The sequence below is a fragment of the Acartia tonsa genome, chromosome 3 (genome assembly GCF_053477335.1).
Source record: "Acartia tonsa isolate MP-2025a chromosome 3, ASM5347733v1, whole genome shotgun sequence".
In the NCBI taxonomy this organism is placed as follows: Eukaryota; Metazoa; Arthropoda; class Copepoda; order Calanoida; family Acartiidae; genus Acartia; species Acartia tonsa.
In genome coordinates, this window is record NC_137262.1 from 49502983 (window position 1) to 49630103 (window position 127121).

A 127121-nucleotide genomic window follows, 5' to 3' on the forward strand; every position below is an offset into this window, starting at 1 on the left:
ATTTCCTTGGCTCGTAAACAGGCGTAACTCATTACCATAGGACTTTCTGGCAGGTAGTTGGTTGCTGGATAGATGTCACTTAAATTGGAAAGAATTGGTTCCCCTTAATTATCCAAGGTTCAACAAGAAGCGCATCTGCTTGTCATCAGGGAGGTAATAGGTTCGAATCTCGGCCAGACACTGCGTTATAACTGAAGACATTAAATGGTTCCTACTGCTGCTATGGCAGGTGTGCAACATGTAAAGTTGGAGTAGGAGGATTTCCTTGGCTCATAAACAGGCGTAACTCATTACCATAAAACTTTCAGGCAGGTAGTTCAATAAAAAAAGTTGGTTGCTGGATAGATGTCACTTAAACTAATACAGAAAAGGAAAGAATTGGTTCCCCAAGGTTCAACAAGTAGCGCATCTGCTTGTCATCAGGGATGTAATAGGTTCGAATCTCGCGCAGACACTGCGTTATAACTGAAGACATCAAATGGTTCCTAGGTGCTAGGTGTGCAAAGGAAAGATATAATTCCCCTTAGTTATCCAGGGTTGTTGGACCTTGAGTTAATGTCATAGAAACCCTCGACCGTGGCTCAACATGTAGCACATCGGCTCGTCGTCTGGGAGTTGATAGGCTTTGTACTGCATCATAACTAAAGATGTTGAAATAAATTCCTACTGCTAAAAAACTTGTATAAAACTTTGGGTACCAGTATAAAACTTTGGGTATCAGAATAAATTTTTGTCTATTAGTATAAAACTTTGGGTACCAGTATAAAACTTTGGGTACCAGAATAAATTTTTGGCTATTAGTATAAAATTTTGGGTACCAGTATAAAACTTTGGGTACCAGTATAAAACTTTGGGTACCAATATAAAATTTGGGTACCAGTATAAAACTTTGGGTACTCGTATAAAACTTAAGGTACCAGTATAAAACTTTGGGTACCAATATTAAAACAAAATTTTAGGTATTAGTATAAAATTTTGGGTACCAGTATAAAACTTTGGGTACCAGTATAAAACTTTGGGTACCAGTATAAAACTTTGGGTACCAGTATAAAATTTGGGTACCAGTATAAAATTTGGGTAACTGTATAAAACTTTGGGTACCAGTATAAAACTTTGGGTACCAGTATAAAATTTGGGTACCTGTATAAAACTTTGGGTACCAGTATAAAATTTCGTACCTGTATAAAACTTTGGGTACCAGTAAAAAACTTTGGGTACCAGTATAAATTTTTAGTACCAGTATAAAACTTTGGGTACCAGTATAAAACTTTGGGTTCTAGTATAAAACTTTGGGTACCAGTAAAAAACTTTGGGTACCAGTATAAATTTTTAGTACCAGTATAAAACTTTGGGTACCAGTTAAAAACTTTGGGTACCAGTATAAAACTTTGGGTACCAGTATAAAACTTTGGGTTCTAGTATAAAACTTTTGGTACAAGTATAAAACTTTGGGTACCAGAATAAAATTTGAGTACTAGTCTAAAACTTTGGGTACCTGTATAAAAACTTTGGGTACCAGTATAAAACTTTGAGTACTAGTATAAAACTTTGGGTACTAGAATAAAACTTTGGATACCAGAATAAAATTTGAGTACTAGTATATAATTTTGGGTACTAGTATAAAACTTTGGGTACCAGTATAAAACTTTGGGTACCAGTATAAAATTTTGGGTACCAGTATAAAACTTTGGGTACCAGTATAAAACTTTGGGTACCAGAATAAAACTTTGGGTACCAGTATAAAATTTTGGGTACCAGTATAAAACTTTGGGTACCAGTATAAAACTTTGTGTACCAGTATAAAACTTTGGTTACCAGTAAAATTTGGGTACCAGTATAAAACTTTGGGTTCTAGTCTAAAACTTTGGGTACCATTATAAAACTTTGGGTTCCAGACTAAAACTTTGGGTACCAGTATAAAACTTTGAGTACCAGTATAAAACTTTGGGTACTAGAATAAAACTTTGGGTACCAGAATAAAATTTGTGTACTAGTATATAATTTTGGGTACCAGTATAAAACTTTGGGTACTAGAATAAAACTTTGGGTACCAGAATAAACTTTGGGTACCAGTATAAAACTTTGGGTACCAGTATAAAATTTGGGTACTAATTCTGAATCAAACATTTGAAAAAATCCTGCTGTCCTCCCCCCTCTTCCCTCCACTCTTTTTCTCACAACCCCTAACCACCCTCAACTCTCCAAAAAATGTCCTAGAATGCATTTAAAAAATCCAATTTAGCCGAAGCCTCAGCTGCAAAGCTTATTTTATAATCAGCCATAAGATCAGCCGCAAGGCTTAATATTGTATTCAGCCGCAGCCGCATTCAGCTGCGCGGCTGAATTTAATTCAGCCACAGCCTCAGCCGCACGGCTTTCAGTAAGCCGCAGCCTCAGAATCAGCCGCGAGGCTTAATTATGTTATCAGCCACTCTCAGCCTCAGCCTCACTCAGCCGCGCGGCTTAATTTTCCAATCAGCCACTGTAAGCCGCAGCCGCTATGAGCCGCGCGGCTTTCAGTAAGCCGCAGCCTCAGCCACAAATCCTTCAGCCACTGTAAGCCTCAGCCACCCTCAGCCACTGTAAGCCTCAGCCGCTCGAAGCCTCAGCCACAAAATTCCAATTCAGCCACTGTAAGCCTCAGCCACCCCAATTCTTATTAAGCCTCAGCCGCATTCAGCCGCAGCCACTCTCAGCCGCACTAAGCCTCAGCCACTCTCAGCCTCAGCCACTTCCATAACTTTAAGCAGCCGCAGCCGCAGCCGCAGCCGCAAATTAGGATTCAGCCGCAGCCGCAGCCGCGCGGCTGATAGCGCGGCTTCCGAACCCTGCATTATTCTACCTATTTGACCAACTTTAGAGAATAGTTTGTTATGTCTATGAATGAGCAAAGTCATCTTATTCTAATAAGATTTAGTTAAAACAAAAGCAGGTCCAGTCAGGCATATAGGGAAATGTAAAAGGTAATGCTCTGTATTTTAAAATTCCAGAAAAGTCTTCAGTAAAGAGACTTCCTGAATTATTTAGAAATTTGTAAAGATCCAACGCTAACCTTAAAATGAATGGTGACGGAAGCAAAAAATGGGTTTGACTTTAATTTAGTCATAAATGAAACAAGGATGACAAAATCCATTAAAGCGAATATTTAAATTCAGACAGCAGACAAACAAACTTACTTACATTTAATTAATTTATGGTTGCTTCGCCTTGATTTACATTATATTATACCTATGAATCATTGTTACAAAATTTAGATAAATAGGATAAATATATCATACAAAAGTTTTAAAAGCTATTGATCCATCTCAACCCAAGACTACTTTATCAAACTAACATCTTTGTACAGGCCATATATATATTTCAATAACTAAGGTTATCATTCTCAATCGTCCTGTAAAGGAAAAAAACACAAATCAGTAAATAATACATACAAAAAGTCTATTTTTGAAGAATCTGAATAAGATATTTAACGTTTCTTTTTTTCTTTTTGATTTGAAGAATTGTAGAGATGCATCGCATCTTTATAAAAGGTTATGTAATTAGAAATGCTGTTAAAATTAAATTTTCATAATTCATATTAATAAAAACACATACCTATAAACTTTTTTGACATTTTAAACATATTTACACTCCCGCTACATATCTATTTATGGTCTAACAGCAGACCATTTCAAAACAAACAAAAAAAACAGCTGAAAGAAAGGGTTGAAGATTTTGAATGGGCGTAGCAAGAGGGGATTGTGGTGTGGTTGTTATTTTCATTTTTTTTAAAAACATTGCAACTGCATTTTACATTCTAATATTCAATACAGGGTCAAATTTACGAATATAATATTTTTCTCTAGATAACAAAATCCAAGGGTCATTACTCTGCACTTGCTCTAATGGCACCATTTGAAAATCATTGGGCTGGTGTCCATTAGAAGAAAAATGAATACCTACAGCTTTGGTTGAATTTGGTTTAATGGAACTGTTATGGGCATTAAATCTATCACAAATACGATTTTTTGTTTTGCCAATGTACTGTGGTTTTAGTCTACAATTGCCAGATTGTTTAACACATGTTATACAATAAATTACATTAGAAGATAAACAATTCATACTAGAGAGAATAGGAAATTTTTCATTTGTTGTTGATGATGTTAAATAATTTGCAAATCTGGGTGAATGTTTACAAAGATTACAATTTCTATTACAATGTTTAAAACCAATCTTTTTTCTCTCTGATTTTCGATCATTTAAAGCAGGAAGTTTGGCTCGAATTAAAAATTCTCTGAGATTTTTTGGCCTAGTCCAAGTAATCATTGGTGGGTGGGGAAAAATTCTTTTTAGTCTAGGATTTTTTACCATAATTTTCCAAAATCTAAAAATTATATTTGAAATAGAGGGTAAACGGGGGTCATATTGTAAAGATAAAACTGGGCGTTTTATTTCAGATTGCTTAACAACTTTTTGTAAAGCAACATTTCTATCAATAATTTTCACTTTATCAAAAGCTTTTGTTATATAATTAACTTTATAACCACGTGATAAAAGCTTTATTTTCAAACAATCTAATTTGTTTAAAAAATCTAAATTTTCACTGCAAATACGTTTTAGCCTTAACGCTAATGAGTAAGGTACATTTTCAGTAATGTGTGAGGGGTGACAGGATAAGGGCGAAAGATAGTTGCATTTTCGCCCCGGTTTCTCATAAAGGTCAGTTTTGATAAAGTTATCCTTTGTCACAGAAATAACTGTATCCAAAAAAACAACGGTTTTCTTGGTGAAATCATAACTGGCTGTAAACTTAAGATATGGATGGAAGTCATTTAAATGTTTAATAAATTTTAAAAGCTCATTTTCACTACCATTCCATAAGAAAAATATATCGTCAATATATCTGCGAAAATGTCGGGGTTGTAGGCCTTTCCATCTTTTTAGAGCCAATTGCTCTACACCAGCCATAAATAGACACGCGAACGTCGGGGCGACTCTTGAGCCCATCGCGGTGCCTATAGTCTGTAGGTAGAAAGTATTATTAAATACTAAAATATTACACGCTATCATACAAAAAGTGGATTCGTCTCTTAATGGTCTAGATCCGGTTTCTTTTTTTCGTAAATGAGAATGACAAAAGTATCAACAATAATTGTTCTAATATATATAATGTTTGTGTGTAATTGTAAAGCTATTATTTTAACAATTAAACAAGTCTAGCCCGAGTCTCAGAATTGATAGGGTTGGTTACAGCCGCGTGCACAGCATTTTATTCCTGTGCATTTTATACTCCTCTTTAAAGGTTAATTTGTAAAAGTTTTTTTTGCAGAGCAGGTCAATTTTAACTTTTAGCATTAGGAAGAAACAATAATACCATGTAAAAGAGAAGATTTATTAATAAAAAAAAATGTGGCAGTTTCCCTCAAAGTGCCTAGTCAAGCCATAACCACCCCCCTATTTTGAATAGATTTAGTAAGGGAAAGGGTAGCTTATCGTCTGGTTTTTTTTACATGAGGTCAAGTATAACCCTGCAAATCAAGTGCCCCCACTCCCATTACTTATTTTTAATTCATTAGAAAATAAGGAAGGAAGGGTGGAGTTCTCAGTTCGAAAGGCACTTCATGGGATATCACTGAAAATGTTTCTTAAAAGTTAATAGAAATGAAGGGGGTCGTCGGATTAAAATTGCTGTTGCAGATGTTGATTATGCTAAGTGTGATTACTCGCCACTCAGCATCCTCAAAAACGCGCGATTTTTTTACAGCTGCGGCTAATATTTCGTCCAGATGAAATCGTAGGTTATTAAATTGATTTAAAGTCCGTAGTATCCCTAATCATATCAAAATCATAAAAAAGTAATAATCCATTAGTAGTTACATGATAATAATCATTGATAATACACAAGAACATTTAAGTTATTAAGCAGCGCAGTAATAATAAACTTACAACAGTTTGGATTAAAAACGAAGAAAATGGTATCAATAATGCAATGGAAGTCATTAGTATTTAAATTTTGGTAGGGATTAAAAAAACACTTTATATAATTAAATTCTTCAGAATCAGATAGCTAAATTAACAGATCTATAGCATAGATGTAAAATATTGAGTCGGTCGAAAATACCCACCTCTCTATTTTATCTATTTCTTTTTGTTTAAAAGATAAAGAGCTCAAGATAAGAGACTTTTTAAGGGGGTAATTAGACCCAAGTGGGAATTTGAAATTTTCGGATATATCTCCATCCTGGCGGGCAGACCTTGCAAACCTTGATCTTTTAGGGTTAAGCAAGTGATAATTTTAGGTCTGTTAATAAAGAAGATAATAATGTCATTAACATGTACTGACGTATTTACCTAAATTATTAACTAGCTACGCTACAAAAAATCATGAGAAAAAATACAACTTTATCAAGCGGAACAATATAAATTTAATACATATTTAAAGTACAAAAATACTATTAATACTTTTAAAGATAGACGTATTAAAATAATTGCTCTGTGAAGATGTTTTAATTGATTTAGGTTTAATTTTTAAAAGTTAAAATATTAAAAGTTTTAAATTTAAGAATAATGCAAGGACAATAATTGCCTTTAGAAGTGCAGCTAAAACAACCTATAATTTACTATAATGCAGTAAAACTTAAATAATTCACCTGTTAGGTCAGCATTGTGAAACGTACCTGGCTCCTATCAGATAGGATCGACCTTGATTTTTAATACACAAACAATTTTTTAGACTTCGTTGATAATAAGCAAATGTATTTATGTGTCATTATGTCGGTACAATGCCAGCCATCACCACTTTTGTACCAAATAGTCGACAAAGATGATGGTAATTAAAATTATAACTATTTGTATTATGACATGTTGATAGTACGTCAGTTATGAGAAGTCTTTCAATTGCTATATTCATTAAATCAAGATTTCGATATATGGCAATTCAGTTTTGACATGGAAGTAGATAAAATAGTTTTTCTTCATATGAAATGTCCCTTCCCAATGCAAGATTAGTTCAAATGAAGCCTCGCCAAAAATAATTTGATATTCAAAACAGTTAATTGATTGATATCATTCATAAATAGACAAAATTTAGAGTTTATCAAAACTACTTACAATTATTTTAAGTGACACCTTAGTCAGGGATCTTAAGGGATAAGACAATGGAGATAATATATGAAGTACCACCCATGTCATGGTATCCAAAATTAACACATCTGTAGTTTAAAATAATGGTTTAAAAGATTGGACCCCAATCAAGATGAAATGAAATATCACAAAGTCAACAAATAAATTAATTTTTTAAAAGACTTTTTGAATCAGTAAAATTTACTGTATGTTTTACCCTACCTCTCTGCATATGTGTATGTGTAGTATCTCATCAGAGAATGGGTAATAAGGTTTCATACAACCATCCTCATCATTAGATTTGAAAACAGTAAAAGTGTCTAACTATGACGTCAGAAAAAATTAACAATTAACCAATGAGAAGCCAGTATTCACAATGGTGAAATATATAGCGGCCTCTCATTGGTTAATTGTTATTTTTTTCCTACGTCATAGTCAGACACTTTTACTGTTTTCTTAGATTTTTAAGAAAAAAGTAAAACAAAACCCAAATCACAAACTTTTACAATCTTGAGGTTGTCGAGATCTTTTGGTACAGCGAGTCACATATTTGACCGCTTTTTGTACTGCTGATCCCTTTTGACAATAATCAACTTTTTGAGAGTTTATTCATCACTATTCTAATATTGATATTGAAATAAACCCACCATCTAAGTTTCCTTGATTTTTTTCATCGAGGAGTGTTTAGGGTGTTGCAAACTCTATTACTGATTTGTCCGTTATTGCCAATGCTATTTTAGTTTATTTGACTGCATAAATTAAAACTTTGCACACGTGAATTTAATGCAATTGTTATTGTTACGATATTTTGAGTTTAAAAAGTCAAAGCGTGTTCTATATGGATTTTTCTCTCAGAATACTTTTTGTATGTTTTCTATTAGGTGAACATTTATAGTGATTTTAAGATATAATAAAATGAGTGATTTTTTACCCATTTTTAAAATAAAAATTATTGGTTTATAAGTTTTAACCATCATTATTTATTTTAATTCCCAAATAGTTTTTTGTGCCATCGAATGAGTTTTAAAACTTTGGTTACCAGTATAATGTACAGTCCAATGTCCCCTTTCTCTCTAGAAACTAAAGAGGCTTCAAGACACAATAAAAATAATTTGTTTCGTCCTTTGAATTGAAATTTGGATATCATAGGAATATAACTTAAAATTTAAATAGCTAATGTTTATGAATTTAATATTCTCATAGTTCATCTTTGATTGAAAGTTAATATCTATTATAATACGAATAGTTCCAATTAATATTTGAAAGTAACAAAGGATTATGACCAACCAAAATTAATATGTTTACACCAAGCAGCTAACCAAATCTACAACATTTCAGTATGATTTCAGCATATCTATTCTTTTAACAAGGTCTTTTCTTAAGTCACAACGTTAAGTTCAATCAATTATATATTGTGTTTTATTTAAGGTTTTTTAAAATTCAAATGCTTTCAATTAATTAAATCATTTAAGAATAGGTAATCTATATTGTTTTCTATATATAGCCAGTGACTACGCCTCTAGAACGATTTCTCTAAAGAGGGTGGTACACTCCACCAAAATAGTTATAAACCTATCCAGGACCTACAAGGCTACATTGTAAAGGATAACCATATAGATTCAGCGGTTAGCAATATCCTTCGGTAAAAAACAGACACAAAGAAGACTGACAAAATTATGGATCCTGTTACTTTTTAACAGATTTTAGTGCACACTCTCAAAATGACTTCATTCACTAAGGATGAATAATCTAAAACATTACAAAATATATTTTTTTCTTTAAACCCTTTTGTCCTTTTCTTTCAGGACAAAGAGTAAAAATCGTGGCCTATCTGTTCTTCTATTTAACTTTTTTTCTTTTTTTTAAAAGTAGCAAAGTACTCTGCAAGTGTTTTGTAGGTCTGTCTTAAAATAAATTATCCTCGGAACTTGTCAAAAAGCTATAATGTAAGGGAAGGTAGACAGCTGGAAAGAAAAATTAGAAGGATTGGGAATAGTCCCTTTCGTAACATCGCCTCATAGGTGGCGATTCGTCGTATTTTTAAAATGGCTTTTTATGGGTTATTTTAGGTTAGGTTAGGTTATATTGGGTTAGGTGATTGCCCCACAGGGTTAGGTAATTGGCCACGAGGGTTAGAGCCCCCCGCAGGGGCTAGAAATAGGAGAAAAGCTACTGTGAAAAATACGAAGAATCGCCCCAAAGGTGCGATGTTACGAAAGGGACTATACCCGAATTATTATTATACAGTAAAATAAGTGAAACAGAATAAAACGAAAGTCTCCCTCAAAGTGCCTAGTCGAACACAGAAATAGGGTATAAAACGGACAATGGGACACTGGGTTAGGGTCCAGCATAAACAAAAAAAAATAATCCATCACAAGACCTGAATGCACCGGAACAACATAGAATAAAGCATTTATTTAATGTTAAAGAACCTACGACTGATAAGAGAGACACTGCGTAGATGCTGTACACTGTACAGTCTAGACTTTAAAGAAACAGAAGACAATCATTACTGCAAAGAGACAAATTCTAAGCGATAGTCACCAACTACAGAATTACTATATATTGATGTTTGCCACTATTGCATACGAATGATCTTGTTATCGTTATTCTACCTAGCGCTTTTAGTTTTTTATCCTTTTTTCTTGCATAAGAAACTAACCTAACTGCCCATTCAGATAGCAAGAAAAATAGAAAGAAAAGTATGACAACAAGAATGCCAAAATTATTCAAAGCGAAGCTGTAATATTGTATAGCTTTAGAATTGTAGCTATATACAATTGTGCATTATGATAAAATTTAAATAAATATGCTGTGTGGACATCAAAATTTGAATGTAAAAAATCAGAGACCTGTCTTTCTTAGCAGCTGCTTAATTTATATTTTCATCTTATTAAAATATATGAATATTGGTTAGAATTTTTAAAACCACTAACTATATTTGTGTTTATGGACAGACTTAAGTCGAGACCTAGTATATAATTCAAAATCCTCCAGTTTGTAAATTTTGGATTTGGAATAAATGTAGAAAGACGCGCATGGCACTTAAAATGCAAATTGATTCTATGTATTTCAGTTGGGATATTAAATTGATAGGTTTATAGTAAAGAGGATATTTTACTATTCTTTTATTGATAATTATTCTTGAAATCTGTGATTCTCAAGTTTTTAACTTTATGAAAATAATAATAGAATATTCATTTAACGTGATGTATTATTGCTTACGTTTTTTAAAAGAGCAGGGTCAATTTAGGGAGGGGACCTTGGTCAGTAAATTACACTGGTACCCAAAATGTTATAAACATGCACTCTATTTCGCTGGTCAAAAAATACTTTGCATACTTCTTAGTTGGTTAAAATTTTCAATGTTCAAGCTATTGGACCAATGAATTTAATCTACGGAAAGAGTTATTTTGTTTATCATCATTATTAAGGGGGGTTATCAATTTACCGTCCATTGTTTTATCAATTCATACCTCTGCGTAAATTAGACAATTATTTCAATTGGTAATGTAGTTGCCAGTATGTTTTATTTATCCTAGTTGTAACAGATTAAATTAATTTTCGATTTATACAAGAAAACAGCTCTATTTAACCTTAGTCAATTTACTACCTCCACTGCACTGTGTATAGCATGGCAAAGAAAGTGTTTCATCTAGGTATTATCAAATTACTTTATCCATGTCAATCTAACGCAGTGCTTATATCCTGAGGATAAAATAATTTTTTATAAGGTAAAGAAGAAAATTTCGAATTTTGGATTGAAATGTTTAAAAATATATAAACAATAGTACTATAACATTAAACAATCAAAATAATTTGTTGGATGTTCAATAATTCTTTAAAAATATGGTTTCCGCCTTTATTTTTATTTTGAAATATAAAATGAGCTAGTTTATGTGCCATTGTCCTTCCCATGAATATATCCTTGTAGAAGAGTAGCAATAACATATAAGGATGCTAAAGGCTTGACCGACATTGTTCTTATTTACAGTGATGCTACTTATAGGTCCTGGAAGATAAATACCCATCCCAATAAGGGATTTAGCCGTGATTCTTTTAAAGAAAAATATATCAACCTCCCGTTAGAATATAACGTATTATTTTATGATTATGGAAATGTGTTGTTGTGTCTTTAATTTTAGAGCACTTTGTATTCAAAACTAAAGCTGCTCTATTTTGTTGGAAGAAAATGCATGGCATTTCAACCCCCCCCCCCCCCTCCCTCGAAAAAAAGCTTGGATGTCCCTTTTGTACTTTTTCACATCTCAAAGATGCTAAATGTATAATATTGTAACCGATCTAACATTTAATTCAGCAATTTTACAGTATCATTGTCATTATAAGTTTATTAAGCAGTTTGACTGCCGAGCCCCTCATAATCACTTTAACATAGGTAAATGTATTCAACATCCCAGCAGTGATTAGTTTATTAACATAAATGCATTTTCCAAGGGTTGATAAGATTTTTAATTTATATAAATTGAATATTTCACTTTGAATAATAATCAATCATAATTTGTTTTACCCTGGTGTCAGGTTACAATGAATACTTGTAATTTCCAACATAGTTTACTTGGGACAACTCCTAGTGGCGATGAAACTTCATAAACAAGCTAGTTTAAGTAAACTAGCGGTTACCGTTACCTCGTAAGGGCGGGATTTTCCTTCGACTTCAGTGATCATCTAGAGAATCCAGAGCATCATCCACGTGTAATGGGATGCAATAGTTTAACATCCAAGGTTATTTAGTTACATTCATCAGACAACCAACCCTTTGATTGCACGACTCTTGTCTGGGAAGTCCTAACTGTGCATGGTAGTGAGTTGCGCCTGTTTATGGGCCAAGGCATTCCCCCTACTCTTACTATATATGTCGCACACCTGACATAGCAGCATTAGGAACCATTATTAACATCTTTAGTTGTGACGCTAGATTCGAACCTATCACCTCCCCGGCGACGAGCGGATGCGCTAATTGTTGAGCCAAGATCGCGGGTTAGAAACTAGCGGTTACCCCCCAGAGGCATTAAGGGGCTCTTTTAGTCAACCAGACCCCCACCCTGTTCAGTTTTAGTTTTTTTAAAGCAAAAGTTTTTTTGGGGAGGGGAGCATTTTTCTATGGACTATTTTTCTTCAGAGAGTGGTGTTATCCTCCCCAATATATAACCTATTATACCATAAGACATCCTGTTTTTTTATTAGTAATGAGTTTATCACGATCTGAACGTCCATCCGGTCTTCTCAAAAAGAAATTTAAATACCATCAAGTTTTCAATCTTGGAATATAGATCCTCCCTGAAAAGATTGTGACGCATGTTGGCATCGATGCAATTTTACTCGAGCCGCGTCGTTACAAATCCTGTAACAGTTAGGGAGTTGAATCCATTTTTATAGAAGCAGAAATATAATCTATGATTATGGTTTGGACCCTCTAAAACTGTAATCTACCTTTCCACTTTCCCCTCTCTTGGTGAAGATATCTTCAACGCCGATACGATTTTTGAAATGTAATATTCTACTTTCCCTTCTCTTGGTGAAGATATCTTCAACGCCGATACGATTTTTGAAATGTAAGATTCCACTTTCCCCTCTCTTGGTGAAGATATCTTCAACGCCGATACGATTTTTGAAATTTAAGATTCCACTTTTGCCTCTCTTGGTGAAGATATCTTCGACAAGAGATACAAAAGTGGAATCTTATATTTCAAAATTCGTATCGGCGTTGAAGATATCTTCACCAAGAGAGGGGAAAGTGGAAGGGTAGATTACAGTTTTAGAGGGTCCAAACCATAATCATAGATTATATTTCTGCTTCTATAAAAATGGATTCAACTCCTTAACTGTGTTACACTTGGTATCTTTAGTAGAGCCACATTTGGTATCGTTACGGCTGCATGAGTGAACAAGTGATTTTTATAAACATTTCCTTTTCAATAATCTATTAAAGTTACCTACAAATATTTTTTAAAACATTTGAATAGCATATTTTAAACAAAATTTTTTTTTAAAATTTTTTTACATTTTATTTTCTAAAGATATAAAAATTTTAAATAGGATTGAAATATTTAGACAAAATTTTTTAAGAATGTCAGCACCTAGCGGCAAAATAATTAACTAGATAAATGTAAAAAATAAGGATTTTGTTATTTTACACCCAAATCTTCACTGAAAGAAAATTAACAATTACCAAACGCAGAATTTAAATTTTTTAGGAATATAAAATTACTTTTTACTGTTAAAAGATTCCGGGATGGTTATATTCTGCTCCGCTTTCTCGCCCTAGATAATAAGGGCACAAACACTATCCTTATATAAAAGTAACAGTATTCTCTGTCATTAGCTGTTTGTGTGTCTGTTGCTAAAAATCTCATTAATAGCTGGACCAGTAAAGCTACTATAGGACCAAGGGGAATGATAAGCAAAAGATATGTTAAGCTAAAGTTTTTTAAAAAGCTAATTTCAAATGGATTAAAGTTGGTAAGAAATTGGGGAAACTGGAAAAATAAAAGGATACTACAAACAATTCTGTATGCATATAGTATTTGTTTGGCTGTTACTCAGAGATTCAGGAATAGGATAATTGACGATGAAATAATATGTACCCCGAATCTTATGTGAAGAAAGGAAAGGGATGTAAATTATTTTCCCGTATCGCTTCGAAACCGCTTAATATCCGGACGATTAGAACCGGTTCTCTGCCATACTGAAAAATCATGCATAGCATCGTAATACAGATAATTTCCACGAATATTAAAATTTAAATAAACAAAAATGCTATCAGAACTGGTTTAGATCTTATAATATTTCATTCTAATATCCGCGGAAAACTGTGTATAATAGAATACGATAAAAAAAAACTAAATTCGTCATTAACATATCCTTCTCCCTGGGTGTTCTGTAAACAGGAATAATTGCATTCATAATTATGCATTTTACAGTGTGTCAACAAGAAAGATTGAAATTTGCAATAAAGAGTCCTAGGAAGATAAGGCTTTATGTTATAAACAAAGCAACTCTATATTAATTTCTTAAGATATAAGTACATGCCCATATAGTAATGAATACAATTTAAATTTTTGAACTAGAATACTGTAATCTAATTTAGTATTGGGTTGATTAATACAGTATAATTTTGTGGACACCTTGTTATTTGAGCTTGAATGAATACTGTAATCTAAATAATTGTGGTTTGATTAATAATTTCTAATTTTATGGACATCCTGTTATTTGAGCTTGAATACTGTAATCTAAATTTAAGATGGGTTGTTTCATATTATAATTATTATATGGACACTATGTTATTTGAACTAGAATACGCATTATAACCTGAACTTAAGATGGGTTGATTTATATTATATTAATTTTGTGAACACCCTGTTATTTGAACTAGAATACTGTAATCTAAATTAAAGATGGGTTGATTTAAGTTTTCTGCATACATTATCATAAAGAACAAGTAGCTATAGTAAGACAGGGACACATGTTTAGAATATTGAATTGATTCGGCGGTTTACCCCATTACTCCTCATTATTTGAAATAAATTGAAAACAAAGAAGGAGTGTGTTAGTTTTTTACCTTATATTAAAGGATAGGAATTAGGTAAGTTAATATTTGGAAAAAGGGTAGCCTTGCAGAGTTTGGGTACATGCAGTTTTATAAAACCCTACCATTATTTGATCATTTTTGATGATTACAATAAAATCATTTTTGTGTAAACTAGTTTTATTAAAAGCTTTAGAAGCTATTATGAAGCTTCCTTACGTAGCAGTACTATCAGAAAAGTTTATATTTATATTCGACCATAATCATAATCATACATAGCTTTTGTGATGTGTCAATCGACATAAAAATGACAATAAACCTTAATAATGGAATTTATTTTTTTTAACTTTGCTCAGATTCAATAAATGTCTATGTGACTGGTAAATGGTTAAGATTTCCTATCATTCCATTAAAACTAATAACAAATAAAATATGACATTTGAGCAGAGTAAGATATGCATAACAAACAAAAACTAACAATAACTTGACCATTAAACAAAAAGTACATTTTGCAAGGCTAAAGCGTATTTACTTTTTTTACTTTTTATTTACAAATTCACAGATGCAGCTAGTCTCTGTTTCATGATAATAAGCCACAAAATTATCGATTTATTAATGAGTGTGATGGTTTTTCTCGAAAGAAATGGATTGCTTGAAACATTATTTTTTACTTACAATAGCTTTAGTCGAGTTTCCCTATAGGAGCCTGATAGAGTTTTTATATATCCTCATATAAAAGTAACAGGATGTTTCTGTCTGTAGCTTATAATCTCAATAACCGCTTACAGTGAAGCTTCTTATAGGTCTTAGAAGGTTTTATAACTATTTTGGGGGAGGGTACCTCCACCCTTCAAAGAGGTATATCTATAAATATCTATCTGGAAAAATCTTTTATCTACTTTTTAAAAAAAACTAGGTGGAGAGCCTCTATAGGCAGCATAGCCTCTGGTATAAACAATAGACATAAAAAATAAGAACTAATATCTAACGTATGGGACAACGACGAAAAAAGAATATTGATTACGTTATCTGCAATTTTCCTCTTCCTCCCTGGGTAAACCTAGATGAAGATAAAGATAAAAGCATATCATTCAAAATTACCATTTAAAAGTTTTCTTAGTGTTATGTTGTGCGGTTGGATACACAGATGGCTTACATTGAATTGGAGAGTAATGATGTTCGGTTAGATAAACAGATGGATTACATTGTATTGGAGGTTAATTGTAGTATCAGTTTTCAGAGTAATTAGACTAATTTTCTTTATACTCACCAAAAAAAACATGATAAAGACAATTACGAAGCTCCACAGAAAAACACTAATACAGTTCATGAATAGTGATATCTTAGAGGATGGACAGAAGGACAGTCATGAAAAATACAATATACCTCTTTAATGTATTACGATATAAAGACTTTTTTCTATGGTTGCCTTTTTTTCTTTTTTATTACATTGCTTTTAAATCAAGAAGAAGTATATTGATAAGAATTCTACATTTCGACTGGTTTAATGACATTAGTGAAGTACCTTTGCTAATTCACAGAGCAATTTATCTTCGTACCTAGCTATAATTAATAATGTATGTTTCTAGTTTTAAGATACAAAAAATCAAAACTGTTCTTGTGTAATGAAAATAGTTTATAAGCTTTGTCAATTTTCAGTGATCCATTGTGTACCTAGTTCTTTGTAGAATGAAAAGTGTTCTTGTCTGATGAAAATATTACAAATTCCTATACACAGATATCCATTATTGTACCTACCTGTTTGTAGAATGAAAAGTGTTCTAGTTTAATGAAAATAGTAGCCAAACTGTCACGATTTAAACCAAAGATTTGGCTAAACTCAAAATTTGATCTACAAATAGTCCGAAATGTTCTATTTTTATTTTTGATAAATATTTAGATAGAAAATTTGTTAAATTGACATAAATATAAAATTCAACCCTAAACAAAATAATTACGTCATTTTTTACATTTATGTTTCAAATTATATTCATCTAAATTAGTATTTGAAGAACAATTGATAATCACATTCTAATTAAAGAAATGTTCAAGAGATACTGCTTGAAGATAAATACTAAACTTTTGACTGTTGATTTTATTTATAGTGTTGCTTTTTTAATTTGTTAATAGAAGCACAATTACAGTCATTGTTAATCTATATAAACTGTGCTATTAAAAATGGTCAAAATTCTATGTGACAAAATTTGAGTTCAACCAGCTGACTGAAGCTTCTCAATTAATCCATGAATACAGAATTAAATTGAAAAATCATGATATTCACATTGGTGGTCTTTGTGTTATGCATGGCAATATGGCAGTAATACAGATATCTCAAACAAGTACGAATGTCTTCAGAGTTGGGTAGAAGAGACATGTATTAATTTATAAAAGTTGAAAGAGGAGAAACATCTGAACCGTTTGGTAAAAAGAGAAGGACTTATATCGACCTGGCTCTGTTTGGTGTATTTTGTATATAACAATGTGGAATAATTGTAGATATTCTAAACCAGTATACAGTATTTCAAAGTAAGATAACAACGCTATAAGCTCAAAGCAAAAGGAATCATTAAGAACAGTGCCAATACCTTGCATAATAACAAGTTCAAAACGATTCAACATAATTCATTTCGCTATGGAGAGCTTTTAATATTTTGTAATACCATAATATTTAACCTAAAATAGTTGTAGAGGTGTTTTGCATCTCTTACAGATAACCAATAGATATTTAAAATTAGAAGAAAAACAGAGAATACAGCTATTTTTGATGGATCAGACCCTTTTTTGAAATCTGAACATTTTGAATCAAGTAAAAATATGAAGTAAGGTATTTTTACGATTAACATTAATTGTTGCAAACGGCCAAACAGCTGACCGCTTTCATTCTAAAATGCGCGCAAAAGCCTTACTTTAATTTCAAAAGTATTTTTATTGGTCAATTTTAGCTGAATGATACTCTAATTTTATTTTTGAATTATCCCAGGCTACAAAACAATAGTAATATATTTAGTGAATAAAGTCCATGACAATTATTAATTTTAGATCTTTTGTCATGGTATTCAGAGTTAAAATAAAGATATTAATAACGGAGTATTATATAAGAAAGGTATCCATTTGGGAGTTAATTAATATCTTTTCTTAATTATTTCTCAGGCAGGTTGCAAAAGATTGAAGTATTAAAATAATTAAATAATGAATGTTATATCCATACTCACATTATCAGTCATATTTAGAGCTTCGCTTTTATTGATATTGTCATTCTTGTTTACATTGAACCCATTGAAAAATCAAGAATAAATGAGAAAAACAAATAAAATAAATATCTGAAAATGCCTCCCAATTGGTTTTATGAGATACTACAATTTTATTGATTTTGCATCACATAACTCTGTTAAACATCTGTGTTGTCATTTTGTCTACATAACAATACATATAGTCATCATATATCATAGTAATAATAGGCCAAATCAAATAGCCTTGCTTCGATTAGATATAAAGGAATATGTAAGACTTAGGAAACTTAACTCCTAGTCAGCATATAATTTTTTGTAGAGCGTTTAGAGCTTCAGGTCATTGTCGGGTAGGTAATGGTTTTGAATCTCTGGCTCTTGCTATATCACAGGCATGACATAAATAGAAATGTTATTGGAACCCCTTAGCCTTAATTAGAAGTAATCATTACAATGCAAATTTGGCCCTATAGACAAAAAAATGTGCATAATTTATGCAATTTATGTGTGTTTTATGTGCCATATCATATAGATCAAATTATAATTGTCGACAAGAGATAATACAATAGTATGTCGACAGATTTAACAGGGAAGCATTGTTGAACCTTATTTGGTGTTATAGATCTTTCTAGTAAATCATTGGTAATAAGAGATAGCTTTGTTAAATATTTATGCAATCTATTTTTTCTCTTTTTTCATAGATAAACAAGAACGATTTTTTACATTGTATACTAGATCTACAACTTTGCCTAACAATTGGCTTAAAACTTTATAGTCTTGATTAGTATCCAAACTTTCGCTCCAATAATTCTGAAGTACAGAAAGGGTAATTTTTATCCTACTTGAGGTGTATATCAATTTAACGTTAATTGTCTTATCCCTTAAGATACCTGGGTAATACGAAAAATTAGTAACCCAAAATTGCAAGCCATAGCCGTTACCAAGATCACCCTTCAATAAGGAAATCTAGCTGCAGCTTAAACCAAATTAACTCAACATTTTCTAAGCGGAAGATAGGTTCCCATTTAGAAATAGCTGCATCAGAAATTGATTTTAAGCATTCTTCTGTTGGTGACATATACCAAGTAGTCTAAGAATTTACGCAAATAAAAAATGCAAAAGGCGAAAAAAATTACTAAAATACTATTTCTAAAAGTTTAATTAATATTTGATTAATATTTGGTTTGAAAAATTACATCTCAGGCAATTTTTAAAGACATGTACTTTACAAAAAAGGACAATTTTTGTTTGTCTACCATCGTTTTGGATTTTGTCATAATATGCAAAGTTAAGAAATGTAACTAAAAGTACCTGTATAGTATACAAGGAAAATGTGTGTACAACATCTTTTCTGTAATACTAATTACTGCAACTAAGTTTATTAGTCTTGTTTTAATCTTGGCACATTTCACAGATACAGGGATAGAATATATTATTTTTCTGTGAGTTTCATAAAGTTATCAAAATGTTTATATTCTGAATAGGATCTATCTTTTCCCTAAGAAATTAACTTGAAACCACCAGACAATCAAATGGAAGCTTCTTAAATAAGCTTAATTAGATTTTTTTTTAGAAACTAAGATATTTTACTTCATACTTTATAAGGAAAGATATTTGTTTTAGGGACAGATTAGCAAACCCTAAAAATATCCTAAGGTCTGACCAGGACGAATATAGATATTCCCTGTTTATATGCAATTATCTCATAAAGTTATATATTCAGTTACTTACATATATTCAAGTTCCCTCAATATCCCTTTCATCCTGAGAAAATAGTCTAATTGTTCGTGTTAAGTTGTGCCAATGTTTTGACAGTTATGGTGTTTATGTCTTCATTTTTACAATAGACTTGTAGACTGGTTCAAAATTAGAGAGGGCTAGAATGTTTATGCAGTAGGATGGCTAGAAATTCTCTGATTTGATAGTTTAGGGTTATTATGTCTTCATTTTTACAATAGACTTGTAGACTGGCTCAAAATTAGAGGGTGCTAAAATGTTTTTGTCAGTAGGCTTGCTAGAAATACCTTATTTTGATATTTATTGTCTTTTTGTGTTTATTTTTGCAATAGATTGGCTAAAACTTTTTACAATTGTTTTGTAAATAGAATGGCTAGAAATAAAAAAAAATTATGAATAAAAGGACTAATCATAAAGATTCAAAATGATTCTAATAACAAAATTGTTAAAATTAACCACATTAGGTCAGGCTACTGTAAACTGAGAAGATAAGTACAATTTGCATTTAAAAGACCTATTTTAAACCTCTATTCATTGAGAGTACATTTTTTAGAAAGCTTCAACTTTGCATTTAATCTAGACTATTAAATAACAAAATATTACTGAAATATGCTAAAAATATTTTAAGATTAAGATAATTTAAGGAGGTTGTATAATAGCTGGAAATAAAAGAAAGAATGGGAAGTAAATCTTTATTTCAGCAGTTTTAAGTTTTCCAAGATGTACTTTTTAATATATAACTTTTTATGATGGTTCAGAGTTACTTGTTAGATTCAAAATATTAAACCTTTCATCAGGTTAGGTAAGATTATAATGGGTACGGGATAGGCCTTCAAGGTTAAGGCAGGTATAGGCCACGCAAAGTTACCAGTTTTGTTACCCGACCTCTTCGTCACCTTGGGCCTGACAAAGCTGGTTTTAATCTAATGATTTTTCATTTTAATATTCGCGGAAAGCTGCCTATAATAAGATGAGATAAATAACTATTCTATTCTTATGGATGTTTTAATTCTACCAGTAAAATCCGGTAAATTTCTGGGAAGGTAAGATTGCAGATTATTTTAACCTTCACTTTCTCTCACTCCCTGTATATATGTATATTATGTCTCATCTTATTGAGATATGAGCTATAAATAACTTGTCTATATTGCTAAGGCATTCAGAGAAAAATATGTTGAAAATAAATTAAACTTACCCCTATTTCGATATTATTGAATTCTGCTTTTTATAGTTTTTATACTTTTATTTAAAACTTAGCATGATAATTCCTGTACAAGTTAGGTATGATTTAGAGAGCGTAGAAACTTTATAATTATTACCAGAAATTCAGTAGGTCTATTATATGTTAATTTTTTAACTTTTAAAAATGATACAATTATTCCATTTGTCTGATTTTGGGGCATAATGATTCCTTGGGCAACAAGGTAAAATATTATATGCAAAGCATCTCAAAGTCATATAAATATAAATATTTAAAGTAGCTGTGTTTAGTGCCCTAGGAAAATGGCGATAGATGTCACAGTTTTGGGCTACCTATTTTATTGACGTCATAGTAGAGAAAAAGAGAAAGGGAAGGGGGAAAGAAACCCCCGAGAAAAGATATGGGGTATAGGGTATTTTATGACGCCAATAGAATAGGTAGGCCTAGAGCAGTGACATTTATCCCCCTTTTGCTAGGTCACTATAGACAGCTAAGCAATTTTCAACAAATTTAGTTAGACTTTTTTTGGGTTCTGGCATATGTAATAATTTAATTAAGGATGTTCATCTATTTATTTTTAATTGTCCTATCACTCAAGATCCCTGGTCCAATGTAAGATGAAATAAAGCTTTGTGGTTCCTTTGTTGAAAAGATAGTTTGCCTGGTTTAATTGACTTTAGTTTTCCTAATTTCAAACCTTAAGTTTTCTCCCCTCCTGCCTTTTCAATAGAAATATAAGAATAGAAGCATATTCTGAACCCTTTTTTCGTCAAATCTAAGAAGGAACATTTCTAGCAGACAAAAGTATTGTTTACTTTCGACTCAAGATGATGTAGATTCTTAAAAAATGATAGACTCGCTACTCGATAGTGAGGCAAAATTATTTTTGTGAAAAATCATCCAAAAGCGCATTAAAAATCTACACAAATTAAACAAAATCATATGTTAATAACCCTTTTAAGATTTTATTTAATTTGAAGCTTTCAAATTCTGATTTCGCAAAGCTTTCTGCTAAGAAAATATACTGTTTACAGCTGACTTTTATCTATGTATGAAATAAAAAAAAACATGCGTTCGTAACAAAATGTGTACACAATTTTAACCAATGAGATTAAATGTATGTACCGATGCGATTCTCCTATTGGCTCAATCAGACATTACCTCTCTTTAATAGTACCTTTATTGCCTGTTCAAACACTTCAGTTTTAAAGTAGCTGGGCTAGTCTTTAAAAAATTTGCTTGCTGTTTGGCTGCCCTAATTTAGCTTTAAATCAATAAATTTGTAATTAGTAAAGATTTAAAGTAAGGTACTCAAAACAATTATCGTTTACTAAAGAAAGATTTATGTTATAGGTGGAAAATTTGGCACTTCTCGTTTGAACCAAACTGTGAAGTACCAAGAAGTTTAAAGCTAACCAATGAGAAAACGTGTTTATAAAACTTTGGTTACAAGTGTATTTACAGTCCAATGTTCCTCCTTCCTTAAATAAGTGATGTTTATAGCAATTTTTTAAATACTTTATTGTTATTTCTATGGTACTCTTTATATTTAATCTTTTATTTCTACCCGTCATACTTCCAGTACCAAAACACAAATGGTGAACTATTAAATTGTGCTTTCGTGTATCTTACTGATACATGTAATTAAATCTGTGTAATTAAATGTTTGTAATTATGTTGAATAGATTGGTTTTTACGTTGTTTGGCATGTGCAAATTAATCATTCTTACCTTTGCAAATATTAACTAACATAAACTACAATGGATTCTTAAAGTGGATAAAACATTTAAAAATAATTAATATTTACTAAATATATTTTTAGTATCTACACAGGAAGGGAGGTGATATTAGGCTATAAATTATCTTGTTACATGTTCTTTCGTTAGTTGGCTTATCAATTCAATTAGTTCTTCATCTATTGGATCAAACAAGCAGTGTTTAAACTTTTCAACCAATAGGTTATTTAGAGGAAGGATATTTTGTTCTCATAATTGGGGTTGTACAGAAATTTTTTGTGCTTAATATTTTCTCTTACAGTCACTGTATGTTCCATTTAATAGGTTTAAATTTAGACAAGGATATGATCAGTAAGCAACAGGATGTCCGCTAAACTAATATGGTTCTTTTTTACAGTGACGCTTTTTATAGGTTCAGAGAAGGTGTAAAACTTTTTTCAGGAAGGGGACCTCCACCCTCCACAAGAAAACGCCCCTAGGAAAATTAAAGAAATTTAAAAGTATAATGCATCCATGAATATTATTTGAATTGCTGATGCATGGGCCTGACTATCCCCACAAATAATCTAACTATAGTAAGGCCAAGAGGTTAACTATAAACATAGTAATACAAACATCACTACTGCCAGAGAGGGGGGGGGGGTTAGTAGCACACAACAAGAATGAGAGAAAGATTGATGGGTTAATCAAGGATTGAAATGCCAAAAATGTGTATAATGATTGAATTTTCCATCTTACAAACCAAATCAACCATAAGGGGATGTCAACCGCTGAAATAAGTAACACCACCTTATTTCCAACTTGACAATTGTCTACAACCCCCTGATACATTCCCGTTAACACAGCTAAGGGGGGTAACAAGGTAAAACACCCCCTTAAATTTAAAGGGGGTATTTTAAAATGACCCCCTCGTTTTTGGATTAAGTTGGCTGCTAAATTTTGGGGTGCGCTTCGCGAAACCCTCTAGCAAAACCCCCTGCACGCAACTGGTTTAAAATATAAATTAGTATTAACCAAATAGGATTTAGTAAAAATACCCACAGTGTTTAATCCAACGAATAAAAGAACGTAATTTTAAAACTGTGAAATCAATATAATTTATAGCCTTTGCAATCAAATAGATTTCTTTATATTTATGTAATAAGATATTTTAATAAAACGCCAATTGTTTATCAGAACTATATCAGTTTATAACCGCTAAAAACTATAATTAACAGTCCATTTAAGCCGCAATCTTGCCGCTAAATCAAAAGGCAGCCGCCTAACCCTGGCAGATAAAAATAACCACAGGAGATTTTGTGAAGAGAAAAGTGGATGTAATTATATCAGATGAGTTGGCAAATAGGGGGCCACAGAAAAAGTTGAATATATATTGTATACAGGGTGTCCTTTAAAAGATTGAATTTCATGAAGCAATATTATTTTTTATTTTATTTTTTTTGTATTTTTTAGTTTCTTCGCCCTAGCATCTAGAGGAAGGTGAGAACTTCTAAAAAATAGACTTAAACCAATCCAAGACATTTATAATGCGTCTCTGGAAAGTATAACCAATTGGAACAAACATTCGTAGATCTTCCGACAAAAAAACTAATTAATTTTTAACATACTAGCGGCTACGCTCCTTGCATTTCGGGAGTCAATAATCGAAGGGATAGGAAAGTTTAAAAAATAACCTTAAATCACCCAAAGACTTAAATATACTAATTTAATAATACTAAATTAATTTTCAGTAGTTACCGAAATCTTAAGCAACACACAAAAAGAATCTTAAAAACGAAGTTAGCCAAATATTGAAAAGAAATACTTTTTTTAAATCACTCTTTAAATATTGAAATGTACTGGGGGGTCTGGCTAGATCTCTGATGTTGGGTACTACTTTGGCAGCTTAACATTACAGATACAGGGTGTGTCATCATATCATCATAAAAACCCAAATAAACAGGTTAACAAATTGTCAAAATCTGTAAGAAATCTAAATGCATTACTGCAGAATAATAAATATCCTACAAATAAATCTAATAAAAAAGCTTTTGGTTAACATATAAATCTGTGGCATATGCACAAATATTAAATTTTCTGAAGTGAATAAACACCATAAAGAAGAAACCAATATTATATTTACAGGAATAAAAAAAAGTACAAGGAAAACTTGAATAAAATGCTTACCACAAAAGGTCAAAAGCTGCCCTCCATGTTTACCAAAAAAAATTAATATATAACATACACAAAATTTTATTTGTCTTCAGTTGTTCTATCCCTGTAAATTCTGTAAAGTGTGTGTTTGTACTAAAATATAAAAAGAGTTTTTAATTGATTTCAGTTTGAAGATTTTTGATAAGGATTTTGTTCCTAAAATCAGAGTAATTAAGGTATCTTTGTCCAAAGAGGGGGTTAAATAATGGAAGTGCCTGCGCCATAGCCCAATAAGGCCGCAGATAATTCACGCTGTCATTCAACCGCAGGTTTTACTTTAATCTGCGGCTGGTAAACCACACTATTTGCTAGCTATTCTTTTGGTATTTTTCCCCCCTGAAAAATCCACTATTTGAAATGCATCTAGAGAATGATTCCATGATTTTATTTAAAATATTACTATTGAGACAGATAGACAACAGCTTCTTATATTTTAAGAAATCATACGGAGTAGCACTCCAAAAATAACAAAGACAATTTTATCCATAAGTAGCTACGAAAAAACATCATCATATAATATTGAAAGTAAAAAATATATTTAAACCTCGGACCTTTCTCTCATGTCGCAACAAATGAACGTTTAGGTTGGAAATGTGTTTTTTAAATAAAAATGTGGGGATAGGTTCAGTGATCCCAAAAATATGTTTTGGATTAAGCACCAAATTTCTGGAAAAATATCTCTTTCAACCATGGGCGGTCCGGGTGAGGATGTAGACGGTCAACATCACCCTACCCTCCCCACCACTCCCATTTTCATCTTCTCGAGCAAATTCCTGTGCATTCGACGTGATTATAATATGTCAATATCAAAAAATGTCAAAATGTTGCGCCAAAATTTCACCAGATTTGAAAAGTCAACATAGCTCATTCGACGCGACGTTATCGTCCTTGTTTTTTTTGTAGCCCATTCTAAAAGTAACAAGATCAAAGATCAGTGACTTTGAAAATTTAAATAACAATATTGCAAAAATGAAAATAAATGATAATTATCTAAATTTAATTAGATTTCAATTACTTTTTTGGCCAAAATTTTCTATAATAAAAGTATTCTCGAATCTCGACTAAATATCTGGCTGTTTACCAATATAAGCAAGTCACAAAAACTTTAATAAAAGGGATTAGCAAAACACTGTTATAATGGCATTTAAATATTATATTTCCTGAATATAAAAAAAGCTTTTGTAGTCTCTTACGGTATAACATTTTACTGTTCTCATAAATCTATGATTAGTTATGTGTTTTTGCTATGGATTTAGTTTTCCTTGTTCATTGTAGGATTTTAACACGCAAAGAATATTCTATGTAACTTAGCGATCAAAGGCGAAGCTTTTCTATACTAAGGATAGTTCTTTCCACGTCTAAACGTCGAGCTCTTATAGATAATTTAGGCATGTGACGATTTTCTTTTCAATTCTTTAACTTGGCTTAATGATTCCTGTGACAGCTAAGTACAATTTATGAAACAAAGGAGCTTTATAATCATTCCAAAAAAGCCATATTAAACATGATTTTTCATCTTTTTATTTTCTTCTAAGTTACATGTTAGAGGACAAGGGTTAGAAAATATTTTAGTCTCATTAAGATATTGGAATAATATATACTGGCCAGATATGATTGAAGTTAGACATAAGGACAAGCTCTAGTTATAGAGTGTTTAAGATAAGATTATTGGTCTGATTAAGATATTGGAATAATGATTACTGGCTATATGTGATTAAAGTCAGGATTTTCAAATAATCATGAATGCGGGAAATATTATGTTGATAAAAAATGACTTATGAATTACTGTACATGACGTTAGGATTTTTGCTAATTGTATGTACTATAAAAAGATCATTGATTTCAAATGAAATTGTGTCATTCTGTCGGACAGACAAAGAAATCCTTTTCTAACAAAACAAGACTTAACCCTTTATTCCTGGGCTGGGTAACCCTTGGCACCCCGCAGGGATGAGAATTGATACTATAACCATTACTATTAGTTTCTAGGTTTCCATTACTCCTATCTACCTATCCACAGGATACAGGGTACAGGGATAGCACAATGAACGACAAATTCATCTTTTTTCCAATTTTCATACGAGAAATATATTTTTAGTACAAAAATAATATTTGCGTAAGAAAGGGGTAGGATTAATTTAAGATCCCTTATCTCTTTCAACCTGATACATACGCATGTTATAAGTATAACAAATATAACTAAGTTTGGAAGATTTTTTAAAGCCCAACATCCATGTCTTTTCAAATATAAAAAGACAAAATTTGTTCTTATACAATTGTTGCTGAATTTTATCTGATTTATGAAGTGTAACCCTTGTCAAGTGGAAAAGGTAAGTAAATTGAGAAATGTATATTGTATAATAGAACAGATAAAAAAAAATTGCAAAACATAGATTTGATATGAAGCCCTTAATGTCCACTAAAATTACATACTTTAACACTAGTTCCCAAAGTTTATTCGTTGGCTTAACTTAATTGGCCACCTCTATAGAGATGCAACTCATTATTAAGAAATATAAAACATGCAAGTTCTAGTGAATATTACAAATGTATGAATGCACAATAACTAAATATATTAATATACAAATGTATATTACAAATATATTGTGCCAATTAAAGCTTGATCTGCTGAATTAAAACAAGGTCGAATCAAGCAAAATCAAAGGGAATGCTAATTCTAAAATAAAAAGTTTCAACATTGTACCTTGTTGTAATAGGAATCAGAATTTAAAAAAACAGATAAATAGGATAATATTATCATACAAATTTTAAAAAAAGCAGAATGTTTTAAATATCGTTTGAACTTTTTGGTAACGCTTATAGATTATAGACTTAATTGTTGTAGGAATCATCTTGCAAAGTCGATATGACAATACTAACATGTTTAAATTAACGAAAAGAGCTAACCGTTACGGATGTACGGACGTAACGGCCCTAATTGTAGAAAAGCTTTGCTTTTAAAAATTAAGAGTAGTTTTAAACCAATGAACATACATACATGGAATTGATAATGGTATTTTATTTTTTATTGTTAATCCTTAAAATTCTAGAATAAATTCATATTCTCTCTGTGGGGATAAAGAGTTTAAGGATTAGGCAATGAATGTGTTGCCATTTATTATAACAACAAGGACAAGTATGTTCAAGATATCATGTAAAATATTATATTATACAACGATCAAGGATTATTACATCCACTAATAGATAAAGTGTTTGATATACGGTCAACAATTAAGAGAGTTAGAGAAAGGAAGGGTAAAGGCATTCATGGGACATTCATTAAGTTCAAACATTAATATATGAACAACATATGTACATGTATATTGTATTATATATAGAAATCACTTTCCTTACTGAGAATTTGTAAGAAAAAGGAAGGCAATTTCTGTCCTTTTTAGGAATGACTTCATTTCCTTCATATGATCCTTTTTTTTGTATCTTTCTGAAGATTGCGAAAGCATGAACCCTTAAGTTAAAGATAAATAGAATTGAAATAAAAAATGTTGTTTTGCTATAAAATATACATGTATGTATATCAATATGTATTGAAAATAGAGAGAAACCGGCGAATGGTCATGCAGTGACAAAAGTAACTTATTTCTACAAACATTCTAGCCAGTCATATCCCGTTTAACACATGTATAGAGTGACAGAGACAGAAACAGCTAATGGGTACCTTCGTTACAACACAAATTATTTATTAGTTACTAGTGTCAGTGTTCATAAACACCTCTGAACCGATAAGGTTGTGCTTCTCAAGGTATACTTACTTTCCTTGTGGTGGTTTTAAGCTATTTCAAGGAAGCTTGAACACCCACATTCCCCCAAAAGCTGCCTCCTTACAAACAAAAGCTTAAAAGAAATGCTTTAATATTTTCATTTAATATTATGTAGGTCTATTTAACACATAATATCTCTAAAACAGCTGAAACTCCAAAGTCATTAAATTTGAATAGGTAATCAATTTTATTTAAATATTCAGACTAGTTAAATGCAGTTGACAAGGATAAAATATATTTATAGAAAATATAAATGGTTGCGAGGCCATAAAAAAATATTTACAACCCAGGTTAATTAATTAATACCAAGTAGGGTGTAGAAGACAGAAGGTTATATGCAAGCCCGATATAAATGCAAGAGCAAATAAAGTATTGTTTCTAAAAAATGAAATAATATACATAGAATAAAATCTCTTTGTCTTTTAAAGTTTTGGTAAATAGACTTTTTGAGAAGTATTTATTAAAACCTATATCTACAAATTATGTATACTGTACAAAATCCAGTTCTAAATTAACCTATCGTCAAAGATTAATATTATGTATATGGAACTCTGATTCAAAGCTACCCGTACCCACGGCGACGTACCGACAATCACCGACTAACTGTAGAAAAGCTTTGCTTTTAAAAATGCATAATAAGCAATACATTATTTAAGGTGTTAAAAACAATATTTCATATGTAAATTATTGAAAGGAGTAATTAATAAAATAAATCATATTTATGCACAAGGACGAAATTATTCAAAGTTGGTTGTTGGTTGTAAAACCTTGGTTGTCCAATCTTTCTATAAAAATATGTTGCAAAATGGGTTAAATCAATACAGGACATTATACTGACATTTTAGGACTTGACTATAGAGATGTCTTGCTTATGATTTTCTACCTCGTTGTCCTGGGATTCGCTATTAACCAACAAACAAATAAAAAACTTCAAAATAAATATATATTTAAAAGTTGAAGAAAAGTTTTTCTTTAGATGACATATCTCTCCCTCATTAGGATGAATTTATCACTGCCATCTCCATAATAATTTCAATTAGGCCAAAATATCTAAAATTTACACTAAGCTCCATTGTTTACCTCCAAAATTAGAATAGTTATGGCTTGTGAGGTGTTTCTACATTGTAGCTAGAAGGGTTATGTTTATAAGGAGCGCTGCTTCTACAATAGTTATATGTAGATTAGAAATATAACAGTTTCTGTAAACGGATAGATGCATAATACAGACAACTACCTGGCCCAAGTGGACCCTGTTCATCTGCTAAAAAATTATTTTCGGTTCTAATGTAGCGACTCGGGTAGGTTATTATTTTCTTTGTTATAAGCTGATTTCAAATACCCAATACAAAATCTGAACAGGGTCTCCGCCCTGTGGACAGAGTTACACATAGTTTATGTCGCCTCTATTTTTTTTTCATGAGATATAAAATTTTGCTGTTTTAGAAATGTAACTTTAAAATAGATGAGTATATTGTTTATGTTAGCTAAGTAGCGCCACTTTTAAAGCCTCCTCTTTTACCATAAATCATGCTAAATTATCCAATTTTATAAATTGTTGGCAAAAGTGCATAATAATTTCACTTACAGTGCAACCTTTTAAAATCTTCTTTAGTTTAAAGTTAATTAAACATACATGTTTGTAACTCTATGCGTAATTTGATTGCAAATTCTTTGCCCAAAAACCTTTACTGTGAATGTTATTAAAGTTTGCCTGTTTAAGGCTAAGGCATTCTAAGCATATTTGGTAACATTTAACTGAACAAAAAGTTGTAATATGTCTTTTTTCACGGTGTTACTATGATGTAGCCGTTCAGAGATCTCAAGTAGCGAGCAGAAAGACATCGTACTGTCCAGAATTTGAATCATTGTTACTAGGCCTGGCATTAGCAGCCGGCAAGCGTTTGAACTGAATAATCCGCAATTAAGCCGCATTGTTTGTTTTTTTAAATCTTAAGCTACAACTGCAAAAATAGTGGCTGATTGTAGTCTGACGCCGACAGTTCTATTGCAGCAGCAATTATTCGTTATGTCAAAAATAAACCGCAAAGCAGACATTTTTTCAACAATCCAAAACTGCATCTTCTGGGCTTTTGGATAAAAATCCGCAGCCAAGCTAAGCTCTAAAAAAAGAATCATTCTTTAGAATATAAATGTTAGTTTAAAAGTTGCAATATTTTTATCAGGATTTCATAATAACTGATTAAACAAGGACAATATAAATCCAAGATTTATTTCAAGATCGCAAAATCTTCAAAACTGTGGTGTAAGCCATAGTATGTTCGACTTCGCGCAAACTTTAGAAAAATAACTAAAACTGTTTGTTTAGTAAACTTATTATTGCTGCGCTAATTATTTAACAAACAGCTGCAGTTTTAAGGATAAGTGTAATGTACAGAAACTGCGCACCAATAAATTGCATAATTTAAATTATAAATGTATTGTATAATTATAGAAGAATTATCAACAAAATCGTTTATATTGGAAGTGGTCAACTGTTTTGAAGTTCACCCTTAAAAAGCGACAAAAGACCCTTGAATTGCACGGCCTTTATGGGTTTTTAAACATAGAAATGTCTTACATAGGAGCAGTAAGAACCATTTTTTAAAAACTATTCTTGTATATTCCGTGCGAAAGGGGATAATTTCAAGACTTTTACAGCTCTGATTGTTGAACTGTTGGAATCAATGCATATAAAAGCTGTTCCCTTGCCTACAAATATGAAAGGATGGATAAGATGTTACATTTGTAAAATTAGGGACTATGCCGAATTATCCGTGGTCATCAGCTTATTAGATTTTGGTGACTTGCCATCTTTACACCATTTCTTTTTAAATCAAGACAATAGACGAATATTAGAGAAATCATTGTTAGTTTCTAATTAGTGGGAATTTAATGGAAATAGAAATCAAATAATAGGAAAAGAAATACAGTAACTTATAACAAACTATTATTCATCTAGTTGTTTAGAAGACGTAGGTAAATGGGTTATAATTAGCAATCTTGATAACTTTCTTTCTCTAATAAAATGTTATTTTAGTTTAGTCTAATCTAATATGTCAATTGTCGTTATATCACTACTCAATACAGAATATTATAATTGGCTAATTTTCTTTTTAGGTTATTTATACAAACCAAAAACCAAGTTGTGAACAATTTATAGCCGTCTATTGATAGCCGTCAAATTTAAATACTGACAGCTGCTGTTCATTTAGAAAGTGAGCTAGCTAAGCCAGCAGTAATCTGGCATACCCGACGGCTAAAAAATATTGATAGTCAGCTGTGGAATAAGAATGTTTAGGCGGTTAGCTAAGACAGACGGCTGATTATTACAGATGCCAGATTGCATCTGACAAGTCATAAAAATGGAATATAAAAATATAGTTATAATTTCACTATCATGATGTGTAGGGTAATTTGTATAAACTGTATTCATTTATGTAATACATCCTTATTTTAGCCCGCTACAAGTTTCACTTTATTAGAGTAAATGTTAATCTGGTTTAAGATCCATGTAATATTAAATCCATTACTTTATTGTAATAACTCTATTGTAAGACATAATAATGAAAGTCAAGGAGTCAATGATTTTGATCCAGTTCAATTATATTTTTTGCGTCACAATATCTGTACAGTAACGGCTACGCCCCTAGCATCTAGGGAAGGGTGGGCTGTGAAATTACCCAAAACAAACCAAATTAGAGTCTAAGAATAAAATAGCATAAACCAATCCTGGTAATAAAACAGAACGTTTTAAAACCTCGTTATCTAATTAATTGGCTAAAAAACTTTAATTGCATTTTGATTGGTTGGTTCCAAACTAATGTCCAATATTATTAATCTACAGATAGTTTTATTTATCATAATTTATAAATAGTAAATTTATCCCAGTCCTGTCTTACCCCTTATAATACTACTTTATAAAGACAATTTCTTTGTCTTTAATAATAACGATGCTAATATAAAATTATAATGTATGTCCGCCGCCCGTTCATCCAGCTGCAATCAAAGAAAGTCACCTAATTTTTTCATGAAGATCCTCATGGCATCTATTTTATCGACTGTACACTTTGGCGAAGATTAATTTATATGCTATTATCAAAGATATTATATTATATTATATTCTCTGTTCGTTTGGTAGTTCTTTTTCATTCAACATTTTTATTATGGATGATTTCATCCTTGTTTTCTTGTCCCGAATTGATGATTCTTTTATGAACCTAAACTCAGGCTAGAATACTAATCAGACACTAAACCTTATTTAATAAATAACCTCTATTGGATTTGTACACAAAAGTGAAGAAAATATATTCTAAATTAGTATTTTTGGCCTGAGAGGGAGTGTTAGCATACACCTACAACTTTTATCTGTTAAAAATTATATCAGGTGAATATTTAAAGGGGGTTGTGTACATAGGCGTCCAAGGGGGGGGGTAATGGGCCATTTGGCACCCCCAAACGATTTTGGGGGTGCCGTAGGCACCCCCAAAATTTTGTGAACAATACCCCCCCCAAAAAAAAATTACCCCTACCTTAGGGGTGCCGTAGGCACCCCCAACGATTTTGGGGGGGGTATTAACCCCCCCCCAAACCATTTTGGGGGGGTAAATACTCCCCCCAAAATAGAAAATCTCTAACAAAAAAAATTTTGCACGCTTCGCGCGCATTTTTAATATTAAATTTTTTTAAAAATTTAAATTACCCCCCCCAAAAATTTTACCCCGGGGGTAAATTTAGGGGGGGTAAACAAATTTTACCCCTGCCAACAGATTTCAGGGGGGGTAATTACCCCCCCCAAGCAAATTTTACCCCCGGGGTAAAAATTTTGGGGGGGGTAAAAAAAATTTGCGGCGCGCTTCGCGCGCCATTTTACCCCCCCCAAAACCAAATTACCCCCCCCTTAAAAAAATTTTACCCCCCCCAAAATAAAAAGCTTGGACGCCCCTGGTTGTGTAGCATTTTTATGGGACCCCCAAAGTAAATAGCTGAAAACCATCCCAGGACCAGTAGGTATATTCTTTTGAACGTAGAGTCCAGCCGGTTCAGCGGACAGATGGAAAGACATTTGTTTTAAATCATAATCGACAAATTACCCCTGAAGTAGTAATAATCTGAAATAAATAAAATTTGTTATAAATCATGCCTAAGGTTTAAATAAGTTTAAGAGTTTGATGTTTTAAAAATTTGCTGTGTAATCTTTGATGATTAAAAAGAAAACTTTTTCCGCAAAAGATTTTTTTAAAAAATCCAATTAGACCTGTAACATCTTTTCTGACCATCCCACAAAAAAATTGTTCCTTCAATTCACCTAAAAATTGAAACTTTATAAAAACCATTTCCCGCAAGGCTTCGAAAACGATTAATATCCGCTGGATGAGAACTGGTTTTCTGCCATACTAAAAAATCATATACAGCATGCGATAAATAACTATCATACACATAACTTGTCTATTATTCTGACAACATATATGTATTGTTGTATACATACTTTTTGATCATTAGACGCCCTCAAGTTTACTAGCGAAGCTACTCTATAATTCACTTTGTCTGTGCGTCAGTCCTTTAGTCAGTCTGTAAAGCTATAGGGGAAATATGTTTTTCTCGGCTGCAATTAAAGATGGAGAGCTGAAATTGAAATTTCTCTGCACATCTAGTTTTTAAATTTTTGTACGTCTGTCTGTCAGTCATGCTCCAAAAGAAATAACCTTATAGAATGAAGGTTTCGTGATTTCCATATTTTTCTCTTTATTTTCCTTGTTATGCCAACTGAATATCTGTTCTATTACCCACTTTGTCTGTTTGTCTATTACATGTATTTTTAGTGCTTTGCGTCTTATGAATGTTGTCATCCTTGTTTAAATTCTGTCTCTATTTATCTCTCCCTATCTCACTATATTATTGTTCTTTTATGAAGAAATAAATAACTATTTTGTATGAACACTTTAACTCCATATTTTACAAAGTTAACAATAATGAAGTTGCACAAATTTCTTGTGTCGAGGCTAACAATTACAAAATATTTTATGCAAAATTTTTATAAATAAATAAATTTTATAAAGAAGTTCAATATCTTATAAAACTTTAAGTCTTTGGGTCAAATTTAAACTCCTCGAAAATGTGTCTAAACATCCCAATTGAGCAACGAAGCATCTTCATTTTAGATAGAAATAATAAATCTTTATAAAAAATAATGATATTGAAATTGTTATTGTAATAAGAATATTAATGTTGGTTAAATGATATAAAATAAAAAAAAATTTTTACGTGAATATAGGTTGCTAATATAGTCCTCAGATATTGGTCATGGGAGGGGATGGGGTGAAGTTGTTATATTAACCAGCTGGGAGAAACATTTTATTAGGGAGAATCCCTCACAATATCTACGCATTCTTTATCCCTAGCTCAGTATTATGTTGATAAAATAACAATACAATTTTACATGGCTGATATGAGTTTTTTAAGGGGTCTCTAATCAGAATTCAATACATCGTTGATGGAAAACTGTGAGCTTTCATATTTTTTCACTGGCCAAAGCTGCAAACAAATTACAAATTATTTGAGAGAAACAAATGAGAAAATATTGAGCCCATTAGCACAGTAGCGAAATACTTTACAGTTTTTTTTGTGGTGATTTGTTAATCAAATCAAATATGCTTTTACACACATAATAACATAAAAAAATGACAAAGTAATGGAGTGTTATATTAAAAAGACCTTTTAAGAAGTTAAATGATGATTTTAAAAGTCTTTGCAAAATATTGGCCGCAGTTTTTAAAACAAATCACTTTCGAAACCGCGTGTTGTGCACCTAGTTTTGGACAGACAGCAGCCACAGCTGACTGTCTTTTCTTGCTAATCAGCTGCTAAACCAGTTTTCTTATATAATTTTCATCAGCAGCTGTCATAATTAAGGATATCTTTTCCATAAATTCAACCGATAACTTTGAATGGCCCAAAAATAATGTGCAAATGCTTAGCTCTGTGAAAAATTCTAAAAAAAATACCTTCTCTAGCAAACATAGACGTCCAAGCTTTTTATTTTGGGGGGGGGGGTAAAATGGCGCGCGAAGCGCGCCGTAAATTTTTTTTACCCCCCCCCCAAAAAAATGTTTACCTCGGGGGTAAAATTTGCTTGGGGGGGGGGGGGGTAATTACCCCCCCTGAAATCTGTTGGCAGGGGTAAATTTTGTTTACCCCCCCCCAAAATTTACCCCCGGGGTAAAATTTTTTGGGGGGGGTAATTTAAATTTTATTAAATATTTAGTATTAAAAATGCGCGCGAAGCGCGCCAAAATTTTTTTTTTTAGAGATTTTTTATTTTGGGGGGGAGTATTTACCCCCCCAAAATTGTTTGGGGGGTAAATACCCCCTCCTTAATGGTTGGGGGTGCCTACGGCACCCCCAGGGTTGGGGTAAATTTTAAATAGGGGGGGTAAAATGAAAAATATTTTGGGGGTGCCTATGGCACCCCCAAAATCGTTTGGGGGGGGGTAATCGCCCCATTACCCCCCCTTGGACGTCTATGCTAGCAAATGACTGGACACAAGGTTTTTTTTATGTAAAAACATCGCAAAAAGTAAATAAAAAGATCATTATTTTGTTTAAGAGTGGTGCTTACGATCTTTTTTATTACCAAAAGCTTCTAAATATTTTGGTTATTCAAAAAAGTTACTCTAAATTACTGCAAAAAGGAGGAGATAAATAAGATTTTATGATGGCCTGGGCTTTTTGTTTTATGGTATGTGTTTTTAAGTAAATAGATATATTCACAAGGAAAAGGGATATACCATCGGGGGAAAAAATTTTTTGGTGCCTTTTATTATAGCTAGTTTAAAATAAGAGACTTTTTGAAATATCATTAACCATGGTAAACACGCGGTTATTGCAATTGAGTTAAAGTGTAGATAAAAGGTTCTAGTAGTTATTAATAACAATATTAGGTTGGCCTTTAGCCTCAAGGCGAAATATCTGCCCCCAAAATAGTCTAAAAAGTAAAAACACCTCAGGACTAGTGGGTTTAATTTCTGAGAAACCCAGCCAAATCGTTTGAGCGGTTACCGAGGTCTTAAGCTTCAGACCAACATACATCATTCTGATTTCTTCAATAGATTAGCGGCTTCTCTCCTATAATCTAGGGATAATCGAAGTTATATGTATAATATGGCAAAAAACCACCCCGGGACCCATGTGAAGCTTCCCTGAATTAAAGTACTTTTTAATTCAGATTAGAATTCCACCTAAGGAACTTTTGAAAAGTTTTGCGTAGTTTGCTTAAAAACTAAATCAAACCCAATGCTTAAATATGAAATATTCAGTCTAAATTGTCCAGGGTCTTCTTTAGGCAATAAATTTATTCACAATGACCCTTAAAGTATTGAATAAAATACAATTAAATATTTTCTTCATTGACTTAAAGAATGACAATGAACCAAATAATTAAAGGGACCAAGGCCAATAAAAACATTTCCAGTATTTTTCGAAACCGGCCTACAAAAATGGTTTTAATTTAATGATTTTTCATTTTAATGTCCGCGGAAAGTTGTCTATAATATAATTAATAAATAACTATTTTTATAAGCTAATGATGTATAAGCCCTTGTAGTTCTAAAATTTTTATTAGCTTATTGTTGTTGTCCTACAAGTGGACATAATTGTCATTTTGGGCAAATTTTGACCACCTTATTGTCCAATGTGACTTTGGTGTAAATCAATTAATCTTGTTACTTTTGAATCATTTCAATTGCGGTCTCAAGATCATTTAATAGTTGGCACACACATAAATGTATAAAGTATAGATGAATATTCCAGACAACTACCTCACCCAAATAGGAAAGACCCAATAGCCAGCAGACCTAATAGATTTCAATAAACTTTGCTTCTCACTTTAATGTCATTCATTAACTATTTACACAATGTTTGTATTATAACCTTGCACCTATTATTTCATCCTACCATTGGCAGATTTTTTCAGGCGTTAAAATTATTATGTTATTTATTTTGGCCATTGACAAAATTTTGGAAACCAAAACTTTGCAAAAGTATATATCTGTCTTAGATTATTTCTTATGATTTTATATAGTCTCCTCTCCTGGCCTTTTGTAGGCTTAGAATATACTTTTACAATAATAGGTACATCAATGCCAATACAATATAACTTCCTCTTTTTAGCCTTCAACTTAGCTGTTATTTTAGGAATTACATTTTCTTAGAAGTAGCTTTTAAATGTGTATCTATTCACATTCTTTACCAATCACACGACACATAAATTAGCACCAACCCACGTGGAATAAACCAAGAACAATCATATTATACAAAGCTCAAATAATTAGACATAGGGACAAACAAAACATAAAAATGACAAATAGAGTTACAATTCTTTTCCCTTTTTAATTTATTGTAAATTGCTTAGCATGTGAAATACTTAATTTATACATGCTTGCCTTTTAAATCATGATTATCATGTTGCTATGCTCATAATATCATGTCCAATCGTCATAGGCATGTTTTAAATCACTGGATGATTGATGACGGTCGTACGAAATAAAGGACACTTTCTAATAGCATAAAAGCTTTGCATTTGAAAATTGATTTGAATGTAATTAGTTCTAGGCCAAATAAATAAAATTCTTTTATTGGCAACATAAGCAAATTGGTTGAAAGTAATTGCGCGTTTTTTTTATTAGCGAAGCTAATCTTTAATTAAAAATGTCCGTATGTCATAAACGCTTTTGGGAAAACGTGATTTTCTCGGCTTCTATTTAAAATAGGAGACCATTAATAGGGATAAATCTATTAAATTTCCTATTATATCTCCCAAACCGATGAATGAAAGCCGATTCTGAGCCATTCTGAAAAATCATGTAATGTATTGTGTGATAGATTTATACATACTAGCGGCTTCGCCCCTAGCCTCTAGGGGCTATGCACCAAGAGGTAATTTAAAAAAATCTGCCTCAGTATCAATTTCAAAATTTTGGGGGGGGGGGAAATTGCAGCTGCCCCAGTATCAATTTCAAAATTTTCGGGAAAAAAAATTGGATCTGCCCCAGTATCAAATTCAAAATTTTAAAAAAAATGGGGGGTGATTTTTTTTTTTTTGGGGGGGGGGGGTTAGGGGTGTCCCACCCCCCAAGAAAATAGCTTAAAACCCCCACAGGACCAATAGGTATATACCCTGAAGAGTAGAATTCGATCTGTTCAGCGGTTACCGAGATCTTAAGGGACAGACGGACGGACGGACAGACATCAAGCTACTTTGTATTATAGACTAGCGGCTACGCCCCTAGAAGCCTCTAGAGGCACTTAAGGTAGAATGGGGAAAATTGACCTCCTCCCTTTTTAAATTTGAGTTTCAAAAGAGTAAAAAAATAGTTTTTGGAGGGAGGGGGGTAAAGACACCCTCCCCAAAAAGTTTAAAACCTTCCCAGGACCTATAAGAAGCTTCACTGTAAAGAAGAACAATATCGGTTCAGCAGTTAGAGAGATCCTTCGGGTGATAAAAAACGCTTACTACTTTATATAATAGGATAGTAACATAAAAATTATAAAATTACACCATTTTTGTTGGCACTGGCCTGTGGTGTGAAATTTATCGGAATCCTATAATTTTTTTTTTAATATCCACCGAAAACTGTCTATAACACGATGCGATAAATATACAGAAGAGATTAATTAATTGTTATTGTTACATTAAGTTTTCAAGTTATACTGAAAAATCAAATACAGAACCGTATTACAGACAATTTTCCAAGAATATTAAAATTTAGATAATAGAATCTGTCTATAATACGATGCAATAAAGAACTTTTAATAGATTATTTTGGATTGGAGGTCACTGGCAAAAAAAATTGCTATTCTAGAAATTAAATCAGCAGATAGTTTCAAAATCATCAAGTATAATTTATATTCATACATAGCACAATAACAGCAAATTAAAACATGTTTACTTTTAGTAACAAGGAGCAATATGTTAGACACAAAAAAGCTGTAATACATTTGTGATATAGAAAACTGTGTTTAAAAATTTGACTTTAACGTCAGGTTCAACAACCAAGGAAGGGCTACTTTTTCCTTTTCTGTCCAAATACTCGGGGTATTAGGTTAAGTAACACCCAACATACAACCAACTCTTTGCTGCACGACCTTTACCTAAGTGTGTGTATTTGCAGAAAATACATAAAGACTGCTTAAATACATTCTGCATTTATAGAGTAGCTGCGCTACTAAAAATGAAACTCACCACATATATATCCCCGCCAAGAATGTGCCTAATATTGTTCATGTTAGGATGAGTAATACCCAATGTAGACAAACACTTTTCTTTTCATATACAATAGAGCAACCACAATTAGAGTACTAATATTGATCATGTTAAGATGAGTAGTACTCAATGTAGACAAACACTTTTCTTTTTATATACAATAGACTTAAAATAATTAGAGTACTAATTTTGTTCATGTTATGATGAGTAATACCCAAGGTAGACAAAAACTTTTCTTTTAATATACAATAGACGTGACATAATTAGAGTAATAATTTTGTTTATGTTAAGATGAGTAGTACCTAATGTAGACAAACACTTTTCTTTTCGTATACAATAGAGCAACCACAATTAGAGTACTAATATTGTTCATGTTAAGATGAGTAATACCCAATGTAGACAAAGACTTTTCAGAGTGTTTCAGGACATTAAATCATTGTTTAGTTTATAAAGGTGACTCTTTATCTATAGTATAATACAATTACATGACTGATGCTTTTTGTTTTCTACATGAAATCATCACTTAACACGTTTGTACTACATACCACATATGAGTTTTTTTTTGCTGATCCATCATTTCTGCATCACCGCGATTTCTTTTAAGAGGTGGCGTGCACAAGGGGATGAATGTACCCCCCTGGCATAATATAAGAGGATGGGAAAACCCTCCAAAGCGTCAAACCCCTTTGACAAAGGTTCTTAACACCCTCTATAACAGCCAGGTTAAGTGTCAAGTTAAAAAGGTCACAACTCCCTTATAGATAAGGTCGGTGTAATAAAAAAAACTGTGCACTTCGCGCATCAATTTACCTATTAAAGAGTGATTCTTTGACTTTTGAGTGCGCTGATTAAGTAGGGGTTGACATCAAGTTGGATGTATCAAACCCCTGAAAAAAATACACCCATTTTGTCTTTGTTTTAACACCCTCCTCGATTTTAGTTTAAGTGGAAGTCAATATTTTCGGGTGCGCTTCTCACACCACACTTGAAAAACCTGTGCACGTTCTGTGACGTAAAGGGTTTTATAGTCGTTGAAACATCATAAAATAACCAAGAGCCAACTTTAATAGTTTAAAGGGCAAAGGAGTTTGATGAGAAGTTTATATTGTAGTTATAATTTGAGGTTCTAGTGATTTCTTGATTCTTCTGATATTTTTGGTAGAATTGATGGCACATTTTGTTATTGGCGGATAATAGTAATTTCATCTTTTTGTACATTTCAATCAAAAAGGAATATTTCATCAGAACAACTAATTTTCCATAACATTTACGCAGTGAAAATGATCATTTCTATTTAGATACAAGATTTTATAGTATAGTAGAGAAACTTATGGTATTATTATTTACAAATATGTAGCATTTTTACTATTAGCCATTTTGTTATAAAAATAAAGGTTTTGTGTCTTTACACTTTGGCAGACTAAGTGAAGATAGACACCAAGTATACCAAGAATGTACACAAGTTTGAACAACACAAGGAAAGAAAACTAAATATTCAAATAATATCTGGATTTAAGTTTTTTTTTATTTACATTTTTAAAAATCTATAACAAAATATATACTAGTGTATGAAAATGGACTCTGATTTATCGGCTCATCACGGAGTAGTATACGTAAGGATGTAAGGATTTCTGACAAGACGTTACAAGACTAAGGTAACAGCATGTCTTTCTGTATGTAAGTCCACTAAGATATTGCAAATGGCTAGACCAAAAATTTTATCTAGGAAACTTTTTTAAAACATAGGTTTTGTGATTTTTAAGTCTATTATTTATATTTTAGCACATGGTAAAACAAAGTTAATTGTTTTTGAAAAGTAACCCAAAAATTTTTTTTTTAATTTTCAACTGTCAATACTATAAAGTAACAATTTTGTTGTGATTACTCTTTAATTATGATAGGAACCCTAAATAAAAAAATTTAGTACAAAAATATTTCCAAAACATTAATAATAATCTAACAATAGTTATTTATCGCATCGTATTACAGACAGCTTTCCTCAGAGAGTAAAATAATATGATATAAGATTAATACAAGTTGTTAATATTATTTTTTTATTCGTAGAAAATTGTCTGTAATATTTTAGTATGATAAAATGTAATTAGAGGGAATTATAAAAGTAATAGCAAACTTTCATTTGTTTCATTTTCAGCAATTTATGTTCATTCATTCACCATCATATCTTCTAGAAATTTTAACATTTTACGAATTATTGAACACTGCTATGAAAACTTCCATCCTTGTTGGTTTTATATTTGAATTTGACCTTTCCTGGATTTTATTTCTGTTTGAACTCCAGGTGGTAAGAATTATATTAAGATAATAATATTCTTAGGAAGCGAAGCTTTACAAAGGGTCAACAAAATCAGCCATGTGACGTCATAAAAATGAGGGATTATCCATTTTTTTAGTGGCTTCTTTCCCACTTCTCCTATCATCTATAATTTTTTTGACGTCACAGTTGATTTTTTTGAGACACTTTGTAAAGCTTTAGCAAAACTGTATAGATAAAAGGATGCTTTCCCCTTTTAGTAACCCTAGCGAGCACGGAAATTCCCCTCAACCATATTTAAAAAATTAGATGGGGGAGGGAAGGGATTGTAGAAAAATGCCAAATAACGAACGATGATTAAAAAGATCATAAGTACTAATTTTTTTTTTAAAATCAATCAAGCGAACTCAAAGATAATAGCTTTCTTTACATTCACAAGATGCCTCTAAAGTCTATCTCATACAGCATCTGAGTAAATTTCATTATCCAAAAAATACATTTTAGACTAAGCCTTAAAGTTACATTTATATATCAAATGATCATTATAGGAATCTTCAGAACAAATTTATGAAATAGCAACAATTTCTTATTTCTTTTTCTTACAGACATAATGACCTAGTGAATTAGAGAGTTGCAATGCTACTAATAAGAAGGTATATTCTCATAAACAAGCATCATAACATGTATACTTAGGAAACTACTTGATATTATCAGGGATAAGGGATGGGAAAAATATTATTTCAGGCCTATTTCAAGCCTAGGCCTAATAAACCAGTTTTGGGATGACGCAGTGGTTCGTCCTATACGCTAATGAAAAAGCTGTGTGTGTGTGTGTGTAGATAAAGTATAGAATCAAATTCAGGTAGCTAGTTTAAAGTAAAAAACATAACTTTTTATAAACCTATATATTAATGGCTTTTGTTAAAATGAAGTTACTTTGGTAATTTGAACTGTCAGAAAGCTATCGTTGGGTTTCCCTTAGACAGATTTAGTTTGTATTATTTGCATTTTTATTAATGAGTAAAAATTTTATTTGAAAATTTCATTGCTAATTAAAATTCAAAATAAATAAATAAATATGAACTTGGGTAACATTCTATCAAGTTCTTTGGAACTATAATGTAATGATATTTCTGTACTGTGTTGTATTGTACAAAAATTAGGGTTAAAGTGTTGTATCAATTCCGTACTAAATTTTTAAAATTCAAAATACAACATCTAATTTATAAACTACCAAATGAAAATTCGTAGCTACCTTCTTTCCAAAAAAATAATCCCGTTATTTTTGTTTTTTCTATATGGCCCTTTTTTAATGTTTAACTCTAAGCAGATTTAATAATTAAACTAATGTGATCTAACACCATTTATATTTATTTTTTCGTAGCAGACGAAATCATTATTTTTTCTAAAATTGTCTGCTTCTAAAATTTTCGCCAATTGGTGATTGGTTGATACAAAACAAGCCCAAATCACAGAACACTATTGGTTTAGAGCGGTAGCCAATATGAGCCGTCCGCCAGTAAGGTCATTAAATTAGGCAAATGGTAAAAGTTGCATGATCCCTTTCAAAACCAGGCCGAGACCTAATTTATGGCCAGGTTTCCTATCCCTTATCCCTGGATATTATGTACAATAATGGATAAAGGATATACGTGGATATATTGAAGGGGGGAAACTGTCGTCAATTTAGGATGCTTACTTGGACATCTTTTACTGGTCAGTTCGTTCATCAAGTAGGAAGGGGGGATACAAGGTAAAGAGGATGGGGTCATTATTTTAGCCCTCTTCAGATTTTACTTTACTAGAGGGCATGATAATCTGGTGTAAGATCCAAGTAATAATAAATCCATTTTCTACACACACACACACTCATTCTACTTAGAGCACAATGGTCGAGTTTTATGGTAACAAATATAATGAATAACTGAGATGGAATAAAGTTAGTCTGGATTAAAAAATGAACCCCTTGATTATGAAAAAAAAAAATTTAAGATATCCCCCTTACAATATAGAAGTGAGTAGGGTTGGGCCGGATATCCGGCAAATTACCGAATATCCGGCCGGATAACTGGATATCAAAGTATCAAAAAGAATGTCTTCATAAAAATCGGCTGCTGTTGACTACTGGCTGCTGCCAATTACAGCTGCCGCCGCCAAAAATCATGTTTTAAGATTTCTGTATAAAATTTTCATATGAATAAACACTTCCTGAAAAAAATTTAATCTAGCTACTAAAATAAGAAAATTAAAGCAATTTAAAATATTAAAATTGGGAATTATTGTAGTATATTTTAAAAGATTATATTGCCGGATAACCATCCGGATATTTAAAAAAGGCCGGATATCTGGCCAAACCTGAAACCCGACCAAACCCTAGTAGTGAGTAAAAGAAGCAAATATATGTATTAATATTTTGACTGTCTTATAAAATAGGATAAAAGTTTAAACAGTTGAAAAAAATGTTATTTTGGTAATACTTATTTTTAGTCGAAAATAACCTAAATAGCTAATAGAGCACCCTCGCTAAAAAAAAATCTAGAGACTAAAGAACCAGCTCTGCAAAAGAAAAGAGTGTAATTAATGCAGATTAGTAACAGATTAACAAATATTTACGATGATTACTACAAACATCAGACATTACTGTTTAGAGCTATCTCTTTTTTCTAGGATTGAGCGAAACAGATACACATCCGCTGGATTAGAACTGGCTCGGATCATACTGAAAAACAATGAACCGTTTACATACAAGGGCCCGGCAGTCTAATAACTTGTGGACAATCTGCAGGTCTTTGTAACATTTTTACTATCGTATTACTCCCGTAATTAATTAATCTTACACTTTCAGAAATTCCACTTTTAGTTGCAGATTAACTTTGTTTCTATCTCACCAACTAGCGGCTTCGTCCCTAGCCTCTAGGGACTTTGCCTTAAGAGGTTTAATCAAACCAATTTTTCGTATTTTAGATTTAAAAGAAAAATTTAAAAGATAAAGTTTGGGGGGGGGGGATTTTTTTTGGGGGGATGGGGGTAGTCGACCCCACTATTTTAATTTTAGTTTTTAAAAGAAATTTTTTTTTTTTGGGGGGGGGGGTATTTTTCATTTTTTGGGGGTGTTTGGGGTGTCCCAACCCCTAAGAAAATAGTTATAAACCTTCCCGGGACCCTGTAAAGGAGAATCGGTTCAGCGGTTAGCGAGATCCTTCGCTACAAACAAACAGACAGACAAACAAACAGACAGACAGACAAACAAACATCGTTCTACTTTGTATTATAGCTGTAGCATCTTTTGTAGCTCTATTGTATGCCAAAAAAACTCAGAGAAATAAGGGTCAATGATGACTTTATTAATCTAGAACCCATTCTTATCCCAATATCAACCCATTACAAATTCAACATACATAAAAAATATTAGGGAAGATTAGTTTATTATAATTATTCTTATCCCTTATTCCCTGAAAGAACCAGATAGTAGTTCTGCCATCTTTATTATTTGCATAAATATATTTGGGAACACCCCTTAAAGGGCGATTCGTCGTATTTTTAAAATGTCTTTTTATAGGTTATTTTAGGTTAGGTTATATTGGGTTAGGTGATTGCCCCACAGGGTTAGGCAATTGGCCCCGCAGGGGCTAGAAATAGGAGAAAAGCTACTGTGAAAAATATGAAGAATTGCCCCTTTATGTGCTTTGACACGAAAGGAACTTTACCCATATATTCTGTATTACAATAATAACCATATCATATATATATGCTACTGAGTGTGGGAATTATGTGGGTTAGCTAATCTATAACAAAGGTCGGTCCGGCCATCAAAAAAAGTTAACAAAAAATCCACAGATATGATTTTCCACTTCAATAAAACCTCCTCATATTTTCTTAGTTAAATTGTTTTCCATTTCTCGCTATTTCTTTATTTCCCTTAATCTCTCTTTTTTTCTCTTCCTCCCTCGTTCTTCCTTCTTCTTGTTAGTAAACTGGCGGCTTCACCCCTAGCCTCTAGGGGCTTTCCCCCAAGAAGGTTATTTAAATTTTTTTTTAAATTAAGTATTTCTGGTGCTACCACTTATTTTAAAATAACTGCCTAAACAAAAAAAATGGTGGGGGGATTTTTTTTGTTTTTGGGAAGGTTGTAGGTGTCCCACCCCCCAAGAAAATAGCTTAAAACCACCACAGGACCAATAGGTATATACCCTGAAGAGTAGAATCAAATCGGTTTAGTGGTTACCGAGATCTTAAGCTTCATACGGACGGTCGGACATAATTTTACTTCGTGTTATAGATTGTACTGTTATTTAAAGTAGTAAGGTTTTTTTTGTCTGAAGCCTAAGATCTCAATAACTACTGAACTGATTGGGTTATCTATTTTAGGTAAGCTTCACTTAGGTCCCGCGGTGGTTTTAGGCTATTTTTTTCATTAGGTTGGTACACAATTTTTTTGTAAAATGCATTAGCATTATACATTCAACTAATTTATTGAGGAGCTTCTTTGATGTTAAATTACATAAAGAATGAAAAGAAAAATTACGAGTAGGACAAGTCAACTAAAATTGCATCCTGTTATGTCATTAAAATCATCGATAATTAACAAGAAATAGAACATTAAATGAATTTAGAAACTAATCAATTAGATTCTCACAGATATTGTACAGAGCAGAATTGGTTGCAAAAAAATCATTTCAAATGAAATAAGCGTTTTATCAGCGTGGCAATATGTAAGAATAGTTTTTTCACGCATCGTATTATAAACAGCTTTCCGCGGATATAAAATGTATAATTATAAGATTACAACCAATTTTTAGATGCCAAATCTGGTTTTAATCTTATGATTGTACATTTTCATATTCGTAGAAAAATGGTTCTAATACGTTGCTATACATGGTTTTTTTTGTATGGATGACAACCGGTTCTAATCCACCGGTTTCGAATAAATACGAGAATAGTTTAGTTATTTATCGCATCGTATTTATAAACACTAAAAACAGCCTTCTGAGGAAAGTTTTGTTGGCACGGAAAAAGGGGCCGAATTTTAATATTATTTATTATTATTCGTGGAAAATTGTCTGTAACACAAACAATACATGATTTAAAAAAAATATTTCATAACTAAGGACAAACTGTAATACTTAATCGTAGCAACACAGAAGGATTTAAGCCGTTTTTTTTATTATAAATACTGTATTGCAGAATGCTGTAGTTCACAGCCTTATTATGGAATAAAATGTCCTTGTTATACATGTAAACACCATCTCGATTAATGGTTAGCATATTTTATTAAAGATATTTAGTTCCGTGAGTGGGATGAGTTTTTTTCCAAGCCTGCTGTCAAACTAACAATGACTAATTCAGATAATATCTATTTGGCGAGCCATCAATGCGGCCGCTTTTTTAAAGGATGTTGTCTGCGGCTGTGGATTGTTCAGAGTGCTGATATTGGCTAACTGGCAGATGATAAACCCCGCCTTTAAACCCCTCAAAACATGCATTAGATTATCCCCCTGAAACCTTTAAACCCCCTTATTCACCCAGGAATATTATTTACCCCCCCCCCCCCTCAAAATTGGCAGCTTGGACGTTTCTGGCCATAGCCTGCTAAAAAGAAGCTGTTAATTCAGCTGCGGCTGCAGAGTTCTCACATGATTTTGATTAATTCCTACTGGTATCATTCTGATATTTGTTAGTCATTAATTATATTTTAAACTTGGAAATCCCTAATTTTGATAATTAAAAGCGAAGCTTTTCTATAATTAGGGTCGGTCCGTCCGTCCTTGATAGATAGCTTTTTGTTGTTAATTTAGGCATGTCAGAATTTTCTTATTGATTTCAAACTTTGCATGGTCATTCCTGTAGTAGTCAGGTACGATTTAGAAAGCGTAGCAACTCTATAATCATTACCAGAATGTCCGTACGTCCATATGTTGATTTTTTTTACTTTTTTAACATAAAATTTTTATGTGATCTAATTATCCGTTTGATCTGATTTTTTGTATATTGATTAATTATTTTTTGTATATTAATTTTGTTTCGACTCTTATACTTTAATATTCTGATTATTCAGTTCTGACACTATACAAGTGTTAATGTCCGTTTGTCCTACCGTTTCAGTGCTTTGCTTTTAGTAGTCCTCGTTGTTTTACATTTAACCAACGAACAATGTTTTTATAGCTATACTTACTATAATTTTAATATCCTGTAGTATTTAAATATTTCTCTAACTATACTAAATCCTCATTAGGAAGTTCATTGCAGTATTATGTATGGGTATAGGACAGAAAAAAATGCCAAATTCTTTTTTAAAAATAGGATAGATTGCAGAATTACAAGCGAAGATATTGGACTATATATTACAATGGTATCCAAATATTTTAAAAATCTTATTCTTTGTCTCAAAAACTTTGAGTACTCTTATTGAGTACTTTTTATCCTTTATCTTATCCCTTATGATCCCTAAGAATTACAAAAATTATGTTTTTTTTATGTAAAGATTCTTTCAATAAACAAATTTTTTTCTCAATAATTGTTAAATTGGGTTGTTGGGTAATACAAATTTTTACTCACCTTTAGCATGTCATAGCGAGAGGTTGGACATTGACACAATTTAAAATCAAATGATTACATGACAAGAGGAGAAAAATAATGCATTTTTGCTGTTGCAATATGGTTAATTTTAACCCACACTTTGTTGATGACTAAAAGGTATCCCCCTATAAATTATTCTTATGTCTGTTTTTATTGGGAGGTCAGGCTATTAATTCTCATTTTATGTCCGCTACTCAGTCGGGCAGGTGAGTTTTATTCTGTTTGATTAGGTTAATAGTTAGTTGAATATTTTATAACTTGGATGTTGCACCAGATTTTCATGTACTGTAATAAAGTGATACTTGCAGCTGGGTAAAATAACGATACCCGCCCCCCATTAATCCATATCCTCCTCTTCTACTGGATGAACGAAATGACCGAAATATGAGGTACATATTAGCAACCTAAATTTGCGAGAAGTTTTCCCCTTTCATTATTTCCACGTAATCTATAAACATTATTAATACGGTATAGCAATTCCAACAATAAGCAATGATATACCAGTCCCTCTGCAATGTTGTTAGGATAAGCTTATTAACTTTGTACTTTCATCATGTAGTCAAATGGTTTTCCTTATTAAGATAAAATATAGGATAATTTATGTATTTCCTTATGTATCAAATCGATGATATAAACGCTCAATAAAGATAGATAAAACGAACAGTTAGGTATAATACGGACAAATTGATTTCAAGACTAGAAGATTATATTATGGTACTATTATTAAGTAACAGAAATATCAAAATTCATCTAACTCCTAAAAATAATAAAATCTTAGTTAAAGGACGCCTGCAAGAAATAACACGCTTTAACTGCTGAAAGACTGCCACAAGAAGACCCAATACCCCAAATTATAAGCCTTCAGCTTCAATAACAAAAAAGTTCTAGGCATTTCAAAATAGCATTTTATGTACAATGGAATTTTTGAAAGATTTCCAATGCTCATAAAAGAAAAAACAATATTAAATTACGTTGCCTAGACATAAAATTATAACCTTATCTTTGTCAGAAACTCAGATTGCCTGTAACTGATTACATTTTTACAATAAAAACACTACATTTCATAGTCAAAATCTATGAAAAAAATTCGATTTAAATTGCATTTTTAAACGAAAATCATAGCGGAAACAAAGGGGTAAACTAATACAAGCTTAGCTGTGATTGGTTGTTAAGCTGATTAAGCCTTCTGATTGGCTACAGTACATTCGGTACAACGCAAGTAAAACTTAATTTTTTTAATGATTTTGACTATAAAAATTGGTATTTTTATTGTAAAAATATAATTAGTTACTGGAAACCTAAATTTATGACAAAAATAAGCTTATTATTTTGTTTCTAGGCCACGTAGTTTAATTTTAAAGTTTTCAACATGAGCATTGCAATTCTTTCAAAATTTCCATTGTACATAAAATGTCATTTTAAAATGCCTAGAACTTTTTTGTTATAGAAGCTGAAGGCTTCAAATTTGGGGTATTTGGTCTACTTGTGGCAGTCTTTCAGCAGTTAAAGCGTGGTATTTCTTGCAGGATTCCTTTAAAGAAAATACCTAGCTTTCTTTTGTTGTTAATTGCTGCTTAGATTCACTTTGTGCCATAGTTTGATACAGTTTAAAGGAAAGAATTATTTAGATATCTAAATATATGAAAATGAATAAAAAGCAATATAACACAAAAATCTTCTTCCTGGGTGTCAATTTGAAAAAAAAGGGGAAGGCAGTGGCGTGCGAAGCACTTTGTCTAGGGGGGGGCATTTTAAAGATTTTGTAAAATTTTGCCCCCCCCCTAAATCAAAGTGCCCCGGGGGGGCACTTTGCTTTAGGGGGGGGCATTTTGATTATATATACTAATTTTAAATAAGGGCGTTTTAAGGGGTGGGATTATTTGATTATGGGCCTTCTAGTTCTTATCCCTTCTTCCCCATCCCTTCCCCCATCCCTATTTCCCATTTATATCCCACATCTCTTCCCCCCCCATCTCTTCTCCCCCATCCCTTCTCCCCATCCTGCAATGACCGAAGGGAAGGGAGCTAGAAAGCATCTTCGAAAAAAAAGTACAGATGATAATTTAACCTTCCCCCCCCCCCCCACCACAAAACATTTTATGGGATAAAGTGGTGTTTCCAAGGATTTATAAGAGCGGGGCGTGAAGCGCACCTAAAAATATTTACTCCCACTTTGAACTAAAATCAATTAAAGACAACAAGAGTGGTGTATCAAGTTAGGTGTATCAAGTTAGGAAAATAGAGTGTAGTTAGTTTTAAGGGTTTTTAATGAAAATTGCCATAAAAAAAACATGTCTTTTTGTAAGGGTATGTACTGTACACCAAAAAAATGTTAAACTTATCCTGAAAATAAAATGACATCATATATAGTTATTCATTTAGACAGACATACAGTGTTGAGAAAAAGGCTTAGATAAATATCAACGCTGTTTCTTTTTTTATATAAATTAACTTTTTGATTAAATATTTGTTGTTTACACATGATTTTATAGAAATAAAAATAAAATATACAATGTGATAAAAAGCAGAAACCATTTGGAAGGGCGCGAAGCGCAAATTTTTTTCTTCAAATATGCAGGGAGGGAGGGGTTTTTGGGCTATTTATTACACTAGTCCCCAATATTTCATATAAAATTTTCTTATTCATTGGCTCAACAACTTTGGGGACTTTAATGGAATTTTGATTGGTTGGTTAATTAAGTCGAGTTTCCATACATTTCATCCACTAATTGTAATCTATATAAGGGGTAATTTTGTGTATCATCATTGGGGATGTACAAAATTTCTTTGGTAAAAAGTTTATATTATACAAAATAAAATACTTCCTATTACCTGGTTTGTTATGTTCAGTGAAAAAAGATTATAACCTAATTTCTACACTAATTAAAAAATTTGGTAAGGTTAAATGAATAGTAACTGTCTGTTTGGCGCGAAGCGCCAAAAATTTTTTTTTGTTGAGTATTTCTTGATCTTTTTTTTGGAAACTGGGATAGTTTTTCTTTTTGTAGGGTAGGGGGCAAAAAGGGGCATTTTTGTTGACCAGGGGGGGGCAAAATGGGGCATTTTTCAACATTTAGGGGGGGGCAGGGGGGGCGGTGACTAGGGGGGGGCAGGGGGGGGCGTTTTGGTCGCTAGGGGGGGGCGATTGCCCCAAATGCCCCCTTCGGTTCGCACGCCACTGGGGGAAGGTGAAGTAAAATCAACCCCAAAAGAGAAATTTATTTAGAAACTAGAAATCTTAATATTCAAACTCATTTTTGTTCAAGTTCCTTTGTATTTTACGATGATAACTTGATTCTAAAAAGTAGCACTTAATAAATAGTAGGAATTATTTTACGTCAACAAGAAAACAAGAATTATTTTTCTCGTATTCATTCGAATCCGGTGGATAGGAACCGGTTCTCATAAATACGAAAAAACTATGTCTAGCATCGTATTATATCCAGTTTTCTACGAATATAGAAATGTACAATCATAAGATTAAAACCAGTTTTTTTAGCCGGTGCCTCCGGCACCTCGGGGCTAAAAAAACTAGTTTTAATCTTATAATTGTACATTCTATATCCGCGGAAAGCCGTTTATAATACGATACGAGAAATAACTATTCTCGTATTCATTTGAATCCCGTGGATAGGAACCGGTTCTCATGAATACGAAAAAACTATGTCTAGCATCGTATTATATCCAGTTTTCTACGAATATAGAAATGTACAATCATAAGATTAAAACTAGTTTTTTTAGCCGGTGCCTTCGGCACCACGGGGCTAAAAAAACTAGTTTTAATCTTATAATTGTACATTCTATATCCGCGGAAAGCCGTTTATAATACGATACGAGAAATAACTATTCTCATATTCATTCGAATCCGGTGGATAGGAACCGGTTCTCATCCATATGAAAAAACTATGTCTAGCATCATATTATATACAGCTTTCTACAAATATAAAAATGTACAATCATAAGATTAAAACCAGTTTTTTTGCCGGTGCCTTCTGCACCTTGGGGCTAAAAAAATTAGTTTTAATCTTATAATTGTACATTCTATATCCGCGGAAAGCCGTTTATAATACGATGCGAGAAATATCTATTCATAACTCCATTTTATTGGCAGCAGACTCTTTTGTCTATTTTACAAGACCATTTAGAATTAACTTTTTAGCGCTAATATTACTGCAGACTTTCTGTGTATTCTGACACAGAGTGGTTAAAGCACAGAATAACTTGATAGTGTAGTTGTAACACCTACAATTTTATAACATTATTCACTCTCATGTTATTTAATCCTTTGATAATTTGCATTCAATGTGTCCCTACGTCCTACAGTTTGCGAAACAGATCTCTAGTGTTCTACTCTATGTTTGCGACAATAAGATAAATAAAAATATACTTTTCTTTTTTTTAATTAACCATAACCAAGCAATACTTTTTAAAATTGTAATAGCGGTTGCGCCTATAGCATCAAGGGCCTCTGTATTTAAAGGGGATAGAAAAATAGCTCAAAACTATCACAAGACTTTGATCCGAAAATGAAATAGCCTAAATTATAGGAAAATTAATAAAAAAAGTGTAGAGGGATATTTCTATGAAATGGATCAATTAAGTTTATGTTCTATTTTTGCATTTCAAAATAGTTCAGTTAAATTTGTGATGGTAAAATTATAAAAAAAATCTCAAATATTCTATACCAAGTATAACGTTGGTATTGAAGTACCCATTAAATGGTCATCATTGCTAATTAGGGTTGGCAATCAGCCGAATTTTTGGGTCGGATTCTGATTCTTGCAAAAATCCGCCATAATAATGAACAGATTTATCCGTGGAATGCGTATTTTATTTTTTTTTCGGATTGCGTATTTTCGGATTCCAGATTCTAGTAATATTTTTAAAGGTCTTATTAGAAATAAAAAAAAATTCTAGCTCCTATAGCGGCCATTTTCTAACCTTTACCTAACCTAACCTAACCTAACCTAACCTAAAATAAGCATGAAAAGCTACTGTGAAAATAAAATACATAAAAACTTTGGATGCTACCCACCATTTATTTGTAGTTAAGAAACAATAAAATACTTTTTTGATTTTGTGTGCAACATTTTAAATAAAAATATTTATGTGCTACAAAAGTCATACAAATTTACAATTATGGGTCCAAAGATTGGGCGGATTGCCAACCCCATTGCTAATACAACCAAACATGCAGAAAAAGAAATTGCAAAGGAAATTAAAAATCCGGGAATTTATTTGTATTATTTTTGTTTGCACAGATGTTTACAAAATTGTTACAATACTATTTGCCACCTTTAAATTATTATCCCTCCCTCCTAGCATTATCCGAGCGTTTCCAAGTTACTAACAGTTTTAACAGTAATTTACTTAACCCCCTAGCCGCTAGGTCAACTTGAATGGAAGTATAACACCTTGCACTGAAAACCCTAACACTTCATTTTTTAGGTTAAAACAAATTAAAAGGGGAGGAGGGGATATTTTTTATTTTGTTTATTACTTTGGGCCAGGTTATATTATAATTGGTAGTCCTGAAGGGTTATTTCACCGCAATTTTAAGTCCCCAAAGGTTTATTTCCTTCCCCCCGCATTGGATAATAGTTGCACAACCTTACTTTCAATTTATTTAAAAAATAAGTATATGGGGTTAACAGGCTCTTTGTTAAAACTTGGATATTAATCAGACATTGAACCATACCATCAGTTTGAAAACTGATTGAGTATTCCTATTTGTGCTTAGTACTAAAAACAAACATGTGTTCAAGACTAGAACCCAGTAACTTATATTAATACCTATACATTTCTCTAAAATTATACTGAAACCTACTAAGGGCTAAAAGTGACTAGTACAGCTGTTTTTAATATCTTACTGCTTAAGAAACACACACAAATACAAAAGATATACAAATTCACAAAAATTATTTTATATGGACACCTTTTATCTCTAGGTGGCCTATAATACAATCTGCGGCACTTTTTAAACCACCAATGGTGACAGTAATTTCAACATTTATCTAGCATTGCTTTTCACAAACTATGTATGTATGTCCGCCAGTCAATTTAAAAGTGAGGTCAATATGTAACGTCTTATTAAAAGTTTATTTTTAATTTTAACAAGCTGAATCATTTTGTACAAAAGACAAATATTCCATTTGAAGAGCAGCAATAAGAAATTATTATTTATGATTTGAATGGAAAAGAAAACTGTTATGGGTAATTATAGAATACAGACATTTGCGCCTACAGATACATACTATATATAGAGTAACACTTTTTAAATTAACTTGTTATCAACTACAGTATTACAGAAAACATGCGACTATTCTATTCAGCAGTGATGGGACATTATATGGTCCTTGTTATTTTATGAAACTTAATCCAAGATTTATATTTGTGTTGGTGCATTTCTTGAATCTGTTTTAGTTTCTTATCAATTCTTTATATCTAAACTTTCTGTTTTCGTTGATAAAGAAACTTTGCATTCTACAACATTGTACTTTGCCTTTTTTTCTTGTTCATTTGTCAGCTGGGAATATACATAAAGATAATGAAATAGTTATTTCTCACATCGTATTATAAACGGCTTTCCGCGGATATAGAATGTACAATTACAAGATTATACTTCACAGAATCATTTCTGTAGTATATATCCTTAGTTTCATATCGAAACTTAATGATAGAATGTACAATTATTAGATTAAAACAAGTTTTTTAGCCCCGAGGGTCCGAAGGCACGGGCTAAAAACTGATTTTAATCTTATGATTGTACATTTTTATATTTGTAGAAAGCTGGATATAATACGATGCTAGACATAGTTTTTTCGTATGGATGAGAACCGGTTCCTATCCACCGGATTCGAATGAATACGAGAAAATGTTTTTTAGGTTGGTCGTTTTATAATATCACTAAAAGTTCAGCTGTACTGATACTCTACAAGAATATATTAACACACACACCTTGCGATTTCTTTGGGCTCTAAAATGCACTGTTGTTTTCAGCAGCGTGTCGGAGCCGTTTAATTTTGATGCGGCTCCGGCTCCGCGGAGCCGTATCCGGAAATACGGCTCCGACTCCTACCTTAAAATTAATATATCAATTTTTGTTCATTATGGAATTTGATAAAATAAAATAAATAATATAAAATATTTTGCTTTTATTTGATTAAAGCTATATAAAAGTAGAATGATGTGTGTCTATTTGTTAAGTAACAATAGTTTTACAGTTTATTATATGGAAATAGACCGTTGCCAAATTATAACATTACTTTAAAAAATCATTTTTAGCTAATCTGGAGCCGCTGTTTTTAACGAAAAATGCTGCTCCCGGCTCCAAAACACTGGTTTTAAGAGATATTAAAAACACCTGTTATAAATTTGATGCACATTTTTATAGAGAATATTGACATATAATTTTTTTTTTTTTTACTCCTACTGGTTGTTTCCCAAAATTGGAAAACACAGTTTATTTTGACCCACCCGGAATTTTATGCTAATTTTCTTGCGGTTGTTGTCATCATTGTTTTGTGATAAAAATATATAAATTTTAATAGAGAATATGAACCTATAATTATTTTTTTCATACTCCTTCTGCTTGATTCCCAAAACCGGAAAGCATATATATAAAATTAAAATACAAGAGGATGTTCCTGTATGACCTGATCATGCCCTTTAAAGCAATTATAAAGATTTTAAAGTTAAAACCATTACAGCTGGTTAAATAGTAGGTATTTCTAAACATTTTAGTTGTAACACCAGTCTAGCATTTTCTAATAAACTCCAAGGTAAACAAGGGGGGGGGGGGGGAAGTTCTGACACATTTGCGTAAACGGTGATTATTGGCTTTATCTTTGGACTGAGAGGATAGGTTATTAGGGATAAAATCATTCTTATATGATGAATTTCCCCCAGATTTAAGATTTTTTGGATAGGCCTCCAGGTTCCGGAGCTCCAGGCCTCCAGGTGGTCTCTGGACAGGTAAAAAAATAAAAAAATTCTTTTTTGAACAGTTAGAGGTAAGTTTATAAAACAACATAAGCTTCTTTTTATATTTTATTTATATATTTAAAGAAAAAATTACAATCGGCCTCCAGGTTCAGGTGCTGCAGGCCTCCAGGTGGCCCCTGGACAGGTATAAAATCCAAATTTCTTATTTGAACAGTTAGAGGTAAGTTTATAAAACAACATAAGCTTCTTTATATATATTATTCATATATTTGCAGAAAAAATTACATTCGGCCTCCAGGTTCAGGTGCTGCAGGCCTCCAGTTGGCCTCTGGTCAGGTAAAAAATCCAAATTTCTTATTTGAACAGTTACAGGTAAGTTTAAAAAACAACATAAGCTTCTTTTACTATATTATTCATATATTTGAAGAAAAAATTACATTCGGCCTCCAGATTCAGGTGCTGCAGGCCTCCAGGTGGCCTCTGGACAGGTATAAAATCCAAATTTCTTATTCGAACAGTTAGAGGTAAGTTTATAAAACAACACAAGCTTCTTTTTATATATTATTTATATGTTTGAAGAAAAAATTACAATCGGCCTCCAGGTTCAGGTGCTGCAGGCCTCCAGGTGGCCTCTGGACAGGTATAAAATCCAAATTTCTTATTTGAACACTTAGAGGTAAGTTTATAAAACAACATAAGCTTCTTTTTATATATTATTTATATATTTGAAGAAAAAATTACATTCGGCCTCCAGGTTCAGGTGCTGCAGGCCCCCAGGTGGCCTCTGGTCAGGTATAAAATCCAAATTTCTTATTTGAACAGTTAGAGGTAAGTTTATAAAACAACATAAGCTTCTTTTTATATATTATTTATATATTTGAAGAAAAAATTACAATCGGCCTCCAGGTTCAGGTGCTGTAGGCCTCCAGGTGGCCCCTGGACAGGTAAAAAATCAAAATTTCTTATTTGAACAGTTAGAGGTAAGTTTATAAAACAACATAAGCTTCTTAATATATATTATAAATATATTTGAAGAAAAACTTACATTCGGCCTCCAGGTTCAGGTGCTGCAGGCCTCCAGGTGGCCTCTGGACAGGTAAAAAATCAAAATTTCTTATTTAAACAGTTAGAGGTAAGTTAATAAAACAACATAAGCGTATTTTAATATATCATTTATATATTAGAAGAAAAAATTACAATCAGCCTCCAGGTTCAGTTGTTGCAGGCCTACAGGTGGCCTCTGGACAGGTATAAAATCCAAATTTCTTATTTGAACAGTTAGAGGTAAGTTTTAAAACAACATAATCTTCTTTTTATATATTATTTATATATTTGAAGAAAAAATTACAATCTGCCTACAGGTTCAGGTGCTGCAGGCCTCCAGGTGGCCTCTGGACAGGTAAAAAATCAAAATTTCTTATTTGAACAGTTAGAGGTAAGTTTATAAAACAACATAAGCTTCTTCTTATCCTTATAATAAGGTAACAGGATGTTTGTATATTAAAACTACTTGCCTAGAAGGTGAATCTATTAACGATGTGTCCATTATTTCAGATCTTGTTAAGTAGTCTAAACTGCCAGTAAATGTTTATATGAAAATTATGTAAAAAAAAATTTGCACCCCATCCTAGATTATCTGAAATTAAACATTTAGGTATTATCCTCTTAGGATTTATTTTTCTTCAATTTAAAATTTTGAGTACAATAGACCTGCCTAGCCATGGGTACTCAGCCCCTTAGCCTATAATCTAACCAAACCTAATTGTAAAAAAGTGCCGCTGCCAGGTTTTATAGTTTAGTCGGGGGATAGCAAAATTTTCAAAATTGAAAAAAAAAATTTAAGAGGATAATGCCAACATATAATATTATTAGGTCCTACACATTGAGACTTCAAAGGTTTAAATTGTAAGAGTTAATGACATTATCTTTTTTTTTTTTTACCTGTTCAAAGCCCGAAGCTCCTGAGCCTGGAGGCCAATTGTAATTTAAAATTATACTTATTATAATATTATTTTGGAGGCCATTTGTAATATTGTCTTCAAATATATAAATAACATATAAGCTATTTTTTTTTATAAGTTTACCACAATCTGTTGAAATAAGAAATATTGATATTTTACCTGTCCAGAGTACACCTGGAGGCCTGCATCACCTAAACCTGGAGGCTAATTGTAAATTATTCTTCAAATATCTTTAAAGCATCTAAAAATAAGCTCATTTTGTTTTTTTATGTAAATTTGACCTTTAACTGTTCAAATAAGATTTTTTTTTATTTTTTTAGCTGTCCAGAGACCACTTGGAGGCCTGCAGCACCTGAACCTGGAGGCCGATTGTAATTTTTTCTTCTAATATATAAAAAATATATTAAAAGAAGCTTATGTTGTTTTATAAACTTACCTCTAACTGTTTACATAAGAAATTTGGATTTTTTACCTGTCCAGAGGCCAACTGGAGGCCTGCAGCACCTGAACCTGGAGGCAGATTGTAAATTTTTCCTCAAATATATAAATAATATATAAAAAGAAGCTTATGTTGTTTTATAAACTTACCTCTAACTGTTCAAATAAGAAATTTTTATTTTTTACCTGTCAATAGGCCACCTGGAGGCCTGCAGCACCTGAACCTGGAGGCTGATTGTAATTTTTTCTTCAAATATGTAAATAATATAGTAAAAGAAGCTTATGTTGTTTTATAAACTTACCTCTAACTGTTCAAATAAGAAATTTGGATTTTATACCTGTCCAGAGGCCACCTGGAGGCCTGCAGCACCTGAACCTGGAGGCCGAATGTAATTTTTTCTTCAAATATATGAATAATATATATAAAGAAGCTTATGTTGTTTTATAAACTTACCTCTAACTGTTCAAATAAGAAATTTGGATTTTATACCTGTCCAGAGGCCACCTGGAGGCCTGCAGCACCTGAACCTGGAGGCTGATTGTAATTTTTTCTTCAAATATGTAAATAATATAGTAAAAGAAGCTTATGTTGTTTTATAAACTTACCTCTAACTGTTCAAATAAGTAATTTGGATTTCATACCTGTCCAGAGGCCACCTGGAGGCCTGCAGCACCTGAACCTGGAGGCCGAATGTAATTTTTTCTTCAAATATATGAATAATATATATAAAGAAGCTTATGTTGTTTTATAAACTTACCTCTAACTGTTCAAATAAGAAATTTGGATTTTATACCTGTCCAGAGGCCACCTGGAGGCCTGCAGCACCTGAACCTGGAGGCCGATTGTAATTTTTTCTTCAAATATATAAATAATATATAAAAAGAAGCTTATGTTGTTTTATAAACTTACCTCTAACTGTTCAAATAAGATTTTTTTGATTTTTTTACCTGTCCAGAGACCACCTGGAGGCCTGGAGCTTCGGAACCTGGAGGCCTATCCAAAAAATCTTAAATCTGGGGGAAATTCATCATATAAGAATGATTTTATCCCTAATAACCTATCCTCTCAGTCCAAAGATAAAGCCAATAATCACCGTTTACGCAAATGTGTCAGAACTTCCCCCCCCCCTTATTTATTATAAATATGATTTTATAATCAGAAAATCAATCGGTGAAACAAGAATTTATCTTAAAAGTTTTACAGAATTATGGTTGAATATTAGGATTACAAAAAGGAAAGAAAAAAATCACAAACTTAAAATTTGCCACTATTCACTTCTAATTGGTTATGAGGTTAATTCATTCATTACAAAATTTTGACAATTTAGGTAAAAATTCATACATATTTTTTGGAAAAAATTCAAAAATGTTTTAATAGGTAAAGATGTTAGAAGAAATGTAAATAATATATTCAAGGAATTATTTGGATATTGGTTGATAAAATCACTAGGTAAATTTCTTTCTTTTTCAATTTTTATCTTTATACCTAGTCAATCTTAAATGATACAAGATGCTACATTAAAGTAATCCAGATTTGTACTGTTACCCATTGAATGCAGTTTTTAAAATTAAAATTAGTTAGAAATTTCACTATTAAAGATTGTAAAGACAGTACTTAGACCTGGTTGTTTCCTATACTTGTTTTTATACAAAATAAGCCAAAACTAAAAAAATCCGATCCAACTTAGTATTATGTAAAAAAGGTTCACAAAAAAAATTTCAATGAAGTTTTTTAAAATTCAAATTAGTTAGAACTTTTACTATTAAAGATTTTAAAGACAGAATACTTAGACCTGGTTGTTCTGATACAACTTAATAGGTATTATGTAAAAAGATTCCCGAAAAAAAAGTTTAAATAGTTTAAGATTTTATGATTATCACTTCTCTAACAATTTCACTGGGTTGATTGAATTAGCTATCTAAAATACAGTCAAACTCTCCAGCCGTGACGTTTTTCTTTATTTTTAAAATATGCTTCAGCTTGTTCAGCTTTTCTAAAGATATCACCTTGCCATCAATAATCAGCTTTGTAATAGTGTTCATTCCTAGCTTAATAAAAGCTAAGATTACTGTCTTAGATGTACCTTCAGTAACAAGTGTTTTTAAGTGGGGTATCTGTAAATATTTCAGATCTTTTTGATTAGTCTTACAGCAGCCTTTTATTATCAAAGTTGTCACAGACTTGGATGCAGATCCTATGAGTAACAAAAGATCTTCCAGCTTTTCAATAGACAAGGTTTTCAATTTGGAAACCCTTATGGGATTATTTTCTCTGGTGTCTATAGTTACCAATGGCCTCCCAACTGTTAGTTCAATAAGCGTGTCTTGAGCTCTTCTGATGATTTCATTGCCAGCCTCACCAGGAAGGTAAAGGTATTTTAGGTTTGGAAATAATATATCATTAAAGTCAATTTCTTCAAACACATACCTGATATGCTGCAAATGCAATGTTTCTAAGGTCTGTGCACCTCCTTTGATTAAGGATATCGCAGCTGCTTTATCAACATGATCAATGTAAAGGTACTTAAGGTTTGGAAATGTAATTTCATCAATAGAATTGTCATCAAACACTGTGTAATACAAATACAATGTTTCTAAGGTCTGTGCACCTCCTTTGATCAAGGATATTGCAGCTGCTTTATTAACATGATCAATGTAAAGGTACTTAAGGTTTGGAAATGTAATTTCATCAATAGAATTGTCATCAAACACTGTGTTAAACAAACACAATTTTTCTAATGTCTGTGCACCTCCTTTGATCAAGGATTTCGAGGCTGCTTTATCAAAACCATCAATTCTTAATATTTTAAGCTTTGGTAGATTAATCTGTTCAACTTCTCCAATAGGTAAATGAGCATAGATCTTGGAAACATCTATTTCGACAAGGGTTTCTTTATTTAATTTGATTATTGCCCATGAAAAGGGACTTTCCAATCTAAGTTTTATCTTGTTAATATTTGGCATCACAAATTCATCTATATCATCAGCAGCAAAGTTAGGAATGCTTTTCAAAGTAAGTTTTAAAATATTTTGCTTTGAAACCTTGCTTACTAAATAATGAACAGTATTGATATCAATGCTATCCAAATGTAAAGATTTTAATCTAGGAAGAATTGGAACCATAACATAACCATCAAAATATTTAAAACTTGTTAATCCAAAATGTTCCAACTGTTCACCATATTTTGACAACATCTCCTCAACCATGACTTTATGGCCCAATTCTGTATCTCCGCGGTTGTTTACGACCAATTCATTTAGATTTTTAAAATCACAACCTGGCTTCAAATATTTGGGGTCATTTGGACGAAGAGGGATTTCAAGAAAAGTAATCCTCTCCTTATATTTTGAAAGTACTTCACCCATTAAAATATCATGAAGTACATGATAAATAGTTAGTTTCAGGTCAAACTGAAGCCCATAAGATCTTTCCACTGCCTTATCAAGATGAAGTACTGAGTTACAACTTTCTTTCAAATTGAAGAATTTGACAGTGTATGTTCCAAACAAAGATTTACATTCAACTGACACCCCTCAAAGAACCTAAAACAACAAATAAAATAGTCAATTAATTCCAATTGAAAATGCCGCAAATTTTAATATTTTGTAGAAGTTAAGTTGTAGTAAAACTTGTTTTTACGTAACTGAAGGGGAATGGGAAAGAAGGGGGAGAAAATATGGAAGGGGGTTGAGGAAAAGTTTTCACTTATAATTGGTTGTCAGAATCACATTCCCTTTTTCCTGTAAAATAGTGTACATTATAACTTTTCCCTTCTTGACTTGAAAAGGGATTATTGTAATTTCATATTCAGATGCACAAGTTAAAAAAATATTTCATACTACTTTTGGCTCCCAAAATAAAAACATCTAAAATATGATTATTAATCTTTTTCTAGACCATTCCCACACAAATACACTGCTTTAACTGCCAAAATTAGACCCTAAATTTCAAGCCTTCAGCTTCAATAACAAAAAAGAGGGAAGTCATTTTCTAGTAAATCCCGTAAAGGTGTGTGTTATAAGGCCTAAAAATAGTAGTAGAACGATAAGGTGCTCTATATATTTGTATTCCTTTTTGAATAGAACAATAGGGAAATTTTTTATTTTTTTTTATTTTTGATAACCGTACCTACCTGGAATATCTTAAAAAAATAAGAAATTTCTATCAAACACTTTGTTTGGCTCAAACTGACAAAAATTTAAAAAAAAATATAATTATAATAATAATGTTTTCTATAGGTACAAAGTAAAGGTTAAGAACAATCTATACCATTAAACAAAGGAAGAAGGTACCTATAGAAAACATTATTATTATAATTATATTTTTTTAAAATTTTTGTCAGTTTGAGCCAAACAAAGCGTTTGATAGAAATTTCTTATTTTTTAAACATATTCCAGGTACGGTTATCAAAAAAAAAAAAAAATTTCCCTATTGTTCTATTCAATAGGGAATACAAATATATAGAGCACCTTATCGTTCTACTACTATTTTTAGGCCTTATAACACACACCTTTACAGGATTTACTAGAAAATGACTTCCCTCTTTATCAACAATTTAAGATGACATTTATGGAGGTGAAATTTTGTGTCAATCGTAAAATCCTGGCAGCCAAATGAGGAAACTAACATTTTACCGGTGTAACAAGTCTAGTTTAAGTTTGCTGTTCAGGATCTTAATGATGCTGAGGAGTGGGATGTCATTTAAATAACCCCTCTGGGTGTAAAGCCTCTAGAGGCTAGTGGTGAATCTCACTAATAGCAGAAGCCTTATTTTAAAGAACCTAAGATACTAAACTCAGAGAAATAAGAAGTAATGAAAAATTTCTTACCATGAAGATACACATCTCAAAGTTTTCTTATCTTCATCAGGAAGAAAGTATAATATTCTTCTAAAAGCCACATCTAATTTTCCAAACACACCCGCGGCATCCTTAAATTTAATTATTAAGGTTTTTTATCTAAAGCTCAAGATCTCAATGACTTCAAAACCAAAGGGGTAATTTCACGAAATGCTTTTGAACTTAATTTAGTGAACCGCATATTTTTTGCTAGTTAATGGGTTAAACTATATCTAAATGGCATATATTTGAAAGAATTTCAATTTTCTTCCACGTAGTTTTGAAAATGACAAGACTTAAAAATCGTCTTTTTGTGATATATGCAATTTAAAAAGACAATTTTTTCAAGTCTTGATATTTTAAAAACTACATGGTAGAAAATTGAAACTCTTTCAAATATATGCCATATAGATATAGTTTAACCAATTAACCTGAAAAAATATGCGGTTCACTAAACTAAGTTTAAATGCCTTTCGTGAAACTACCCCTTTGGGTTATCTATTTTAGGCAGGATTTACATAGGTCCTGTGATGGTTTTAGGCTGTTTTATTTAAAGATTTAAGTTTTTCATGGTTTTTAGCTATTTTTTATCCCCTCTCTGCCCCTTTGAATACAAAGCCCCTAAATACTAAGAGCATGTCTGCAAGTTCAAATAAATAGCAACATAATATTTTTTTAAATCATTATTTCTGCTGTTTAGAGAAGTCTGCCAACTAAGTTCAGAGATCACCTGGAGGCCTGCAACACCTGAACCTGAAGGCCAAACCCAATTTTATTTTTAAATATAAGGAAACTACAACATTACTGAAGGAAACTTTTTTTGCCAAATAAACCATCCTATCACTCCTAAGACAAAGCCTATACTCCCGGTTTACGCAAAAGTTTCAGAAACTAACCCCCCCCCCCCCATATTAATTCTGTTATCAAATACCTCAAAAGATTGATCAGTTTCAGCCTCCCTCTTTCTCTTGAGACCACGCTTATTCATGCTAGAAATAATTTCATCTTTCTTTCCAACCTCCTTTTCAAGATCAGTTATCCTTAGCTTTAAACTGTTGTTTTCATTTTCCAGATGACGGTTTTTGTTAGTGAGGTATGTAATATGTTGGGATACTGCCAGATAATCAGTCTGCATCCTGTTCAAAATATCAGGAGCATTGAATACAGTCTGCTCCTCAGTAGAATCCATTTTTATTCTGGAAAGCATAAGTAATTAAAGGAAGCCTGCTGCAGGAAAAACAGCGCTCTAGCTGCTGAAAGACTGCCACAAGTAGAGACCCAATTTTGAAGTCTCCAGCTTCAATAGCAAAAAAGTTATAGGCATCTTAGAATGACATTTTAGGGAGTTGATAAATCGTCAACATGTTTTTAAAGGTCATAACAGAAATTTAAAAATTAAATTAAACCAGTTACATTTTTACAATTAAAAAATCACTTTCATACCTAGTCAAAAAAAATGGTTAAACTTCTGTTTCTAAACATAAAATCCTCGTGGCAAATGAGGAAACTAACATTTTACCTGTTTAAATTATCTATTGTGTTTTTGACTTTCAAAATTTTTGTACGTACCAAATGGGTATGAAAATCCCATTCCCATTGTTCTAAGGAATTCTTATGTTTGTAGAAAAAAGGACAATCAGCTTTACTTCCTATTTTTTCACGTATGTTTAGTAAAATTCTCAAAATTATCTGCATAAATAGTATCAAAATTAAAGGGAACTATGCACGACTAAAAGCAAGTGATTTTAAGCAACTCAAGCAGCGAATTAAACTTTTTATTTGTGAATATACCAGGTTGTGTTTAATGTTGTTACAACTAAAAAAATAGGTTTCAACATGATTTTATTTTAAAAACTATTTGAAATGTTAAGCGATTTTTGAAGAAATATCATTACATACTTTCTGAGTTTAAAGTGCACAGTAAAAAACACGCATCCTCAAATGATGTAAAATGCAAAAGAACAATTATCAACCTGGTACATCCCTTTTTGCTAAATATACATTTTTCATTGTCAAAGCATTGGATGATTACAATCTCAACTCGTCATGAAATTTCAAATTATTTTGTCAATACTATGGTAGACCTAGAACTTCTTCAAACATTTAGCTCTATATAACAGAAACAAGGTTTAAAATCAACCAACAATGCCTTACTTCAAGGCTGGAAGTTGCTTAAAGGACGCCTGCAAGAAATACCACGCTTTAACTGCAGAAAGACTGCCACAAGTAGACCCAATACCCCAAATTTAAAGCCTTCAGCTTCAATAACAAAAAAGTTCTAGGCATTTCAAAATAGCATTTTATGTACAGTGAAATTTTTGAAAGATTTCCAATGCTCATAAAAGAAAAAACAATATTAAATTACGTCGCCTAGACACAAAATTATAACCTTATCTTTGTCAGAAACTTAGATTGCCGGTAACTGATTACATTTTTACAATAAAAACACCATATTTCATAGTCAAAATCTATGAAAAAAAATCGATTTAAATTGCATTTTTAAACAAAAATCATAGCGGAAACAAAGGGGGAAACGAATACAAGCTCAGCTGTGATTGGTTGTTAAGCTGATTCAGCCTTCTGATTGGGTACAGTACACTCGGTACAATGCAAGTTAAACTTAATTTTTTTTAATGATTTTGACTATAAAAATGGGTATTTTTATTGTAAAAATATAATTAGTTACTGGAAACCTAAATTTATGACAAAAATAAGCTTATAATTTTGTTTCTAGGCCACGTAGTTTAATTTCAAAGTTTTCAACATGAGCATTGCAATTCTTTCAAAATTTTCATTGTACATAAAATGTCTTTTTAAAATGCCTAGAACTTTTCTGTTATAGAAGCTGTAGGCTTCAAATTTGGTGTATTTGGTCTACTTGTGGCAGTCTTTCAGCAGTTAAAGCGTGGTATTTCTTGCAGGCTTCCTATAACATCACTTGCTTTCGTTCGTTCATATTCCCCTTTCTCTTTTGCTTTCGTTTGTACATATTACCCTTTCTATTCGTTTAGCATGAGGTATTTGAGTGTCAAAATCAACATTTTTCCAGCTTGAGCCAATTCCGTCGGATTTTAAATATGTTTAGAATATTTGCATTAGAACAGAGTTGGTTAATGGCTTCAATTCTAACGAAAACAATTAATATCCGCTGGATTAGAATCGGTTTTCAAAATTCGTTTTATTCTTAAAATATTTCATTTTAATTTCCACGGAAAGCTGTCTATAATACGATGCGATAAATAAGTTTTCCTAGATTGTAATATATAAAAGTAGGTGCAAGAAATAGAGTTACGAGTCAGATAGGTTTTATCATTACAACTATAAAAAAAAAGTAAACAAGGATGACAGCATCCATAAGTAGCGAAGCTCAGAAATTATGAATGTATATTATGAATATAATTATATATTTACAATATACCAGTGTCATCCTATATTTTTGATGAAATAGGGAAATGACAAAAACTTCAAAATCACGCAACCTTTCAAGCACGAAAAATGAAAAATCTAGGAATCGATCTAGCACCACAATTTATAAACAAATCTTTCTGAAACTTGATTGAAATATGTAGAATATGAGCATATTCAATCCCTGATAATTTTAGCCGCAAATCCTGAATAGGAATTGAGAAAAGAATAGAAAACCTAAAAATCTAGAAATCGATCTAGCACCCCTATTAATATAAAAATCGTAATAAAACTTATGTAAAATGTAAATTTAAGCAATCCCTGAAAATTTCAGCCCATTATCTTAAAAAGGAGTTGAGAAAATCAGAAAAACATGAAAATGTAGGAATCGATCTAGCACCCCAAATAACAGACGGATGGACAAAACAATGTATAGATTAGATGTGCATATGTTATAGGAATCTTCACTAAAAATTTCAGCTTTCTATCTTTTATAGGAGCCGAGAAAATCACGTTTCCCCCACTTTGTCTCAGACGGACGGACGGACATTTCAAATTATAGAGTAGCTTCGCTACTAAAGATCTGTTTATCGCATTGTATTAAAGACAACTCTTATTAATAAAATTTTAGGATAATTTTTGGTCTATATTAAATTTTTCGTGGAATAAAGTCTATTACGATACATGATACTTCAATTTGGCTCAGAAACGGTTTTAATTTAATGGGATCTAAGCGGATTCGGAGCTATACTAGAAAAAAATATAAATTAAATTAAATAGGACATCACATCTTTAAATTATATGATAATTTTAATTATATTAATTCATAGAAATAATTTAACATCACTGAGTAAAAAACAAATAATCGTAAGTATATATTTCATATAAATAACACTTCAATAAAATATCACGAGAATACATTGTTAGCGAGAACAGTTGATTTGATAATATTCGTAAAGGTTTCCACAATTCTGGAACAGACAGGATCTTGTGATAACTGGAGTCTGTCCATGCCCAACTCCAGGTCTGTACTGTTGGCAGGGGATCTTGGTACAGGTACATGTTGACTCTGGAAGGAGGAATTAGCAGGGGCTGTGTAGCCTGTCAGGGTAGATACATTTAAACACATCTGTCCAGCCTAAATAAAAAAGAAATTTTGAATAGGTTGGAAAATATTAATTTCACTCACAGTTAGTTCAATCCTATTATATAAAGTATTAAGCTTTTTTTTGTCTGTAATGAAAGGTCTCCTTTATGGTTCTCCTTTACACTTTTTTATGCACATGGAAGGTTTTTTTTTTGGTGGAGGGGGGGGGGGGGGTATTTCCACCCTGCCAAGAGAAATCATCCTTAATTTTCTTATTTAAAAAAAGGTAAAGTTAAAAATGGACGGGTGTTGATTTCTCCTCCACCAACCTCCTCAAGTGCTCCTAGAGGCCTCTATTGAGCGTAGTTGCTAGTATTATTATTAATTAGTAATTATTAGCTGGGCAATTAAAACTATCTCTTACCTGTAACAATAATGATACAACATCGTCTATCATTGGAGGAAACGCAGTGCATATTCTGAAATATATTAATAGATAAAAACTGTCGGAAGTACACAAATTTTTATTATATATTCTTAGAATATATTTTTTAGTAAGGCTTCGAAACCGGTTAATATCCGCTGAATTAGAACCGGTTCTCAGCCTTACTGAAAAATCATGTATAGCATTGTATTACGACAATTTCCCACGAATATTAATATAAGACTCATAAATTAATACCAGTTTAGTTAAAAAAAAACTTCTGTAACTCCATATTTCTCTAAACAAATGAAAGGAACGCTCTAACAGTATATAGGTAATAAGATTTTGAATATCTTTAATCATGACATAGCTTAGGCCAAGATTCAAAACAAACACCTTTCCGATGACTAACTAGGTATTTCTTTCGGTTATTCATGCAACATCTGCATTTAATAAGAACATACCTTTGCAAGGGCTGGAGAGAGGAGAGAATAAGCTCTTCCCTAGCTTCAGCGTCTATAACAGACAGCAGGGTGGAGATAGAATTGACCGCCAGCCTTGCTGTGCTAAGTGACCGGGGCACAGGGTATTCCAAGCTTAGCTGAGATATCAGGTCTATTGCAAAGATCTAAAAAATATATATTTAAATTTTAATTTTTAGAAAAATGACATATACAGAAAACTTTCAACAGTCCTGGCTCCATTTTTTTTAGGGGGGTGGGGGGGCATATCTCTTAAAAGCAGTGTTTCGGAGCCGGAGCCGGGAGCAGCAACATTTTTGGTGGAGCCGGAGCCGGATCCGGAGCCGTATTTTTCGTTAAAAACGGCTCCGGCTCCAGATTAGCTAAAAGTGATTTTTTAAAGTAATAATATAATTTGGCAACGGTCTATTTCCATATAATAAACTGAAAAACTATTGTTACTTAACAAATAGACACACATCCTTCTACTTTTATATAGCTTTAGTCAAATAAAAGCAAAATATTTTATATTATTTATTTTATTTTATCAATTTCAATAATGAACAAAAATTGTTATATTAATTTTAAGGTAGGAGCCGGAGCCGGAGCTGGAGCCGGAGTCGGAGCCGGAGCTGGAGCCGGAGCCGCATCAAAATTTAACGGCTCCGACACCCTGCAAGTTAAAAGGGTACTTTTCAAAACTAGCTATAAATTTTCCTTTGATCTGAAAAAATCTAATCTTCAATGTAAAGGAGCGAAATCTTAAACTACAGAAAGTTTTCTTTAGTAATTAAATTACCTGTTTTTCTAAGCTTGGTTGAGATAAAAGTTCCGGAGCAAAATCCAAGCAGATATGCATGGAGGGAACCCCTTTCATTGTCACCTCTAACAGCTCAACAGGATAACCCTAGAATAAAGGCACTATTAAAATGAAATTTTACATGTGGATACGCCCCTACAGCAGGGTTGTCGAATTGGGCACTTTTTTTGATATTGGGCGGCCCAATTGCCCAAAAGGGTTTTAGGCGGGTTTTGGGCGCCCAAAAGTGGTTTTGGGCACCAATTTTGGGCAAATATCGTAAAAAGCATATTAAAAGGATATAAAATAGCCTAAAACCATACTGAGACTTATTATTAGAAATAAAATAGCCTAAAACCATCTCCGGACCTCTAAAAGCTCCACTGGAAAGGAGAACCATATCGGTTCAGCAGTTAGCAAAATCCTTCTCTAGATACAAAAAAGCTTACTAATTTATATAGTTAACACGCGGCTACGGCCCTAGAGGCCTCTTTGGGAACTTGAGGAGGGGAGAGTCAAATTTGATAATCCAATTATTATATTAGATTTGAAAAGAAAAAGTAAAAAAAAAATTTGGGGGGAATAATTTTTTTTTTTTTGGGGGGGGTTCCTCCCCCCATTTTTATTTCTAGTTTAAAAAATTTTAAAAAAGGTTTTTGGGGGAGTGTATTTTTTTCTAGGGGCGATTTCTCTTAGGAGGGTGGTGGTACCCTCCCCCAAAATAGTTATAAACCTTCCCAGAATCTATGAGAAGCTACCCTGTTAAGGAGAATCCGATCGGTTCAGCGGTTAGCGAGATCCTTCGGTACAAACACACAGACACACAAAAAAACGGACACACATCCTGTTACTTTAGTATAAGGATATCACCCAAAAATAGGCCCGCCCCCCCCTCTTTTTTAACCCCCTCCCCTTTTCTCTCTCCCCAAAAGGGGGGGGGGGTGCCCAAAACTGCCCAAAATGACCTTATATTGGGCGGCCCAAAAGCGCCCGCCCAAAATGACAACCCTGCCCTACAGGCCTATAAAGGCACTGAAGTAAACTATAATTTGGTTTGAAGGGTTATTTTTTTATATGAACTATTTTTCTTGGTAGAGTGGTTGTACTCTACCCCGAAAGCTTCACTATAAAAGACGGATAAGCGGTATAAACACATTAAACAGATAGACTCATAGACATCCTGTTACTTATATATAAACAAATGAACCTTAAGATTATAAGATAAAGATTACAAAGTTAATCTTTTTCATTGTTCTTTTCTGTTAACAATGATTTTGGTTGTTTTTTGTCCTTGTTTACAAATATTTGTTTACCTGAAAATGTACCAGTTTTGCAAGATTAGGTTCTGCTATAAAAGCATCATGTAGATAGGAACATATCAAAGATTGAACCTCCTGCAAGCTTGAGACCTTGCTACCCTCGCCAACTGTTTCGTTGCCTAAATATAAAATGCAACTTTTTATTAGCAATTCATACAAGAGCAAGGTAGGTGTAGTTGATGTGATATGCTATGTTCCTAAATATGTAACGAAATATAAATACATATTTTTATATAATAAATTGTACATGATTATAAAATGGGAGATACATAAAAGTTTAATTAGGATATGGGAGTTAGGGAATATTTAACTCCAATTGTCGTTCATTTAGGTTGCTAACATGGACATCATTTATTGACAAGTTCGTTCATCCAGTAGGTTGCAACATCCAAGTAATAATAAATCAATTGTTTAAAATTAACCTATTTTAGATAAGATTTGATCAGATTCTTGAGGTAGACAACATTCCAACAGGATTTGAATAGCAGCACTTTCCTATAACAATAACAAATAACATGTATTTTTTAACTAAAAATTAAACAAAGCAACACATTCAGATAAAATCAGGGATCTAAAGGGATAAGACAATGGCCTATAAATTGATGTACACCCCCAATGATAATACAGAAAATTATTCCTTCCGTATATTACAATAAGTGGTTAAAACGTTTGGAGACTGAACTTAATGAATCAACCAATCAAAAATAAATGAAAGTTCCTAAAGTTAGTAGGCCAACGAATAAGAAAGCCTTATTAAAAAAACTTTGAGGACTTGGGTAATAAACAGCCAAATGTTCCCTACTTGGATAAAATAAAACATTAATCAATGATTTAATATATTTAAAAACTTGCCTGTGTCAAGATTAAAGCATTTTTTAATTCTTCTTTCTCCATTTCAGAATTTTGCCCAACTTCGGTAATAGCTGGCTGCTCCTAAATAAAAAAAAGATATTATTTAGGTAGGCATTTTTGATTCAAAAGATCTCCTTAACGGCCAAATTTTTAGGATTGTGCCTATTAGGCTTGTTTCAACTTTTTCTGAGGTCTAGTGTTTTTCTTAATAGGTATGTTTGTAAATGAATGAAATACTGCGTTTTCCCTCATCTACTTCTTGACCAAAAATAAAGATTTTTGTAAAATTGTATGTTATTCGGTGATAAAGAAATGTGTTTGTTATTACTTAACCTAATTTGTTTTTTTTATACTATGATTACCTCTTAACTTAACTTGATCTAATTAACCTCAAAAGGACGGGATAGGTTTTATTTTAGCGTATATTTGAAAAAAATATTTCTAAAGTGCATTATTACGCGACTCAACGTTCTGCAGACATTTACATCCAACCCTTTAATTGAATGATCTTTGTATGAAAATGTTTAATGTGCATGATAACAAGTTGTGCCTTGTTAAGGGCCAAGGCTTCTTAATTATCTCACAATTAATGTCACGTCCCTGATATAGTCTTCGTCAGTGAAAAGGGAATAATATTCTGACAAACAATTCTAATGAAAAATTTCAAAACAAACCCCTTCCCCTTTTCCTCCCCTTCTTACCCACCCCTCTTCAGTTTAATGAAACACTTGATTTCGTGATTTTTTTTTGTAGAATTTATTGTTTGATAAGATACCCCTGCTGAGTCTTAAAAAGTACAGTTTTCAACGTCTCTAGTAGGAGGCAATTAGGTATAGTCAAAACCAACACTTCCCCGAAATATGACAGCAAGCCGACACGTTACCAATTATATTATTCCCGGAGGTTTACTTACCAGTAGGTGCTGGTTCAATCTTGTTCTTGAAGCCGCTAAGCAAGCTTTTAGCATGTACAGAATGATGCTCAGAATTGAACCTTAATAAAACAAAGATAAATACAAAATTTCACTAAATTTATAGAAGATATTGAGTAAAAAGGACGTCAAAGCCTTTTCTTTTTTCCCCCTATTGTATTTAAATGATATTATCAGGGAGGATAAACATTCTTTACCCCCCTTGGATGTCCATGTTAGATAGATAAGTAGTAAAATTATAAAATGTAATTTGATTCAATATAAACTTGACGCGTTCTTGAAATGTTAATTGTTGATTTACAAGTATCACTTGCTGGCTGGCCATACCTGATCTAAAAACAGCAGGATCACATCGGAGAACAGCTAAAGGATCGAGTGCTAACTCTTCTTGATTCAAATCACAAGTGGCCATATTTTCCTGAAATTTAGAGAATTAAATATGTTTCTGGCGCTAAAATTTACATTTTTTGATACTATTTTTAGTGCCTAGGGTTATCATGAACCATGTCCATTTGGTCATAAGTTATAGTGAAATGGAATGTAAAATAGTTTAGAAGCATATCTACTCAATTATGACACGAAAATTTTGTCCTCAATTTAGGTTACTACTTAAGTCCTCATATCTATGTTGGTCAATGCTTTCCTCCAGTAAAAAGGAGGGGATTGGGTAAAGTGGTATCAGCCAGCTGGAAGGATCATTTATCAGAGTAGACGAAAACATAGTGCAAAATCCAAGTAATAATATATAGATTATGTTGATGCTTAGTCTTACCTTTGGATTGAGATTATTGACGGTGATGAGCCAGAGTTTCCTGGGATACACTGAGTTGAGACGCATCCATACAACCCTATACATCTCTTGTACCTGTCTCGCAACCTAATTCAACAAGGATGATATCATCCATAAAAGCGAAGTTCTAATATAATAAAGAAGGACAAACGAACAAATTTCTCGTAGAGTGTCAGAACTTAATGAGCAGACAAAAAATTTGTAAGTCTAAACAAAATTGTACATTTTGTTGCAAAATTGTGCAAATACAGGAAACCGTCAAAGACATACTTTCATTTTTAGGATTTGTTAATAGAAATGCTTCGCTTAAAATATTGTAAATTGTTGTCCTAGGAAATATTAGATGAATAGGATAATCATATCATACAAATGTTGTCAAAAAATATATAAACGAGCAGAGTTTAATTGGACATACGGACTTTCCGGTAACGATTAGGGTTGCTTTGCTTCCTGTAAGTAGTGAAATTGTAAAGAACGATATCGGTCCAGCCGATAGCGAGATCTTTAGATACAGACAGCACACACATACAGACATCCTGTTACTTCTATATCAGGATATGGCTTATTAATGGAAACAAAAGATATAATAGAAAAATGTATTACCTGTCCTCTAGCTATCTTGTGTATACAGCTGATGAAAGGTTCAACCAGATCCCAACAAGCACTTCCAGACAAAGACTAAATTAATAATACATCGATTAAAAAGGTGATAAAAAATATTTAATTCAGAGTCCTAGTTTTAATTAAAATAACAGACTAAAGTGAACTCTGTATAAAAATAATTTACTACCTACTCTAAAATGGTAACTTAAACTTTAAACTTTTTTTGGTGCTTTCCCTAAAAAAAACTCTGGACCAATAATACATAATACCAGTGTTGCGGAGTTGGAGCGTGGAGCCGCCATATTATGCTGGAGCCGGAGCCGTAATTTTCGTTAAAAAACGGATCCGGACTAGATAAATAAAGAGATTTTTTATAACTTTTAATTTGGTACCTAACTCTGTTTTGTTATGTGCAAATGCTCTTTTTAAGTTTTTCAAGTACATTTTTTTTTCAAAAATTGAACTTTTTAAACCTTCAAAAGTCAAAAATAGACGTGGGGAAAAAATATGTCGAGTTTTTCTTGATTTTAGGTCGGAGCCGGAGCTGGAGCCGCACCAAAATCAAACTACTCCGCAACGCTGCATAATACTAATAGTTTTTAAGAAGAAGAAAAATGAAGTAGAGACATGAGTACAAGAATACACCCTTTTAAAGTAACGACAATCTTTAATGGAACAAATTACACCGTAATTTAGTGAGTTAAACAAAAGAAAGACTCGACGCTTAATGAGAAACTTAAGTCTGCACCTAACATTTTTTCCTAACCAATTTTCAAAAAAACAAAATCTACCAAACTTCTCTTAATTTCTTTTCTAAGAACCTTAACTTAATCAGCAATCAGGGACCTAAAGGGAAAAGACAATAAATTGATGTTCAATTCCTCAAAGATGAAACATAAATTTACCCCTTAAGTAGATTACAATTATTGGTTGAAACGTTTGGACACTCAACTTAATGAAACAACCAATCAAAATTCAATAAAATTACCCACACTTGTAAAGCTAACGAATAAGAAACGTTATTGTAAGACTTTGAGGCTAGTGTAATAATCAACCAATGAAATGTCCACTTCCTCCCTGATCAACAATACTAACAGCTAACCTGCATCTGTTGTAGAATAAAGACGGCTTTGGCAGGACATTTGTCCGCGTCATCCAGGCATCTTTTTAGCGTGGCTGCTGTCAGCCGTGGCCGCAAACTACACTTCTTCAGGGAGGAGCTCAACTTATCCTCGTTTCTAAAAATGTTAATACAAATGTTTAGAATTACATCTTCTCTGTAATATAGATTTGTCTTGACGACCGTCTAGACTCTACAACCATAAAGTTAAATTCCTATAGGTAAGTTACATGATTTTTTTGTGGTAAAAATGTTAAACTATTATTAAGTTCTATTACTTTAATTTTCACAAAGGTTAGGTATAATTCATCATTTGCAGCGTTGCGGAGCCGTTTAATTTTTGTGTGGCTCCGGCTCCGCGGAGCCGCCTGTTAAAACAACGGCTCCGGCCTAAAAACAAGAAAAACTTAACATATTTTTGCCAAGTCTATTTTTGACTTTTAAAGTTTTCAAAAGTTCAATTTTTGATAAACTTAAAAGGGGCATTTGCACACAACAAAATATGGTGGCTCCCGCTGATCATTTGTGTTTTGGAACATCATTGTCCTTGTTTGGAAGGAGAGTATTGTAATCCTATGACACCATGGGAACTATCTTAAAATAGTTTTTATGTCAAATATCAATTAAAAATTATAGTTTTAGTTCAATAAGTTTCTTTGTTACACCCACACAATTTATTTTCAATAAAATCTTACCCAATCCAGTCTTGAACCATGCAGAGGTGGGGAAACTGAGTGACACAGAGCCTCAAGAGACTGGAGAACATGCCCTCCAGTCGATCCTGCCGACTCTCGGCCTCTCCAAGAAGAAATTTCACTGGTAGCTCAGATAACAGCTCGGTGGAATACTTCAATACCTAAAAAAACGCAGATATAAAGGAACAATTAGGAGGACAACTATCATATTTACAAGCCCTAATTCTTTATTCTAACTTGTGGGTTTTTAAACTTTAACAAGGATGACAACATCCATAAAAGCGAAGCGCTGAAACGGTAGGACAAACGGACATTAATACTTGTATAGTGTCAGAACTGAATAATCAGAATATAAATTTGTATGAGAGTCGATGCAAAATTGTAAGTAAAGGGGGACGTAACTGAAGACTTTTTGATGCAGGGGGGGGGGGGGGGTTTTCTCCGGAACCACTTGATGAACCGTGCAGATTTTTTGGACTTAAGCTTTTAGGGGTATGAACATCTCATGGTTTCGAAGTCACCCCCCTACACCCACCCCTTAGCCCCCCGGGGCTCAAAAACCCCCTAAAAATGAACCTAACCTTAATTTTCTCAAAAACTATTTGACCAATAGATATGATTTCTTAGAATTAAGCTTTCATGCTAATCAACTATCTTTTAGATTAGAAGTCACCCCCCCGCTACCAACCCCTAGCCCTCCGGGGCTCAAAAAAACCCTGAAAATGAACCTAACCTTAATTATCTCAGAAACTATTAGACCAATAGATATGATTTCTTAGAATTAAGCTTTCATGCTAATAAACTATCTTTTAGATTAGAAGTCACCCCCCTGCTGCCAACCCCTAGCCCTCCGGGGCTCCAAAAAAAACCCTGGAAATGAACCTAACCTTAATTATCTCAGAAACTATTTGACCAATAGATATGATTTCTTAGAATTAAGCTTTCATGCTAATGAACTATCTTTTAGACTAGAATTCACCCCCCTGCTACCAACCCCTAGCCCTCCGGGGCTCAAAAAAACCCTGGAAATGAACCTAACCTTAATTATCTCAAAAACAATTTGAGCAATATAGATGATTTCTTAAACTTATGTTTTTATGCATATAACTTGACTTATAGTTTCGAAGTTACCCTCCTGCCTCCATCCCCTAGCCATCCGATCCCGGGGCTCAAATTAACTCTAAAAATGAACCTAACCTTAATTTTCTCAAAAACTATTTGACCAATAGATATGATTTCTTAGAATTAAGCTTCCATGCTAAAATATTATGTTTTAGATTAGAAGTCACCCCCCTGATGCTAACCCCTAGCCCTCCGTTGCTTAAAAAAAACCTGGAAATGAACCTAACCTTAATTATCTCAGGAACCATTTGATAGATAGAGATGATTTCTTAAACTTAAGTTTTTATGCTTATAAACTGACTTATAGTTTCAAAGTTACCCTCCTGCCGCCAACCACTAGCCCTCCGGGGCTCAAATTAACCCTAAAAATGAACCTATCCTTAATTTTCACAGAAACCATAAACAACATTTTGACACAATATCATGTTATTCCTAGATAAAAACGAACAGTAAGAAATATCATAAATGAAAATGTATGCAGGGTGAAAATGGTGAATTTTTGTCAAAGATGACACTTTTGCTTCAAATTCAATTTTTGAGGTCAATTTTTAATCAATTTTCATGTTTTTTGGGCTAAATCTATAGTTCAATGTGAGCTTTTTTAGGATCAGGCCTAAAAAGTAATAAAATACGTTCGACTGGCCGTTTGGCCGTTTTTCATCGATTTTTTTTAGGTTGAAAAAAATTACCGATATTTCCCCCGGTGGTGGGGAAATATCGGTAACTTTTTTGCGGTCAATTTCGGCCAACTTCTAAAAGTCCTAGGATAATGTCCTTTTAGGACCTGATAGTCCTTTCCGTAAGCTTTCTACTGGTCTTGGTTTCATTTGAAAAAATTAATATATACCCCATTTTTTTAAAAAAAAACCGAAAAAAAACCGAAATTTCCCCCCCCTTACCCTAAGGTTAGGTTCATTTTCAGGTTTTTTTTGAGCCCCGGAGGGCTAGGGGTTGGTAGCGGGGGGGGTGACTTCTAATCTAAAAGATAGTTGATTAGCATGAAAGCTTAATTCTAAGAAATCATATCTATTGGTCAAATAGTTTTTGAGAAAATTAAGGTTAGGTTCATTTTTAGGGGGTTTTTGAGCCCCGGGGGGGCTAGGGGGTGGGGGTAGGGGGGTGACTTCGAAACCATGAGATGTTCATACTCCTGAAAGCTTAAGTCCAAAAAATCTGCACGGTTCATCAAGTGGTTCCGGAGAAACACCCCCCCCCCCTGCATCAAAAAGTCTTCAGTTACGTCCCCCTTTGTTGAAAAACTGCTTTATATAGAATACTGATTATGGACATACTTACATTTTTAGGACTTAATTATAGATTTGCTTCGCTTGTAATAATGTACTTTGTTGTCCCAGGAATCAGCATACAAAAAATCAGATCAATCGGATAATAATATTTGATGTTAAAAAGTTAAAAAATCAACATGTTTAAAATGGACGTACGGACATTTTGGTAATGATTATAGAGTTGCTACGCTTTCTAAATCGTAACTAATTACTGCAGGAATCACCATACAAAGTTTGAAATCGATTCGACAATTCTAACATGCCTAAATTAACGAAAAAAGCTATCCGTTACGGACGTACGGACGGACCGACCATAATTATAGAAAAGCTTCGCTTTTAAAAAAGAATGTATAAAATTGAGCTATTGTCAGCTACCTATTTGCCCCTTTTTTGCAATGCCTAGGGGAGGGGGGTAATTCAACCATCTCGTAATCAATGATTAAATGGCACTTAGAATCAGAATTTCTTTACGAAACTTGGCAAGAGTAATCCTTGGTAGGTCTAATTTCCATATATTGAACCAAAAGTTGAAAAAGTAACGGCTAACAGCTCAGCCGTTTAGCAGGTTTTTTTTGGCTATTTTTAGGACAAATCTGTCATAAATTACGTAGGAATAAATTTTTTAAAACATATTTTTGCTTTAAATCATGTGAAATGATAGGGTAAGGGGGGGGGGGAAGTTTCGGTAAGGGGCTATTCTCGGTAATTTCGACCTACCTTCATTAAATGACCTTTTTCTCCATGTTCCTTTCAAATGACAGAAAAAAACATCAAAGCAAATTTGTTCCTAATTAAATTGCCTACAAAAAAGTATAAAATGAATTTTTTTTGAGATGAATATTAAGGGTACTTATTGGGTCTCAAAGTCGGACAAAAAATTTTTTTTTTCCAAAACTTTTTTAGTAGGTGTGTAAAGATCGACCTACACAAAAATTGGTAAGACCTAGAGCTGATCTGAAAAACTTTTTGAACTAGAAATTGCCCGCTTTTTCCAAATCCGTTGAGAGCTTTAAAATCGGGTTAATATTTTTTTCAAAAATGACCAAAGTTGGCGCCGGGGGAAAAATCGGTAATTTCAAATGAAATTAAAATTCAACTTTTAATGTCATGTTTTCATGTTTTCTTTTGTCAAATCTATTATTCCATATGGACTTTTTAAGAATTAGGCCTAAAAATGAATAGAACAGATAAAAAACAAGAAAAAAATTAATTTTATTTTTTGAATCAAAATTTTGCGAGGAAAAAATCAAAATTTCTGGTCCTTTGAAAAAAAAATATTTTTGACATAGGAGGAATAGTCCGATCTTTATGAATTTTTTTGTGGTTAATCCCAATCACCTATACTAATTATGATTTATTACGCTTGTTTGGTCGTTTGGCCTTTTTTCATCGATTTTTTTAAGGTTAAAATGTAGTCAAGATTTTTTGCAAAGATGACACTTTTGCTTCAAATTCAATTTTTGAGGTCAATTTTTAATCAATTTTCATGTTTTTGGGGCTAAATCTATAGTTCAATGTGAGCTTTTTTAGGATCAGGCCTAAAAAGTAATAAAATACGTTTTTTTCTTATATTAATTTTAAGTTTTTTAAAAAAAAAATTTCGAAAAAAAAATCGAAAATTCGCGTCTTTCAAAAAAATTCATTTTTAACATAGAAGGAATAGTCCGATCATTATGAAACTTTTTGTGGATAATCCCTATAACCTATACTAATTATGATTATTTATGTTCGACTGGCCGTTTGGCCGTTTTTCATCGATTTTTTTTAGGTTGAAAAAAATTACCGATATTTCCCCCGGTGGTGGGGAAATATCGGTAACTTTTTTGCGGTCAATTTCGGCCAACTTCTAAAAGTCCTAGGATAATGTCCTTTTAGGACCTGATAGTCCTTTCCGTAAGCTTTCTACTGGTCTTGGTTTCATTTGAAAATATTAATATTTACCCCATTTTTTTTCAAAAAAACCGAAAAAAAACCGAAATTTCCCCCCCTTACCCTACCAAAAACTATTTTTAAAATTTCTAGTACCAGTAACTACCGGCTAGAACCGTTTGAAAACGTTTTGGAGCGGCAAAGAGTATTATGTGGAGATAGGTTTCGTGAAGGATTTGCTCTGAAAATAGCCAAAAAAAAACTAAACGGCTGAGCCGCCAGCCGTTAGCCGTTACTTTTCCAACTTTTTGTTCAATTTAGGGACAATAGACCTATCAAGGATTACTCATACCAAGTTTTGTAACGAAATTCGGATTCTAAGTGCCATTTAATCATTGATTACGAAATAGTTGCATTACTCCCCCCCCCCCCCTCTATTGAAAAATAAGCTGCACTCCTAATAGCTTTGTCTTTCCCTTGAGTGCTGTTCATGTCGTTTTCCATGTGATATAGTCACAGTCTTTAATTTAAGAAAGATGTCCGTGACGAGAAAAAAGAGTGATTGATTACCTTTTTGTTTGAGGCAGCCAACGTCTTGATGTTATTAAGTCTTAGATCTTCATAGAGTAATATGTAATAGAGGAGACATATCTGTGTACATAGTTCATCTTCCGGTGTTCTGTCGTGTCTAAATAGATTAAAATAAAAAAAAAATCTTTTGGATATCAATCTAAATTGGGAGAGGGAGGAACTACAAAAAAATCTTTACAAAAGTGCTTTAAAAAATTGCTCGAGAATTTTTTTGTGACCACCTAATCGTTAACAGCTAAATTACGCCTCCTTTAAAAAAAATTGCTGCTAACGATTCAATCTTATAAATTAGCAGTTGCAATCAAACAGTCGGCAGGTATCTAACCACAACCATGAAGATTTTTTTTCGGCCGCAGGAAAACAATTCTAACAGTAACCAATCGTAGCCAAGACAAATTAAAATGAATGAACAGATGCCACATGCCGGGGCCTGATTCATTTGGTTTCGAACATATCCTGGCATAAATAAAAACCTACTTGATACGATGGTCTTGATATTTCTGAGGTGAAAACATGTTGGAGTCTCTGTGCTTCTTGCTGGCGGATCTAGCACTTGAAGACAACCGCCTCCTGTTCAAAGTAATTCATTTATTTAGTTAAGGACATATTCAAAATTAGCGCAGTAATTACAAGCTCACAATATTTTAGAGGGGTAAACATCTATGGTTATAAACTGTATTAATAAGAGCTGAAAATGAAGAACGGACAATTTTGGCCTCTAAAAATCATGGGTTTGTTTGATCCTTAATATTCAAAATTTACACGCACAGACTTAATCTGTTTACCAAAGCAGTTCGCATCGCTAATTGAAAACACAATCAAATTCAACAAGGAATAGAAAGTAAACAATTTGAATTACCTACTTTAGATGGATAGTTTTAGACTAAATGTAAATATCTTGAAAAAGACTGGCTTTATAGTAAAGTTCAAATTATCAAAAGAAGTTATTCTGAAAATAAAAAGAGCAACAATATATAAAAAAAAATCTACACTCTTACCTATATGTTAAGCCAGGTGTTTGATTATGAATAGATGCGCTACTGAAATCTTCTGTGTCGGGGACACGATCTACAATCACCTGAGTAAAAGAAAACCATGAGAGGATATTGAATAAAACCTTGTCTATTTTTGTCTTGTTCAGGGATATTAGGGGATAAGACTATGGCAATATATTGATGTACAATTACATCCTCAATTATTAAAGACAAAATTTATTGATCCCTTCTTAAGCTTAAAAATCAGGGTTGCTGAACCGGAATCGAGGAGCCGCCATATTTTGCTAAAATGGAGCCGGAGCCGTTATTTTCGTTAAAAAAAACGGCTTCGGCTCCAGGTTAACTAAAATAAGAGATTTGAGAAGTTAAAACACTAGTCTGTCGGCTTCAACCAAACAGTAAAGATTAAATGAAGGTACCCAAAGTGTTTAAGCCAACGAATGAGAGAACGTGTTATTTTAACTTTAAAGTCAAAATTCCACTCCCCCTGTTTTTGTAGAAAAAGAAAAAAGTATGGAGATTTGAAAGATTGACTTAAAAGTTTAAAGAGGAGGAAGTAAATACCTAAAAGTTATGACTATTGTCAACAATGTATTTGTAAGTATAAATTAGAAATTGACATAATTTAAGTATCAAGGAAGTATAGACTTCACAAAAAAAGCAGTTTATATTGAATAGCAGCTGAAAAAACTACATTTCCCTAACAGCTTTTAAGGCCGGAAAGATAAAGTGAACAAAAGAGGACCATATATTTTTATTGAATCTTACCTTTGTAAATACTTGTCTTATTTCCTGCTCAGATAACGGCTCATTCAACTGATCCAAACCAACATTCCTAAAAAAAAAATTATCTTTGTTGAACGTAGGTATTTTGTGGTTAAAAATTGTTTTGGAAGGAAGAAGTCAAATTAGCCAGTGATATTGAATTGGCTTTAAAGAGACTAATTTTTTTATCAGTTATAGTTAGAATTAGATAGTATTAATATTTCTTTCATTGAAGCTTCCCCTTTTGAGTATGTACCATGGCAGTTAATTCCAAAAGTATGAACAAAGTTAACAAAGATAGAAATGTATTAATGTAATACACTAGAGGTGAATTCTTAAAAAAAATGCATCACTAAAATCAGTGAGGCTCACTAAAAATTTAGAGGGGATAATTTTGCCTCACTAAAATTTTCGTGAGGCAAACTGATTTTAGTGAGGCAAATTTCTAGCTGGGAATGGAATGTAAAGAAAAATCTTATAAAATAATCGAAAGAAATTCCTTTTAAAGTTAGGCGAATTATTGTGTTTGATTAAACATCTAGGATAATAAATCTATATAAATACAATTACCTATGATGAGATGGAGGTATAAGAATAGAGTGTACATAGGCCTCAATTAGGGCAGGTAGAACCGGATGCAAGGGAGAGGCCGCAGAACATATCTGGTCGTATATCCAGGATTTTATTGACACCTGAAAAGAAAATATTATTACTCTCCGGCCCATAATAACACGAGGTCGTTTGTCAGTCCTGTCACAATTATGGAAGAATATATTTTGAAAGTTACCTTGTGCTTAGAGAAAACTCTAGACTTCAACAGCTGATGCATACAGTGTACTGGTAGGAAACCGGTCATGTCCCCGGAGAGATTGCGTGTGACCGGTACCCGCACAGCATGACCAGCAACCACACTCTCGGGAAATATGTCATTTGTAAACATCTGCTTCATCCTGAATATGGAGTCATATGAAAATTTTAATATAATAATATACTTCCATGAAGATAACTTTGTGTAAAAAGATAATTCTAATGATTGTTATGCTCATGACAAAACCTTCCCTTTCCCAAAATTTCAGGTGTATATTCTGCACAAGATTCATTTTTCCCCGGCAACAAACATACCTATTTATTTGATTTCTTACCCCCCTAGTTTTTTCCCCAAGGAGGGGGGAGAAAATGGGAAAATGTTTACAGTACTCTTTATTTTATTAATATTTTTTACCGATCCCACATATTTTTCCACTCTATTTCCCCGAAGGAGGGAGAAAAAAGGGGAAAAAATGTTTTCCATAAGTACTCTTTATTTCTTTATTTTTTCCCCTCCCACATAATTTAATTACCTTTAGCAGGGGATTTCGTACAGAATAAACACCTCTGCAAAAATTTGCAGTATAAATCAACAAAATCTGACTTCTACTCAATAGGTACCCACCTAGTAAGGTTGTTGGTTCTGATAGTGACCTTAAAACCCATAGTTGCTGAGACCAGGTCACCGATAGCATTGAGTTGACCGGCGTGGAAATTGATGGCAATCAGCAGCAGCATCTCACCAAAACTTCCGCCACATGCACTTGCTACAATCATATTAGTAACTTATAATTAAGTGTTCGTAATTCTGTCTTTAATTTTATCTGAGGAACGCATTTGTCCTTTATTGCTATTTTCATGTTAGGGAAACTCGAGAAACTTAACACACTTAACAGACAAGCAGCATTAGCTCAAATGATAGCGTGCCTGTTTGATGTCGGGGAAGTGTCGGGTTCGAGTCTGGTCCACACCGCGTCATGATTAAGATGTTCAAAATGCCACCTACTATTCCTGCTGCTATGTCTGGCACGTTAGGACTTCCAGATAAAGAACGTGCAATTAAAGGGTTAGTTTTCTGGTGGATGTTGCTTAACCTAATTTTAAAGTAAGCGTTAGAGTACCGCATCCCATTACTCACTTGAAATCGAAATTTTTGTTTACCTGACTGAAAATATTTCTCTTCATGTACCAAAGTTCTGATCCAATCAAGAGCTTGTTTTTCCAGAGCTGGTGTTGTCACCAGTGAGTTGAAGGCGATCAACATACACAGACCCAAGGAGACCAGCTTAACACCTATGATTATACATACATTACTTACAGGGATACATCAATACGACAAAAAATCTTCTCCCAAATATGAATCAGAGCTTTTTTTTAAAGTCGCATTTTATATGTCTGAAATTGACGGATTAATTTGACAACGATTAAGATTTCATCTGTGAGATTTAAATTACAGCTAGGCTTTGAACTGCCATCCTAGATAAAAACGTTCTTGCCTGCAGGAGTGGGAGGAGGGTGTCTGGTGATCATTTCAACAAGAAGATTCACTTCATCTTCCACAAACTTTAAACCTAAATATAAACAGAACATGTAGCTTTGATCAGGATCTAAAAATTTCCTTAACAAAAACATTATGGAAGTTATATTAGATTCAGGGATTAGATATTTCTTCAAAAACAACTTAAAAGCCGCTGATTTTAGTAAATCATTTTCCGATTATTTTTTCGTGTTGGTTAATACATTAAGTACCTACAATTTCATTTTCAATTTACCAGCGTTGCGGAGCTGTGAAAATGACAGCTCCGGCTCCGACCTAAAATCAAGAAAAACTCAACATCTTTTTTGCCAAGTCTATGTTTGACTTTTTAAAGTTTTAAGTTCAATTTTGATAAAAATAGACTTGAAAAACTTAGAAGGGGCATTTGCACACGACACAACAGAGTTACCATATTATAATCAATAAAAATCTCTTATTTTAGCTACCCCGGAGCCGTTTTTTAATGAAAATAACGACTCCAGCTCCGGCTCCAGCAAAATATTGCGGCTCAGCGGCTTCCGGATCCGGAACGTTGCAATTTACTGCTTCTCTTAGGTATTTTAGAATTTTACTTAACTACCTAGCTAATACAGCATGCCTACCAATTAACTTTCCCTCAATCCTAATGATATTTTTAGACTGGCCAACACAAAATAAAACTAAAGTTAGTTAATACCTGCAACCCCTCTGAGGGCGGAATACAGTTTAAGCAGGTTTGTTGTCTCCAGCACCAAATTTCCAGGAATAGTGCCTTCCGGGCATTGAGTAATAATCTGAGCCGCGTATTTGGTGAGCTCGTGGCGCAACAGGTCCAGCGGAACTGAGTTGCGCTTCTGGCTGGCGCGCAGGTACTGGGATATCCAGGTTTTGTTCTGGTTGGTCCCGCCTAATAATAGGCCTGTCAGGTATTCTACTAAATCTAAAATAGGTAAAAAGTTTAATTCTATGGTTTATCTTAGGTTATTTCTGAAATGTAACTTAATCCAAAGTTTTAATTAATTTTTTAAGATAAGACAAGTTGTTCCAAATATTTTTTGTTGACAAGAAATAACGGTAGTTTAAATATTTTAAAAAACAAACCTCTCTTTTTGTAGGTAACCCAAGACAGAACGTGAGATTTTCAATATTGAAGACATTCATTTGAATTTTGAAAAAAGTACCTGATTCGTTAGTTTTTGCATTTTCCAGGGATAACAGAACAGCTAAACCAGGCATTGTACAGTGATCAACACACCTGACACAAGATTAGTTAATTAATTTTATTGAAAAATGCCCTTTAAAAAATACACAGAAATCGGCGATTGAAATTAAATACCTAGTCTTAGCCACAAGTGACAAAAAATAAATCAGTGGACTTAAAGCAAAGAAAGGATATGTCCTGCAAGGAATAATAGGTTACCTGGCACGAATATTAAGAGCCTGGGCAGGGCACATTCTGGCCAGAAGCAAGATAGCATCCTGTCGTACAATGTCCTCTTCACTGAGATCATCTTCAACAACAACTCCGTTCTCAAGCAGATGGTACACAACTTAAAAAATACATTAAAAACTAAATAACCTTTTTTTAACTTAATGATGCCACAATACAATTAGTAAGGTATTCTTAAGAAGTAAGGCTGATCTACAAGCCACTCGTGTGTATAATGAAAACTTTCAATAATATCAACCTTTTTATTTTCTTTGCACTAAGTACAGATGGGTATTTATGCTTAAATCATTTGTCATTGTTTTAGGTTAACTTAAAGTAAAATATCATAACACATTTGTCATATAATGGGTTATTTTCTTCGTATAGGCTACGCTACTATCATACTGCCCTAGCTTGCGAATTTCGAAAATAATAATGTATCAAACAAACAGATAAACTTACCATCTAAATAGCAGTCCGCCTGATTAGCCACAATGTGGCAGATAATATCAGGTCCATACTTGACTGACAGCAGAGCTTCACACACGTCCTTGGGTTGGAGGAGAGCTGGTAATTCTGCCAGAGCGATGGCGAGTACATCACACACCTCGTTCAGGTAAACTTTGTGATCAAACAGCTCACTTGGCCGCTGACATTTTTCCATCATTTCATCCTTTCAAAATATAGATTTTTAAAATTAATTTGGTAATACATAGCCATAAAAATTAATCAAGGTCTTTATCTTATGACTAGGCGAGTTTTGTTGGCTCTTTATTTTTGACGAAGTAACTAAAAGTTAGTAGATTTGATTAATTGAAAAACCAAAAAGTCACCTTTGACATGATACACATTAATTCAGAGAGGACAAGCCTTAATTTTCTAGTAGGGTCACTTCTCTCAAACTCTAAAGCTGGCCCTGAAAATTAAAATATTAATATGAGAACTTTAAAAAAAAGTTTGAAAAACTAACTACCTACTTAGGTAAACTGTAATTTTAAATGCATACAAGGGGGGGGGGGGGAGTTTTGACACATTTGCGTAAACCTGGCACCTAGGCTTTATCTTTGGACTGAGAGGATAGGTTATTAATGATAAAATCATTCTTATATGATGAATTTCACGAAGTTTTAAGATTTTTTGGATAGGCCTCCAGGTTCCGGAGCTCCAGGCCTCCAGGTGGTCTCTGTACAGGTAAATATGAAAAAAAAAAAAAAAATTCTGGCCTGGAGCTCCAGAACCTGGAGGCCTATCCAAAAAATCTTAAAACTTCGTGAAATTCATCATATAAACGCAAATGTGTCAAAACTTCCCCCCCCCCCTTACACACATCATGTTTTATTTTATTTTGCCTGATGTTAGCTTAGATATCAGAATACTCTCACTGCTATTTCCACCAATCTAAAATATCATATAGTTCAATGTTATTAATATGCAAATACTATTAAAGTTCATTACTTGTAAAGTTATAAATGATAAAGATACCTATTAAACCAAATAAAAAAAATAACTTAAGGCAGTAAAATCTTGTTCCTAGTAATCTAGATTTTGTGAACAATTTTTTTATAGGTACCTATTACCTAATGGTATTTCATCTTTGTCTTTTTTGTAATTATCTATTATTATTATTAACATAGAGAAGAACAAAATATTTTTACCTTCATTTTAATTTGTTGTTCTTTCTTAACATCTTGTTCCAAGCTGTGAAAATCAATGCTGAGCAAAGCCACTATAGAATTCACCAATTCTATTCTACTCAAAACCTAAAAATACGTAGTGCAAGTTTTTGAAGCATTGATTTAACATTACATTTACTGAATATTATGTATACTGTTCTTCTGTATAGTCTGTGATTTCAGAATAAAATAATACCAAATATAATTCATTCGACAGACACAAATGCCGAAATAATCAAAAGTTTACCTGCAAAACAACAGTTCTTCCTTGCAGGCAAGCAGGACTTTGGTCCATCGGGGCAATCAGACTCATCCTGACCAGACAGGACAACACGGGTCGCAGGTCTGAGTCCGAGCATGACAGGATTGTGTCCACGTCCACTGTGCTGATGGCGTTGAACACCTTCGGTGACACAGGACAATGGTTATCGTGGAATTGAGACATTTTTTTACCGCATTTCTGAAAATAATGATATATAGTACAAATGTAGAAATGATGACAGGATGTAACATTTAAAGTGAAAATTATGAACTATTATATCTAAAGATTGAGAAATTTATTATACAGAAGTGCAGCTACTCAATACAACGGTCATACACTAAGTTCAAAATAGCTTGTATATTTCGGCTATTTGCCTCATTTATGTGGAATTTTGTTAATTTCAAAAAACTTAAGTTATTAACTAAGAACTCTAGCGATTAATTCAGGAACTATTTAACAAAACCAGAAAAAAGAGTTGGTTCACAATAGAATGAGTTTATGTTCTACTTTCTATTTGCTTGATATTGCTGCGATACTTAATTGTCCAAGTTCTTACTTTGCCAACTAAATAAGCAAAATGAATGAAATAACAGGGGTGTATATTATGAACAAGATTTATTTTTTTCCCCTGCTACAATTTTTTTTATTTCCCCCCCCCCCCCCCCCTCTAGTTTTTTCTCACCAAGTAGGGGGGAAAATGGAAAAATATTTAAAGAACTCTATATTTTTTTTTAATTTATCTCTCCTACCACACATTTTTTTTAGTTTTTTTCACCAAGGAGGGGGGGGGGGGGGGAATGGAAAAAATGTTTTCAGTTTTCTTAATTTTTACATTTTTTTCCCCTCCAACCACTTATTCCCCCCCCCCCCCTTGAGCAGGGGATCCCATGTAGAATATACACCCCTGTGAAATAAAGAAATTTACTCACAGCCAAATGTTTGATAAATAACAAAGGTATTTTAAGGTACATAAATGGCGGTTATCATTGCAGCAAGGCAAACATTAAACTCTTATGGTACGAATATAAACAATCAACTAATTGTAAACAAGTGTTTCATGAATCGATCATGATTTTGAGAGTGGAAACATTCGTTTCACCAATTTGATAAGGGATCATTAATGTTTGAGAATTTCCCTTGATTTTTATCATCATAACATCTCTATCCAGGCATAATTGAACCAAGCCACTGACATCACCGCAAGGTCTTACTGCTGTGAAATTAATTGGTACAACACGTAGTAAATTAAATCTAAGCCCATCGTACAACCTAACTTCTTGTATCGTTGTCAATATTGTTTGTTTCATCACTATTGATTCTTCTTGGTCACTTAATTGATCCGTCACAATTAACAAGCCCAGAATATCCAATTCATCTTCATAATCAAATTTAACATAGGTAAATTCAGTCGGTGGAACTTCTATGCTGCGCCTTATTTCTCTACCAGATCTTGAATATTGTGGACCTTTGTCCCTCGGTACTGTCATAGTTTCTGCTTGGTATCTAAACACTTCTTTTGTTACAGTTTGTGAGTTTCTTGTGTCTGTAGCAAATATTCTAATAGAAGAATTTCCAGTCTGTACAAGTCTGCCAGAATTGTCTCCCAGATAATGTACTTGGTCCTTTACATCAAAAATGCATTTATTTAAGAAAATAAATTCGGGTGAAAATCGTCAAATATTGATTATTTGCAAAAAAAATTAAGTTTTCATGAAAACAAAAAATCTTTTAATGAAAAAATATGCTTGTTCTTTCGTACTAGACAAGATATAAAATCTAAAAATAATGCATTTTCGTTCCTGGTCGTCAAACACATTTGAGCTTGAATAAAACTTTCCGATTACTTTCGAGTCTTGAAGACTGCACAAATGAAATTCTTGTGATGTATGCTTCTTCAAAAAGTTTAGCTGATTTTCACAAATAATAAGAAAGTGTTGATATGAATTAATGGTAAAAATACACGGTCCTAAATCTTGAATTTCAACATTAGGATAAAATCCATCCACTTTAGATGTTTCCACTTTAGATGTTTCCACTTCAGTAGCTTGTGCTAAAAATGGAAGCAGGTTGAAAAATTGAATTTCATTTGTTTGTCTGAGAACCATTATCAATCCACTTGATATAATAACATCGCGTACATTAGCGCCAAGACAAGATTTCTTCAATACAATGTGATATTTATACTGTAGAGGTAGAAGGTCAAGAATTATAAATCTCATAATCATTTCTTTTCTAGCTTGACTTGGATTGCTTGCAGATCTGACACCTTTAATTGTCAACCAATTCTTGTCTTCGTCTATCGCCATTTCTGTAAATTTTACGTCTTTGTAGAGCTTTAATGAGGCCAGAAGCGTTCCTGAAATGAGGTTGTAACGTTCAAGTTTGGAAGGACTTCTAAGGACAAAAAGGCTTGGATGGTTATAGTCTGGGTGTAAATCAGTTTGTAAAATAGTATGGTCTTCCCATCTGAACAAAATGTTAGATAATATAGTTTAAAATATGATTGCAAAATATGCTTTGAAGTGCTATCTTACAACAAGTATTGCAATACTAAGAAGCAAACAACGTTATAAGAATTAGGTTTTAAAAATAGAAGGTAACAAATACAAAACAGCTTAAAACTTACACGTTAGGTTGGTAGATAGGATTTTAAATAGATCATTTTAAACGCCTTAAATTAAGAAAATATCCATCAAGAACAGTTTTTTTAAGCGAAATTATTAGAAAATGGACAATGGAAATGCCCCTAAATATATAATATTGAGTTTCTAAAAAGAAACTTAATTTTGATATTATCTAATTCCTGTTTGAAGGTCTGGAATCCACGGACCATAATTTCCTAATATTTTGTACATTTTCTATCACAGAAAAGCAATCCATACTTTTTTCTCCACGATTTCTTATCAACAGCTTACCATTGTCATATAAAATATCACCTTCAAATGTGTTCATATATTTTATTTAGGTATACAATTATGAAAATTTGAAAAAAAGAACACATACTTTTAAGAGCAGGAAAGCAAAAAGATTCTTTAAAAGAAAACATACAGTATCAAAATATTAAACGGTGATTTTAATAGGTACAATAAAAAAATTAATAAATTTTCATTTTATACCTAGGTATCTATACGATATAATTTCGTCAAATCATGTTTTTATAGTATTTCATAGGTAGGTCCTATTAATATTTATGGGCAGGGCAAGCAACACAACTAAAAATATATGAATGCCTTGATTTGAAATTGTAGGTGCCATCTTTTTGTAAGTTCGGCTCGTAGATGTTATCAAGAGTTTGATTAGGTATATATCAAGCCAGCTTCCTTTGATGTTTACACCTAAATAATGACACATTAAAAACATGCAATAAATATTTTTAATTAGGTATAGGTACCTAATCATATTTTTATAATTATCTAATACTTTTATTGTGTCTTAGGAAAGTACAGTGAAGGTTAATTTTCCTGCAGACCTTATTCATATATATTCATTACTTATAAATGTCGACAGTTTTAACTATGAAGAAAATATATAAAACCTTGCTTGATTAATTTAAAGTTATTAAGTTAATTATATTGCAATTAATAATCACAGTCAACGTTGCCAATTCATTACTTTAAGGTTACGCTAGCTGATTTTACATATAAAACAATATATATTTAAGACTAATTCCATCCAATTAAATGTAAAATTAACACAAAGTGAATTTTTAAATATGAGGATTGTCAATTTATGTATGACAAAATGGTATTTTATATATTTGTGAACTACAAATACCTGATTTATTTTTATATTTGATTCCAAGAGTTCTGTGATACAACACATTGTTTAATTTGTCTTTTCTCCATGATAATTCAGAATGCACGTTTAAATCCATTTTCTTATAGCTTGTTTTAGACTAATTCCTTCATTGATGTATTATTTTAAGCCCAACTTTCATGATCTATGAAAAAATATAAAAATTGGATTATGAAAGAAAACTTTATATTTAATACCTTTTAATAAAAAATCAAATTGAGCAATTTGGAATAAATAAAATTCATAAGCAATTAAAATTGTACAAGTCGTGTCATTTAAGGAAAAAATCACAATTTCTTCATAATTTATACGTTAAAACTTGCATTTTTCCGTTTACGAACTATAATAATTTTTTCGTGTTCGGCAAATGAAAAACAACACATTCATAATAACAACAACATTTATTACCCGAGTTTAGTCTTACTAGTATAGAAGTGAATTTAGTCGGGTTATGTCTGCTTAAAGAGAACGACGACTTTTAAAATCTTTTGTAAAATGGAACTTCTTTGGGGTTTGTACATTTTTCTGCCATATAAATATTTTAAAATATATGATTGTGCTCTTTAGAAAAAGTAATTAGTTTTTTCTTTTTTCTTGTACACGTTTAATACCTTTATACTAACAAAATATTTTTAAAAAATATGAAATAAAATATTTCAAAATTTACCGCGGCAAAAGCGCAAGTAAGCAATCAATCAATAATCAAAATAAATACTGCGAAATAATTATAAGCTCATATTGCACAACATATTAAAACCAAAATTATGCCTAAAATTCCATGTTTCAGGACTTTTCATTTATTTTTGATTTATCATTTTATTTGAACATTCTTAATATGGTATATCTGTCTATTGTCAAACGCATTACATTGAAAAAAGAGAAGATTTGGTTTGTAATATAACATATTTTAAAAGTAACACTTTTTAAAGGATCGAATAATTTATTTAAAAGTTTTGAATAAGACCATCTTTTAAAAGTTTAAAACATTTTATGTCTTTTTTTCTTAAAATTTTCCTTTTTAACTTTTATTTAAATTATTTATTATTAGCGAAAAGTGACTTTTAAAATTAAGGGATTTTCTTGAATAATATATAATATCTGGCAATTGATGCTGAACTCAACCCTGAGCTGACCAGAAAGTTGAACAGATGGCGACTATTTTTTATTTGGTTGAACCATTTCAGGGATCTTTTACTTCATCCTACCAAACATATACTGTTTTATTAAGGAGAGACATTATTTTGATTTGTTTACATTATATCAGCTGTTAAAGTGGGGGAAGTCGGAGGTTACAATGTGAAAGGGAGGACTTTGCTATGTCCTACAGATTAATTCTGTAATTAGACTTATAATTTCTAGGTGTTCAACAGCAGGTATTGATTCTGTGTATTAAAGTATTTGCTGTTTGTTTATATTAATTTGCCAGTTAAGATCTCGAAAACAGCTCGATCCACACAATAATAATTGGTCCAGTAGTCTAATCTGTTATTAATGTATTTACAATATTTCTGTATTACATCTAATTCTTCTTTTTTTGTTAATTTGATTTTTACCCTATTCAAACATACATGTTCCTTTTCTAAAACCTTTCTTAAATTTGAAATTAAAAAGAATAACTTGTGTCAACTCTAATTGTAATAACTCTTTCCAGTGGGGATAAAACTTTCTGGCTCGAGAGGAAAAGAAAGAGGGGGGGGGGGAGTATATTTCTCGAAGCTGTACCAAAACATTGCAGTTTCATTCAAACAGAGGAAGGTCATACAAGTGCAAGATAAAGTGATCAATTTTATTATGTGTTTTGCTTACGTTGAGGTTTAATCGTATTAATTGACATTAATTTACAGTTAATGAGAGATAACAAATTTAAATCAGTGAGACACTTAAACTTGTTGTAATGCTGATACAAAAGTTTGTAGGCGTGTACTTTTTCATAAACTAAGTGACAGTGTAATTTGTTATATATGTGTGTGTATCATTAAATGCATTTTGTTTACATGGTTGTGTGTCAAGTTGGGAGTGTTTGGTGGTTTCTTTGATTAAAATAACAATTTTATGTTGCACATTTTCCACTTTAATCATAAATGTACAGTTTGATTCTGTAGTATTTAAGTACATTATGTAAGTGAAATGCAGTATATTTAAGTTCAGGAACGAAACTTGTCTACATGGTTTTGTGTGCGTCCGTTCGACGTAACAAAAAGCAATGAACTAAATTTGAAGAAAAGTATATATATAATTGTCAGGGGGGGGGGGGGGGCATTGAGCTGGTTATTACACTAAACCCCAAAGTTCACTAATAAAGTTCTTTTATACGTTGGCTTAACACCTTTGGGGACTTTTGTCCAAGCGTTTTAACGACTAATTATAATCTACAAAAGGGGTCATTTTGTGTATCATTATTGGGAATTTACAACTAATTAATTTGCCATTGTCGTATTCCTTTATATCGATAAGTAATTTTTCCTAAGAGGAAAACTACATGTTTAATTTATTTAACAGAAAAAAATGTCATAATTAAAATGCTGTGATATAAATAAACCTAATCGCCATAATGTTGAAAGCTCTCTACAATTACAAGGTAAAATAAATAAGTTCCAAACAATTATAAAATTTTTTCATGTATTACTGTAAAAGCTCTCGTTTTTGAAAATGTTATGGTTTGACGAAAAGTGACAAACAGTATACTGGTTAAATATGCTTTTTCATCACCCTGACAATTTTCAATTCCAAATCTTCATACTTACTTAAGTCTCAAATACTTAGAAGATTTTCACATTGTGCACCTTACGTACAAATTCCTGTATTTTGTGTAGACTTGTTACATAGTATGGGTGGTTATACTAAATACTAATTCATATTTTTGCATGCAATTTTTTATTCATGTTGAATATTTTTGTTACCTATCAAATGACAGTTTATTTTTAAAGAGGATATATTTTGAGCATAGATCCTAAAAAAAGTATTGTTTTATTTTAATTAGCTTTATTTAGAATTGTTAATTTTAATCTTGATATTTATTATTTCATTCTGTTTTAGGCAACGTATCCTGCGGCAGTGACATTCAATGTCGGGGATACGTTTATCCAGGTTCCAGAAACTAAACCTGACAAGAATTGGTACTTTGTGGCTGCTGCAAATGGAAAATCAGGTAAGAAATATTGTTCGCACGCTTGCGTCTAGATAAACGACATTTTGCAATCGCAAGTTGTCTGGGATTTAGTGGAATGCAAACCTTGGCATAACTTGTTCATACTGCTGCTTAATATTAATATTTTGGAAATTATATTGCCTCATTCAAAGTTGCATTTCTTTTCTAAATGAGTTAAAGCCTTAAAGACAACGGTCATGCAATTAAAAGGTATTTTGTTAAAACTAAAAGAGTCACTTTGTATTGATCTAGTATATTTTTTTAAAATATTTGTCTGCATAGTTCTTTGACACATTCTTAAGATTATAGCGCTAAACCAAATATCTTGTATTAATTAAGATTTAGTGTTCCCTTTCATTGTTTGGTAAATAAATATATTTGCTCTTCAATTATCTTGACATAAAATTCATCTTTCTTTATTTACATTGGGACATGTTTATAAGCAAAGGCTTTCAGAGAACAATGTTTTCTTTCATTTTTTTATATTTACAATTATCTGTAAGTACCAGCTTGACATATTTTAAGGTCATATACCTCAGTTATAGCCTTTTTATTTTGTACGTTTTGGCACACCAAACACGATAAATAAAGCAGCATACAATATACATTAGTATTTAATGGAATGGTTAATTTATGTTCTTAAAACCTATGGATAAAACTACCTGAATAAAATCACAAAATTAATAAAAGTTGACTTAATATTTTAAATGTTTCTTTTTCTCAGGTTTTGTTCCTAAAAACTACATGGAACCATTTACTGCCAGGAACTTTAAACTTGATTTCTTAAAATATAAGTTAGAAAGAGATGGGAAATACAAAGATTTAAATGAACGAATAAATTTCTCCCTGAATACTTAGGTCCAAACACTAAGAAAAAATGGCTACACACGCATACATTAGGCTAAATTTTTACTTAACTGCTTGAATTGTGATGAATAACTTGGAATACAAGAAAATATATTTATCCTTATTTGTAAATAGTTTTATTGTACTTTCAAGGCAAAGCAATGAAAGCTGAAACATAAAAGACAAACTTTATTTTACAAAGTTATGGAACCACTGTACTTTGAAACAGAATTGCACACTCACAGCTATATTATATATAATTCTAGATACAGTATATGATTTATAACTTATCTCAATTTATAACAAAAGAAACAAATATTGTGATTTAAAGCCTAGAAATTGTGATACTTGGAATAATTTTGGACTAGGACAAAATACATTAATAATCCCTTCCTTCTTGTCCTCTGTAAGAATATGCTAATATTCACAGAAGCCCTGGATATGAAGAGTTGAAGATAATAAAATCTATTTACATTCATGTTTGATAATACTAATATTTTGTACAAAATTTTTATAAAATCAAAGCACAAGTATAAAGTTACAATAGTCACCTTTTGATTTAATAATTAGAAAAATAGTTTTTGATCGCTATAAAATAACCGTCAATCTAGCTGTGGCAGTAATTAAACTGCAACTAGTAAAAATTTTGTTTTTACTGGACAAACGGGATAGAAAGATTAATCCTTTGAAGTTTTAGCATATTATTAAAACAACACGTGAATATAATCAGGATTGAAGTCGGATAGTATTATCATAAGCAAAGCTTTAAATTTATAGGTTGTTTGTCTATGTACCTTGCTTGTATTGTAAGATTTGATATGTTTGATTGCAGACCTCATTAAAATTATCGTACAATACGATAAAACACTAACTTCCATTATTTGTTACAAAAAATCAATAACTTTTTCAGCATTTTTTATTCTTGTTATTCTATACATTTTTAAACAGCTTATCATTTCAAGTATTAACCTAGATAGATATTTTTTGTAATTAAATGTAGAATTAATTTTTTTAATTAGAAAAATAATTAGAAGATAAAATACTTTAAACCTAACTTTTTATTTAACTTAGATACTGTTCTTAACTAGCAAAGATTGCTCTATAAGGTTTCGCTTTCCTTACTTTCGTGGTTTCTTTACTAGTGTATATAGAGATGTTATCTTTAATTTTTTACCATCGTGTGTTATGGTCATAGGAAGTTATTTCCATGATATAATTTGACAAAATTAAAGCCTTGGTCTTTTTAACATCAACATTGTTTTACGCATTTTGATATATTTCATGAATACAAGGATGGTAAAATTATTGATGAATTAATCTTCTTACTTTTTATGTGACATTGTGTATATTAAACTAGTTACTTAAGGGGGAGATCGGAAAAATAGCAAAAAACCACAAAAAGACAATTATAAAGCTGCCGCGAAAAGCACAACAAATTCTGGTTAGTATTTTAAGAATTCTTTAGCTCTTAACAAAAAAATTACTGCTTTATATAATAGGATGATATTAGAGAAAACATTGTATAATAGATTGTTTTTTTTCATTGACCTATTCCTTTATCGCAGGCAATATATGTTATTATACATATATTCAATTTATCTAAGTATTGTTTACAGCGCTGCAATATTGAAATTTTCATTCATTCAGTTAAAATGATTTTCCAAACATTTTAGTTTGATTAAAAGTGCGATCAGTGAACATATACTTGCTCTAGGGCTCGGCAGCCTCAAATTAAATCCCGTTTGGATGCTTTAAAAATTTTTTTTGATAAGAGGGATTGCCATATTTGGGTCAGGTTTAGACATCCAGCTGATTTTTTGGCGTTCTCCTCTCAGAATTTTTTTTTTCAATTTTGAAAATTTGATTAACCCCCCACTTCCCCCCTCCCCCCGACAGAGAACAACTATTTTAGGTCAGGTTAGGTTATAGGTTAGGGAGCCGTGCGCTGCGGATAGGCAGGCAAGGGGGCCGAGTGCTGCGACTAGGCAGGCTAGGGAGCCGAGCGCTGCGGCCAGAGTTCATAGAGTTCTGTCGGGGGGGGGGGGGGGGGTCTCAAATTTTCAAAATTGAAAAAAAATTCTAAGAAAATATTTCTAAAATTCTAATACCTACATTTACTCAATTAATCTTTAATTAATCAGTCTAATGCTAAAAGCTTTTCAATATTCATATATCTTATTACAGACAGACGTAAATAAATGGGCGTTCGATCACTACCACTACGAGACTTTATTTTTTTTCATTGTCAAAACATGAAATAAAATAGGATCATATGGTTAAATGCTAGCAGAAACGACTTACAAATAAACAGCCTTAATTATCTCGAATTTTAATTTTAATTGTGTTATACTTTTGCGTTTTTGACATTTTTGTGTAAGCGATTGAACACCAACTAAATGGTAATGAGATTATTATAAGGTCTTGTCATGAAATATTACTGACGAAAATAAACAGAATATTTTTTTATCATGAAATAAAAATATATTTATTACCATAAGAAGTACAAGTTGTTTCGCCCTTAACCTTGAGGGGCCAGGGTTTGTTGTGGGTTCCAAAAAAAGAAAAAATATTCTTGGGGTGGTATTTTTCTTGGGGGCGGGAATAATGTTTTCATGTAAAAAAACATTTTAAAAATGCTATGAAATATTTTTTAAAAATCTTTTAAATTACCTTCTTAAAAATCTTCGAAATTAAACGAAATTTGACTTAATTTTCCCCTGATTTTATTGACCACTATGAATTGAGAAAATTGTGTGGGAATATTCGTGATTAATTTAAAAGAAACAGATATATAAATCTATTGGTGTTAATAATATTCATATAGTTTCATTTGGACTACTAGCTAGCTCAGACCTCTTCATAAATTAATAGATGACAATACATTGTGATAAATAAGTTTGTGTATCTTTTATCATTTCAAATGCATATTGTTAAGAAAGATTGAACTATATAAAACAATTTGGAATTATATGAAAGACATAAGCTATTAATTTTTAATGTCTTTTTGGCAAGAAATAAAAATAGCATTGATTTACATCCAAAATAATGATAAAAAATGTTACCATTTCTTTAGATTAAATTGATTTGTTGAAATGTTTGGACACTTATTCTTTTTAACCAACCAATCAAAATTCAGTAAAAGTACCCTTAGTATTCGAGTCAACGAAAAAGCTAACGTAGTTACCAGTTTATTATACTGTCCAATATCTTCTGAAAATGTCAAGTAGGGGTCTTTTTTGCATCAAACAATATTACTTGAGAATTGCTTGACTATTTTAATATATTGCCTAAATTAAGCAGAGAGAGAAAAAAACAATGCATGGTATAAAAATCAGTAATCACGCAGACATCAGGCCATCAAGTTTTAATGTTATGTGATATCCAGTGATTCTGAGAAGAGAAGATTTGTATCCCGGATATTGAGCAATATAGGTTTTTAATCTATTTCCATTATTAAAACTTTTTACCAGCGCAGCTACTCAATAGCTAGGGTATGTCTGTCCTGTTACAAGAGATACATAGATATCCATTCGCCTAATTTATGAATTATTGTTTTGCTATAATTAACTATTCTAGACCGAAAATACAATAAAATTATCTTTATTACAATTTACTGTTTTTAAAAGCTTTGTTTTTTTTACTGTTGCTAAGCACATGAATGCAATCAATCAATCAAAGCACAAAAACTATGAGAATGACATAAGTGCAAAAATTATATCCAAACCGAATAGGTAATAAAAGTAAAATTACCCACACTTTATAAAACCCCATAAAAGAAGTTCTATTTACATATTTCTACTTTTTTTTTATTTTATGTGACATTAGCTTAAAAATCTTAAAGTGGAAATGATTGAACATTATGTCATGTAGATAAGAACTGTGATCTAAACTCAACAGATAGAAAAGAGACGCTCCTGAATATTGAGAAGATCAAAGCTACCCTCAGCTATGGTAAGTGTTTCCAAATTAATTTTTGTAAATGTTCAATATTCTAATTCTTAAAATTAACAAAGATAGACTATTTACAAGGCTCGTAGCTAAGAAAAGCTGTAAAGGTAATAAAAGTATAAGACGATTGATAGATATTTTTTATAACACAGATGATAAAAGGAGTGCGTTAAGGCTTCCTAAACGCCTGCATGGACCGTTCAATAATTTCCACAGGATTTACGTATTGCTATTGAATAACTATGCCCCCCTCCTCTTCCTGAAAAGAAAAAAAATACATTACAAGAAATCTTTTTCCAAATGTAAATTTTCTTTTACAGCAAATAGTTTTAGAAAACAAACAAATGGTTGTATAAAACCTTTACTTGACCTCTAATAACAAATAGTTTTATCCAATCTCATTAAATTAAGTTGCACCTGCTCTTTTACAAGATAACTTTCTTCACATGATAAAGATTGTAAATCAAACAAGGACAAAACGTTCAACAGGAACAAAGATTTTTAAAATAACTCTACCATCTCAAGAGTAATAAACCTATTTCAATATTTGTGTATTTTGCAACTTTAAGGAGACAATACATGTTTTGATATGAACTCGTACATTCCTTTATACCCGATGAAGGTTATTTTTGTTTGGGGGGGGGGGGGGGAAGTTGATGATATCTCAACATGGGGGATAATTAAGTTTTTCTGTTGGTGATAAAATAGTGCGTTAAAAAACTTTACAAAATGATATTATTAGAGGTACATGAACTAATATAATTTCTTGATTCTTAATCTATTCTATCCCATAATATTGTATTAATAATATATGAGCTTAAGGCAGGTAAAAATACTTAAATACTTTCCATCTTCTCTGGAGATTAGTTTAGCATGAAATGACAGTGTATACATATAACTATATATAGCTGGATATAAAGTTTTATACATAGTTCACTATTTTTTAAATACTTTAAGATTTAAATATAGTACTTTAAAACAGTTACGTTTAAAAGCTTTTTAGGTTTCTTGTATTGATATTTTATACCTACATGGTTTTATAGTAAGATAATGAACAAAAACTTTTTTTAAAATCGTTGTGAATAAATAAAGTATCTACAATTCTCGCTAATGATAAGTCCCCTTTGTTTATATAATTACATGTCTTAAAAAATTAAACTACTAAACACTTCACAAGTTTATTTAGAGGACTTTGAGGAAGATGTTTTATTGGCCATTGTCCTATGTTATTTTACATTTGATTTAATTTACAACTATGCTGTGTCGAGTTACAATTTTTACAGACAACGCATTATGAATTAATTATGTGCCCTCTTTTCCGCGCATATATCAAATTTAAAAAAATCATCAGAACCGCATTCTTTTTCCCTTTCTGTTTATTTTACCCCTAATTTTTTTAAATTATCATAATGAATATAATATTACTTGGATCTTACACCAGATTTATATGTTCTCTAATAAAGTGAAACTTGCAGCTGGTTAGAATAACGATTACCCCCTTCCAACAACTCTTTTACTCCTTTCCCTCCCCAACTACTGGATAAACGAACTGGCTAATAAACGAGTTCCATATTGGCAAGCTTTTGGCGACAATTTTTTTCCTGTCTTAATATCCACGTATATTCTCATCCGATATTATTATTTATATGCAAAGATGAATGAAACACTGCGGAAGTGAAATCACACCTGAATTAATGTTTGATATTTAAAATTCAATTCCATAATTATGTTGAGTTTTTATATCCACAGCAATGTTATTTATGTAATGTAATCATTCTAAAATATTACACCATTAAACAACATTACACCTGTGCATATAAGAAATGATATTTTAATCTATCTTGGTTGCTTTGTAATATAGGCATCTGAAATTACATCTGAGGATTTTCCTTGCCCATAAAGAAATATGCATATTCTTACACTTATTAGAATAAAGATTTAATTTGCTTGTTACAATTTGTCGAAGCATGTGTGTATGAATTATTATGCAAAATAGTTTTTGGCATTTCATTGCGAATTTTCAGATACTTTTAACATAGACAAGTTTTTGTAAACTTATTAAGTACTTGCTAAAAGGCTTTGCTTAAAAGTTTTAAAACTTATACTACTGTTTTATACAGATTTTCTCAGTAATATGTCTGTTGAAAATATTACAGGTATAAAAGTTTGGTGAGGCAAGTGTAAAAAATCTCAGCAACGTGCGTAGCTGTGGCCGATTTTCAAATGTTGAAATATAGATAGATTTAATCAACCAGACATAATTTAGAACAGATCGAACTTTATATTTTGTGTTAAACTTTTGAAATCTATTTTCCTCAAAATTTGCATGGGCTTTTATTCTGATTCTGTGATAGATTTTGTTAAATAATCAAACAAACAAAAGAGAATATTTCAACTATCATCAATTTTTATGAGACAAAATTAATTGTCTTTCTGCAATTGTTTCTGCTAGATGATCTCAAGTGCCCTAGATCCCTCTAGGGATGGGGCGTAGCCTCTAGTATATGTATACTGTAGTAACATAATAATTCATAATCGTTATAAACTTAAAGCACTAATTTTAGTATACAAATTTAAGAATGATTTCTCTGCCCCGTAATTTTATGAATCTGCTTGACCTTTCTGACTCTGGACAGATTATTCTAAATCTTGGAGATCCAGAATTTAATCTCATTAATCCTATTAAATGAAAATGGATAATTAATTCATTTCCTTACTTTTTATCTTTTTCCAGATATATTTCTAAAAAGAACTTATTTAGCTGTTGTGACATTTCATTATTCTATGAATATCGATTTTTAAAAATTTACAGTTCCCATCAAATCGTAAATATAAATTTTGGCCAATCAAACAATCCATCTAGTGCTTATGGATCTGTCAGGGATAAGACAATGAACGATATATTAATTTACATCCCCCCATGATGATAAGCAAAGTTTCCCTTCTTTAGATTAAATTTATTTACTAGTAAGAATCAACCAATTAAAATTCAATGAAAGTAACCAAAGTTTTTCAGCCAACGAATAAAGTTGTTATAAAGCTTTGGGTACCAGAGTGATTTATAGTCCATTTATCTCGTCTTCTGTGTGATAATCCTATGTCCAATGTCTTAAAAATCAATATATCCAAATATTTCACAATATTTTTATCAATTCATCTATCTATTTTAGGATCTATGGAAGAATTAGACAGTGTGGACAGTATTCCAGACGTTGTATTGAGACGGAATGTAGGTCAGACACTTTTTTATTCTAATAATGTGTTGAAAATGCATGTTCAATTGGAAAAATTCCAGACCAATCATATTAATACTGATATTCATAATAAAAGCCCTACATGAAAGTTTTTGTTAAAATCACAATTATTATCATTGATTTAAAAAAATATATTTATAACTTTAAATGTGAAGATTTCTCTTTAAAAGTTGTTCTGATTGGGGACATAATTTATAATTGTATAAAATATTTTCAGTATTTTTGGCAAATCAAAAATTGCATTTCTAGAATAAAACTTAATTCATTTTTTTTATCCTATCATTAAAAGACTAGCAAAAAAAATGATGCAAAATAGTTACTTTGAGAGCTTTATTTGTGTTTCTACCTCCAAATTGAATAAAAAAAAGTCTTTTTATTTGTTTAGGATCTAGAGAAAGCCTAAATAGTGTAAGGTCATCAAAAAAGCGTCAGGCTCCAAAGCCCCCAATATCCAGACAAGCTTCAGGAACATTATTGCATTGTGTGAATAGTTCATCATCAGCTGTTTGTTATTTTAGTAATAAGTCGGAGACTGTATAGAAAACTGGTCAAGAATAAGCATTTTTATATTTAATGCTTTCTCTAAAAGTGCCTAGCGAGCACAGTAGCCCCTTCCCTTTCCTTTACTATTGAATAAATCAAAAATAAGGTGGGGGTAGTTTTTTTGTCCTTTCTCTCTAACCCTTGCGTAGGATTGAACCTTACAGGGACTTTACCTGTGGGGATACCCTGTACCCAATATAACCTAATCTATGCATGACCTAACGTAAGAAATAAAACAAATATACAAAAAAATAACTCCCTTATTTTTAAATTATTTCAAAGAAATGGGCAGGGGGAAGGGGATGTTAATGCTCAACTAGGCCATATACTTCAATATTTTAAACTGGTTCAGCCTTCATAAGCAATCAGCATTCTGGTCAGGTTATACATTTTTAAAGCTACCATCACATAATTGATAATGTACAGAAAAAGAATCATCAGTGTCAACTAGTCAACAGCAACAGAATAATAATTCAACAATTCCACATCAAGTTGCAACTTCTAACATTCCAAGGAATTACATTCATACAAAATAATTTAGTTGTTCAAAATAAAAATAAAAATTTCAACGTCTAAGGACGTCCAAGCTTTTGTTTAATCCCTTAAATATTTCAAATATTTGAGTTGTGTAATCTCGTGTATTTTTTTTTTAATTGAGGGGGATAAAATGTGGGGTTCCACACCTTCCCGCTATAGACGACTATGTTCCCACCCTTCCTTGTTTTTCTCATTTTGTTCTAAATTGAAGACTTCATGGTTCACATAAATATCAGTATTTTCGTATACTACTTCATCTTTTTCAAAAACTGCATTTTTCTTCTTACAAGCATAACTTTAACATAATCGGGTATAGTCCCTTTCGTTACAACGCCTCTTAAGGGGCGTTTCGTCGTATTTTCACAGTAGCTTTTGACAGGCTGTTTTAGGTTAAGTTAAATTAATTTAGGCTAGTTGAATACCCCGCAGGGTTAAGCAATTGGCCCTGCAGGGTTAGTGCCCCCCGCAGTGGCTAGAAACAGGGGAAAAGCTACTGTGAAAATACGACGAAACCCCCCTTAAGAGGCGTTGTTAAGAAGGGACTATACCCGAATAATCTTATCTATGTATCCTTTCTATTTTCTTTCTCTCTATGAACTTTGAAATCAATTTAAATAAAATATTTGAATGATGAAATGATAACCATAGTTCTAGTCAGCCACAAAGCACTATGGCAACTTCAAGTCATTCCAGTAGCAACAGGAAACAAAATAATTTCTTTCTAAAATACCTCTAAGCAACAGATTGTGTGTGTATTTTAATGCAGTAGGATCTCGAAAACTTTTGAGTAAAAATATTTGAAATTAAGTTATGAGTGTTAATATTTGCCTTGGTAAGACATATATATGTACATACATAATAAAGTTTTGACTGCAGTTTCTCATGTAATTAAAATTAAAATTCACATGTTTTTTGAATAGCTGAAGATTTAAAATTATGTTTTCCCAGAGAACTTTAGGGATGGAACAATGTAGTCCCCTCCCCCCCCTTACTCAAAATGATGATCAAAATATCCCCCCATTGTATTGGTGGAAAAGTTTGAAAACTGAACCTTTTTATAGGCAATCAAGTGTCTAAAAATTCAATTGCCTCCTCCCTCCCTGAATAAAGAAAGATAATATTTATGGTTGTAGTAATGGAAGTATTAAACCTATAAAAACTATGCTGTCCACATTCTCTTCCTCGCCAAATAAGCCACAAGATACAAGGTAAATATTTTACTTCTTTAACAATCTATAAATTGGGTAATATTTTACTCTTTAAAGTATTTCAATATTAAATCATTAATACTTAAATCTTTTGGTTTTGGGTCTACCCTAGCCTTGGTTTCATTTGAACATTACCCATAAATGATTTTTTACCTCAATATTTCTATTTTTTTTTTACATAAAAAAAACTAGGTATGTAATTTGTAAATTGTAAAAGGAAGTTCAATATATTTTTCTTACAATCTTCTTATATATTGCGTGGGCAGGGTTTTTCATCTTTTTTATTGAGGTTAGTTCTTCAGAAAAAAAAATCAAGAGTATTTAACTTTAACCCCCCCCCCAAAAAAAAAAGACTGAACAAAATGTAATGTTAACCTTCACAGTTATGGAATCTCGACCACAAAGATTTTTTTATCCAATCTTGACAAGTGAGGTATTTTTGGAAAGAGGAATATACATAGAAAACGCCTCAGTAAATTAGAAAATCCGCAGAAATCATATTTGCAAGTTATTTGCAAAAATCTGCAATGTTAATTTGCAAAATTAATTTCATGCCTTAAATGACAGATTTAGAAAAAATCTTTTTATGAAATGTGTTTATCTATAAGTTTAGAACATACTTAAGGCCAAAAAAAATTCTTTAGTGTTACTTTTTTCACCTTATATATGAAAAAAGCAGTTTCTCACATTTTATGATAAAAAAAGGTATAGGAACTAAAAATATGTTTTTTCTTGATTTAAACACAATAATTGGCATAAAATCTATCATCCTAAATGTAAAAATCAGATATAGAATTCTTTTTAGAATCAATATAGTGCAAAAAGTAACCAAGACATTTTTGCAAAGTATGAAAATCTAAAGTAAATAGTTCTTTTTGCTTTTGATATACATATCAGATAAATGTATATAAAATTAGTGATCAAAAACTATAAAACATGTTATAAGTTTTTTCAACACTGTCATTGATTAAATTGCACATTTAGGTTTAAGAATTACCGAAGTAGTGCATAAAAACTCTTTTTATGTAGTAATTAAACAAAATAATGCCAAAAAACCAACTACAAAATGGTCTACTGCATTATAAAAAATGCCTAATTGTTGATTTGAATTTATTTTGTTTAATAACTTAATAAAAAGAGTTTTTATGTGCAATTTTGGTAATGTGTAAACCTAAAAGTGCATTTTAATCAATGATAGGGTTGAAAAAAGTTATAACTTGTTTTATAGTTTTTGATCACTAATTTCATATACTTTTATCTGATATGTATATCAAAATCAAAAAGAACTATTTTCGTTAGATTTTCATACTTTGCAAAAATGTCTTGGTTACTTTTTGCACTATTTTTGCTCTAAAAAGGAGTCTATAACTGATTTTTACATTTAGGATGATATATTTTATGCCAATTATTGTGTTTACATCAAGAAAAAAGATATTTTTGTTCCTATACCTTTTTATATCATAAATTGTGAGAAACTGCTTTTTTCATATATAAGGTGAAAAAAGTAACACCAAAGAAAATTTTTTTGCCTTTAGTATGTTCTAAACTTATAGATAAACACATTTCATAAAAAGATTTGTTTCTAAATAAGTCATTAAGGCATGACATTAATTTTGCAATTTAACATTGCAGATTTTTGCAAATAACTTGCAAAAATGATTTCTGCGGATTTTCTAATTGACATAGGCGTTTTCTATGTATATTCCTCTTTCCAAAAATACCTCACTTGTCAAGATTGGATAAAAAAATCTTTGTGGTCGAGATTCCATAACTGTGCCTTCAAACAGACTTTGCACTTAATTTGGGTCAAACTTTGAATATTGAATTTCAATAATTAATTCACTCAAACTATCAGATTTAGATTGTAAACATTTATTTTAAATTTAAATAACGTTTAGAAAAGTAGACAGAATTGGAATTGTTTTGGAATTTAAATTCACATGAGAATTCAATTTAATTTCAATTTAGTGTACAGAATTTTTAACTAAATTTTATAAAAAAAAAACCTGGTATTTAAAATCAATCAAATATCTTTGAATTAAATACAGCATGTCCGTCAGCCCGTCACTAGACAAAAAAAAGAATTATATTTTCTATGATAATTGTGTTATTTTAGATCTTTCTAAGCAAAAAAATCCACAAATGTAATCAAGTAATTCAATTTCAATTACTGAAGGAAAATTTGGGTTTAACATTGAAATGCCTTTTTGAGTGAAAATCACTTTAATTTGAAAGTTTTATTGGAAGAAATGCAAAGAAGATATTTGTTTTAAAACATCAAACAAAGACAAAAGAAAAGAAATGAGCGGAAGAGCAGTTTTAAATAAATTTTTTTAACAAAGGAACAAAGATATTTAAGTGAGCTTAAGTTTTATTTAAAGGCTACGTCTTCTTTTTTCATGTAAACTTTCTATTTTTTAAAGAAAAAAAATTCAACTTTTAAATTGCATATTATAATAAAAACATTGTATGTATAATAAAAATTTATGAATATATATGTATGAATATATTTTTGCAAACTGTTACATCTTTGAATAGCACTTCCTTTCAGCGCATACACTTTATTCAACACACATTTTAAATCTGATTTTCCTCAAAATCATAGCTTGTCCCCATTTTAGATAAAAGGGGCCTCTGTCAATGGATGTAGCAAACGTGGATATCATGACAGGGGAAATTTTGTAGTCAATTTAGGTTGCTAAAATGGTCCTCATTTATTGGTTAGTTGATTCCTCCAGTAGGAAGGGAGGGGATGGTGAAAAGAAGGGGCCTATGGGATATCGTTATTTAAGCCATCTGCAAGTAGCATATTATCATTGTGTACGAGAATCTCTGATACCTTGTTTAAAGGTAAACCGAATTTTTATGGATCATATCTTATGGCAAAAATGTGGTGGTTTTAAGCTATTTTCTGTGGACATAAACTAGAAGCCTATAAATAAGCATTTGTTTAGCTAAGAATGTTTGATTTTATTTTTGGATAAGATACCTTAGTGTTCCTACTGTAGATATGCAAAACTTTTACATTTGTACTATTCACTTTTCTAATTTGAAAATATAAATCGATTCCGTATTTTAGAAGTCCAATTTTTTATATGAATACTTTATACAATACTAGAGTTTGCTCGATATAACTATCTCCCTATTGGCTAGTTTTCTATATGCATATCTATTTCTCAATAAATCTATTTTCCTCACCCGGCATTACTATTTAAAGAAAGTAAATATTTAATAATTTAAATGATTTTAAAAAGATTTTTTAAATTATATTTTTTTCTTTACAATACCATCACCAAAGGGTTAATATGATTACTACAATTTTAGTTTAATATTTGAACACACAAAGTGTCGCCACAATCGAATTCTTTTAAAACAGAGTTTTCTTAAATTTATTATATTATAAATTCAAATTTTCTTTTTCATGATTAGAAATTAAATACTTCTATATAATGTAAATAGCAACATGAAATGAAAAAAATGAATTTATTTTTAATAGAGTAAAATGGGATTTTATTATGGATTATTGGAGCACTATAAGTTTTAAACATATATTCCTTGGAAGACTTGAGCTCATTTATAGACATTTATTTCCTATATAGATCTGACATGGATCTTGATGCAATACAGCAGGCCGTTTTGTACATGTTAAAAATTAGAAGATTTCATTAAATAAAAGTAATCGCAAATATACTTAGTAAATAAAAATTTATTTTCATTAATACCTTTGTTCGTCCAGTCATATTTTAGACTTTATTTAATTGTGATTCAATTTTAGTTCTGATTGCGATAGTTCTCGATGTTCCATATCTCCACGGCCTTTGTCATCTCTAGGTAAAAACTAGTTATAGAGTAGATGTGCAATTCAAAATGTCCTACCTACCCATTTATTAAACACAACCATTGTCTAGAATTTCCAATCATGCATGACTATATGTTGCATCTATCTTTCTCCGCACCCAACAAGGCAGTAATATGTGCAAGGGGGGGGGGGAGTTCTGGAAAATTTGCGTAAACCTGGTATATAGGATTTATCTTTGGATTGAGAGGATAGGTTATAAAAGATAAAATCATTCTTATATGATGAACCTGGAGGCCTGTCCAAAAAATCTTAAAACTTGGGAAAATTCATCATATAAGAATGAATTTATCTTTTATAATCTATCCTATATATATAAAGCCTATATACCAGGTTTACGCAAATGTGTCAGAACTCCCCCCCCCCCCTCCCCCCTTATTGACGTCTTTAGACATGGCCTATCGTATAACCTCATTGGTGTTATCATTCCAAAGTTCATTGTTACAAACATTTATTTCAAATTTACGATTTGAAAAGCATCTTATATTTTAGGTTCCAGTACCGATGGAAGGGAATCTTCTTTGCCTTTGGTGAGTATATAATCAGAAATCTGAAAGGGATAAGACAATGGATGATAAACATATGATAGACATTCATTGTGATGACAAACAAAAGTATCCCTATTGTAGATCAAATGTATTGGTTAAAAGGTGTTTTTTTGAGCCAATTAATCAAAATTCATAACATTTTGTGCAACTGTGTAATTTATAGGCCAGTATCCCATCCTTTCTTCGTTTTAAATATATTTAAACAAAAAAACTTAATGATTAATACAAATCATATTTAGGACTCTGATAGTTCCCAGGCTGGTAAAGCTGGAAGTTCTGGTGGTAGTACTGAAGATAGGTAAACATTTCCAATTTAATATTCATTAATAGCTTTAAGAATATAGGTAGCTTTTTGTCATATGCAATTGGCGTGCGGCAATATGAATACTTAGTGATTTCCCTCAAAGTGCCTAGTGGTGACATAACACTGCGGACTGCTTAATACTCAATTTAAAGTAATACATAAACTCCTAAAAACTGACCCACTCTCCCTCTTTAAAGTTTAGTTCAAAAAACTTTCTGTAGGAAACTCACTGCTGAATATTTTTATTTTCTTGAAATATAATTAATTATGACCAAAGGGCTCTTTTATTACTTTCACAAGGCATTTGTGTCTTTTTTTCATATTTAAGTGGTATTTTAAAGATTTTTTTAAAAATAAGTAAACGTTTTCCTTTTCAGGTATTTGATTTATAATTTACTTTCTTCAAAATTGAATTTTTCTTTTTGGTAGATTTTCTATGAGCAGCCTGAAACTCCCCGAGATATCAGAAGCAAACAACTTTTCTCATCAGACTTCTATCAGGTTAATAAAATTAATTTACATAAACTTTTAATCAAGTTTCTAAATTGAATTAATTTGAATGTTGTATCATATTGTAAATTTTTAAGAATGGCAAACAATACATTTGAAATTGTAACTACCTAAAATTTTTAGTTTTGAATTTCGGTCCTTTACCTCAATATGCCTAGCAAGGGGAGGGGGTTAATGTTTTTTGTCTTTGAGCCTTATTCCTGAGTTTTACCCTAACCCTGCGGGAGTGAACTTAATTTATCTTAGTCTAATCAAACCTAAAAAAAGAACTTAAAGAACTACACCACACCTCTCTTTGTTTTTAATAAAAAAAAAAGGGTTTTTTCCCTCTGATCGATAAGGCACACTAGGAAAAATATCCAAATTGCATTAAATAGAATTTTTGATTTATTTTTTACTTTTAAAATATTTAATACTTATTAGAAAACCAATATTTAAATAAGTTCAATAATTAAAAAATATTTGGTTTAACATATAACGCTTCCTTATGATTTAGTTCTGTATCGACAGACTCTGCAGTCACTGACTTGGCCACTTGTCGTAATTCTGAGACAGATCTGGTGACCGTCACGTATCAACACCCACAGGAATCTTGCAGACAACAGGCATTGGGTAAAAGATTTTTGTATAGAAGCTACTCTCCATATCTGTTTGTTTGTTTGTTTCATACACTACTGGCTAAGACCTTATTATATACCCAATCTAGAGGCTATGTATTTGAAGCGTTTTGAAGAGGCAAAAACAGCCTTCAAAAGACATATTATATTATATATATCTTACTTCTATCACAATGCATTCAGATAAAAACATTATTTTTTTTCAGAGATGGTGGAGAATATCAGGCAGGAGAGTTCTCTGTCGCACGCTGTATCAACAGAGTTGCTACGCTCTGTGCTGGTCAGCCTAGTTGACGCTCATAAGGATCTCAATGTGCTTGTTCCAAGTCTAATTAATACACTAAAGGTGGGATGTTTTTACAATAAAGCTTGAAAGGGAGGTGTTTACTGTTTCTCGTTAGAACCCTTTTCAGAAGTGTAAATCCTAGTACAAAAAAAGTTTAGGTAGCACAGTCCACAAACCCCCACCCACTTTTGTTTTAGAATAAAATAAATATAAAAAAGTTTTCCGTCTTTTTTTCCCTTTGAGATAATTTTTTTCAAATTAACAATTATGTTTATAAATGGTGATAAAAATACTCTTTAGAAAATCATACTGTAAAAATCATCTTAATGATTAATATATCTTATACTACTCTCTTTTATAGGAAGATTTATACAGCAGTGAATCTGAAATAATGGCAAGTTCTGACTATACAGCTTTGGTGGATCTTTTTGATCAATTAACACAGGTTAATTATTTTCTTCATAGATTCGAAAAGTTTCTGTAATATCGGAACTTTTATTTTGACTTTATTATATACTAGCAGCTACGCTCCTAGCATCTAGGAATTCTGTATTTGAAGGGAAAGAGAAGGGCTAGAAAAATAGCTCAGAACCATCGAAAGACTTAAATCTGAAAATTAAATAGCCTTAAACCATAGAGGATCTTTATAAAGTTTACCTAAAAGAGAGAACACCATCAGTTTAGTAGTTATTAAGATCTTAAGCTTCAGACAATAAGCTGTATCTCTTCTGGGTTTATTTGTGCTTAGTAGGAGGGACCAATAAAAAATAAATGTACATTTGTCCTTTACCTTCTGATAAATCTCACCTAAAAAGTTCTAACGGGAAAGAACCAATTGCAAATAAAACAAAATACACAAAATAAAAGATTTTTTTCAAATTTAGCATTTCATCTTATTTTAGGCCAAGGAAGATTCCCAGCAGCGTAACTGGATGTTGTATGAGGACGAGGCGAAGATCCTGAATGCCCTTGGAAGGTTGCATACTATTCTCAGGAATGCCAAAGCTGATATCAGGTAGGTTCATGTTTGTGAGATATAGAATATAGATACAGTTTTCATTAAATCTCGATAAATAATGTGTTGAGGTTTTGTTTTAAGATCTTATTTCATGTAAATCATGTAATGTTTTTGTGTGTATTTCTAAATTTCCAACCAACTATCCCTCACAGTTAATTGAAGTTTTAATTGCAAGCAATTCAATCGAATTAGATTATTTTTAAAAAGTTTTAAGGCCGTGCAAGTAACTAGTCTAATCGTATTTTTTTTTATTGTTCTCGTTAAAGAAAAGAGGACTATCCACGAACAAGAGCAAGTGATTCTAAGCATCTTCCAGCATTGACCCATAGTATTTTTTTAGTAATTATACTAGTTTTATGTTTAATATTTGCTTTATCGACAAAAAAGTTAGGTTTCACCATGGTTTTATATAAAAAAAACTTTGAAATGTTAAGCATTGTTTGGTGCAATATCATCGAATGTTTTGATGAGTTCAAACTGTTGTTTAAAAGCTTTGACACAAAATTATATCATTGTGATTAAAAATGTACATTTAGAAAAAGGGTTGGTAACTTGTCAACAGTTTAATTAATGTACTTTTGCAATTTACAACATTTGATGCTTTTCTGCAGTGTTATTTTATTTTGTCCTTTGAACTCAACAAAGCATTTGATGATATTGCTTTAAAAATTGTTTCACATTTCAAAGTTTTTTTCATATAAAACCATGGTGAAACCTAACTTTTTAGTCGTTAAGCAAATATTAAACATAAACCTACTATATTCACTAAAAAAATACTATGGGTCAATGCTGGAAGATGCTTAAAATCTAAATTTAGCTACTCTTATATTTCTTTTCAATTAAATACCCCCCCAATCATTAAAAACCCGCAAAGCTATGATGTTTAGGTCAAAATGGCAAGTTTTGGTATTAATAAAGTTAAAAAGTAACGATACGATCATTTCTTTATGCCTGAAAATATATTAGGTAGACCCTTCTTTTCTTAAAGATCAATCCCATGTTCAAGAAAAGCTTTGCTTTAAGAGAAAACTAGATCATGTTAGTTTGTACTTAAAGCCTACTCCAGTTGTGATGAATTATTTAATACAACACTCTATGTAGAAATGATTATATTATGCAGATACATACACTATTTACATGCAATACATTTATTAACCTAGATGGTTTAGAAAACACAATAATGGGTCCAACTTTTTTGAATTTTTAATATAATTTAGTCACGTATGAAAATCCAATAATACGAGCGATAAAATCTTTAGACGATATTTTTTCTCCAGCAAAGCTTTATCTTAAGATTTTTAAACTTTTCTAACTTTTTTTCTTTTTCTTACGTTGCGTTCCTATTGGTTCAACTAAATTGGGGATCTAGAATTTGTATATTTATTTTACACACATAAACAAGGATCAATGAGAGCTAAACTAATAATAAGAATTATTTATAACAACCTAACTAAAACATAAGACAATTTTTAATAGTCTTATGTTTAATTTTTAAATGTAATTTCCACGTAATAAAATGATACTAACACTAGTGGAAAATAGGTTTAGAAAGAAGCTATAAATAGTTATGTCGTAGTGGCGTATAGATCCTAATTGTATAAAAGCTTTGCCTCAATTAATGTACAAAATAAACATGTTTGTCAACTCTCTATAATCCTTTTACATAATTAGTTCTTACATTGAAATGAAATGGTTAAAACTGAAACCTTAATTACAAGATTAGCAAAATGGACAAAAATACAATGTTCTGTAATGTTACCATGTATTAGCTTTATATCTAAGCTTCACAAAAACCTTTACAGATTTTTTACTTTGTATATTATACAATACTAGCGGATACACTCCTATAGGCCTCCAGGGGTATTAAAGAATCAGGAGGCGGGGGGAGGGGGGGTGAGTCGACTCCTTTAACTTTCAATTTTAGTTTCAAAAAGAAAAACAAAAACAATTGGGAGGGGTCATTTTTCTAAAGGCGATTTCTCTTGGGATGGTGGTGGGTCCCTCCCCCAAAATAGTTATAAACCTTCCCATGACTTATCAGAAGCTATATTGTAAAAAGTATATCGGTTCAGCGGTTAGCAAGATCCTTTGGTACACATCCATGACAGAAACAGATCCTGTTACTTTTATATAGGCATATAAGATTTTTAGATTTCTTTTTAAATGTTACTTAGATGTTTTAGTATTAAAAGTTCTAAGTTTAACAAAGACTATTTAAATTGTCACTGGATTTGCAATTTTGGCAAAATTTCTCTACTTTTATTGCAGGAATAAAATTTATTTTATTGCATTACTTTAGAGATTATGGTAGAGTGTTAATATCCATGGGGCGTCCCCTCAGATTTAGATTTGGCGGAAAAAGAAACATTTGTTCTGTGGAGGGGGTGGGTTAAAACTGTCACAGTTTGTTTTTGTCTGTATATCCTTCTGTAATAAAAACAGGTTTTGGCTGTCTGCCGTTTTTGCATGAAAGAAACATCTTTTGTTAATAATACGGACTTTTATATTAAATAGTTTGTTAAATTTTCTAATTAAATCTTTTACCAAATGACACGATGTTAAAAGTAATGATACTTCAATGAAACAGTTAAATGCTTTGTTTGTGAGTTTTTAGTTAAAGCTATAATTTATAATTTTGTATTTCAGTAAAAGTGCAATATCTCGTTGGAAGTATCATTATGTGCAGAATCTGGTTGAATACTTTCAAATGGAAACTAGATGGTCCATCAGAAGGTAATATCAGTGGCTAGGTAGCCGTGCCTTAGCCGCAAATTTAAACCCGCTAGTTTCAAAAAAAAAAGACTGGAAAAGATTGGATTGTTTGTTTAGGAACAGATTTAGACATGAAGCTGAATTTAAAAGTTATGAAATAACGATTTCACTGAGGCTTACATGCGACTGACGCCCAATATAATATCTATCAATTTATCTGTTGGGTTGTCTGTCTTTATGTTGTTTTTTGTTTTTTAAAGTCTAATAATTGAAATTAAAGCTTTATGGTTTGTCAGATGGTTAAGACTATCCACCTATTTTACATTATATACAAGATCGTGTAAAATACTTTTAAAATAGAATTTTAAAAATCTTTTATTTTATTGTAGGTATTTATTTTGCACAAAATGTATTTTAAAACATTTTATAAAAGGCAATCCACTAATTTCCGTCCATATTTCTTTTTGTCTATATAATTATTTTCCAAAAGGATAGTAAACTTTTCTATTCAAAAAAATTCTTGTTTCATTTACAGGGTTCTGATAGAGGTGTTCACGACTCTGGCATCTATAGGTAAATTTTGCTAATCGTACTTAATTTGAACACATATATTGAATTAATATTTTTGTTTCAAGCATATTCACCAGTATAAACTAAATTCGGGAATAGTCCCTTTCGAAACAACTCCCCTGAAGGGGCTATTCGTCGTATTTTTAAAATTGCTTTTTATAGGCTATTTTAGGTCAGTTTGGGTTATATCGGGTTATGTGATTGCCCCACAGAGTTAGGCAATTGGCCCCGCAGGGGCTAGAAATAGGAGAAAAGCTACTGTGAAAAATACGAAGAATCGCCCCTTAAGGTGCGTTGCCACGAATGGGACTATACCCCTAAATTCTTTGTATGTTGTATAAGCGTGAAGGGTAGTTTTCTAAATTTTACTATTTATTAATCCATATGAGAATAAATATGAAATTTCCAATCAATTTTTATGACAAAATATTTAGATGTTGCTGTGATATCACTTATGCTTAGCTCTGTGCTTCCGTTAGAGTTAATTCAGGTAAACATATTAGACTGATCTTTAAACACTTTTCTAAGGTCAAACAAACATTAAATCAAAGTAGTTTTGTCCACGTGTCCTTTAAGTTATTAAATGTTCAGTTTCAATAGGTTTATAATTATCAAGATATTGAAATAGTATTGGCATGCTGGGAACTAAAATATAAGTAAAGGATTAAATTTAATCAACTTTATATGTTTCTGGAAATTACATGCACTTGAGACAATAAAACAGAGAAAATGGAGACTGTTGGGACATACTCTAAGGAAAGGTCATAGTGATGTAACCAATCAAGACTTAACGTGAAATCCCGAAGGAAAAAGGAAACCATGTAGACCAAAACCTACCTGGAGGAGGGAACTTCTACATGAACTGAAAGATAAGAAAATCTCATCTTTCAGTGATGCCTCATGTCGTGCCCAATTGGAGAAAGAAGAACTTAAAAGGCGATGATAATGACGTGCATTTGAAGAAAAAACTATTATATCTCCCTTTTTTTCTAGGATATGTATGAGAACAATAACGATGTAGAGAGGTTACGCCACTGTGCTGTTCTGCTTACGATCATTTTCTCCAAAGGTCTGTTCTTTTTATTTACCTATTTATTTTCATGGTTTAATCAAAAATAATTAAACTTTTTTATAAAACCAGTCAAAAGACATGCTGATGCAAGAATTAAATTGTTATTTTTTGTGTGTGTGTGTGTGACATGTAGAAAAATGTACTACAAATAATCTCACTTAAGACTTAAAGAGAAGCTACGTTTTAATTGTATCTAAAATTCACGAATTTTATCGAATGCAAGTGATAGCTGTAGAATATGTTTTTCACTTTCTTCTTATACTTCAATTTTTGGGTAGATATTAACTCTTAACCATAATTGATTAAGATAAGAGAATGAAAGTTTCCTTAGCCTAGTTATAATTTGTGAAACTGCATATTTTATTAGGAGAAACGGTGCCAGTCCACTATGTTGATCACCTGGGGACAAAGTTTGTCGAGTTTCTTCTCAGTAATCTTGAAAATCCTATAGAAAGGTAAAGGTCAATATCCAAATCATTGTAAATTTGATTTTTTTATTTGAATTTTGATTTAAAGAAACAGACACAAAACGCCTAATACAATTAGTAAATAAAATTTAAAAGCCAGCTGTAACCAACAACAGAATAAATTCGAAAATAAAAATAGTGAAGGTTTTTTTACTCTTATTGTCCGATTTGAGGGCAATGTATGGCTATACCTTATTCCTGTTTAAAAGCCAGACTTAATATTTAAAAATCTATTTTTAGTGATTCAGACGAGATTCTCCCAGATGTGTTTATGGGTCTTATAGCTTCTTATAATCTACAATTCAATGGTGAGCCAAAGTTTGGAGTAGCATTAAATATTTGTGTATTATATATAAGTAATCTTTACGCTGTGCATTTTGGTTTACATCATTGGTTAACCTTAAAGTATAAAAATCAATATTATGAACAATTCTAAAATTAAAAAAAAAATTTGTATTATAAGGAAAAGTTAAGAATTTATTTTGTTTTAGAAGTGAGCACAAATCTGGTTCTTGAAGCTTTAGCAAAGGTAAGACTAATTACTAACCTTAAATTTTTTTGAAAGATGACCTTAGCAAAATATCGTACTGAATAAGTTGAATTAACATCCTTTTTGTGTTATTGGTGGTTCTTTTGGTTTGGTAGGATTTTTAACATTGCCTTTGCTATATTTGTTATTTTATTATTTCAATAAAAACAAGTCTGACAATATAGGATTGTTGTCAAAAAAGATAAAACATCAACATGTTTAAAATGGACCTACCGAATTTCTAGGAAGGATTGTGGAGTCATTGACGGAGGTATAGAGCCTATCTAAATTAAATGAAAAGATTTGCATTTAAAAATCAGTCATTTAGTTAAGGTTTATATTAATGTAATTTATCTAGGCACAAACAGCCAAAGTGTTTACAGAGAAGCTGCTTCTCCTTCTAAACAGGGAGGATGACCCGGCACAGCTTCTTGGAGAAAGGTATATATGTTTTTTTCTAACCAGCTTAACCTAACAAATGAATTAATTCGAAAATAATATATCGTCATTCCAGCTGATTATTTTCTGGCAGTCTTAGTTAATATTAAGGTATCCCCCCCGCAAAAAAGCTAAAGTTATTTGAATTAACTCATTGGCTGGTTCTACCTAAACCTTATTTCTAACGCTTTTAAAGTAACAGAAAGTCATGTCATTGCTCTAAATCATCTCGGGAGTAAAGTCTTATTAGGAAGGCTTCGGTTCCTCAATTGTTCTGAACTTATGCTTGGAAGTGTTGCAACTCTGGGTAGGAGGATAGCTGCACACACAACAACTATTTTTATTTATTTATTAACTTTTGTCATAATGATTATATTTATTATATTTGACCCACTTTTTGACTCTGTACTGGCTTGGTAAGCGCCAAAGCACATCAGTTGGCTCTACAACCCCCAAGGGGTTACGCCATTCATCTGGTACAGGTTTGCATAGGGCTTATATATCAAACCAAACCACAAACTATCAAAGAATATATTTTAATAGCTTTATAGATATATATCAGAGCTGGATCTTTAAATCATTTCAATAGTGCACTAAATCACCCTGCGCAGAATTTCAGCCAATCACAGCAGGCATTCGTAAAATGCGCCGCTGTGATTTGCTGAAATTCTGCGCGGGGTGATTTAGCGCACCATTGAAATAATTTAAATATCCAGCTCAGTATAAAATATCAATCAACCATGTTGTACCTTATCGGAAAATAAATCTTATCTTATCTTATCTGAGGCAAGCGTAATAGTACAGCTTATACCAACAATGAAACTAATTCGCAAAAAAAATTACGAAACCGATATGCGTTTTTCAGCGTAAAATTGACGACCTCTCCATTTGCCCCCAAAATATTATTTTATATTTATTTCGCTTGTTGGTTATACCTTATACCTAGCTGGTAATAGTATAGGTATATAACACTTTTACTAAAAATCCATCAAATGTATCTATTTGCTTTAGAACATATAATTTTGGGTGTATTCTCAAATGAGAACTGCATCAACGTATCTGTCAGTGTCCTTTTAATTCATCTATCTATCTATTTATTTATCCATCAAATTTATCTTTCTATTTAGTGATGGTCCTAACTCAATCCACAAGCTGATGTTGGATGTATTTTCCAATGAGAATTGTATCAACCACTTTTACACTAATGATCTCATGGTTCTCATTGATATTATCGCCAGGTAGGACTTTTTCATCAATTGAATTCTCCAAACAAAATGGACAACACCCGCCTAATTGAAGCTCTCTTGAAAAATATAACTCAACCGGTTAGATGATTAGCGAGATTCTAATCGACACAGAAACACAATCTCAATTACGAATATAGATTTAGATTTACCCATGTTGGTTTCAGGAAATTATTACTAAAAAGCAATCATAGATAGATTTATCTCTATTTAAAACCAAAATTAGAATTTACCTGCTTAAATTCTCTTAGGGATTAATCTAAAGAAAAAAAATACCTTTCAAATGTTTTAAATCTCTGATTACTGATTTTGAAATTTTCTGTAAAGTAAAAAATGTAGTATAGTGTATTTAGTTAACAAAAATTAATTTCACTTAGAAATATATACCTATAAATATTTGTACATATTAAAGTGAATTTTAATTGTAATTAGGCAACTATGTGATCTTGGTCCAGGCGAACATAGATTCACTTATTTAGAGATGGCACACTTAGTTCTTATCAGGTATACCTATGTAGATTTATTTATTAGTAGTATAGTAATTTTTTAGGTAGGGAAGTTATGAAAATTTCACAATGTCAATCTTTAGGATTATGAATTTCTTTTTTTTACTAAAATAATCAAATTATTGTTTTGTTATAAAATACTTTTTTGACGAAACATAACTTAAAGCAAATTTAACCACATTATATATTACCTATTATTTAAAAATGTTGAAATTATGATGTGAGGACTAGCAAATTAAATATAAAAAAATAGTAATTTTTTTTAACAGAAACAGGGGTATATGATTTTTTCTTTCTTATTCTTTATTTTGCCTGAAACAATGGAGAAAAAAAAACATTCTATTTTTTATTTAATTTTTTTCATAGATCTGGTTATGAAGAACACCAACACAGATTGTCAGATTTGCAGGTATACCTTAATTTAGAAACTAATTTAAATATTATAGTTTTTAGCAGCGAAGATATTTATAATTCCAAATGACCGTCCGACTCTAGCCCGCACATCTACCCTATAAATCTGTCTCTGTCTGTTTCTTATGAACACTTTTCCTTCCAACTCCTTTTTTATTAGTTTTACTTTTTTTATTTTTAAGAGGTTTTTTAATTACAGATGTTGTCATCCTTGTTTGACTAAGAACTAAAAAGTGTTTTTCTTGTCTAAATTAGTAAACAATTTTATTTAATTTTATATTTTTAGTTGTGTTTGAGTCGAATTCAAGAGGAGGAGGGAAATGGATTGGATAAACAGAAGGCAGCAGAAATATGTTCTTCTTTCTCGTGTTTCTATACTTCTTCATGTTAAAACCAGTCAAAATTTGAAAGGTTTTACTGCAACTATAGTTTTCTGCAGTTCATTTATTTAGAACAGGCAGAAATTATATAAAGAGAAGGGAAAGATCAATAGTAGAGAATTGTTAAGTATAGTTGTGGTAAATCATGAAGATTTTTTTTTGTATAAGCTGTTTATCCTTATACTAAAGTAACAGGATGTCTATGTGTTTGTCTGTGTGTTTGTATGTTTGTACCGAAGGATCTCGCTAACCGCTGAACCGATCGGGTTCTCCTTAACAGGGTAGCTTCTCATAGGTCCCGGGAAGGTTTATAACTATTTTCTTGGGGGGTGGGACACCCCCAACCCCCCAAAAAAATTAAACCCCCCCCCCAAAAAAAAAAAAAAATTTTAGATTATTAACCAAAATTAAAAAAAAAAATTTTCGCCTCCCCCCAAATTTTTTTTTAACTTTGTCTTTTAAAATCTAAACTAAGAAGGGGGGGGGGGGGCGTAATGACATAAGCTCTTAAACCGTGAGCAAAATGGTCTAAATATTGAGCTAGACCCTTCAAACTTGGTATATAAGCCTAGTCCTATAGGTATTACATCTAAATGGCAAAAAAATCGAAAAAAATTTATATTTAGGTTAGGTTAGGTAAGAAAAACCTTGCGGAAATGGGGTTTTTAGGCTTTTTTGGTCTATTTTGATGTGGAAACTTGCCTTAAATTGTTTTTTCTTAGGGTTTTAACTCAAATACACTGTATCTATTCATATGGACATTATTTAAGATGATTCAGCAAGTCGGGGACCGACCCCAGGGGGCTAGGTGGGTGGCCCGCAGGGGTTAAGTTCATTTTTTCCAATATATTTGTTGTGATACATCAAATTATAGGTTTTTTAGGTCAAGGAACTCAAATTCAGAGCTAAAATAAGCATTAGACTAATCTGAAGTTAGCCCCAGCGGGCTAGGTTGGTGGCCCGCAGGGGTTAAGTGCATTTTTTCTAATATATATCTTGTTATATATTAAACTATAGGTTTTTTAGGTCAAGAAACTCAAATTCTGAGCGAAAATTAGCATTAGACTGACCTGAAGCTAACCCCCCCGGGCTAGGTTGGTTTTCTGCAGGGCTTAAGAGCATTTACCTAACCTAACTTAGAAACTTACTTATATTTTTACAGTTTTTTTTCTTGAATAAAATGTGTCTATTAACGAAGACTTTATTTAAGATGATCCAGCAAGTCGGGGACCGATCCCAGCAGGCTAGGTGGGTGGCCCGCAGGGGTTAAGTGCATTTTCCCCAATATATATGATGTGATACATCAAATGATATGTTTTTTAGGTCAAAGAACTCAAATTCAGAGCTAAAATAAGTATTAGAATAATCTAAAGCTAACCCCAGCGGGCTAGCTGGGTTGCCCACAGTAAGAGATATAAGTTTTCCGGAATTTTAATGTAGGGAGTAGATTTGAAATCTGCATCAAATTTTAAGGATTTTTTATAAAATTCGTTTTTTGTAAAATTCTTTATCTAAAAGCGAAAATACATTTTAAGTTAATTAATTTTGACCAATAGGATAGGTGGATTTTAAACTACCTGCGCTCTAATTGGTTGAATGATGTACGACATCCAATCAGAGCGCAGATTTTTTAAATCCACCAATCACAAATGCCAAAATTAATTAACTTAATTTGTATTTCCGCTTTTAGATAAAGAATTATACAAAAAACGAATTTTATAAAAAATCCTTAAAATTTGATGCAGATTTCAAATCTACTCCCTACATTATAATTCCGGAAAACTTATATCTCTTAGCCCACAGGGCTTAAGTGCATTTTACCTAAGCTAACCTAGAAACTTACATTTATTATTTTTTTTTAGGTTTTTTTTCTAGAATAAACTGTCCATTCATGAGGACCTTATTTCAGATGATTCAGCAAGTCGAAGACCGACCCCAGCGGGCTAGGTGGGTGGCCTGCAGGGGTTAAGTGCATTTTCCCCAATATATATGTTGTGATAAATCCAATTATATGTTTTTTAGGTCAAAGAACTCAAATTCAGAGCTGAAATAAGCATTAGACTAATCTGAAGCTAACCCCAGCGGGCTAGATAGGTAGCCCACAGGGCTTAAATGCATTTTACCTAACCTAACCTAGAAACTTACATTTAATATTTTTTTTTTAGGTTTTTTTTAAAAAATAAACTGTCCATTCATGAGGACCTTATTTCAGATGATCCAGGAAGTCGAAGACCGACCCCAGAGGGCTAGGTGGGTGTCCCTCGGGGGGTTAAATGCATTTTTTTAAAAAGTATGTGTTGTCATACATCCAACTATAAGTTTTTAAGGTCAAGAAACTCAAATTTACAGCTAATAAAAGCATCAGACTAATCTGAAGCTAGCCCCAGCGGGCTAGGTGGGTTGCCTGCAAGTCTTAATTGCATTTTACCTAACTTAACCTGGAACCTTACTTGTTTTTTTAGGGTTTTTTTCTGGAATGAACTGTGTCTATTTTTATTTAAGATGATCAAACAAGTCAGCGACCAACCCCAGCAGGCAAGGTGGGTGGCCCGCTAGGGTTAAGTGCATTTTCAAAAAGTATGTGCTGTCATACATAAAATTATAGGTTTTTTAGGTCCAGAAATTCTAATTTAGAGCTAATAATAGAATCAGACTAATCTGAAGCTAGCCCCAGCGGGCTAGGTGGGTTGCCTGCAAGTCTTAAGTGTATTTTACCTAACCTAACCTAGAACCTTACTTGTTTTTTTATGGTTTTTTTTCTGGAATAAACTGTGTCTATTTATTAGAACATTATTTAAGATTTAAGACCCCAGCAGGCTAGGTGCGTGGCCCGCAGGGGTTAAGTGCATTTTTAGGTGTCATATATAAAATTATAGGTTTTTTAGGTCCAGAAATTCAAAGGGGTAGTTTCACGAAATGCATTTGAACTTAATTTAGTGAACTGCATATTTTTTCCTGGTTAATTGGTTAAACTACATTTAAATATGGCATATATTTGAAAGAATTTCAATTTTGATAGTACAATGTTAGCGGTGGAAGAATTTAATATGCTAATAGGATACAATTTTTTAATTTAATGTATACCACATACCACGAAAAAACTAGCATCAGGTTGCTATTGTGTTTTTTTTTAGCTCCAAATTGACTTTAAAAACCTATAGTTTGATGTATAACAACACATAATTTGGAAAATTTACCCCTGCAGGCCACCCACCTAATCCGCGGGGGTTAGCCTTAGGTCAGTCTAATGCTTAAAATAGCTCTGAATTTGAGTTTCTTGACATAAAAACCTATAATTTGATGTATGACAACACATACTTTAGAAAAAATGCACTACACCCCTGTGGGCCACCCACCTAGCCCGCTGGGGTCGGTCCCCAACTTGCTGGATTATCTAAAATAATGTCCTCATTAATAGACACAGTTTATTCAAGGAAAAAACCAAAAAGAATAAGTAAGTTTCTAGGTTAGGTTAGGTAAAATGCACATAAGCCCTGTGGAAAATCTACCAAGCCCGCAGGAGTTAGCTTCAGGTAAGTCTTATGCCAATTTTAGCTCTGAATTTGAATTTCTTGACCTTAAAAACCTTTATTTTGATATATAACAAGATCTATATTGGAAATAATGCATTTAACCCCTGCGGGCCACCAACCTAGCCCGCTGGGGCTAGTTTCAGATTAGTCTTATGCTAATTCTAGCTCTGAATTTGAATTAACTGACCTAAAAAACTTATAATTGGATTTATCACAACATATATATTGGGGAAAATGCACTTAACCCCTGCAGGCCACCCACCTAGCCCGCTGGGGTCGGTCTTTGACTTGCTGAATCATCTGAAATAAGGTCCTCATGAATGGACAGTTTATTCTAGAAAAAAAACCTAAAAAAAATAATAAATGTAAGTTTCTAGGTTAGCTTAGGTAAAATGCACTTAAGCCCTGTGGGCAACCCAGCTAGCCCGCTGGGGTTAGCTTTAGATTATTCTATTGCTTATTTTAGCTCTGAATTTGAGTTCTTTGACCTAAAAAACATATCATTTGATGTATCACATCATATATATTGGGGAAAATGCACTTAACCCCTGCGGGCCACCCACCCAGCCCGCTGGGGTCGGTCCCCGACTTGCTGGATCATCTTAAATAAAGTCTTCGTTAATAGACACAGTTTATTCAATAAAAAAACCTGTAAAAATATAAGTAAGTTTCTAGGTTAGGTTAGGTAAATGCTCTTAAGCCCTGCAGAAAACCAACCTAGCCCGGGGGGGTTAGCTTCAGGTCAGTCTAATGCTAATTTTCGCTCAGAATTTGAGTTTCTTAACCTAAAAAAAATTATAGTTTGATATATAACAAGATATATATTAGAAAAAATGCACTTAACCCCTGCGGGCCACCAACCTAGCCCGCTGGGGCTAGCTTCAGATTAGTCTAATGCTTATTTTAGCTCTGAATTTGAGTTCCTTGACCTAAAAAACCTATAATTTGATGTATCACAACAAATATATTGGGAAAAATGAACTTAACCCCTGCGGGCCACCCACTTAGCCCCCTGGGGTCGGTCCCCGACCTGCTGAATCATCTTAAATAATGTCCATATGAATAGATACAGTGTATTTAAGTTAAAGCCCTAAGAAAAAACAATTTAAGGCAAGTTTCCACATCAAAATAGACCAAAAAAAGCCTAAAAACCCCATTTCCGCAGGGTTTTTCTTACCTAACCTAACCTAAAAATAAATTTTTTTGGATTTTTTTGCCATTTAGATGTAATACCTATAGGACTAAGCTTATATATCAAGTTTGAAGGGTCTAGCTCAATATTTAGACCATTTTGCTCACGGTTTAAGAGCTTATGTCATTACGCCCCCCCCCCCCCCCCCCTTGAATTATTAAATTCGACTCTCTCCTCCTCAAGTGCCCCTAGAGGCCTCTAGGGGCGTAGCCGCTAGTTAAGGCCGCTAGTTAAGTATATATTGCCAAAGATATTTTAGCTTTTGTTATTTTATTTAAGATTATATTTTGTTATTTCTTTAAAATAGATTTAAATGATTAATATTTGTACATAATATAAGATACTTAAAAGACTGTTTTAATCATATCAATGCACTAATATTTAATAGCTTCTCACTTGAAAGAATTACTTAGAATGTTTTTGCTTCAAAATATGCAATATATATCCAAGACAAAGCAACTTATACCTAGCCACCAAATATTATAAAAACAAGGATGACAACATCCATAAAAGCGAAGCGCTGAAACGGTAGGACAAACGGACATTAACACTTGTAAAGTGTAAGAACTGAATTATCAGAATATAAATGTATAAGAGTCGATGCAAAATTGTAAGTAAATTTGTTGAAAAACTGCTTGATACAGAATAATGTTTATGGACATACTTACATTTTAAAGACTTAATTATAGAGTCCTTCGCTTATAATAGTGATAATACTTTGTTGTCCCAGGAATCAGTATACAAAAAATCAGATCAATCGGATAATTAGATCACATAAAAATTTGTTGTTTAAAAAGTAAAAAAAATCAACATGTTTAAAATGGACGTACTTGGTAATGATTATAGAGTTGCTACGCTTTTTAAATCGTACCTAACTACTACAGGAATCACCATACAAAGTTTGAAATCGATAGGACAATTTTAACATGCCTAAATGAACGAAAAAAGCTATCCGTTACGGACGGACCGACCCTAATTATAGTAAAGCTTCGCCTTTAAAAAATATTTTATAATTTTATGTATCTAAACTCATAAATA

The 127121-nt window shown here is 32.0% G+C and overlaps 4 protein-coding genes and 1 pseudogene across 4 annotated transcripts; 2 read left to right on the top strand and 3 right to left on the bottom strand.

The window, feature by feature from the left end:
• The first annotated feature begins 55240 nt into the window (after positions 1-55240).
• Positions 55241-55384, top strand: LOC145315367 (small nucleolar RNA U3; annotated as a pseudogene).
• An 8394-nt stretch (positions 55385-63778) lies between these two features.
• On the bottom strand, positions 63779-65027 carry LOC145314490 (uncharacterized). The gene is made up of 2 exons (XM_080154407.1): positions 64742-65027; positions 63779-63902 (listed from the first exon to the last, which is right to left on the bottom strand). Exons 1-2 carry the CDS (start codon positions 65015-65017, stop codon positions 63798-63800), a joined length of 381 nt encoding a protein of 126 aa, XP_080010533.1. The 5' UTR covers positions 65018-65027; the 3' UTR covers positions 63779-63797.
• Positions 65028-68077: 3050 nt separating this feature from the next.
• On the bottom strand, positions 68078-88840 carry IntS2 (integrator complex subunit 2). Its single transcript, XM_080154406.1, has 30 exons — positions 88597-88840; positions 88332-88436; positions 88026-88074; positions 87510-87592; positions 87139-87349; positions 86668-86797; positions 86429-86502; positions 85945-86187; positions 85228-85302; positions 84893-85024; positions 84357-84498; positions 83712-83874; positions 83495-83616; positions 82928-82994; positions 82163-82242; positions 81642-81734; positions 81144-81261; positions 76297-76457; positions 75584-75719; positions 74482-74556; positions 73861-73965; positions 73416-73506; positions 73071-73150; positions 72158-72238; positions 71728-71800; positions 71300-71424; positions 69987-70094; positions 69191-69354; positions 68727-68781; positions 68078-68353 (listed from the first exon to the last, which is right to left on the bottom strand). The coding sequence occupies exons 1-30, from the start codon at positions 88792-88794 to the stop codon at positions 68123-68125; spliced, it is 3570 nt and encodes a 1189-aa protein (XP_080010532.1). The 5' UTR covers positions 88795-88840; the 3' UTR covers positions 68078-68122.
• Positions 88841-90296: 1456 nt separating this feature from the next.
• LOC145314491 (uncharacterized) lies at positions 90297-92550 on the bottom strand. Its single transcript, XM_080154408.1, has 4 exons — positions 92386-92550; positions 91842-91946; positions 91415-91547; positions 90297-91077 (listed from the first exon to the last, which is right to left on the bottom strand). The coding sequence occupies exons 1-4, from the start codon at positions 92483-92485 to the stop codon at positions 90312-90314; spliced, it is 1104 nt and encodes a 367-aa protein (XP_080010534.1). The 5' UTR covers positions 92486-92550; the 3' UTR covers positions 90297-90311.
• A 2293-nt stretch (positions 92551-94843) lies between these two features.
• LOC145314492 (NCK-interacting protein with SH3 domain) lies at positions 94844-121460 on the top strand. The gene is made up of 30 exons (XM_080154410.1): positions 94844-94984; positions 95443-95554; positions 96279-96314; positions 99782-99832; positions 100271-100351; positions 103519-103581; positions 103988-104065; positions 104569-104657; positions 105329-105382; positions 105814-105890; positions 109666-109721; positions 110239-110276; positions 110534-110592; positions 111028-111099; positions 111605-111720; positions 111932-112071; positions 112373-112456; positions 112914-113026; positions 115676-115762; positions 116277-116314; positions 116746-116801; positions 117305-117380; positions 117751-117838; positions 118091-118158; positions 118342-118379; positions 118738-118820; positions 119945-120055; positions 120494-120565; positions 120934-120976; positions 121265-121460. Exons 1-30 carry the CDS (start codon positions 94958-94960, stop codon positions 121367-121369), a joined length of 2211 nt encoding a protein of 736 aa, XP_080010536.1. The 5' UTR covers positions 94844-94957; the 3' UTR covers positions 121370-121460.
• Positions 121461-127121: the final 5661 nt, after the last annotated feature.

What these genes read in the sequence shown, in the direction of transcription:
- LOC145314490 (XM_080154407.1), bottom strand. Translation starts at nt 65,017, where the DNA reads ATGCTTTCCAGAATAAAAATGGATTCTACTGAGGAGCAGACTGTATTC. An exon ending in AAACTGATCAATCTTTTGAG is followed by an intron (nt 63,903 to 64,741) that starts GTATTTGATAAC and finishes ATTAAATTTAAG; the next exon opens with GATGCCGCGGGTGTGTTTGG.
- IntS2 (XM_080154406.1), bottom strand. Translation starts at nt 88,794, where the DNA reads ATGTCTCAATTCCACGATAACCATTGTCCTGTGTCACCGAAGGTGTTC. An exon ending in TGCAAAAACTAACGAATCAG is followed by an intron (nt 86,188 to 86,428) that starts GTACTTTTTTCA and finishes TACCTATTTTAG; the next exon opens with ATTTAGTAGAATACCTGACA. An exon ending in AACCAAGCTTAGAAAAACAG is followed by an intron (nt 69,355 to 69,986) that starts GTAATTTAATTA and finishes TATATTTTTTAG; the next exon opens with ATCTTTGCAATAGACCTGAT.
- LOC145314491 (XM_080154408.1), bottom strand. Translation starts at nt 92,485, where the DNA reads ATGGATTTAAACGTGCATTCTGAATTATCATGGAGAAAAGACAAATTA. An exon ending in CAAATATAAAAATAAATCAG is followed by an intron (nt 91,947 to 92,385) that starts GTATTTGTAGTT and finishes GTCATTATTTAG; the next exon opens with GTGTAAACATCAAAGGAAGC. An exon ending in GATTCCAGACCTTCAAACAG is followed by an intron (nt 91,078 to 91,414) that starts GAATTAGATAAT and finishes CATTTTGTTCAG; the next exon opens with ATGGGAAGACCATACTATTT.
- LOC145314492 (XM_080154410.1), top strand. Translation starts at nt 94,958, where the DNA reads ATGTTGAAAGCTCTCTACAATTACAAG. An exon ending in AAGCTCTCTACAATTACAAG is followed by an intron (nt 94,985 to 95,442) that starts GTAAAATAAATA and finishes ATTCTGTTTTAG; the next exon opens with GCAACGTATCCTGCGGCAGT. An exon ending in TACGATCATTTTCTCCAAAG is followed by an intron (nt 117,381 to 117,750) that starts GTCTGTTCTTTT and finishes ATATTTTATTAG; the next exon opens with GAGAAACGGTGCCAGTCCAC.